The 144,179-nt window shown below is 38.4% G+C and overlaps 1 protein-coding gene and 1 long non-coding RNA gene across 2 annotated transcripts; both read right to left on the minus strand.

The window, feature by feature from the left end:
• Positions 1-25,636: 25,636 nt before the first annotated feature.
• On the minus strand, positions 25,637-40,101 carry LOC118700658 (uncharacterized). The gene is made up of 4 exons (XR_004982331.1): positions 39,045-40,101; positions 37,610-37,691; positions 30,418-30,480; positions 25,637-29,919 (listed from the first exon to the last, which is right to left on the minus strand). It is a non-coding gene; the product is annotated as an uncharacterized LOC118700658 (long non-coding RNA).
• A 2,045-nt stretch (positions 40,102-42,146) lies between these two features.
• Positions 42,147-88,555, minus strand: NECTIN3 (nectin cell adhesion molecule 3). The gene is made up of 6 exons (XM_036405169.2): positions 88,251-88,555; positions 64,455-64,793; positions 57,199-57,495; positions 55,369-55,486; positions 53,128-53,279; positions 42,147-44,914 (listed from the first exon to the last, which is right to left on the minus strand). The coding sequence occupies exons 1-6, from the start codon at positions 88,450-88,452 to the stop codon at positions 44,331-44,333; spliced, it is 1,692 nt and encodes a 563-aa protein (XP_036261062.1). The 5' UTR covers positions 88,453-88,555; the 3' UTR covers positions 42,147-44,330.
• Between the last annotated feature and the right edge of the window lie 55,624 nt (positions 88,556-144,179).

Below are 144,179 nucleotides of genomic sequence, written 5' to 3' on the forward strand. Positions count from 1 at the left end.
AGATTATTCCCCCTTTCTCATCCCATGGTTTCTCCCCAGACACCTGGTGGTCTGCCCCATGGATAACCCTCCCCTCGCCCCTCCCCAGTGGCATCCCATTGGCCACGGTCCTCTTTCCCTGCCCCCTTTCCCCTGGGGATAAAACCCCACTGCAGGTAAAGGTTTGGCCTCTTTTGCCACCTGGCTGGTTGCTGGGATCAGCAGTGTCCTATCACAAGCCAATGAACAGGATACTCGTCCCCATGTGGTGGAAGAGCGCTCCTCATTTTTTATCTTCGGTCCATGCAGGTCCCTGTGGGCTTGGGTTCCAGCTAGCCAGATTGGACCCATACAAAGCCCAGAGGACCATGGATTACTGCAGACATAATCTTTTACTCAGTAATTTCAGGTACCAGCATCAGGTAAAGGCACATGTGTATGACTAAAATCACCCTAAAATACCATGGCTACTGGAAGCTATTTACAAACATTGCTTTCATGTGAAAAATGTCTGCTCTGGAACTGGAATATTTCTCAAGGAGGTCAGAATCTGCATGGACAGTGCTGGATTGAGTCTCCTTCACATCTTCTTACTATCTTCTTACTGACTTATTACAGTTCTGCACCTAATCAGTCAGCTGGCTTTGCCTAAATTTGTGTCTGGTTCTAGTTGATGTCAGCTTCATGTGTATTCCCAATTCTATCACACGGCTGAAATTGCCCATCTGGAAAAAAACCAGACAAACAATAAAACTTATCCTAGGAACATCCAGTGCTTCCACTCCCTGCAAATGAAGCCAATCAACTGTGAGCTAAACTAAGAACAGAAATTGGCATTAACTACCAAGCTATCTCAGCTGAACATTTTTTTCCCATCATCATATCCCTGCTTTACCTAACACAGGAAAATTCTTTCAGACAGCTGTTATTTTTTCTGGCTTCTTTTATACATCACCAGGAACACCTCCCACTGGATTTCTCAGGAGTTGCTAAAATAACATAAGTAATACAGCACAAGTATTCTATCGTTAGTCATTGGGAAGAGGATCATTCTGGCTTTGTCTGCTTCTCTCTGTGATTTCTTTCACTGCATCAGTACAGTCCTTTGTTCTCTGTGAACACACTCATCATTCTTCAGTCCTTGTAGTACCCATGTGACAAGTTATTACACTCAAAGTCTTATTATTGGCAAAAGGGAAAATGCCTCATTTGGGAAGCCAGGAATTCTATATTAGACTAATTAAAATCTTAACAGCCTAACTAAAATTCAGTAAACTGTTATTACAGTGCAGCTGCAATGACACTAACCTTCGGAGTCCCAATTATCTAAACAGCACGATGCATAGCTCAGTAGTGCAAAGATCACTGTATAGGAGTGTTCCCTGATGTTCTGCTCTGCTCTCCCTTACCCTGCCCCTCAGGCTTTCAAGTGTGACATAAATCAGCCTCAAAGATCAGCTCATGGGGAAGGACAGGGGACAAAGGTTGAAACATTTTGTTAGCAGTCCCAGTCCTTTGCTAGAAGGATGTTCATGATGGGGTTTCTTCCTCTCCCTTGCTGGAGATTATGCCACCAATGGCTTCTTTCTTCTCCCTCCAGGGTGCCCATTTGAGTAATTTAATACATTTTCTAGGACAGTTCTACACTTAAATCTTTCTTGCACTGATGTGCAACATTCAGATTTGCTATAGGTAAGAAATTCTCTCCATAAATTGAACACCTCTTCCTTTTCTCTTTATTACGACTAAAACTGGCTTTGTCAAGCTCTACAATTTTTTAACTGAGTGTGTTTGGGCAATTTTTTAACTGAGACTAGTCAGGCCATCAATAGTCTTAGAGCTTCCAGTATTATCCTTTGCCCCCTCCATTGCCCCATGTCTCTACTCCTTTGTACCATATCCTCTGATCCACTGGTGGCCTCTACTGTCTTACCACACCTACATTATCCCATGTTAATTTATGCTATGATAATAAGTGTTAAATTCAAATAACTGCTTCTTATAATTGCCAGTACAAAATTAAGCTAATTCCACATGCTTATACAAAATTAAGCAAGAGCAAAACAAATTAGTTAACAGCTTCCTTGTCATTAAAAAATAATAAAGAAATATTGCTGCTAAACAAAAAAGACCTAAAGCACTAGGATGGCTAAGATAAAATCAGGAAGAGCCTAACAAGAATCAGTCCTTACTAAGTAAACAGGGTGCAGGGCTATAACAACCAAGATATTCCACTCTTCCCAAAGCATCATGATTCATGTTTTGGTGTTCTGGAGCTTTGTGCACAGCTGCAGCCACTGAAAGGTAGAGTGAACTTGCCTGTGTGGCATCCACTCCCATGCAGCCAATTACATCCCTTCATAGGCAAAGAAAATGTTTCGGAAGTAACTAAAATGATTTAGGAAGAAACACCCCAAATCCAACCACGCAGATCCAGCTATAAATTGATGCAAATGCACCAGGTTCTTTAATTTGCAGCCTTTGCTCCAGATGGTTATTGGGTTTGCTTTGGCTGTTATGATTATGGATCAGGCTGACAGGGGTGGAGATCATGACATGAGCAGCTGGAAAGGTGGAAATCAAACATCTCCACAGTAGGTGGACTACAAGCACCCAGTACAGGTCAGTCACATGTAAGCTTCTCCTGCCTGTGCACCTATTACACTTGTTAGTCAGCCAGTTATGCTTTTTCTTTTTTGCTGGATACAAGATCTTTAACGTTTGTTGATGTGTTTATAATCTGTACTCATTGTGATGAGGTTTCATCCACATAAATTGTCATCTTGTTGCAGCCTCACTTTACACAAGTTTGGCACCAAATTTTAGTCAAACTTGTTGTCAATTCTGCTGAAATATACCATGCAAAAACAAACTGCAGCTTTAGGAGGGCACAAAACAAGCCCATGTCACTTGTCACGCATCCCCTCAATGTCCATCTCCAAGCAGCTGGGAGGGGAAGCTGCTGGTCTACTTTCCTCTCCTGAATACTTGGGCAACATCTAAAGTCTGCAAAGTACTTGCAGATTTTCTTCTCATTTGCCAAGACTAAGCAGCTTTCACAGAAACTAAATATAGTGGATCTTAATCTACAAGGCTGTGAAAAAGTCAGTCAGGTCCTGACACCGTAAACCAAATGAAATAGATTTTTTTTTCAAGTATAATGTAGTTTAGAGAAGCAGATGTTACCACCTTCTGGCAGAGAAAAAACCCCACGTTTTCAGGCAAAACAGTGTCTTAATACATATTGAAGAGCCTGCACAGTGGAATACTTGTTGAAATCCAGAAAAGTCCAACTTGTGAAAGCAAGTAATTATCTACATCTCTCCTCTGAAACAAAGAAGAAAAGAAGAAAGCTAGTGAAGAACGTACCCTTCTATGCTCAGCAGTGCCTGCAGTGCTACATCCTCATTATGCCAGGCACCACACAGAGAGCAGCTTGTAGAAGACTGAAGACTGGAGAGAGGAGATCTACTGTTACATATATTCACAAAACCAGAATGGTTGCTCTGCTTTGAGCTAAACCTACTCACCTTATTCCAATTTATACTTAAATAAAGCTGTCCTCATTCAATCTCCAGTGTCACAGAATCCAACTGTATTTTCATAGAATTGTTGAGGTGGGAATGAGACTCTTGAGATCCTTTAGTTCAACCCCTGCTCGGGCAGGGTCAGCTGGAGTGGGTTGCAAAGGACTGCATCCAGTCAGGCTTTGAATATCCCCAAGAATCCAAAATGTCTCTGGACCACCCACACTGTAAAGCGGTGGTTTCTGATGGAATTTTCTGTTTCATTTGTGCACAATTCTTCTTATCCTGCCACAAATTATTATTGAGGATAGTCAGCCTCTGTCTTCTTCACTCCCTATCAGATACACATTGATGAGATCTTCCCAAGCTTCCTCTTCTGGCTGATAAGCCAAAGCTCTTTCACAGCCTTTTCTCATGTGAAAAAAGCTCTGACCCCTTAGTCATCTCTGTGGCCTTTATCTGGACTCTCCAGTATGTCCCTGTCTCTCTTCTTTTGGCCCATCACTGGACATCTCTCTCCAGATGCAGTTTTGCCAGTGCTGAGCAGAGGAGCACCCTGCTGTCCATGTGGACTCCCAGATCCTTGTCTGCAGAACTGTCTTCCAGCGTCATCTGTGATTTGAGCCCACGAACTCATACAAGTGCAGGATAGAGAGTCCTCATTTCTTGCAGAGACCACCCATGTCCACAAGATATGCCAATTGGGATAATGGCACAAGAAGGCTGGACTAGCAAGTACTGGCATTCATTCATTGTCCTTGAGATATTTAGTACAATTTACTTCCCACCAAGGAATGGCACGGAGCAGTTGGAAATCTTTTCAACTCAATTAAAACTGGCTGATGCTTTCTTAAAACACTGTTCCCATGGTCTTCTGTATAAACTACTCTTTCCAGGGAGTCAGAGAACACCTGGCTGTCCACAAGCTTGGTTTACATGCACTAATGTGAGTTCTTGATCCAGAAGCTGAGAAAATGCCTTGAAATTGCCAATTGCAAATTTCAAGCAATTGAAACCACCGACAATCTGAACCTGGTACCCTCAAAGGGCTTAATTTAAGCAAAAAAACTTCCTTGGTTGGTATGGCATTATGCCCACCCTGTGTTTATTTCATTTCCTGTGCTTCAGACTCAGAAGCAGCACCAGGCTGAAAACATCCATTGCTGACAAAGGACAAAAAGCAAGATTAGTCACATTAAAGCATCTGCTTCCATCCCTTCTTAAACCTGGAGAGCCTTTGAGTACTTGCCGAGTTGTTTCTCCTTTCATTTTTATACAAGTCATAGCTGATTCACAGAGGTGGCAGAGGCAAATAATGAGGGAAGCACACATGTTGCAATACTAAAAAAGACATTATTAGTGTAAACAGCCCAGCTGGAAAATGCAAACAACAGAAACATTATGAAACAGTTCGATCTTAAGTTTCCAGTGGAGCTATGTGGATCCTCCCACACACTTGCAGCACTCACCCTTCAGGACTGTTTAGAGCTAATTTGCAATTCACCACATGCCATGAGGGCCCGAGTCCATGCTGCATGATCCATGTGAACAAAACTCAACAGCAACCCTTTTTTTCATTTTATTCAAGAGAAAAATCTGTTCTTTCTCTGCTCTGGTTGTGCTGAGCTGGAGACAAATAAAGTGGAGCATTTTAGAGTGGCTTCCTGCTAATGAGCTAATATTTCCAAAGTGGACTCAGGCAGATGCAGCTATAAAGTACTGTAATTCCAATTCATTGGCCTCTAGTAGAAATGAAGCAATGAATAAGACAGCTGCTTAAGAGTGATCCAAGAAAGAAAATTATGATTAATATTTGTCTTATTCCCTTAACATCTTCCTTTTTTTGTTATATGGGGCGACAGGTGTGTTCAATGTAGCATTCAAAGAGAATACTTCATTATTCATATTTCTTCAATCTACAAAGCTAAATATCATCTATATCAAACATGTTCCTGACCTACTGAGGCATGTGGATATGCAATGAGCATGTTTCCTTTCCCTCCAGTATAGCTCTAGTGTTGAAAAGATCACACTTTCCACACCCAAGCCCTTTGAACCTTTAACTTCATATGATATCCAAAGCAACTCCTGCATGATCTAAACTGAATTTGTAAAATGTGCCATCATTCTTTATTCCTCTCATGTAATGCAGTTGTTGTTTGATCAACATGCCATGAAACCGTAAATCATCAACCCACTTGGTACGTAACCAGTAGGCTAAGCAAGGAAAATTCTCACTGCCTTAGTGCCCAGTGACCTGCTTCACCTGCTGGTTACAGTAACATGTAGCAATTTTTCAATACATCAGCCATGATCTATCCTGGGGCCACAGCCCCTTGAGGGAATTAGCTCTGCCTTTCAGGAGCAGCAGCCTCCGAGCACCAGCCAGCTTGTGGCTCTCCAAACCTCTGGAGCTCTGCAGCCACACAGCTCAGGCTCCCGTGCAGCAGCCAGTGCACAGACACACTCTTTCTAGAGACAACCTCACTTCAGCCTTCTCATTCATCTGGGATCCTTCTCAAATTCTGCTACAGCTGGGGGAAGAAAAGCACAGAAATGCCACCCTCCAGCAGTAGAAGTGGAGGCTGGCATTCAGGCAAGTCCCATTCTCTAAATGAAGCAGAGAGGGATGCAATCCTTTCTTCTAAAAGAATAGCTGCTCTATCAAACGCTTATTTTGGCTTATTTTCTTAAGGCAGAGAGGCTTCTTTGAGCCCTCTGAGACAAACTGCACACACCCTGGGCCCCTGCTAGATAATCTGAGTTAACACATACTCGCAGCAAAGCCTTTTCTGCAGCCACATATTTATTTCCCTTACACCCATATAAGCAAAAATGTGAGGCCACTGTTTGGAAACATTTTTACTTCCCAAGACAGCTTCAGATATAAACTCTAAAAAAAAACCATTATCATATTTTACCAAGTGTTTTAATATTTTCTCCCCTGCACTGGCATCAAAGGCATCACCTGAATCCACACAAGACCTTCATTTAATTTATCAGTAGATAAAACAAAGTGAAGAGATGCAGCACTTTTACATATATAGGTCCCCCTAATGTGCGGACAGGTTGGTAAATACTTGTTTTCTTAGAGGAAGCCATGCATTTCCATGTTCCAGCCCCTTACACCCACAAATATGCCATTATCACCAGAGTCTTTCTAGGCTCTCCCTTTCCTCTATATTTAGCAGGTGGACCAGCAGGTCACCTGCTTCTCTTCTTTTAACCAAATTACATTTGGTTTTTGTTTCTTCCAGGCCTCTTGCTTGAATTTTTGCAGCAGCCACTCCTTTAGTCTTCTATCCCTAGAGACTTTTGGGTGGTATGTAGCAGATCCATCCATCCACAGACTCCATCACCTCCCTGTATCCCACAAGGGCTGACTGAGTCATCTGTATCCCTTGGCCATGTCCTCTGCTCCTCTAGAGAGCTGCTGTCCACATGCAGTCCCCCTCCTGAACACCTAAACAAAGCCAAAGCCAACGAGTCCTCCTACAACCTGCTCAGGACTCTACACCACATTTCATGATACGTGCTCTGAGGTTGAAAAGTCTCAGGAAGAGGCCTTCAATGCCCATTTATACAAATGGAAAAAATTGAATAGAAAAGGGAAAGGGGCATATGACAACAGATTTTGAAGAACCCAATCTGAGCATCTGCAGCAAAAATTAAACTTCATGTGCAATAAGCACCCTGGGACCAGTGTTTGAATTAGAAGTTTCTAAGTTATTTGTCAGATCAATCCCTGTAAGAAACACATTTTTACTGACATTTTTGTAATGCAAACAATTTTTATTACATTCCCCAATGTATTCCAACAGCTGTGCTAGCCATGCCCATGGTTATAGACTTCAGACTCTCCAGTTTGTTTGTATCTGCTATACTGAGGTTTGTTGTTCAAACCTCTTGATCTGACTATTGGCATGACTCATCAATTGTTGGCAGCATATTATTATAACCAATCAGCAACTTACAATTAGAGCCAATGGCTTCTGAATAAAATTGTTGACTGGAATCCTTTTTGAGCCTGTTAGCAGCGGCCATTAGAGAAAAAACTTTACCATTTCTAATTTTGTGTTATTGATCCAAAAATGTTAGAGATAAAACACTGCTGGAAAACTTCCTGGAGATTATGTCAATACACACTAAGTATTAATACAATAACTTTTAAGTAGCCAGACATAATGATTCATCCCTTGTAACACAAGCCTGGGGTTTGTAATTACCTTTTATGATTTCCTTGTCATTATTTACAATAACAGAAAAACTTACCTTTCTGCCAAAATATTAATTTCAAGTTTTTACAGGAAAATCTATTCCAGACTGAGCAACAGTTTTCCAAGCAGCTTCTTTAAGCGTCCAGGTCTAATAGACTTTGCAACCATACAGGCAACTATGTGTATGTGTTCCATGACGGGCGATTTTGGCAAGTTCCCTGTGCTGCAATTTTCTCTTGATCCAGCTTCACAATGGAGATCAGTCAATGCAATCTCTCGATTTCATTGCCAGTGGAATGAATATCTGCCCAACAGAGCCTGTGAGGAGATTGGAGTGACATTCTACACTGGTGGAAGCCGTGATGCTTGGGGAGAGACAGCAGACTCCAGCTTTGGGCACACGCTGGAGCCAGGTTAGCCAGGAGCCCTGCCTTCTTTTAGGGAGAACACACTGTTTGTTGACTGCTGAGTGGCATCCAAGAGGCAATATTCCAGCTTCTAGCCCTGTTTGTGGGCATGTTTCATCTATAATTTGGCAAGGCAAATCATTATCTGGCACACCAAAAAGGTTACTGACTCCAGGTAGAAGCTATTTTAGAATGCTTTTATGGCAGAATACTTTTTCCTCATTTCCATTATCCAGGGAATAATTTATTGCAAAGAAAAATATATTGCCCTACTATCTTTCCAGAAGAATTCAAATGGGGATTAAGTCAGCATCTTCACAAACAAATCTTTGTTTGCAAGCCAGCATACCAGCACTATCTTCAGAGTGCTAATGAAGTTAATTGATGGCATCACCCTCCCCAACAAGGCAGGAAACCTTCAAAAAACCCTGTAGAAATTCTGTGAAATCTAGTTTTTTCAACTGTATTGATTATTAATTATTTTAGCTCATGGTCATACAGAATTTGCTGTTTGCCAGCTCACATGGTATTGACTTCATCTACAAGCATTTCTGGCACCCTATGATACCATAACAAGCCAGGGCTACCTGCACAATTCACAACATCTGCAGATCAGCCTCCCCAGACCACTGTCCTGAGCACACGAGTTTTAAATGCTGTCAATCATCACTCCTACTCAAATGATAGCACAAAACCAGTAAGAACACAGAGCTTGGTGCTTTTTTTCTTCCCCTCCCCATCCTTCAAACGATGTCATTTAAGCTCTGTTTTTACTCCAATCCTTGCTGGTGGTACAAAAGTCAGCAGGAGGGTGATGAAAAAAGGTGCAGATCAATCCTGGACCTGCAAAACACAGGAGCACAGATTATGACACATTTCTCAGTAGATCATCTTCTTGAGGGCCTCACATTCCAGCATCACTCCTGTGAGAGTCTGAACATCTTAATTGAGACATTCAAGAGCCTCTGGGACACATCTATACACTATGGAAAATTTGTCCCTCCTTCCCACATGTTGAGTTAGGGAAAGGAAACAAAATGGACATGCTTCATGTGCAGAGGAAATACATCATGTTAGTCTGCACAAGTGGCAGATTCTAGAACACACACTTGGGCTGTTAATATAGGGTTTAAAAGAGCTAATTTAAAAATCACCCAGGATTAAACTGAATGGACTTATTTTAAGTCCTAAAAAAGCGGAAAACTAGTAAACAGGTTCAAACTTCAGTCCAAAAATTGCTGGAAGAAGCTCACATTGACAGAACACTGGACAGCAGGATTTACAGCAGCACCATCAATTTTATCCTGAAAGGCTTTCCTGCTACTCATTTACCAGAACAATAAGCCAGATCCCAAGCTATAATTTCAAATTGAATTTTCATATGTTAGATTTCATCTTTCACAGATGCTTCTTCTTTGGCTTTTCTATGCAGCCATCACAATCACCTCATGAGAACAGTAACACACACAGGTTTATCAGTTCCTCAGCCTTTTGCAGGATCCAACATTTGTACAGTTGTTATTTCCATTCCAAGCCCAAACCCGTCAGTTCTCCACACCATATTTTCTTCTTGCTTTTCTCCTGAGTTCCAAAGGAGATGGGAAGAAGGAAGACCTCCTCTCCCAAAACATCCTCTTTCCAAGGAAAGCTAAACTGGGTGTGGGCAGCCTGAGCAGTTCCTCAGACTGAACAGTTTCCTTGATGCATACATGTCAGGACAGGATTTCAAATGAGCAGCTAAGTGTTGGAAGTGAACAAATAATTCAGGAGGAGAGATGGCAAGTGTGCCATTCACTAAGATTAATTTATTATGAAAGAAAAAGTTCACAGGAGAAAACTTCTTGGACAATAGATTTTCTATCAGACAGTGATTTGTGCAAGGACTGCATTAGTTAACTTGCATTTTAGAGCTCTTTACAAAAGTGGCTCTTTAATGTGCCTGGTTGCACGTTCACATTTCTGAAACGCTGCACTGCTACAACATGAGCCACACACCAGACTGCCTTGAGCTCAGAGATCATTCTGCTAAGATTAAGGAGAATAGCTGTTACAGATTCAAGCCTAAACAAATCAAGTTAAGAGATTTTTTTCCTTGGTAAATAAGGAGATTTTAAATCAAACTTTTACAGGTAGCAACCTTATGTTCAAACCTAACATCTATGCATCAGAGAACATCACCTCATTACAGTATTGGCCTCTAAAGAAGTTTTCTGCAATTTCCAGTGAGCTTTAAAATTTTCATGGGGAATAAATCTCAGCCACTGACACATGCTTCACTTTTCTGCTACTGACTCCATGAGAAACTGCAACAGAACATCTGAAAGGGTTCAGAACTGCACATGGAAAATTCATTTTCTTCCCATTTCCACCTGTCTGTGCAGTGTGCAGTCTCTTCTAACTGCACTTGATACAAGGCATTGCACATCCTGTCTAGATTTTCACCTTGGGAACAGCAACATGAATCTGAACTATTATATCAATGAAGTTGGTTTACTTTGAGAAGCAGGTCCACTTTTAGCCCTCTAAAGAATTACCAAAGTATGGAGATATTTTCAATTTCTAGCAGTTTACATAGATTAATGTGCTCAAGATCCTCCTCTATTTCTTTCTTTCAGTAATTACTGGTCACCCTGGAAGAAAGATTTTGAGGGCCAATAATTCCAACGAGGTTAATTAATTTTTGTCTGGTCTTTATCAAAAAGCAGCAACAAAGTCTCTGGATTTACACTGCTGAAATTTTACTTATTATATCTTTTCAGTTTTAGGTGAATACAAGGTGTTAAATTTTAGTGGTTAGAGCTTTCACACTGAACATGCCTAATCCATCCAAACAGGAGGCTACAGCCAAAGGGGAGGTCTGGCTACCCAAATGTACCTCTTGCTGCCTAAATATTCGCCCTGTTTCCCATTGACTGGATTGAACAGTAAGGTGGCTGCAGTGCAAACCTTTGATCCAGCCAGAAAAATAATACCTCCCTAAACTACTGATTAGATTGAAGTGAACTAAGCTGTCAGCTTCCTGACAGGCAGACAAGATGAATGTTGGATTTGATGCCCAGTGCAAGGAAGCAGCTGGGAGACTGGTACAGCCTCTTTCAAAAATCAGTCACTACACAGTTGAGTATAAACTACTGTTTCGTGTTGTGGCAAGTCACAACATGGAGAGGCAGTGGGAGGGAGCAGGCAAAGCAGGAGGATGAGGAAATCTTGATGAGCTGCTTAGTACAGGGAGAGATGAACCTGCTCAGTAAAAAAGTGTCCCAGAGTTTGGTCTTTGCTGTAGGTGAAGCAAGGCAAGTAAACTGAGCAACCAGAAAGCTGGGCAAAGTTCTTGCTCAGCAACATTTACTCTGCGGTTCCTTTGGCCTAAGCAATTTAAATGAAATAAAAACACTGGAGAATACACCTACATCTTGAGTATTACCATGGAGTAGATCGCAATGGCACTTTATGTGTTAGAAATTCTAAATTAGAAGAAACTCCAGCATTTTTAAAATGAAAAAAAAGCAACTCTTTGTCTTGGTTTGGAAAAACAGGTGTCTGCTAAGGAAGGCAGGAGCTTCTCCTGAAATGGAAAAATGTAAGCCCCCTCCCTCCAAATTGTTATAAATTTGAAATTAAGGGGTGGTCTCAGGCAAAAAATACGGGAGCAGGTATAACAGCTCTTTATTAGGGAAGAAAATTAAAAGATAAAAATAAACAATGCAGTAAACTAAAACAACACTGACAGAGTCAGAGCACAACCTGACACCCTGTTGGTCAGAGTGTTGGTAGCAGTCCAATTGGAAATGTGGCTGTAGCCCTCCTGGAGTGTCAGGTGTGGTTCTGTTGGAGCAGGGATCCTGTAGAAGGGTGTAGTCTTCCTCTGAAGATTCAGTGGAAGAGGCAGCTATTCCTCTGGGAAATCCAGTGGAGAAAGCTGTGCTGGTGTTCCAGAAACTCAAGATTATAACTGTGTAGCAATGCTTGGCTCCTCCCTCTGGGCAGAGCATCTCACAATGGGATACTATAGCTCTTATCAGTCATGCAGTAATATTCAATAGCTTATTATAAGCAGATGTTTCCCTGGAGGGAGGAGTGGGTGTGGAAGAGATAAGAAAAACTGCTCACGTAACAGAAGACAACTGCCATACAGATGGCAAATAGAATACAATTTGTTTGGCAATCCAGGACACTTCTGTATCACACAATCAAGTGAAATGGGGTATCTTATAAAAATGCAGAATTTTGAAACAGGACAGATATTCTCCTAGGTGAACATCAGAACTGAAAAGCCATCACCTGATCACAGAGACAAATACCCCAGTGCTTCAAATTCAAGCTTATTCACACTCCACCTAAGTAACTTTTTCTTCTCCATCAAAAAAGCCTTTTTTGCTTTTCATGAAAAGATGTGAGGAGAGGTCGATTATAAGTGAATTAAAGGTGATACTTGACAATGAAAATTAAGTCAAGAACCAAAAGAAATCACCTGTTAAGAGGGAAAAAAATGCCACTACATCTGTACCTTAACATTTTAATGACTTCACCTGTTCCTCTAAAGAATTTATTTCTGCTAATACAAAGTAGCCCAAGGCTCTCTTCAGCTTTCCTTACCTGCTGGTACAAATGTATCCTGTGCAGAGAACAGTCTTTGGAAAACATATATGATGTAAGGCCGGATCTTAACATTCTGGAGGACTTCCAGTTCCTGAAGAAGGCTTTTTTGAGCCTGCTAGCTGCTTGGACTGCTTTGAGACATGGTGTGATACAGGACAGGAGAGGGTAGGTCTTCAAGAGATCACTCTGGTGTGCAGCAAGACAGTGATGAAGTCGTTTTAGCCTCTGGAACTCAGTGTGATGCAAACCCCTCAGTCTAATCAGGCAAGACAACTGCAGTGACTGTTACCTGCCTTTGTTACTGTTTTATCATGTGGCATTGTATGACTTTTGAATTCAGCATTTCTATCAATGTTCTCTATAAGCAGCTCATCTAGGGCATCTAATTCCCAGCTTTGAATCCAACAGAGTTGTTCTGGCAGCACAAAGGCTGTATTAGCCTCTAGGTAAGTGCTTTCCAACATGACCTTGGTTGGACCTCCTATTTATTTATTTATTTCACAGTCAGTAGAAACACTCTCTCCTACCAATTCAGTTTACTACAGGTGCAACTTTAGTTTCCTCATTCCTCTAATCTATGCATATCCATTTCTATGCTAATTTGACTTTTCACTGTTCCTTAACCACAAGCAGCAGCCTCTCATAAATTTCTTGTTCTGTTATTTACTCATCTGCATTCAAATGTTGTCTTGTGACCAGAATACCCTCAAAGTGTTTCAATGATTTCAAGTCTCTCCATTTGTTTACAAGCACTACCCTTCTCAGAGTTATTCCAGGAAGGGATACGTTAATGTATGAGCTCATTGCTACAGAGGATAAGGAAGAGGAATCCTGTGCAAATGCACTTCCATTCAGCCCTACTGCAATAACTGGGCAAAATGAGCAGACAACTATGAGAAAGGCACCTACTGATCTTTTTTTTTAATGTAAAAACATGTTTTACAAACAGATCTCCAGGTAGGGAGGTCTGCTGCAAACGCCTGCTCTCTTAGCTTTCCTTCACTACAAATGGACTAGTTTTCCAAACACTGGTATGACAGTTGGTCCTGAGAAAGGACCATTTACCTCAGCAATTCAAACCATTGGTTAATTCAGCCCAGTAGCTTCACAGCAACAACAGCCAGCTCTTCCTGCTGCAGACACATGCAGAACAGAACAGGTTTGCCACCTAATGTCAACCAGTCCTCATGCATTCCCTCCAGGGCTCACAGCTACAGCCTCACAGTGTCCACAGAGCAGCACTACCCTCCCTGCTGAACATACTCCCCCAAAATCAATAGTCTAAGCAAGGCACAGAGGTGTTAGTCAGGAGGTCACCCTCCTCCCTGCATTCCAAGGTCACCCTTCTCCATGTGCCTTTAGCCAACACCAACCCATAGCACTCAGCTCCACTCCTTGCCCAGCCAGGCAGCCCCTAATTGCAGAAGGGGGGCAGGAAACACAGCCAAGCCCCCTCATTAGTGCACTGCTTTCCTACTTAGAGCCACCAGAGAACTGGGACAGGCCAGCACTGTTTACAATATCACATGCAATCACATACAATATCTGGAGCTCAGACAGACCTCATTAGGCATTGACAGATCCACCTTTAGAGCCAAAAGTGAACCTCAAACATTAAAGCAGCTGCAGAAATGCATCTTCAGACTCTCTGGGCAAATTCTCAACTAACCTAACATTTTAAAGAGCCTTACAAGCATCCTACTCAACATGCCATGGCACTGTGAAGGATTTCTTGTGGACCGTTTGATTAGTTGAAACTTTATCATTCAGTAAAAGATCCCAATGTTGGTTTTCCAGACTTGCCACTGTAATTACAGATTGAATCTGCTTACTGAGGTGCAGAAGGAGACATGCAAGGGATATAACCACACTACGACAAAGATGACACGTACCACTTCAGATTTATCTCCAGAAAGGATGCATCCCTTCTTTCTTCTAAAAAAGCCTCAGTCTTCACTTCAGAGGCATTTCTGAATGTTAGGTAAAGAAATGCTCTCTGCCCTTTTCTGCAGTGACTGAGGAGCCTACATGTTCTGAGCTGCAGAATATACTGAAAGGGCATCCCAGCTCCATCTGACACACCAGCCCATATGGTGCTTGTGGCATCTTTCATTTTCCTCTTCCCATAGCCATTGCAAAGGCAGGTTCCCTTCCATGCTTAACCTGCTTTCCATAGCAACTAAAAATTCCTTTTCGAATTGCAAGCAACTTGATATTTTACCTCTTTCTCCAGTTGTTTGACATTCTTAATGTGCCTTTGATATAAAACTGATCAACGTTTTCATGCTAGCAAGATTTAAAATAGCACTACTATTTAAACCTGTTACATTCTTCTCCTTAATAATGCTCTTCAGCAAGCAACTTAGGACAGCAGAGACAAGGCAAAGGACTTTCCTAGACAAAAACCAAATTGGTAAGCAAGAAAAAAAGAGAGGGAGAACAGTTATGTAGAAATCCCACAGCAATCAGAAAGTTCCCTGCATCATGTTTTTGAGTATCATGTTTTTACCAATAATAAAATGTCAAAGGAAGGAAAAAAAATTATGTATCTTCTGTGTGTGCTCCAAATGTGCATAAGAGAACCTTTTCTTCATTTTTCTATATCCACATCTGTAGAAATGAAGGCATAAATCAGATGTATCTCTTCACTCCTAACTAGCTGAACATCCACATTTTAGTTACAAAGCCATCAGTGCCTATATTTTCATATCATAGTTGATTAGCCAACACTACATTATGTTGAAGGAAGTACTGCTTCCCTGAAAATGGCTATTTGAATTTAATGGTACCTGGTTTATATCTCAGGGGTATTATCACTATTGCAGTCAAATTTCTGCAGTTAATCAGTTCATCATCTGCCCTTGATGGTGAGGAGGCGCTTCTCCATGGCAACATTGATTTGTGAAGTTTAGTTTCAGAAAGAGAAGAAAGCCACAAACCCTGTGATTTCAGCTACACCAGCAGCAAGAGCTCTCAGGCTGCAAATTCTATGAGACAGGAGTTGCTTATCTAGCATGTGCTGTGCTTCAATGTTTGGCAGCCTGAACACTGCTCAGTGACTCACTGGCCCTGTGCTAAGGTCTTGCAGCTCATTAGTGTTGACTAATTATTTCAGACGTGAGAAAACCAGCCGACAGCAAGGGACAGAACATATTGGGTTCCATCCTCATCTAAGCAGCTGAGCTACTGGGGAAGGGCCATTTATTTCTTGCCCCTCTACAGGAGGACTTGCTTTAAAACGTTTCCATTGTTTGGCTCAGCCATGCCCCTGGCATTTAATACTTTGCAGTAATAATAAGAAATAGCACCTAGGCTTTAGACTGTTTTCTATGTTCAAAGATCCTAAATAAAACAATCTGTACATTTGGTGAAACACACTCAAGACATCTAATAACTTTTCCAGCACTTAATTCCTCTGAGTTGCATAACAATAGAGGCTCAGCAGACATCAAAAGCTGCCACAAAGCATTAAACTCACATAGCAAAACCAGAATTACTATGACTCTCTCTGGGTTGTAAAGTTATTGATGTTGAAAAAGTCAAAAGTTGCAAATACTTCCTCATTACTTCAATAAATTGGGGACCTACTGCTATTTTATAAGAAGACACAAAACCTCAAGAGAATTAATAAGTAATATGAGAATACGTACTATGGAGTCAAAAAAGCCAATCCCAAATTTTTATTTTCCATACAACTCCATTGTTTGTGGTTGCTAAACTTCAGAATTAATAATCCCTACTCTGTTGTAGTCTGGCTCTGAACATCCCTTACTGAAGATTTTCTGTTTTGAAAATTAACTGTGGCAGGAACAAAAGCTTTGTTTGTGCCCACCAAGTAGCTTAATGGAGGTGGTTAAATTCTCTTTTCTGTATAGCAAACACACCATTAATTGTACAAAATCACAGATCCCCACCAGAAGAACCTTCACATTTCAAAGGTGCTCCTTGTGGCTTGTCTCCTGCCCCTGCCAAGGGCAGCCACAGGAACCTCACAGTGCCTGGAAGCACTGCCTAACCCCTGGATCTTCACTGGATGTACCTCTACTGTGAAAAATGCTGGGGGTGGGAGGGTTATTTGGACCCCCTGTGCGCTGTTAACAGCAGGGCTTTCTAAGAGAGTTAAACAACACTGTTTCAGATCCTGCTGCATGCTCCTGGAGTCTCCTCCAAAGACGCCATTGCTGTTAGAACCACCAGCTTCCCATTCCTGTTGTTGGTGAACAAAGTATCTATATAGAACTGTGATCTATTCCAAATATAAAACCATCCAGGCTTTAAAAACAGCACAAATCACTGAGTAAGGCCTGGGCAGCAGTTGCCCTGCAGGCCACAGAAGAATGTTGGGTGGGGGCAAATAGGCAATTACAGTTCCAGCTATGCCTGATTTAAGGTGCTCTACTGAACCAACAGATTAGCAGGCAGTGACACAAGCAAGGCCCAGAGAGTTAAGGACACTAATTGGTAGGATTTCAAGTGCACTACAGCTCTGCTCTGCAGGATTTCCTGGCCACTCTGATGGAATTAATTTCATCCTAATGCCTCATTGTTCATATTATGTATCCTCCTCCTCCAAATATAGCATTTCAAATAATTAAAGCCAGGTTAATTACTCTGTCAGCCGCTGGGAACACTTACAATGCCACCATATGTGGCAAAAGAACCCCATGCAGCTTAAGAACCTCAAACTGTTTCCCATGTGTCTGGATGGGGAAAAAAACTCCCACCCTTTTCTGCATTTTAATAAATAACACTAACTAAAGCATGGATGCTATGTGTAAGATTTGATATCTGGTATGAGATTTAAAAACCAAAGTTACAAGTGCTCACAACAAAGCAGGCCAGCCAAAGGCTCAGGAACTATTTGTCTTTTAGGGGGTTACATGCAATAGTCTGGCGTTGCCAAGAGAGAGCTGAACTTCCTTAACCCAGCCCCGTGAAGGGCAAGGGTGAAACATAGCTGCTGGCTACAGAGGCCATAACACCAGGAAGGAAGAATTCAAACTGAAGAAAATTCATCGTAAGAGGAAATAGTATGGATTTACCAAATGCACCTATAAGCTGGAAATCAGGATGTCCCAGAACCATCACGTTTAAACAGCCTTCCACGAAACAACAGATTTACACACGAAGCAATGCCAGTCAGTGAAAGTGAATATATGAGCAACTAGAAGTGACAGTAGATAAGCTTATTTTCACAGCCTGAGATATCTCCCTAGACTTAAAGTTCTTAAGTACTCCATATGTCCCAGCAGATTTACTGGGACATTTCTCACATAACTACCCCAGACACCAATGTCTCAGAGCTCAAGCATGTAACAACAGGGAAGCAGTTCACTCTGTAGGCTTTTGACGTACCCACCATCTAAACCAGAGAGATGAAAGCATTTCTGCTCTCTGGGAAGCACAGATACTACTTACTTAGGATTTCCACAGATAAAATATCTGGAACTACACAAAAAAATTTCAAAGTCACAGTAAGCACTTTGTAAGGCTGGAGAGGTACATAGTGCAACATCTGTTACACCCAAAGCAACAAGTACTCTATGTTCTCTCTGATTTCTTTTATAGCTTGGGCAATTCAGCAGCCATGCTTTCATTTGCTGCTGTCAGTTCAGACAGCTTTTGTCCCCAGGTTCATAAATGTTACCTAAGTAAGTTTCCAATATAGGTCTGCTTGGACATTTAACTAGCAATTTAAAACTAATCCTTGTCCCTCTTTCCCTGTTCATCACATTATTCAGAAGCTTGTTTGCACTGTCACTTTCAGGCAGTCTTAGTAAAGTCTGGGAACAGCCATCTTCCACAGCTAGCATTACAATTGAGATGAAAACATCTCCTTGGACTGAGCCACTCACCCAAAGTAACAAACTGCACCTTTTACTCTTTCCTTGCTGGCCAAAACTCATGTTTTCAGAAACTGCAGAATGGATCAACAGTTAAGAAAAGAATAAAGAGCATAGTTTAAAATTCTACTCTTTTGTAGTGGACCATTCCTCCCCCATGACATAATTATTAATGAAGCCCAATAATAGACATTTTGCTCCCCAACTCCATCATGCTGCTTTCAGGAGTTGTTTCCTGGGACTTGGGGTGTATATATACCACATAGCTATTTGGTTTTTGTTATTTTTTTAATCAGATTTTCCAAGAGGTACATCATTCTTTATTCTGAGAAAGAGTGAGCCATGTCCTTTTCCACTCATAACCATTGGACTTCCTTTTCCATAAACCCTGAATCTGAGTGTTGAAGTGACTCTGAGAGCAAAATCCACCAATGACTTAACCTAAATCAGATAATATGCGGGTTCTGCCAATAGAGAAGGAAACACACAGGACAGCAGAATTCAATTGATTAGGCTGCTGTGCCTTTCAGGTACCTCCACCTTCTAGATCTGACCACAATAATCAGGCAGATTCCGGGATAGTAAAGATGTGAAAGATGATTTTATTGTGCAAGGAGTTTTATAAGCCTCCAAGTCAGAGACAGCTTCCTGAACACTAGGAAAAGTTGGGTACAATGTCTAAGTTAAAAATTAATTAATCAAGATGTGTGAGAAAGGTAAAAGACCATATACTCTTCAATACATATATTTACTAGAAGCTATCCCAGTTATGAAGCTACATGTTGCAATAAGCCAGGCTACGTGATCTTTTGCTAAAGTGATTCTGTCCTTACAATAGAATGATGAAGAAATAGGGGCAGCAAATGGCACCATTGCTCCTTTTTCTATCTACAAATAATGATTTATTTTTATTGTTTTGAAATACAATATTTTTATTGTATTGAAATACAATCTCCAGATCAAGTCTCTGGAGATATTTAAGTGATATTAAAGGCACTATAAGAGACTGAGCTTGTAGTGGACCTACACAACTGCTGTGTTGCTGATAACTTTGATTCATTACCATGGCAGCAAAGAATGAACCATTCCCCTTGCAGTGTGACAAGTAAACCACAAACCCACAGTGTGACCAAACACACAAAGAAAATTTTCCCTTTTTAAGAGAGTCAACATTTTTATCAATGTTGAAGTTCAGTGACCACTACCCGTCAAAACTATTATGCGCAGCACACGTGTATCAAACCAGGTGTATGCCAGGATTCAGTTCCTCAGTTATAGAAGCTCAGGTTGATCCATACAATAAGAAATGCAGGAACTGGGAAAGAACAGAGCAAGTGTTGGCCTCTGCAGGAAGACATCTGGGTGCACTGGTGAACTCCACCTTGCAGCAGTGTGCCCTGGTCAGCAGGCCAAGGGAAAAGGCCAGTTCCCCTCTCTGTTTGTGAAGTCCCCTGTGGAGCACTCTGTCTATCTCGGTCCTTCCAATACAAGACAGAAATTGGCAAGTCTCTTATAGTGACTATGGCTGACAAAAAAATCCCAGACTTCCAAAATGAAGGAAATGTGCAGTTGAAGCTAAAGTAGGACACTTCCTTTTCAGAAAACCTCCTCATTTGTAAATTTAGACCATCAGTTCAGTATCAGGAGGCTATTCTGACATCATACATGATTCTATCTGAAAGAAGCATCCCACCAGTTTCTCCTGTGTTCATTAAGATGATCATCATTATATTTTAAGCAATTCCTTAGGTACTCAGGGCATCTTTAGTCATTTGGAACTGCAAGCAAGTGCAAAAGCGGTAGTGCCTTAATTGCACTCACACTCCATATGGTTTCACTTCAAATGCACAGGAGCAGCCTGCCAGGGCTGACAGCTCATCCTGGCATTCAGCAGGGATGTGTGGGGTGCACAGGGCACATTCAGTGTGGCTCACACTGGTGACACACTAACCGAAATCACCTGCTAAGCCATCAGCTTCAGACAGACCCCCTGTACTGTCTCACAGCTTCTATCTGCTGTCTCACTCTCTTCTACCTGTGACAGACCACACCAAACCAAGGAACACATTTCTGGGCACAGAGAGTCCCTTGCAGTACCTTTTACAGCTGCTGAATTGGTCTCATCCTGATGGAATAGGATTTTCTTTGCTCAGTTCACTCTTGCATCCCAAGGTGCATTCATGCAAATGGGGAGAAGTGGCATTATCAACAAATATGTAAGTAAAGGGAGATCTATTCTTTGGCTACACTGTAACTTTCATTTACCAGAAAAAAACCAAGGAACATTTCAGAAAAAAATCCTTAATTATTAGGAAGCATTATAGCTGAATAAATTTCTGAGAGACAGCTATTAAGGGCAAAGACATGTGTGATGGAGGATACTGATGAAGAACACAAACTTGATACAGCACAGAAATAAACCTAAAACTTACTTGTGTTGCAGGACGTTTTTTTCCTTTTAATCTGATACACAGAATTTGCAGAAGACTGCAGAATACAACTAGGTTTCACTTCACAATAAAACCACATATCTTCAGGTTTCACAAAGGCTGAATGGAAGTGTAGGCTCTCTTGAAAAATTTCAGTATCAGCTCAAATTAGAACTTCACCTATGTTTTTTCCAAGGTTTGCAATTTGGGAAATAAAGAAGTGTTTCAGTTTCCACTAAGCAACATCACTGTACATACTGTGCTTTCTCAAATAGGAAAAAACAGGAAAAATCTATGTTTCAAAAGAGAAAATTCACTTGAAGGGGCACAGCAGCATTGTATCATGAGGGTCACACCATTTTATATTTCTCTGTATTTTCAGCTGATTGCACAAATGTTAAGCTGCAGAATAATTACACCAGGCAATCACAGACCTAATGAGGGCAGCAGCACTGACCACCTACCTGGCAGTAACCACCAGCTTTCTTTGGTAACCAACTGTACAGGCCTAAGGGGAAGCAAAATCACTTTGTCCTGACATTTATTGCTTTAATTGGAGATACATAAAACCTATTACAGGCAGTCCCATGTGTTCACTGAATATATTTTTTGAACAGCAAGCATTTCAATAACAGTGGAGCAATTCAGAGGGAAACATACCAAAAAGTACCTTTGATACTTTTTTATCTAAGAAAGGACTTCAGTTTGGGCACTTGCCTAAGCCAGGGGGAGATCCAAACAGCAGGACAAGCAGCTTACCAGTATTAATGTACCAATGGCTCAGGGTTAAATACATTTTACACCTAGGCTGAACTCCATCTTTATCCCTTCACCAGCTGACTTGAAATGGTGACTTTCTGAAATCTCAGCCTCATGGAAGAGCTGTCCCTGCTAGCTTGAGTCTGTGTAACTATCCAAAATGCTTTAGTCTTCTGTATTTACAAAACCAATGTATGCTTATCCTGGTATTAGAGCCAAACATGCATGAAAAAAAAATCAGTCACAACATTTTTCTTTTACTTTATTTATAGGAACATTCAGTTTTGAAAACAGTTATTTGACAGTTTTCGAAGTATTCAAGAACATTTCTAATGAAGAGAGCCTGATTATATTTTAATTATTTCCTTTGCTAATCAGGGTGAGATACAAGCTCTTAATATAACGGAAGCCATCTTGAGATAGGGTGAGTGCTATCCAGATGCACAGTAGTCCTCAACAATCACTATTCCCTTCAGCTTTATTTGTTTAGTTCTCCAGTAAACAAGTGGGACTTCAGTGGCAGCTCTTAAAATGGTCTTTTGGCACTTAGGTGGTAGAATATACCAGCAGCCAGTTCGGTAATTTTTTTATGTGGTTTTTTTTCCCCTTCTTTTCAGTTTCATCTTCAAAAATGTCAGGCATGTAAGTCTAAATTAACTGTAATTCAAAGCAAATACATGTGCTAAATGCACAGACTTACAGAAAATACAAAGCTCAGTAAAAAGATTTCAGATTCCAAGTCTCAAAGGGAAGGGGGCAGGTTAATCAAAAGCCCCACATACAGGGGTCTCTTTTAGAACTTGTTAGTTATGTCTGTCAAGCATGGGCAACAGTGACCTTATATTTCAAAATTAAATTTCTGCCTCCAAGTAAATAAAGCAATACTTAGTTAAATGCAGAGGAGCAGCAAACTATCTTTGTAAGAGAAAGTAGTAAATAGGCTTCAGAAGAAATATGAAAAATACTTAGATTTCCTAAAGAATTCCAAAATTCCATTTATAAAAGCCAGCAAACATTTGCTGTTGCAGTGTGCTATTATTGATACAATTAAACTTGTAAGAAATGGCAAGATGGAGTTTGTGACAGGGAACAGACAGTTTCCTGAACTGCATCAATCAACATGTATCTCATCATATACATATTGTGTGTAGGAACCCTACAAGAATTTTCTTCTGCTTATTTTCCTGAATCTTAAAAAAGAAAAAAAGTATTACTGTGTGACATCAATGAAATATTTTTATTTACAGAAGCAGCAACTTGGCCAGCTGGAGTTAGGGGAAATTCAATGTAATTTAAAAAACTTTCTTCCCATTTTTTTTGCAAGGTTTGGCTTCTCTAGGGCTTGGCATTTAATGGTAAGTGCCTAGCTTGTCTGACTTTTCTCTAAACTATCAGTGAGCTCCCATAGAAACTGCTTAAGCATAGCCCTTAACATGCTCATTTCAGATTAAAGTTTACTTGCATATCACCTCAGTGGGTTTTTTTCCCCTTTACCAAATGTCTACTCAGGACAGAAGACATGAATTGTATGTGATCAAATTAAATGCCATCTGTCTATGAACATTATGCTGTGAGCTGTAATCAAACAAGAAGAAAATTAACAGCAGAAAAAAAGCACTACCACCTCTATGACTCTGTGGGATTTCCTAAGGAAGCTCTTCCTTTTAACGCATGTTAGAACTGTTTCACAGTACTTGTCAAATGGTGCCGGAGTAGGTCCAAAGCAGCTCCAAACATCTTAGGGCATCGTTTAGCCTACTACTAGATAATCATATACCATGGTCTGCAATAGTTTGTCTAAGTCACCAGCTCAGAAGCTCACCAAGATCAGCTCCTTTAACTCTAGAACATTAGGAAATAAAAAAAAAAAAATCCCAAAATATTGCTAAAAGTGTCAGCAGAGGGGACAGGACAAGGCGAGGCAGAAAGCAGAAAGAGTTAAATCCAACTGCTGATGTCAAGAGAAGCTGAATTGCAGCAGAAGCCCTTCTGCCAAGGTTCCCAGCCACCCTCACAGACAGGGCAAGTGGAAGGGGAAGTCAAAGGTGCAGTGAGCACATGCAGCATCCAGGTGTATCCATCGTGCATCCCCAGCTTTGTCTTTAGACACCAAAGGCTGATGTCTTTTCCAAGCAAAGGCTTGCAAAGCTCTGATTCATCTTCTATTTTCCAAGAGGAACACTTACCTGAAAGCTGAAGCTTCCATTACAAGAGAAGCCAATGCCACTACTTGCTTGGCTATTCAGTTGCAGTTGAAGTTATTTTTGACTTTCAGCTGAGACTTTGTATTCTGGGGGGTTGACAGCAGCTTCTTCCACCCCCCTCCCTCAGCAGTCTTTAAAAGAATAGATTTTCTTAGTTAATTAGATTTTCTTCAGTTGAAAAGACTGAATTATTTCCCAATACAGTAACTCAAACTACTTACTGTATAATCAATGCTTTTAGATACAAGTATCCACTGGGCATTTTATTTCACATAGATACACATGGGGTCAATTACACTTGCTGTGCAAATCATGCACTTGAGTGTGATCAGTGACACTAGAAATCCAATTATCTTTGGCTTTCTAGATGAATCTTTGGACAGACTAGTACACAGCTATGTGGCTAATTAAGCTGTATACAAATCCCACATTAAGCAGATGGTGAAACTTGAATGTGATTTCATAGTAACACATTTGAAAGTGACAGTTCTAAATTTCTCACTTTGTCTACAAACTGGCTTTGGGATAACCTGCTATAACCTGCAACAATCAGCGAAGTAGCATCAACATCCAGAATAACCAGATTCTTCCTGCTATTAGGACACATCCGAAACTGAGGAGCTTTGTAGACAATGGTTACCTTTAGTTCATTTAAAATTGTTTCAGAAAACAGAGAGTCACTGCTTTGATAGAGAACAATATTTTTCTGTTTGCTGATTCCTAGCCATACTATTATGTTATCATTATACTACACTTTATTATGCTTTATTATCACCAGCTATTCTGTCTCAAGAAGGGAATAGGCAAGTAGCCTAAATGCCACCTTCCTGTATAAGCAGGAACTGTTTCCTCCAAGCTCCATTCCATGTTTGCCATTTTTCTTGCTTACTATTCATCACATATCACCTGAAAGACCCCATCTGGACAAAGGTCTGCTTCTCCGCTGACAAGCGAGGAGGCAACTGGCAGGGCTGAAGCATCTTCTGTGGGCACACTGCTGCACTGCACATCAGCAGGGAAAGAATAATTTTCTGGAATTTGTTATAAGCTGAACTGGGTAAACAATACTGGCCCAAAATACTTTGCTGTTCAAGCACAGAATATTAGAAGTCATACAAAGGACTGTAAAACTTCTTAATAGGACAGGCAAGATGAAGTGTCAGGGAAACTGAAGCTGCAGGCACACCTTCTTAAGGACAGGAACTAATGTGGCAACACTATTAGATATCTCACTATTCAGAGATCCAAAACAGTATTAAACAAATAAAGTCTAACATTGGGAAAAGGACAAAAAAACCCCCAAAAAACCAACAACAACCAGAAAAGTCAGTGGAATCTTTTATAGCGTATCTTAAACTTATTCCTCTGACAATCAGTATTAGAGAAATTATTTCCCATAAATCTCTGTTAGATAATAAGTCTAATTTAACCTAGTACACTTCAGATTGGAATATAATAAATCTGTGGCTAAACTCAGTCAAATTGCAATGATGTTTTAATATATTTAGCATACTCTATGAATTCTGTGTTTAGCCTTGCACAGATATGGAAATTTATCTCAGTTGATGAGGAAGCTCAAGTCTGCTTTATTTTGAGACCAAGTTGGAAATCAATTCTGATTTAAAGTCTTGAATACTAGTCCCACAAAGGGATAGAAGAGTCACAGTTTGACTTGTAGGCTTTTAAATACATTTATTTTCTAGTGACAATTGAAGGATCTAGATTTAGATATAGCATAAAATCAAGTAGAAACAAATATAGAAAAAAATTCACTGTGGGGTTGTCAGTGAAGATTAAAATATCTAACACATCCTATTTGGGTTTTTCACATTGTTTGAATAATTACTACTAAGATTCACAGTGTATTTTTTGTGCATTTGCAACATAATTCAGCTACAGGTATCAAGTTATTCACCAAGAACCATGTCATACCTTTTAATAAATGCAGAAATATCATATATTTACCTTCTGTCAGAAAGTCAAACCCAGTCTCCCAATACTCTGGACATGTACTACAGGTGGACAAAAAACCTCAGGCCACCTCCCACAGGGCAGTCAAGCAGGAAACTACACAGACATTTCTTTTTTCACCTGGAGCTTTACCTGTCCTCATCAGCAACCTCTGAAGTGGCCCAAGTTGTCAAAGCAATTTCATCTGCTCTGCAACTACTTGTTGGTAGAGCACTCACTCAGCCTTCACACAAAACAATGTTTCAGATAGAATGCTTTCAGGTTTGTGGCATTAAAAAGTTACTATAATAAATTTTAATCACCTATGTAACAACACAGCACCTGAACTTGCATCCCTCAGAGGACAAAAGAGCAGTAACGTTGCCAGAAAGAAGGCAAAGTAAACAAGTCAGAAGGTGAAAAGTCTCCCTTCACTCTTCATGAATTATCACACATCTTTATTGTGCTTTACTTGAGCTCAACACAAAATACATTAGATCATTTGTGACTGAACAGTGGGAGTCCTTAAATAATATTTTGTTAAGTATTTCCTTACTTTTAGTAGTACAATTTCTTAGACTGTGGATACAATACAATGAAAATTTGTATTGTATCCACAGTCATTCTGGACATACTCCAAACATTAAATCTTAGATTTTTTTATAATTAGACTACCTTGTAGAATTTAGAGATACTTGGGCAGAGGACAATTTACATTTACCAATGCTAGAGATGCAAATTACTAATCTTCCCCTCCTTCCCTACCTCCCTCACCAGAGATTCTGGGTGCTCAGTTCACCTCAGTACAGCATTTTCACACAGTACTATATGCTTCCAGTTATGTAAGATGAAAGTTAGAAGGATTTCAGCATGCAACACCACAATATCCCAAAGTGGTAGAGTTAGTAAAAAGAACATGTTCTGCATATACAACCACAGAAGAAACATAACACCAAAAAAGTGGATGCATTTTACCAGACTTTGCATTTTAAGTAATCTTAAATCTAAACAACAGAAGAAAATGTTATATTTTGAATGTTTTTATTCCAGTCAAATTACAAATACAAGCATTTTAAAATGTACAAAAATATAAAAGGACATTTCCTACATCTTACAAAAGCAGATCAAACTTACTTCTATATGTACAATCCTTTTAGTGAGAAAGCCTAATTAGCAGACATTTTTTCTGTTCTCTTCTGAGCATTCTTTGCCAAATCTCTCCCCCCAAATTCAGCCACACTTAAAACTAAAAGTAACATTTCAAAAACTTAATATACTAAATGTCCCTGAATAGATTACAAAGAAACCATTTCTCACAGATAACAAACCTGTCGGTGGTAATGTATTTCCTTAATAACTTTAGGGCAAACTACATCCTGATGGGTAGTTTGCAAATCAAGCTTTCTGTAGTTTGTTGATATGTAACTTGGAAAACACAGTTGGATTACAGTTTTATTTTTAAGCTATTTTTACACATTAAAAGAAACAATGATAGCTTTGTTGATAGCATTCTTCCTTCCCCTAAAGTTTTATCTCTTTCAAAAAAACCAAAACAACAAAAACAAACAAACAAACAAAAAAAAAAGGGAAGTATCTGCAAATAATTATAAAAAGCAGTAGAAGAATTTTTCCTGAATCCAAAATAATTGTTTTTTTGCAAAAGGGATTGAAGTGATCACCTGCTCAATACCACATTGTACTAATGAATGCAGAGGAAGCACTGCCACAGCAACAGTTTTGAGCCATTCTATAATGTCTATTCAAATATTTTTGGTATCAAGTTTTGCTCAGTAATATTGATCAAATTATCTTAAGCAGTATAGTTCCTCTCCATGTTCTGTCATTCATTTGGCCACAACACTGTTTTCTTTCAATGTTTTGACAGCTGATGCTTTTTGGAGCTGCAGTAATGTAAGGATAGGTGAGTCAATGCTCATGTAAAGAGGTAGCTACATAAACTAACATTATGGAAAAACAGTTTTGAGGGACATAAGCCCTTTTTAGGTCTCAAATACAGCAGGAAACTTTAAAATTGAAAACAGTTGCTCAATTTACATGAATGTGCCCAGTTCCTAAGTGAAAAGCAAGGTGCCAATGCTTTAAAGATAGCTCCCAAAAAGCAGGTTCTGTCCAACCTTTTTTTTTGCCATTCCTTCAGCTGTCAACTTGAACCACATCATTACATCATTTAACAGAAAGCTGCTTAGCAAGAGAACAGGTAATACCTACTTCTACAGGGTCCAGAATACAGGCACCCATGCCATAATCTTCTAGCTGCTACCTGTAACAAACTAGAAGAATTTAATTTACCTGGCCCAATTGTGGACAGAGATCTCATTAACTTGTGCTGTGATGGAGATGAATGCAGGTTGAATACAGGTTTAACAACAGCCCCCTGCCTGCAGCACACTCACCTATGCTAGCTTTCAATTCTGCTGCTTCTACAGCTTGACTCTGGCCTCTAAAAAAATTCAAACACCTGCAGAAAAACACACTAATATCCCAGAAGTAATGTTCAGTTCTGTACAACAGGTAGTTCAGCATGACACCAAGCCTTCTTAACATCTTGTCCTTCATGTCATCTGACCAAAAATCATCATTCTGTACTTATGTCCATAATGTACTTAAAGAATACTCAAGTCTCTTAAGTTTCTCTGGCAAATTTTAGACACAACCCATTTTTCTACTGTCTTAAAATATTTTAAGATTGTCCTATGAGCTCATTTCAGCACTAACACATTATATACATATTTTTACTTGCTAAATATTTACTTTTTAGTTCACAGGAAAACTTATTTTTCTAGAAAGATCATGAGCACATTTTTTAAGCATTACCACAGACACAAAAGATTTATGTGGGATACTTTTAGCACTGGTAATGTCAGGACATTCTCCAGTTACTTCACACTACTGGTTAAGATTAAAGGACAGTGCTAACAAGCATTTGAAGTTGACTGAAGCTTTTCTTTTCTTGCTAAGACATAAGAACACATCATAGGCAGTTTTGTTGTAAACTAAGAAAAAACAAGGAATGTATCTATTACCAAGGAAAATAAACTGCAGCATCTAAAATAGGAGTCATATTTGGGAGAACAGATGAAGCTTCACAAAAGACACTTAGAGAAAGTTCTGTCTGCCTAGTCATCTACCTCCTTCAACTAAGTTTCATGTAGACCTAACTGTAAAACCAAAGCCAGCAACAAGCAGAATCAATAGACAACAAAAAGCTTTTGATGTAAAGCAATTGCTTCACTTTTAACAAGGTGGGAAGACGAACAGTGTAGTTTATGGACCAGCCAGTCAGTATTTGAGAGGTAGTTCATTTGACTGAGAGAGGTAGAGCTGGTTGAGAAATCAATAGCTAAGGCCAGTCAAATTCATATCTCAAGCTAAGATGGCTCAGCCTGAGATTGCTAATGTCACAAGGGATTCAGCTGTCTTGCTCATATTTATTCACTTTTATATGGGTAAGGTTCTTGTAAAATATCCAGAGAGAATGCTCCCAGAGATAGCCAGCAAAAAAAGCTTAACTACATTTTGGCATGTGCCAACCAATTAATACAGGTTATACAGATTATGACTGTGAAGGTTAAAAAAGCTAAGTGGCTCTCCTCATTTGCCAGATTGATACTACTACAAAAACACAGACATACCAGGTACTAGAGGCAAGTTTTAAATTCCATATGGTTTACCTGTATAAAATTCTCCATCCATTTTTTTCACACATTAAAAAACCCCCAATTATTTTAGAGATGAAAGCCAAAAAGACATGAGGGTCATAGAGCCAACAGGTAATAAACCCCTTGTTAAAGACATCTAGGTACAGAATCATACATAATGTTCCCTTGTATTGATGTAGGCTCTTCCAGGTCCTGAGCTTTGTGGGTATCTGTTGCTCCAATTTTTGTACTGAGTTTGCTGATACACAGGATACATAGGCTGAAGACCCTCTTGCTCCTGTAGCTCTTCAGCCCCACAAGTAAGTTGCCTTCCATTCACAGCTTTCTAAACACACATAAGAAGTAATAAGTTTCATAGTTCATGTATAGAACCTGCAATTCCTGTTCTTGGTAAAGCTTTAAGCAAAATCAAAGATACATTATCTCCAAGACAGCCCTATGAACAAAGAAACAGGAACTTAAAAATTTCCCTAACAGACAGATTTAACTTCAAATGCTTGTTTCAAATGAAGTTGGACTCTAAAGATCAATAAATCTAAAGAGCAAACCAGCAACAACAAAAATGTCTGTCAACACTCCTCTGCTTTATGTTACTCACCAAGAAATGAAAGCTGGAGTGTTTAAGTATTTAAATTAGTCATCAAACTACTATAGGATATTAAAATGGTACTGCTACTTTTCACTTAACTCACACAATCCAACAGTTATTGACCAGGATGGACAAATATTTTTTTGTTCATGAAAACCAACATTATAAGTTTATTTTATGGAATAAGATGAAATCAAAGCTTCAATCAGGAATTCAAGCCATCTTATTATTTACCATGTGCTGCAAGTTTCCAGCATCTCTCTCTCTGTACTGGCTCTGCAAAGTAAAATGTTCTTTCTGAAAGAAGAGAAGTTACAGGGGAAACAAGTCAAGATTCAAAACTGCAGAACAGCTTTGGTTAATAAAAAAACCACCAGTCATCCCAAAATACACTCTGCCTTAGTCTTAACTGGTTGTCATTTAGAATCCTTCTTACAATCCAATGGCTGGCGGAAAAAAGATGAGGATCAGTCAGGGTCACCTGTCCCAGCTGTGTTCCCTCTCCCAATATCTTGTCTCCCTCCCAATCTTCTGTGTACACCTCAAGTCCATCTGCTGGCAGGGCAGTACAAGAAGCTGAATAGGTCCCAATATGCTGTCCAGCAATAAAAAACTTTCCTGAGTTATCAACAGTATTTTCAGCACAAATCCCAAACACAGCCCCCTACCAGCTACTCAGCTACTGCAAAGAAAATTAGTTCCATCCCAGCCAAACTGCCAACCACAAGAGATGAGCTTCAAGATCATCTAAGGAATCTGGAGGTGAACAAGTTCAGGGGACAGATACATTTGCAAGTTCTGAAGACACTTTCACAGGAAGTGACTAACCCACTATCCATCTTGTATTTGAAGTAGTGGCAGGACTGTGGTTCCCACTGTCTGAGAAAGGGGAAATAAGACCCCCATGTCTAAAAACAGATGACCTGAGAAAATACAGGTCAGCCACACTTTAGTGCCCAGCAAGATGAAGGAGCAGAAACTATGCTAAGGCATATAGAAAATAAGGAGATAGTTGGTAACCATCATCATGGTTTCACTAAGGGCAAATTGAGCCTGACAAATTTAGTGGCTGTCTATGACAGGATCATAGTGTTGGTGGAAAAAGGAAGAGCAACTGATGTCACCTACCTGGACTTATACAAAGCATTTGATGCTGTCTCACATGACATCTCTAAACTGAGGAGACATGGATTTGATGGATGGACCACTCAGTGGATAAAAAACTGACTGGATGGTCACACTCAAAGAGATGGCTCATCGCTGGCTCAAAATCCAAGCAAGGACCAGTGACAAGTGACATTCCTCAGGGGTCCGTATCAGGACCAGCACTGTTTAACATCTCTTTGGCAATGTGACAGTGGGATCAAGGTACCCTCAGCAAGTTTGCCAATAAAACCAAGTTGTGTGGTGTGGTGACATGCTGGAGGCAAAGGGATGCCCTTCAGAGGGACCTTGGCAGGCTTGAGAGGTGGCTCTGTGTGAACCTTGTGAAGTTCAACAAGGCCAAGAGAAAAGTCCTGCACCTTTCAGTTGCAATCATAAACACAGGTAAGAGCAATTATAACCATAAACACAAACACAAGCTGGGCAGAGAAGTGATTGAGAGCAGTCCTGAGGAGCAGGACTTGGGAATTTTGGTGGATGAGAAATTCCTTCATGCAGAAGCATTGAAATCTCCCTTCTTTCACGTTTATTTTTTTCTTCACCATTATGATAGAAAAACTTCATTTGTGAAATGGGCTGTTTTCAAACATCCAGTTAATCACCAACTGCCTGAGTTAATGGCTGATTAAATCACACTGAGTAGTGCCATTTAGGAATTATGATTTAGGGTACAGTTTGTACTCTAGTATCATCACTCCTAGTAAAGTTCTTCCTTTATGCCACACTTAGTACAGGATCACAATAGGCTAAAGCAACACCTTCGCACAATTGTATTTAATTTTTGTTTTGCAATTCCATCTTTTCCTAACAGTATCACAGTGGCAGCAACAACACAAAGTAGGCTAGGTTGCTGATCTTTGTGCAGAAGTCCCTCCACAAGTATTCATACAGGTAGGTAACATTTCCAGTGGTCATACATCCGTATTCTTACTTTCAAGAATTATTTTGAAGAGAACCCAATCTCAGTGATATTTTGTTCTTACTTTCTCCTCCTTCCCCTTAACTTTTTACCTTTCTACATTTGTTTAGTAAAGTTTTGAAGCAATTTTGAGTTAAGTTTTAATATGCAAAATTTCTTCAAAAATCATCTAATATTTCCTAACCTTTTACACTCCTCCAACAGTTATTTTTCACCGGTCTATTTTTCAACTTTAGTTTGTCAAGCTTTTTGTCTTGTAATTCTATTTCAAAGTGTCCCCTCCTGTCCTTAAAGTCACCGTGCTTTTGCTTCTCAAGTCCTAAAATGCAGTCTGCATTTCTGAGAATATGTGATTTACTACTTAGCAGGCAGCGTTGCTCCTTCAAACCTGAGCTGAGAGCATGAGTTCACCACACAAGGAGACAAAACACACATGGGGAACAAAAAAAATCCCATCTCCACCAAAAGCTAATGTTCTTTAAACAAAAAACAAAACAAAACAACAACAAAAAATCTGCTTGCTTGAGGAATTCTACCAACAGTGGATGTGGACGTGAGTTAGAGACTCACGGAAACCAGAATAGCAAATTCCAGTTGGTTACTCAATTAAAACTGTAAGTCAAAGAAAATAATTTCACATGGCACGAAAAGACAACACCTTTGCAAGATAATGCAATTATACATTTTACAGGCATGGACCAAGTGACAACCAAAATTACAGGATTCTGTCAAACAAAACTGGTGCAGAGAAACATAGTCTGTGTCTTCTTGAATAGAAACAATCTGGGATTCTGTGCTTGGATGCCTAACAGAAGTTTGCATTGTCTTACCATTACATTTTGCAGAGTTTCATAAAACCTCTTTTAGTGGTTTTACTCTAAGAATTTCTTGAACAGTTCTTCAAAAGCCTAAAACCAATTATCTCGCTAAAAACTTCATCTTCCCTTTTCTGATCCTTTCCAATTTAGAAATTCCATTACAAAGGCATCCACTAACAAAAAAAAGCTTGTGCCTCATTCTAACCCCAATCTGGTAATTTTTTTTTTCCTATTGCAAGATCCTTTATCAATGCAGATTATTTTATTGATGCACATTTTGTGCTCCCTTCCATTCAATCTTGTTTGTCTAAACAGTTCTTTGGTTTAAGGCAAATAATAACAATACTGCTTCCTTTTTCATCAAGGAAGAGATATTCCCACCTGTATAAAAAGCATTACGAAAAGAAATAGAAGAGTGCAAGAGAGCCATAATCTATAAATGAATGAGCATTATACTAGGTTTAAGGGTTCAGTGGCTGATGTCTTCAAATTTGATTCAGAAACATCATCATTTGATAAATGGTATTTGATACTTTTAATGGTGCTAAGACAACTTCATCTTTTTCTTTCCTGTTTTGATCAGTAATACAAATATTACAGTTAAAGAACTTTGCTTGGCAAAATAGTGAGGCATTCTTCCAATGCCTCTTCTCATTCCCTTATCCACTCTTATTTCTGTTGTTACAGAAGAGCCTTGTTAAATTCTGAATCCTTCAACAACTCTGAATGCTGCACTGCATTGTGCAAATCATGTTTTTGCCTTCCTTCAGAAGTACCTGTCAAATTAATAACTTCAGTTCTTTAACATTGTCAAAGACTGCCCATCTCAAGCATGTTTAGAGGAAAGTAAATAAGTTTTTGCTTCTTAGTAATATATTGTTTGAAACAACGAAGCTTACTCTAATGATGCCAAGGACTGCCAGAATTAGTGCACCCTCTTACACTCCTTTTTAAAATATTATGCAATAGAAAAACTCCTCTTTAAGCCACTGGAATTCTTCCATTGCTCAACTTCTTCCTTATTCACCTCAAAAACCACATTGTTAAGCAGAGATTCCTCTCTCAACAAGGACATAACCTTCAGGCTGCTCACCACTCTTTCACATTACAAGTAATAGATAGTTCTGAGCAACAGAATAGCATTTCCATGGCAATGATTATTAAAAGAATACCTGGCCAAAAGTAACAGTGATGTTGACAAAAGAGTTGACAAGTCTTCATAGTAAATAAAGCTATAATATCATTTTTCCATTGTATTTTTATGCTTTGGACTTTTGCCTTCCTCTTTTAGGGCCATAAGTGAACCAGTTTTTCTCAGTTCTGAAGTGACTCACAAGAACACATGAATTGGTACCTTCAAGTACCAGTACAGAGAAATTATGAGTACTCAGTTACATAGTACTTGTACATACTGGTAGCTCATTATTAACACTAGGAGGTAAATGAGAATGTATTTTTAAAGTAAACTACAAGTTTCCAAGTCTCAAGAAGTATCCATGAAAGATACTGGCTGTCCAGTACTATTCACAGGTCCAGTTAATTTATCTTCATTTTAATGCCATCACCTGCTAACTCAGATATGCATAAAATCAGTTAAATACTGATTGCTGGGATACAAAAAGGAGAATTTCAGCATCATGTACTGAATCTTAAATACTTTACAAGATAAAAAAAAGCTACTGTCCATGATTTGAACAATAACAGCAGAGAGGATTGAAAAACTAGCACATTATTTATAACAACTTACCAGAATCAGCCTAAATTGAATAAATCCACTTTCAATTCTAAGTTATTGTGAGTATGCAGAAGGCACCATTTAAATTCACTCCTTTACTTTGCACCTTTGTGCAGCCTATCATTTCTACTCAGGCTGAACTGATCATCTGTTGTGGTTGACAAAGCAGTGACACTTCCCCTACAGTTCTTTTTAGCAGATCCAGAAGTTTACATCTTAACTACCCAGTGAGAGGCTCACCTGGCATCTCATTCTGGGTAGGCACGACAGCAATTGGAACACCAGGTAGTACAGCGGTGAGTACAGACATTTAGTCACACAGGATGAGACATCCTGACAGGCTGCTAACTTTTTTCTCTTGCCTCTTTACAGCTATCCAAATGTTGGCTTGGTACACCAAAACAATACAACCAATCACTTCTTGGCTAAAGCTAGTATTTTGACATTTATTTCTGTTAGATAAAATGAAGCTCTTGCCTCAAGCATAACAGAGTACATACTGATTAGAGGCAGTATCAGCTAAGAAGACAGCCTCCAGCTCCAGGTCTTTTCAGTTCTGGAGTTCCACAGACAGAAAAAGACAGGTACACTAACAGTGTTGTGGCAACATCCATTTCTTAAATAAAGTCAGGTTAACACCTAACCTGAAGGGGAATCTTTCTTCTCCCAAAACAACTTAAAACTCTGTTTATCTAATTTGTGGAAAACAAATATTCAATTCAGTCTCTTTACAATTTTTTCTCTATTTAAAAAATACATTTTCATAAAACATTTAATTGAACATTCCAAGACTACAGCCAGGTTCAGCATAAATTCTTTAGTACCCATTAACAGAAATCACAGTAAGCACAATGAGAAAAAATTCAAAGACAGCAAAGTTCTGAAGAGGAAAGCAATAAGGTACACATTCTCTTATGTCTACTTCAAGTTGCTCTGTAAAGGACAAATAATTGCATTTCCTAGTGTTGTAATTTTGCCATCTAGCAGCACTAAAGATGCACAAATACCACAATAGACCATACATTTTGATTCTATAAGCAAGAGAATATTTTTCAAATACTTTAAGCATAAATATTAGCAGAAGAGTGATTAATCAAAAATTGCAATTGTAAGTACTATAGTAATAGAAGAAATAGCTTTGATGCCCATCCTGAGCACAGAAAAGCACTGGTTCTTTTGTATCATCTTTGGTACTTTGGTACCACCTTTAAGGTAAGAAGATGAAGACCTATTATTCTTTATGCCAACAAAATGTTTTCTACCTTCACAATGTTGTAATCATCAGGCTGCTACTACTAGATCCACTACTACTGCAGCAGTGGATCTCAGAATATTTTCCTGCTTCACTCAGCAACAATATACACAAGTATTACCCATTGTAATGCTTATGAAATAAGGAAAGCTTTTATCAGCAACTGCTATTTGGTGAGCTTTAGTAACCATCAATCACAAAGAAAATCTACAAGAATATTTTCAATGTTATTAAGAATTCCATGAAAATCCTTCTTAAAGGTAGGTGAAGATTTTTTTCCCCCTCTATGAGAAAGGACTTTTATAGGTCCTTAAAATTGCAAAGATACACCATAGTATTGGAAAAATGATATTTCTTAAAAACAAATTATTATTTTAATTAGCTCAGTGTTATGATTCAGCACATCAGTGGTTAGAATCATTATTTATGGTATGTACTGAGGATGGAACAAAAATTTTATTAAAAACAATTACAATCTAATTCTTACAAATACTGATAGATGACAGAAATTTTCTTCAATGTAAGCAGAAATCTAAAAAAATCTGACTGATTAATGTAATATAAACACACATACAGAAGAGACTTTAAGGGCCATGGCCAGGACCTATAACTGACATTAGCTTAAGTGACCTCTCAAGAACAGGTCTCCTCTATAATGCCTAGTGCAAGAGAACCCTGAATTCACCTGGGGTTTCCCAAGCACTCCAAGTCAACCTCAAAACCGTGCTGTAAGGAAGAACCTACCCTTCCTTGCTCCCCACTTACTCAAAGTGTTTCATTTGCTAGAATCAGCTTTCCAGTGTGACCCCTACAAATTGGTTTGATCAGACTACACCCACACAAACATTAAATGCTGGTAAAGAAGTTTCTTGCCTATTGTTGTCTTGCTTGGACAGCATTACTTTAGATGACAAGAAGCTACCCCTGAAAGCACACGAAAAATTCAACTGTTTGTCATGAAATTGGTATGGGGTCATTTGCTGCTGGTAAATGCAAGCAGAAAAGATAAAATTAGAAGTTACATAATTGCAAGTATTTAAAAGTGATTTAGTAATCTTCAACGAGACTCAAACTCATACTTTGGTAGATTAGCCATGTCAAAGCCCAAATTCCAATCTATCCCCACCCATCAACCGTTAATAACTCAAAAGATTGGCAGTTGTTACCAGCAAGGGAGCTTTTGATCAGGTCAGTTTTTAAGTTTACAAGCATAATTTTTCTCTCTTATGAAGACTGCTTGTATATGCTTGAGAATATATGTATATTCTCTTACCACAGAATTTCAACTTTAGATTTTTCTAATTCAAAAGGAGCTGTGTCTGTCAAAGGCTGTTACAAGTTTCCACCTCTAAGGATGACTTTAACATTATAGATAACAGATCTGGATATCACATACGTAGAGAAACAGCTTGGTTGTGAAACCATTGAAAGGTTTCCATATATTACTGGGAAGGCAAAATCAGAACCAAGTTAACATAATAAAGCAAAGTTAACACTTTCCTGAAGTCAATTTAAGATACATATTAACACTTACTCACCTGAAGCATAGCTTCTTTCTGTGGCACTGACAACGTTCTCTCCTCAGATGAGGCTGGTTTATGAGTGGGCGGAAGATCAATCCTGTAGTAAAAGGGGGAATGAACTATAACACATCATGTTTGTCAAGTCCAATTGAATGGTCAGATAATAACTGCCAAATCACCCAGCATTTCAGTACTCAGGGACAAACACCTTTCAGTCAGCAATGACTCAGATGTGATATATTGTAATGGAATATGTCTACCACTGGCTATTATTCAGGCAGACACTTTTTGTAGAAAAGCACTACCCAGAATTTGTTATTTATTGCATCCTGTGTTAAGCAGACTGAACTTCCCCCCAAACACTCCAACTAAGGAGGATTAGAAACTACTGGTATCTAACATAATTTTTAAGTTACGAGATACAGCTTGAACAACTTTTTAAATTATAGACTTCCCTTAGAAAGCCTTTGAGAAAGCCTTACTAGCAATTCTTACATGCAAGACTTTTTCAATTTTAACTTTCTCAGTGAAAGCAAGTGGTTATAAAATAATTTAAATATTTAAGATCATTCATAGAAATAAGCTTCAGATACAGAATTTAAGAGAAACCATGTTAAAAGTTGCTCAAAAGAAGACTCTTGATTCATCTTGCTAGCTCAATTCAAATGAGGAAACTTATTTTATGCTAAAGGCTCTTAGTTATTTTTCTTTAGTTCTCTTTAACTATATGAGCAACATTTCGAATTCAGTTTTAGTGTTAACTGTATATGGGATGTAAGAAACTGTATATGGGATGTAAAAAGACACATATTTACAAATATTCTAAGCCCCTGTCACTTTTTTATGCATGTTCCAAACAGAATCTAGACATCATCCCCTTCAACTGACAACGTCTTTTCAGATGTTTTTGTTTCCTTCTTTTTTGTTTGATCATATTGAACAAAGTAAACTGCAAGTCTGTGCCAGAGGCTTAAAGAAACAACCAACATTCCAGAAAGCACAAGAAATCAGTAAACATGTATCAGTGGAAGCTTGCTTAATTTTACAAACATTTCAGGATTAATTTTAGGGGGCCTTCACATTTGCAAAGCATGGCAAATTTACCTTGCAAGTTAGATCTGCAGTTACAACAAACTAGCAGTCACTGGCACCAGTCAAGAGGGAACCCTTTTTTGCCCTCCAGTTAAATCCATTAATAGTTTTCTTTCAAAAAACCCCAAACTTCTCATGAGATAAAGCTCTTTATTACTTCCAAAGTAATTCTTACCTTCCTTATTTCTTTTTCGGAAATGTGTGATTTCACATTTGTGTACTCTGAAAATAGAGCCCTGAAATTAAAAAAGCTGAATAGCTGCTAAATTAAGTCAGACACTTAAATTACTGTACAGAACAAACTCTTTCTGCATATTGCTTTCAACTGAATAAGAAAAAAAGTCCAACACATACTCACACTTTGTCAAGATAGGCTGGCCTTTTTTTCCTTGGGGTCAGCAGCACTGTCACAAAGATGGTAATGATAAAAAGAGCAAGGACTGCTCCAATCACAGCCCCTGCTACAGCAACAGAAGATGTCTGCTTAAAGGGCACATCTGCAATGTGATAGCATAGGTTACAACTTTAAGAAGTTCATATACTTTTAATACTCAGATAAGCTACTTCAGCGTTGTTGTGAGAAATGCTTCTTCCTTCCACTGCCAAACAGAAAGCCTTGCCCTGCACTAGCACTTTTGTAGTATTGCTTCAACTTACCCAACTAAACAACTGGAGAAATTAAGAGAGTTCGTGAAATCAAAATTTTTGATTTAAAAAATTTTATGGACTACTTTAATTAAATATGAGCAGCATGCTTTCATTCTCAATTTCAAGGTAAGATGATATTACAAAACATATGATTTGCACTTAAATAAGCTAACAAGGTGTTAATTCAAAAACCTAGGCAACTATAGTTTATTGACAATCTTTCTTTAAAGGCACTTAAGTTTGCAGAAAGCAAAAAAGAAAAACTTAAAATCAGGGTAAAAACCCCCATATACTAACTACTAGGAGCAATGAATATGCAAACAAACGCTAAATACTTGGCTTACACTTATTAAAGCAAACCCTAAGACCACCTATCATCTTTAGGACTTCACACTTCAAGCTACAAGAAAGTAATATTTATAAATAAATTTTAATAAAGGGAGAGAAAAAGCTGTGGGTTTTTTTTTTTCCTTTTACAGCATTTTTCTTTAGACCTTAGCATTGTGAAATCCAATGCTGAACAACTTCCATAATGAATTAGCATACTTGTCAGTCTTTAAAGACGACTCCTTTCACTATGCTTAGAAATCAAATTTTAAGTCTCAAAACTGAAAAAGCTGCTAACATACTTTAACTTAAAATCATCAGTGCTTTAAACTAGTGCCAACAGGCTCAACAAAAAGTTTCACAATTGGAATAATTCATGTCAGCTGCACTAAACACTTACCTATAAAATTTAGGCAGCATACATTAAATAATGCTCTCATTTACATTGAGTACTGAATCACAAAATTCAACAGTGAAGAAATTTAAAATTAACACAGTTACCTTCAATGTATTTCTAAAGCAGTCTATTATTATTCAAATGCAACACAACCATTCTCTATTTAATCTCTTACTGAAGGAAATTTTGAGAACCTCTTCAGCTGTATGTTCTATTCACAGATAAAAACCCTGAGACTATACAATATGATTTATCAATTACTCAGATTTCTTATGTTGTTCTGCCTGTATGCTGGAAAGCTGAGCAAAACCCCTCAATTAAAAAAAAAAAGCAACCTAAAATACAACACTTGATTTGCACTCTAATAAACAATTCCTGTCCCCTCACTGCTTATCAAAGATCTGACATGAACATTCCCCTGGGATTGCACTCACAAAGTATATTTAAGTAACTTGAAAAAAACTGAAATAAGCTTTTTTTTGACTTCCTTAATGTTAAAGAATAAAGTCCTAGAGTAAAAACTTGCAGAAGTTACTTTGCTCCTCAAAGATGAATGCAACATACCACCCTTGGTTTATATATCGGTTTTCCTGGAATAAGCTCCATGTGTCCATCAGATACCAGCCTGGACACTATAAACTGTCCTGGCTTTGGCTGGGATAGAGTTAACTTCTTCTCAGGAGCTTGTACAGTGGTTTGGATTCAGCATGAGAATAGTGCTGATAACTCACCCATGTTTTGATTTTTGCTAAGTCGTGTTTATCCTAAGTCAAGGACTTTTATTTTGTGTGTGTGTCTCTCTCTCATGCTCTGCCAGTGAGGAGCTGCACAAAAGAAAACTAGGAGGGAGCACGGTTGGGACAGATCACCTGAAGAGGCCAAAGGGATATTCCACACCACAGAACACCATGCCAAGTATATAAACTGGGGAAATTACCCAGAAAGAAGTATTGTGCATCACTTGTTTGTTTCCCTCATTTCATTATCCATTACTATTATTATTATATTTTACTTTGTTTTCAATTATTAAACTGTTCCTATCTCAACCTACAAGTTTTGCTTTTGATTCTCCTCCCCATTCCACCAGGGTGCAAAGAAATGGGGGTGGGGAAAGCAAGTAGTTGTGTTGTGCTTAGCTGCAAGCTGGGCTTAAGCTACGACACAAGAATAATTCATAATTTTTCCTGAAGAATGGGCACATGAATCAGTGGAAGGGTCACCTAACCACTGCATTTTAACTGGCTCAAGTTTAGTTTACATTGGGTGCCCTCTTCTTGAAATGAGAAAGTCTCAACTAACTAATATAGATTCTTAGGTGTAGAATTCTTGAAGATGCTTTGGCCTTGTGATTATATCAGAAGAGTTCCTTGACTGCTTCATCTGAACTTCATGGTGCCTTTTCTTCTAGTAAATTCTGCTATCATGTTAAGACATCATAAAGTATTATAATTTCAATCAAAGCCCACCCATTGAGTCTGATTTTGGGTAAGATGACAAACACCCATTTACTTCTGAACATCAGGAAAAATAGTAACATCCCAGCACAGTGTCACACAAAAACTTAAATGCAATTACCACAGGGCACACTTCATTTGGTTTTTTGAATTGCTTTGGCAAAACATCGGTCTAACCAGGAGAATGGTCATAAACCCAGACCACCATGCCAAGCTGAACAAGCCAGAGAGTACCTAACATGTATGGTGCTACCTACTAAGCATTTTAACCACCAGATGGTCAGAAATAGATGGGAATTGATTAATTCCAAGAAATATAGTTAAAGCAAACAAAGACAATAGAATGAAAAAACAAGACTATTTTGAAGTATGCAATGCCTATTTTATCAGCTGTGCTTGAAAACAAATGTTTTGGATGGCAAACACCTCCATTTATCATTCTCTTAATCTTCTTAAAAGAGTTTCTGAAGACACTTGTTTTGTAAGTTTATGCTCTCTTAGGGGAATACTAAACAGCCCATCTCACACAGCTTAAACACTTTAGTTCATTCTATCCAGCCTCTGGGTTTATTGTGCTTTTCCATCTCCAATTTTTAAGAACAGACCTGTGCAACATTTTTGAACACTACCTATGTTCCAGAATGTAAGAAAAAGTTTATTCACACAACAGCCATTTGTACGTACAATCAATTCTTTTTACAGTAGACATAATGTACAAAACATTGCAACGCACATGAGCCCTATCCCTATTAATAACTTCAACTCCAGAACATTTCAACTTCTCAACCCATAGGAATTAAATATACATATTTTTTAAAAAATCAAAGCAAAAAATCCACAGAGACAAAAGCAAGATATCCCATGTGGAAAACTGGTTTATGGTTATGTTTATTTCCAAGTAAAACCATCTTTTAAAGATGATATATCAAGTTTTTTTTGAAGAGAGGTATAATCTCTTTATTCCAGAGATAATTTGGATCAGAACCCTCTGCTAGAAATTTCACTCCTTTTCTTGTGTTTGCACTCAAACTACAGATAACCACAATATCACTTGCTATTGTTTTAGAGACTGGTCAATCATGTATCAGTACTCCATTTATCCAAACCTAAACTTAAGTTGTTTAGGGATGCTTTTCCATTTGAATTTCAAATAAAGCTGTTGTCTTAATCTTTTTTAAAGACATGCAGTCATATGCAATCACAGTGTATTGTCTATAACACTCAATATAACTATTTTTGGGAAGCTCTAAATGCTGTGAGCTACCAAACATCATGAGGACAGAAAAGAACTTCCAGCATCAATGCTCATGGAGCAGCTGTAATTATGCAACCTATTTCACATCAACGGTAGCAGACTTCTCTCCTTTCAGTTTTCAAATACTAATAGAGCCATATCAGGTGCAATTTCCTCAAGCTAAACACTTAAAAATGGCACTGCAAAAGATTTAATATTCTGCTTATGAATTCATTGTTGTTCTGCAATTCATCTAAAGTTGTTTCATTCCTCCTCACATAATGGGCAGATTTAGTTTGGTGAATCTGCTCAAGATAAAGTAGAACTATTTCACATGTCAGACAAGATTTCCTATGTATAATGGATACAATGTCATTTTAAAGAACATGTAAAATCAGTATGGATTATTTGCAGGGAAAACAAATCCACTGCGGTACAGAGACTGCACAGAGACTGAATTCCTGTTTCATAGACTCTAGTTGCACCACTAAAGAGTGTGTTTTCAATACCTAAAGTAGCAGTGCAAGTGTCTACTTCCCTACTAATAATCTTAAACTCTGGCTACCCTCTTCAAAGCAGGTATTGTTACTTAGTCCGAAGCAGCGTAAAACCGCTGTTTTAACTTCTGGTCATAGAAACTCTAATGCTTTTTGGCACCTGGGAAAATAAGCATATTCACATTAGCCTCCAGCTTTGGAATCTATAGGGGTGTTTTCTCCTTAGCTGTGTCCAATTAACCAGCTTTTAAATTCAATGGTAAGATTCCAACAACGCCTCCAAAACAGGTCTCAAAAATTGCACGCTGTAAAGTTGCAAAGAGCATCTTGTATGCATTAATGAGTTTTGATACCCTGCCAATTACAGGCCTAACAAAACACCTCACTGTATGTATATATACAGACACTAGAGTAAGCTTTAGAAATCAATGACTAAAAAAATAACTTTTCATATTGTTCAAATACAAGCCTTTGACCTGTTTAGAGTTACTCCTCAAAATGTTGCTCATAAGTTAATTTCAGTGCAATGACTTAACTTTTAAGTATATAGTTACAAGAAGGCTCATTAAAATGCTAAGAGGTATTCATTTTTATGCAGAAAAAAGCCCTAGAAAATAAAGCTTTAATTCTGCTGTAACTCATTTTAATTGGTAAAATATTTGCTATACAGAAGCATTAAGCTTACTGTGGATGGTACCTAGACTGGAGTAATTCAAAGCCCTCAAATTTGATCATTGCCTTGGGTAAACTTATTTTTAAATCAGAGAGCCAAGACAGCCATTTTTTATTCTTAAACAATATTGAACGGCAACTTCAATTTAGTCTTTTTTTTTTAACTCTGACGTAGACCAATATAAGCACTCTGCGTTAAAACTCAAATCTTAAACAGTAGTACAGCATTGGGAAAAAAAAGCAGCTCAAATACATTTTCCCCAGTTTCAGTATTTCCATTGTGTCAAGTCACAATATAAAAACCTTCAAAAAAAAGTTTCAAAAAGTTTATTCCTCCTCTTGTGTAAGTATAAACAATCTGAAAGTGACCAGCCAATGAAGTGAACTGCAGGTACATGTTAGTTTTCAGTGGTTATTACACATACCACTCCCTCCGAGATATTACCGCACCATCTAAGTGAGAAACAAAGTCATCATCCTCATAAAATTCACCATGCATAAAACCCATTCCAAATGTTCCACCTTCATGGTAATCCATTGGTCTTTCATAACGGTCCTGGTACCTGTTAGTATTGTCTACATTGTTCAACTCAGGTTTTCCAGGGTCTTCTAAATAATCTTTAGATATTAAGTTCATTGGGTGCTTTGTTTCTTTTTTTATACTGCCAGGGTAAGAACCCATATCATCTGACTGAAGAACATCTATTTGGGACTCTTTTTGCATATCTGATGGTGGAATGTAGTTCTTAGCAAAGTAGTCACCACGGAACGTCTTTCTTCTCTTATAGTAGACGGCTCCAACCAGAGTACCAAGAAGTAACAGCAAAAGAACCCCACCCACCACACAACCAACAACGATACCCCAAGTGTCGTCCTGCTTTGTTGGCAAGGTTGATGTTGGGAAATTTATTATTCTAGGTTCTGTTGCTAAACCTGTGGTGCCATCAGTCGAAGGATGCCAGGGAACCGTGGGCAGTCGAGTGGTAGTAGTAGGAGGATCTAATGGAAAGAGCAAAGAAGTAGACAAGACACAGAAAAGGCACAGAATGTCAATGCGAGCTAAATCAGTTAAGGGTTTATAAGAAAGCAAAGTTGATGGGTATGTTCTACAAGAATAGTTTTTCATTCTCAAGTTCATGGCACTATAGAAGTCTTAAATTACTCACAAGCTTTGAACTAGCTTCCTTACATATGGTTTGGAGTTAAGCTGCAGCAGTACAGAAAGTATGAAGAGCGAACAAAGTAAAAATAACCTTCAGGTACAAAATTTGCCCTCCTCAAAATAAGGAGATGGAGTTTTTCTACTCAGATGTTGACTGAACATCATTATTTACCTCCTCCAAGGAGGAAAAACTCAAGCAGTCCTCTAACCTTCCATCCAGCCATAGGGAATTCTGGATCAAATTAATTCATTATGCCACAGTGTCAACTATTCCACATTAAATTCCCCCTTTAGAAATAATTCAGGGCACTAAATATAAGAATGAAAAACCATGAGCTGCGTGCTCAGTCGCATGAACTACTGATTTTTAAGCTATTCTCTCCAAAAACATTTGTTTCATTAATAAAACTTACTCAGCCTCACCTTGGGATTAGTGAAAGAAGCATAGTTAAAAATGGTATGTATTAATCTCAAAGTAACATTTATGTTGAGCAAGGAGCCTTCAGGTTTTTAAAACATTAAAAAATTGAAACATTTGAACCAAAAATTATATCTATGCATTCCTTCTATAAGCCATTTAATCCTTCATGCACAAAGAATTTTCCATATTAATTCCTCATTATAAAATATAAACTGATTTCATGTCAGGTTATGCATGTAAACAAGAGACTGCCAGATACCAAGCTTCTCCAGCATGCAGCTTTTGCCTTTGTTCTTTAGGTCTATTGGAGATGTATGCATCTCTATTGCAGGCAAGGTTCCAAGTGATGGGCTGATGACACTGAGATGATACCAATCAACCACAATATTATATACAACTCTTATTTCTATGCCACACTGAAAAGAAGTTACTTTTTGCCTTGCCCATTACAAGCTAACTATTTTAAAATTAAAAAAGGAATTCTAAACATGTTATTATAGCTTGAACCTTTCAGAGAGACTATTGCATGGACAGCCTATTATATCATGTAATTTAATTAAATGCCCATAAGCAAGATCCATGAAAGCAGTACTACCACCACATTAGAAGTACCCTAAATTTACCACCATAAAGTAAACCAGATAGAACTATATCTTTGTCAAGCTTTCAGTTATTTGACAAATCACAATTAAATAGCCATAAATATGATTTTTAATCTCACCACTCAGAAACAGACATACAATTTTCTCATACTAGACAGAATTCTCATATTTGTCATGATTACTACACACCTTGCTGCTGAATGCAACATTTTAAGCATAAGTAAACTTTTACGCAGTTTTTCAAAGGGCATAATTTTATTCCTTAACAATGTGAAAAGTGATGGTTCGTTAGGGTACTATGCATAAATGGAATTAATTTGACAGAAGACAGGAAACTGAACAAGAAAGATGCACTACCAAAATGAATAAGAGGAATTCAGATTATGATTTTAGTAGAAATTGACTTAAAGTGAGTTTGGTAATTTAACAAAGAAGTAGAGATTAAAGAATCCAAGTTTACCAGGGTTCTCTGTCCCACACATCCCTAGGTCATGAAGTTCAAATCTCTCTTCCTTGAAAAGGTATTTGCTTAAGACACAAGATTTATGACCTTAAAACACTATTTCAAACAGTACCAGCAAAATCCTTCCAGGCTATATATACCTGTTTGGCTATAGTTATTTGGCTTTGTAATTGTTTTGCCTCTGACACTGAAGTCTTAAGTCTTATCTCTCCACAACCACAAGGATGTAGTATTTGCATCCTGGCAAATTTTACCATTACAAATGTGAAATAAGCACAGTGGCAATTACAATCTTATTAATATATTAGAAATTCAGTGTTTTACAAAGAGTTTTTCCTTCAAACCTTCCCATTCATCCACCAGTTGTCAGGCTGTCCAGCTGCATTACCAACAAGCACTAATTAACATATTATATCAATTGCAAACACAGGATCAATTAAGCATTTGTTCATATGTATTCCTGCAATACATAACCATGATAACTCTAAGATTTATTTATTTTGGTACTTTTTATTGTTGAAGAATGACAAAATTAAAACTGTACCTTCTTGTTTATAAGGTCAATTGCTACTAAGAATATGAGTTCACTTCTGACATCACCCAGAACTTTCTAAATGTAAAGCTAATTTTTTTTTCTTCCTGTACCAAGCAAGTTCCCCAAATGGAGAACAACGTTAAGATGAGGAATGCCAAAGTTTTATGTCCACCTCATAATATTTTGCTTGCAAATAACATCTCAGATGTCATCTCCAAATCAAGAAAATGCCACTCATATCTGTAGCTAAGAAAGATGGCATTATTTAATTTCAGCAAGTTCTTTAACTATAATATTTCAAATAATCACTGATAAATGTTTGACTTCTTAATGCTTTCCACTAAAACATTAAGGGCATAATTTAAATTTTGTTTCATATGGCACTTTATTCAAAAGCAACAATTTCCTACTGATGACTTCCTTTAACACTTTATTTCGTACCTGATGTTTAACAGCTCTCGTCTCTTTCACTGATGTAGGCTTCTGTTGTTGCACAAAGCACAACATATTAAAATATCCATGTGGGTCAGGGAGCTAAAAGTAGCAGAAATTCTGGAAAATACCTGGCTTTAGTTTAAATACATCTTGGTTTCAGTTTTTGTTTCTTACTATGTTCTGGGGCCTGTTCAAATCCTTATTACATGTACCCTGCAATAATGATGAGGACAAGCAAAGACCCCAACAAAATTTCTTCTACTCTTACATAGCTACCACCCCCATTAATATAAGAGACATAATTGAACAAAGCAAAACCCAATTTTCTGGTATGAATATAGCAAGTAAATTGTCTCCTTCCATTTCCTAGTTGGTTTCAAAGCCTTTGACACCGTTTTCTGCCAATAAAAGCAAGATTTTTTCTTGACTTCAAATGAAGCTCTGATACCACCTCAAATTAAAGGACCATGGTCCCAGTGCACTGCTTAGTTTTCACACTCTTAATTGTTTTCCAGATGTTTCCCATCAAAGTCAGTACCAACTTTCAACAGTGTCAGCTTGATATTTTTATTTTTCCCTTAAATGACTATTCTTGATATAGTTTTCTCAGCTCTTACAATACCAACAACTTATCTTGGGCAGGGGAGTTTCTACTATTAAGTTTAGTAGAGGCATCCAACTAACATAACATGTTTCGCATCCCAAATACTACATCTCCCTGCTTCAGTCCTCCTGCTATACCACATCCTTCAAATTTCTGGGACTCACTTCTGCTTCTGTTGCCAATTCAAAGCCAACAATAAGCCAAATATCAGAGAGAAGAAAGTAGAAAGAGATGGATGAATCATCCCTAAAAACAGATCACTATCTTCAAAGTCTTATCATTGTTAAAAAAAAAAAAAAGTCAACAAGAGAACACAATACTCTTAAACCATAAACCATTTTGGATTTAGCCTACTATGAAGTATTCGAGAGGTAAAGTGACCAGTTCTACAACAGGTAAGATAATTCAATACTGTCACAATTTACTTGGGTTAGAATTTGTCATATTACAGAAACAAAGTTTTGGAAATAAAGGTTCCTTGGAGAGTTGCTGTGTGTTAACATAGACAGTCAAAGTCTTTCTGGTTCCAAAAGCCACAACAGAGTGGCCAAAAATAGTTCTCTCTATTTGCAAAAAACAATCCCACACCATTCAAGATGCAAATGTCCCCTTTTTTTTGCCTCCTACAAGACAAGGATCTGCTATCAATTACATCTAATCCACAAGTGAGTTGGCTTTGACAAATTACAAGATCTCTCTTTGCATACGCCATTTTACTGAGTGGCAAGGACCTGCCTGTGTATGTATTGCTTGTATGTTTGCACAGATACATACATACTACTGTGTCTTAACTTGCTATTCTTGCTCAATTACCCTTAGATGTTAAGTACTTAGAATTGAATAATAATTCTGTGCAGTTAGGTCTTAAAAATCAGCTCTTTCAACTGCTGAAAAGCTTATGTAGCAACTGCTTTATGACAGTAGGGAAAGTCAGCTTTCCATGGAAGAAGACTCAAAGTCTCAGAGCAAATGATTTGGAAATTTATGATTCTTTCTTTCTCCAACCACTGCTGCTCTAATGTCAAGTAGTCAGTGAGGATACTGCATAACATTCTCCCCACAGTGTCTTGCCTACAAAGGTTTCACACTGGAGCTAAACATTTTCCTTAGAATTATTTTCAGTGTCTGCTCCCCCACCTCTATTTTGGCAGCATAATACTAATATTGCTATCAACAGTTTCTCTCATCAATCATCCACTTTCAAAGTTCAGTGTGCTTTTGTGGTTTCTAGCTGGGATTTTCATGCACCAAATAAAAGACTTTGGTATTTTTTTGGGACACCAAGAAAAACTTATTATTATTGTAACCTCCAGCATGGAAGAATATTCAGGAAGACCACTGAAAATTCAAAGCCTACTAGACCGGGGAGCAAAAGCACCAAATAAAAGACTTTGGTATTTTTTTGGGGCACAAGAAAAACTTATTATTATTGTAACCTCCAGCATGGAAGAATATTCAGGAAGACCACTGAAAATTCAAAGCCTACTAGACCAGGGAGCAAAAGCCCTTTGCTAAAGAGCAGTTTGTCAACATCCCTCCAATATGTAATTTAGAAAATAAGAGAGTGCCTGTATTCACAAGGCGCTCTCAGAACAGAGGTTTATATATGAAGCAGCAAAACCTAAAACCAACTATCAGTCTCTGCTATGTGAATCCTCACAGTGTCCACTCTACAAGAAGGTGACCCCTGTGCTTACAAAAAACACCTTTCTAGGATTGCTGCCTAACAAAGGCTGGCTTTACTTTTAACAAAAGTAATCTCTTCCAAAGGCTGTCATGACAGAAGAAGTATGTTCCAACCTTAATGCAAGCCTCACAGGTCACCTCTCCTTTGCAAGGGGAGAAAGGGAAAGCCTCAGTAAACAGTATGAAGGTGAAAGAACACAGAGTCATGAAAACAAAATTCAATTCCTTGTGTAAGAAAACTGAGTAAATCAATACTGTACAAGGAAGTGCTTTATATATCAAACTGACAGCATGTTTTAGAAAACTTACCTCAATGCTTGAACTCCACTAGGAGCATGACTTGCTTTTGCTGGACAACTATGGAAAAAGTTTAGCTTTACATCATTGAATTAATAAAAACTGCAAAAATGACTAGGCCTTAAATGCCAAATAAAAACAAGTATCACACTTCAAAAACTATTTGAGTATTTCTCTATTCCTATAATGATGTAGAATCTCCTGAATCTGGAAGCTGAAGATACTATTTAGTTCCTGTCAACTACTTCTCTTTCATTTCTGTATTTCACTTCAAGAATATTAACAAGATTTAGGAGCACAACAGAACTTATTAAAAATAGAGCTTTGATTTTAACAATGAATATCAGGACCAAAACCAATCTTTTGACAAGCTACATTCCAAACCTACAACACATTTCAACTTAATGGGTATTTTTTTCTAGCAGTTAAAAAGCTTAACAACTACGAGCATGGTGACTGTTCAGAAACATTAACTTCATAAATCCTTTTTGACAGCTTCATAATTAAAATTTGAAAGATGGTGTGGTCATACAGCTTTGTCTGTTAACTTCCAAGTTTCAGTTCACATTTTATGCCAAGTTCTATACAGTGGCTAAGAGCAAAGACAGAAAAATAAGCTAATTGATTATTTCAGCTTATTGCTCTACAGTACATCACTGCCATGTTTACTATTATTACCTGGTGAGTTAAGTCAAATATTACAGGTGGTAAGTGAATTGATTATTGGTCACTTGCCCATCCTGCATCACTTTAGGGCATTTCAATTAAAGAACCAATCACTTTGTAAAGTTATTCTTAAGAGTTACAATAGAATGTACTTAGTATTTGTTTCTGAAAACAATACAGGTGTTATACTAATAATTGCTTCACCTCTCCTTTTTTTAATCAAGTCTCCTATATACAAAAAGTTTATATACAGTGCTTTTAATCATTTTATCAGCATGATCAACATAACACTTTTAAAGACTGAAATTTACTGGCAGCTAAAACCTTTATTGTTACTGGTGGACCTATCTGGCAGAACCATGACACTGTATGATTCTGCACACCAAGTGAGGCTCAGTTTTGTTGCTCCCTGAAAACAGCTAAGGTTTGCTAATTGCAGTTAAATTGCTACAGTAAAATCAATTTGCTGAGCACAGCTGAAAAGCAGCACACACAAACAGCATCCATCAATTCACAGCAAATGCCAACTGCTGCAGCTTAACTATCTCTGCACTGAGCTGTTTTAGACTCTGTAAGATTTGCATTAGGCTAGAACATAAACCATCACCACTGCCCAACTAGCCTGTATGCCTACCCTGCTTTTTAAAAACTTGATTCATTTTAGGAAATATCTAGGATTTTCTGGTTGGCCTGTTTTAGTCTGTTAGTTGAAAACATAATTTGAATGACAACCTTAAATTTTCATGTATGACAGTCATGGTAAAAAGCATGATGTCTGTTTAGATCACGTAACATTTACAGACCTGACAACTTGAATAATAGTGGACTTGAAAAAACTTTTCCCCATTCCTTAGAATAGGGTTGAGAACAGAGCTATAAACTGCATTGTTATTTTTTGAGCAAGTGTATTTGAAAGTTATATTCGAGTCAAACATTTCACCCCAATTAATGATGATTTTCTAATTTTTTGAATTGCTATTTCTTACAATGTGCCAATTTTTGTAATTGTTTTGAGACTGCTATGCAGCCATGAAGTCTTCTCCATAGAAGCAACCTTAGAAACAAAACGCCCAAAAGTAACTCTCACAGAAATAACTTTCATAACAATTGGCAGCACTTGAAATATTTTAAATTATATAAAATTCTAGGTATTAAGTAGTTTACAAGTAATTCAACTGTCTCAAACTATAGTTTCCAGTTAACTAGCTCATTGACTAGACAGTTAATTAGAACTTACTAGCTTTCCACAGAGGCCTACAGTGACTGACTTCAACATTATCATTCATTCTAAAGATGCAGAGAACTGTCAAAGTGAATTCTGACTGATGTGGTCTCAAACATTTTGTACTTACAGTTTTAGTCTTATATTCTCATTCTCATTTTAACTCTTAAGTGTTCATATGGAATTTTAACAAAGAAGTCATCTATGTTTGTATCCACCATCTCTGCATTCTCTAATGGGCCAACATGTGCGTTGACACTTAATTTACTTAATGAAATAACTAATGTCAAGAACTTACTGGAAAGCAGCAACACAATACAACATAATGAAGTTTTAATTTTCATGTCTATTATCTTCCTTCAAAAGCCCTATAATATTAGCATTTATTCATCAAGCTAATTTACTTAATCCCTTATGAAAATCTGAACAGCTTTTCCACACGTGTATAGAAGTATTCATGCTTACTGTAAGTCATAGTGCTCTTTCACAAAAAAGATGTCACAGTAAAAAATTAATTACATTGTGTTAATGATGCAAGGATGTGTGTTCCAGCAGCAGTAGTGCTACACAGACACACAAATTGTCTACATGGTACTAAGTAGATCAGCAAAGGTTCTGCATGAGGTATTTAACTTGATGATTACTGGGTATCTGCACCCTGAGAAAATGACACAAGTAACTGGTGTAAAATGGACACAATTCAGAACATAACTAACTTCCTTAAAAGAGCATCTTTAACTTTTCTAAACATAATTGTTCTCCTTCCACGAACATCTGTTTTCTCAATTTATTAAAGACAAGGTACTACTTATTGCAGTCAATATGTCTTGTCAAACACAGGTTAACACTGCACAAAAAGTTAAATTACCAAAAGAAAATAATCATCTCAGAAGCACCTTAACCGTAAGAATTTCCACTATATGTTCCTATTCAAGAGTCAGTTCAATCCCAAATTGTGCTATAGCTTTTAAATCCACACTTTCAATGGCTTTTCACACAAAAAGCATATATTTTTCATATATTTCATGCAACAACTGGCTCTTCAGTTTGCTAATTTGATCACTGACAAAAAAAATGTTCCAAGTTAACAAACTGTCTTTGCTAAGAAGTAAAACTTACCTAATATGTAGATAGTCTTCTGATCACTTTTCTGACCAAGAGCATTAGTCACCTTACAGATGTAAGTCCCAGTGTAGTTATAAGTCAAAGGGCTGCTGAATTGCAGAGTATTGTTAACAGCCAACAATCCTTCAGGCCACTGTCCATCCAACCTAAAAGAACAGTTATATTTCAAATGTGTATATTTACAACTAGTTTAAACAGAAGGAGTTTAAAATAATATTGCCAATAATCTCTGGAATGACTTTTTCACTGTGCTCTGACACTTCCAGTGGGCTTCCCTTCAATACTCTCAGGGTACACCTGAAGGTTTACTCAGTATTTAATTTCTGGGCCAAATCCTTTAAATGTCAGATCCGCTGGAACTAGCAAGCTGTCTAAAATCAACACTACTACAGCTAAGCAAACAACATCTCAAAAGAACTTGGAGGAACAAGACAACCCAAGCTCTGAAAACTAACAGTTTAGAAGCACTTCTGCTGTCAGGATTAGCTGCCTGTTCATTTGCATCCAGTAGATATTTCTGTTCATACATACTTAATTTAGAGGACATTTTGACTAGAACTTCTGAGCAAGAATTCAAGCAGTTTCTCCTCTCCTGAACTGTCTTTTCTTACCTCCCATCACTCTTCTGTCTAAATTACAGCACTGAAATGGAATGTGGTACTTGGTGATACACCTGGGGAAACAACTGGCTGAAAAAATTATTTTTTATCAATTGACTTTTCTAAATCTATCATTTCCCTGTACAATTCTGTCTGACATTGCAGTAACAACTGTGTAAATGCAAGAGAAAAAGGGGAAAGGGCAAAGGCCCTGGAACTATTCTAACAGCGCTGCCAACTGTCCATTAAACACCTGTGTAATTCCATGCCATTGAAATCCATTTTGATTTATCTAAGTACCTATTAACAGCCAAGCAGGCCTAAATCAATATTCAAACTAGATCACTAGATGACAATATCTTGAAAGCATTTAGAAAGTGTGATTTTTTTTTAAAGTAGTATTGAAAAAAAAGGCAACCATCTATTTAAAACAGGTACTCAAGGGAAAAGAAACAAACACTTCACAGTTAACACTAAATACAATCTTCAGAAAATGTGGTTCAAGACAAGATCCCTAGTCCTTTGCTGTGATTATTGTATTGCCCAGAATTGCTGATAAAAGTCATCAGTCACATACATCATAATTCATAGTACCAGAAGTACTTATTTCAAGAAACGTTATAAAAAAACCAGTCAAGTGGTTTGAAAGCTCTATCCTAATAAAATTCTCATACATGCAACATTTAAAAATATTACTAACCATGAAAATCTCACTATCCCAGTAAATACAATGCCATCTTGGATTCCAAGGGACAAATCTGGTTGGTAAGGGAGTTCTACAACCTATTGTAATCTGACACCAGTCAAACAGTACACAGTTCAACACAGCACTTCTCCAAGCTCAAGCTACCCTTCTTTTCCATGGATTTCCTCCTTACACATGAACTTTCTTATTCACCAGTACTAGATTTTTGGATGGGTTTTGTTGTTGCTCCAAAAGGCATACCAGGTTTATTCCAGAAAACTTAGATTTCCTGTAAAAGTTTCTTCCATTTTAAGTTTAGGAAGTCTAACAGTGATCTCTGAAGCTCAAATGGCTTTGAATGTATTTAAATAGGTTCATTTCTTCTAGAATTGTGAACATTTGTAGTATTGATTAGCTCTTATGTATGTTTCAAATTCAAATGAGAGAACTAAGAACCTAGTGCATCTGAAGAAGCAAATGGTACAGCTGTTAGGGGCTTTTTTTAAACACAGGAATTTTTATGTGCTGAAATTTCTCATCACAGTGATTTTGAGCTAAGCCTGGGATGGTAGTCCACAGATTCATGAAATGTGGATGATATGTAAGCTTTTAAATTTTTTCATTAGAGGCATATGTAAATAATAATTGGATCCTTATTAGAGTTATTGGTCTTTGCTCTACGTGCTGCAACACAGAGAGCTCAGTATACCTTGAGTAACTAAAGACACTTTACCCTGAGAGTAATGACAAACTGTTTAGGCACATAAATTTACAAGATATCACCTGTATTCATACAAACAGATATCTTGTACTCCCCTTTTAAAAAGCTGGATGAAACCAATATGACCAATACAAGTCACATACTCTTTGTTTTCAAAACATGCATTGACTGTAAGCAAAGTGATTATACCACTTGAATCATGTGCCAAATCCCTTTTCATAAATATTTACCTGGTCCACATAAATTCCATAGGTAATGGATTTGCATCAGCATTACATTTGAGCTGAACATTTCCTCTTCCAATGAACCAGTTCCCATCATAGCCAGTTACTGAAACTTCTGGGGTATCTGACAAAAAAAAAAATTAATCTATGAACAATCACAATTTTTACATTAAAAGTGAATCATGTGTAACATTGTTAGAACAAATAGGTATTTTTCTCCTTTTTTTTTTTTTTTTTTTTTACTGTTTGCTTTAGTTGTTGGTTGCCTTTTTGTTTTTAATTTAAAGACCACCACCAAAATATACAGAGAGCACGATACAGTTCCAAGCTACGACATTAATATGCAGCAGTGAACAAATAGTTTCAATCAGCGCAATTTTCCCAGTGTGTTTTCAGCAACCACACAGCACCCTTAGAAGTGAGAGGACTTCAGAAAAAAAGAATCAGTTTCATGTTTTTGGGAAGGAGGAATGGTAACTTAGAACTACTTCTCACTAAAAAGATACAGCAAAGGATCAGAAACAACCTTGGGAAAAACCAGATAATTAAGAAATCACCAAAAAGTTCACAGATGCCAACTATAAAGATTAAATTATCCATTGGCATCAAAATGTAGAATTATGTTATGGCTCTAAAAAGCCAGGAGGTGATTTCAGAGAGGCATTGGAAAAATATTTACAAGCCAAGGAACAGACAAACTAGTATGATTTGGGATAAGCTCTGGAGCCAAAATGGAGATGCAGTTGCAAAAGCTAATAAGTGTTAGGGAAGACTGAAGAGCACACACTGCTTCTCACTTGCTGCTGTGTACCTTACTATACAACCTTGTTAGAAATTCTGAAACATGCATTAACGCTAATCTCAGATGAAAATATTGAAGACCAACTTGCACCCTCACTTCATTTTCAACAGGAAACAATTATTTTATTCACTGTTTGAGGCAATACAAATCCTCTTCAGTTTTATTTCTGTATCAATGACCCTCCAATCTAGAACTTTATTTCAAGACCAATAAAATAAAGCAGTGTTAATCACTATTTTATGCCAAAATAAGTGATTCTTTACCAAACAGAGCAAAACCAAGCCAAAATCAAATTCTAGTCAAATCAAAACAGCCAAGTCTACTTTTCCCAGCCGCTACATTTGTTCTACTTGAACTGACAGACTTCTGTGATTTAGGAACTTTAAAGCAGCACACAAGACAGGCCACCAAAGGACCAACACGAAAATAGTTGGTTTTGTTCATATATGCACTGTTTAACAAAAAGGGACCACATGCCTAAAGCTTACTTGTTTTAACTAGTTTTAACTAAGCAACATTGTAAGCCACCTTGTTTTGTATTCATGTCTTTTAAAAGCCATAAGTTTTTTAAAGAAGCCCAGTGCAGGTTTGAATTATATTATTATGTTCTTGTTTCCTTGGGCTAGTTAGAGTGGACAAAGCTTGGTGAATAATCTGAAAGTAACTTACTGACCACCACAAGACCTATTTTCAACTTAGCATCTCACACATGAATTTTCATTAGCATTCTTTTTTAATAATGCTGAAATTGTAAGACACTATAAACAGCTTTTGGATCAACCCTCATGTTTATCCATGATTCAATATCCAAAACAGTAGAAATGTAACAGTATTCTAGCTTCATGACTTTATTTTCAATTCAGAGACCCTAGGCTTTTACTCCTGCCTGACCTGCCTCTTATCACAGCTTTTCTATACAGTTTCCATTTTCCTGAAGCAGAAAGTGCTCATCTCCTTCCCGTGGAAGGTGTACACTGATTAAGGGGGAAGTTGCAAGGTACAAACCAGGAGTAATTACCTCACAGAATACTTACACTGTATATCCAACACGTAAGGGTATCGCATCTCCTTTTCAAAGGCGGGGTGCCTCACTACACAAGTTATGTGTCTTCCTCTTGCAAATCGTGTAGGGACAATCACATAGTGGCTTACAACTGTCACTGTTTCATTTGGAAACAAAGTAGAGGTGGATTCCATTTCACCAAGGCCTCCTTCCCAGTCAATCTGCGCAGCAGGTTTTCCAGTGGCTGCTGTACAAGTGGCTGCTACTGTCCTATTTGCACCATCTATTAGAGGGTTTGGTCCTTTCTTTAAGCTCACAACAGGTTCAACTAAGGAGGGGGGAAAAAAAGGAGATTTAAACAAGAACTCCACATCTTTGAAAGTGTCACTACTTAAGTTAAACAAGATCTAATCCGCTTGCAAATGCTCATGTTAATCAGACATCCTAGAAGGCTACGCATATCTCAAGAGATGACAGTTCTACAAGGCTTTGGTCTGCTGACACTACCCCGCTTTGTCCACTCACTCAAGTTCAGTGTTGTTCATTCAATACATTTAATGCACTGAAAGGGAATTCCAGAGTGGTTAGATCCAAAATGCCAATTGCAGTGCTTCAGTTGCAGTGTCTGACAACAGCGAACTTAAGGTATTAGGTTGAAACGACACTGCAGGGTTTTTTTCAAAAAGCTTAGATTCTGCTGCATTTTCAAGCATTTAAGAATTAACCTATACTGTCAGTTTGTGTCACTTGAAATCTACTTCAGTGTTCTAACATTAGGAGTTTAAGCTTTTCTTGATCACTATTATAGAAATGACTTCCAAGCTGCATCTTTATTATATATACAAACCACACACTGAATAAAGGATCTAATAAGTAAACAGAAATATGCAATTGTACATAAAATTTATCTAAGTTTTTAATATTCAAAGTAATCTATATGTAAATAAAATTTCAGTAACAAAATAAAATAAAAATAAAATTCATTGTTTTATATAAAAATAAAATTTTTGCCTATATATATATATTTTGCCTACATGGAACTCAATACTAAGACTAAAGAAATCTGCATGTGGAAGGATGTGACTGCCTCGTAAAGTCCCTGCTCAACCCAAAATTTTAAAGACTTGGGGAACACAATTCTTTCTAAAGGGAAATTGAGCTCTTCATGGACAAGTCTGCTGCTGAGGACTATAGACTAAAAAGGTTTGAAAAAATTTCCTTTTGGTTTAGCAAATCTGTTTTGGCCCTGTACAAGCCACCCACCAGCTGCAGCCCAAGTCAGAAAAACTACCTGGTGCTCCAGATACAAACCATGGGTGGGGTGTTTTAGAACGGCCCGTTTGTGTCACCAGTTCTGTAAGGGACAGGTTTGCAGTAGTGTACCAGCCTGTTCCACAATCCTGGTCTTGCTCTAATCTGGCTACTGAAGTCCTCTGAAGGAAGGTCATTGCTACTCACCATAATAGTTCAGAATCCACCTCAGTGGATCAGCCCTCACTAATCACAAAGCAGAGATAAGTCTTGCAAGTTCTGTGCCTTTCAGTATCAGAAGGAAAAAAGTTAGTTCATGGAATTTCTTTCCAATAAATTGAAGCTGACCCACAGACACATCTTGGAACAGAACAGAGCAAAGTACCATACCTGGCAAGTTCTCCAACTACCTATGCCTTCCAAAGATAACAAATATTTTCAGTTATTTTCAGTGCCAGGATCAGTTTTTGACTGTTTTCTGCTCAGTCTAACACTCCTCATGTCTGAACAAGTTGGTTTATCATTTGCTCAATTATACTAAAAGAAAAGGCAACTATTAAATGGATAACCTTACAAAAATGTGTTTTCTGTTCTATGCATAGAAATGCTTGAAGAATACAAGTTGTTATGAAACTGAAGATTGTTTGGGTGGATACTAAGAGCAAATTATTTTCTACTTTGCTTCTCTGAATGCCCACCCTCTGAGATTTGTTAGTAACCCTACTGAAAATAAGCCAATAGCAGTTTTTTTTCTACCAAGTTGAACACTCACTCTTCTAGATCTGAAGTATTTTTAATACAGCTTCTTTCAAAATCTGATTCCCTGCTCTGCAACACCAGCAACAGCTAGAGCTTTGTGCAGTAAGCTTGCATATCTGAATTGATGTACACATGAAGCATTGTCTCATCCACAAAAAAAGCCTTTAAAACCTAGTATGGAGAACTTGATGTAACATAGTTTTGTTATTTGAACCACAATTTGGTTTTCCTGATTTAACATGAACACTACTGCCTTGTCCTCCCAAAATCACTGGTAGAGATTTCTTCAATAGCTTCTGTAGCATTACTAAAATGCAGAAGTATACACCCAAATTTATATTTAGAATTTTACATACATGAAAGTTCTAATTTTTGCTGTATCCCTCCCTTCCCAAGATTTCCATAATAGTAAAATAAATTAAATTAGCAGCTATCGTTAGTATTTCATGCCAAAACTCTAGACTCAAATAATTTCAGCTGGAAATAAAAGCTTGATATGTTCTATTCCTTTGATTTTTCTTCAAAACAAAGTATGTAACTGTGTAATTTGTTCTCCACCTCTGAAGGGATACGTAAGTAAACAAGAACTCTTAACTAAGTTGCACAGATGTCCAGACCCAAAGAGGACTACTCAGTACTGTACTTTGAGAAAAAGAAGCCTTCAAGTAGCATGATAGATCTAATTTTAAACACCTACTTTCTCAAATGATACCAGAGATTTGTCAGTTTGAGTTCATTGTGCAATACCTGGTTTTACACTTGTCAACTAGACACCAAAGGTAAACTATTCAAAACTACTCAGTGTCATAAAATATACTTATTCCCAGTCCTACCTGTTTCCATGTTTAGTTTTTTTTATACATCAGAAATGTTTAGGCTTCTATTGTCATATCTTCTCATAAATTGTGATTCTTGTACGACACATCAACTGCAAGGTAACTAAATAACCACATACTGAAAAATGGAAAGCAATCGCTGTTAGGATACTTATTTCTATAGTTTATCATTCAGGACTACTCTGTCCCAGCAACTGAAACAAAACAAGCAGAAGCCCAGATACTTATTCTATGGCCTTTCTAGATTTTCAGTCATGGATTAAGAAGTATCTGGTTAATAAATCCATAACTACAAGGGGGCATTGACATCTCATCTCTCACAGTGCAAAACAGTTTTACCATTTTCAGTTTGGAAAATAGATTATCCAAAATAGGGTTTTGGAATTCTTTTTGGTTTAATTTTTTGTTTTGTGGAAGTGTAATTTCTATATGCAGTCCTCATCCCAGGACCATTCATTGCACCACATGAGTGTGATTTTTAATTACTTTCTCTGCCCACAATGGTGGTGGAGGCCACAAGAGGCAGCTGGGAGAACATTAGAGAAGCTGCTAGACCCACTCAGTAGAAACCTTATGCTCTATTTAGGCCAAATTAAAAAGATAGTGAGGACAATGCTTTGTGTGGAAAAGGAAGCCATCAATCCCCTAACATGCAAAAGCAAGACCTACTTCCACAGTGTGAAGTTCCATCTAAAGCAACATTATGGTGTGAATTATACTTGAGAATTAAAGACAGGATGGCTGAAGCATGGAAGATAGATGGGCAGTTGTTCAAAAGGTTTCAACTAATTTGCCCATCTGTGCTTGCCCTTTAACAGACTCATGACCACCACTAATTTAACCCAGTTTATTCAACCTTCACCTTACATTCAACATAGGCATACCAGAAATCTCTTGCTGCTCTGGTCCTTATAATTTTTTTACAGAAAATGAACATAAAATAGCATCCAGACATGAGCATTAAATCCTACTGCATCAAGTTTTGAGGCCAAAAAGCTGCTTCTTGGTTTTCCTGTACTTCATAAACCTTTTTCAATTGCTTCTGTTGGTTTTAAAACTAATTTTCTGCGCACACTGGGCACAGGTCTGGATGATATTGGCATGATTACAACACACACAGGATTATTTCCTCCCAACGTTAAATTCACTGATTCCTTGGCAATAGCACGACACTGGAAATTGTCATTTCCTTCATTGCATCTGACATGTACTTGATTAACTTCTTTCCAAAACAGTATTTCAAGTTTTAATTTTCTCTCACCTTGAAACCAGGAGCTTTATCTTTCTGTGTACTTTATCCTGTATGCTAATTAATACTTAATTATTAACTTATTAAGGTTTTCTTGTTTTAATAGTTTGGGGGGGAGGCAGTTTGCTTCTTTGTTTTAAGGCCAGTAAGTTCACTAATTTGCCATCTACTTGATACTTTTTCTTGGCCCTGAGTATTCTGTAGTACCCAATATCTATACTGCCTGACATACATAATCTTTTAATTTCTAATTGGAAGACTTTCTGCATTAGAGTGTCTAGGATCTAATTCATGACCTATGCCTTTGACACTCCTTTGTACAATTTATTCCTCACTTGTAGCATTGGGAAGAGCTAGGCTGCAAAGGAACAAGACCTACTTTATCAATACCCATGATAAGAAATCCAACTTAGCAAGACAGAGCTAAACCAAACCAGGTATTTTAAATAGTCATGGGCAGCACTCAAGTTAGTCACATAAAAATTATATCACCTCTGCAAGCTACCCAGCAACAAGTCCTTTCTTCTGCCCTGAGACACCAGTTTGCCTCATTTGGTCAGCATCATGGAATCTTGGGGAAACCAACAGCTTGCCAAATTTTGCCATTTTTGCAAAGTTTAACAACTTAAGTTTGGCAAACCAAAGTTTCAGAAAAGTTCAATATATCTGTTTGACCCTAAAAGCATTTCCACTGTCTTAACCTCTTCTTTTACAGTGCATTTCCTTAAGACGACATGAAGCACTAAACAAAGCAAACTGGGAGTGGGCAAAGTCACCAAACATGGCTCATCTGTTAAACTTGGGGCACACAAGAAGTTTTAAATATGGTCTTAAGTGATCAGTGTGCTGTGGCAAAACACAGGGCATTTTATGTTGCAGTTATTTCTTTCTTCCATTTGTCTTCAGTGTGTCCACTTTATAGTGTAAAAGCATCTAGTACATGATTAAGTATGTCCGCTACACAGGGGAAGGAAACAAATTCTTTGCTGAATAAGAACACACAGGGACTAGGAAAAAAGGCAGTCCTGCTTCAACTGGAAACAGCCTCAGCCTTAGGACAGGAACTTTTTCCCTTACTTAAGGAAGAGTTTTTTAGACCAGTGGGAGAATGCAGCCAATGTATCATTGAAGATTATTTTAAGTTACATCAAGATTTAAATTACAGCAATTGCATGCCTTAAGATTCTGATGAGCTTGGAATTGCTGAGTTCAGGCCAGCAAAGTTCACAATTTTTTAATTTACAAACATATTCTGAACATCATTACTTCCCCAGTATTTTGACAGTTTAAGCCTACAAGTCAGTGTAGCAAAGAGTTTCTAAAAGGACAGAAAATACACAGCTGAGGCCATAGAACTTAAGTCCAACAGAGGGTTGGCTACCTAGTGGTACATGCAAGTGAAGCTGCTGGTAACTAGGATGGAAAAGCATCTTTGCAAATAACAGCTGGGTTTTGCCATTTAGAGAGTCCTGACAGACTTACAGCAATTGGCAATCATCTGCATCAAAGATGAAAAAAGCTATGATCAGAACCACTGTATGCCTGACTAATACTTCTTTGCCTATTTCAAATGCAATTTTGCATAACGTATATTCAATGAAACAAGTTGTGGTCCTTCTATTCTTCCAAATGTAGAATAATAAGCACATGAAACATAGATGTGCTTTCCAAGTTCTTCCAGAAACCTGATATTATGAGTGCAAAATGGACACAATAACTAATGTTACCTGAAAAAAAAACAATCTTAGAAAGAGGAACTGACTAGAAAAGGTGAGGGGAGGTAGTAAGAAATTCCCACGCTTACTGGTAAAGCACAATAGCTGAAACCTGAAGTGAAGAGACTGCTACAATAGCCACACACATAGCCACTTGCAGTACTGATGGAAGTCAGGTGAAAAAGAGAACCATAAGACCACATGCTTTGTGCATCACACAGAATTTTAGTTAAGTTACTGGTTTCAAATTGGATTAAGCCAGTTACTTTAATGCATTTATTTTGCCCCACCTTGTGGTGAAAACCAGTTTACATACGGTGCTACAGCCCTCTGATTAATCCCATTGAATATTCTACTACTATGAAAAGCTAGTATCAAAGACCAAGAGATGATCCTAAAAAGCACATCTGCTTGCAGAAATAGTCATTCACAACCATCTCAGCTACAGAAAATATTTTACTCCTGGCAAGAGATACAGAAGTACCTTACACTAGTACAAGAAGAATACTCTTGTAAGGAGAGGGCAGCTTAATAAGAGGCTTTCAAGTTTCAGGGTAATCATTTTACCTTACACTGCAGTAACACCTGAGTTACTTGCACTTCAGCACTAATTCCTTATGACAGCAATACACAGCCCTCAACAAGAGGGAGAAAATTAGTGTAAACAAACTCTCAAGTCTATCAAAGTTTCACATTATGACTATCCACAAACAGTCAAGAGCTTAAATTGACTCTTTCTTCCCACAACTCCCAGCAGTCATCTAGACAGTTTTGCTTTACATTTATATTGTGCAAAGAACAAGTTTGCATCACCAGACCTAAGCAGCTATATTAAATTATCATGTTAGCAGCATATTTATAAAATCATAGAATTGCATTGGAAGGGACTTTTTAAAGGTCATCCAGTCCAATCCCCTTGCAATTAGCAGGGGCATCTTGAACTACACCAGGCTGCTGCAAAGTCCCATCCAAATGTTTCCAGGCATGGGGCATTGACCCTTACTAGGTGCTCTCTAACCTCATTACAGATGATGGACTATTTCACTGAGACAAACCAACAAGGTTTAGAAATACCTGCTTTTTCTGAAGACCGGTGATTACCCACTACAAACTGAGGGCATTTAGCCAAGGCAGTAGCTAAACCCAAGTCCAGCAGCTTCCCAGCACATACACACAAGTCCCTGGTATCAGCATTGTCTGTCAAAGCTCTAAAACACTGCTAATACAAACTGAATGTTTGTTTTCAGCATAATTCCTAAATAGGAACTCATTTATTTTTAATAACTAGACAGTCAAATAACAAGTTCTAAAGGAGCAAGAACAAAAAGAAGTCTCCTCTATGACATTAGTAAAAATTGCACACCTGTAATCAAAGCCCAGCAAACACATATTTTACATTTTCTTTAGGTTAAATGGTAAAATTCAACTTATTTGTAAGTTATTTGCAGAATTTTGCTTTCAAAAAGAAGCTACTTACCTAATACTGTTACAGTTGTTGATGACTGTGTATTTCCAAGCGGGAATGTAACTGCCTTGCAAACATATTCTCCTGCATCAGAAAAGCTTACATTTTTTAAGATGATTGTTGCATCAGTAAGTGAGTAGTTTTTAAATGCCACTCTTCCTTGGTACTCTCCTTGAACAGATATTCCATATTCAGGGTGATGAACAGCAATAGTCTGTGAACTTTTACCATATATCTTCTCCCAAGAAACTTGTGTTATTGTTTCGTTTACATCAATTATGCATTTCAGTGCAACCTTCTTCCCCCAAACTGCTGTCACATGTGGATCAACAACTGGTCCAGCTAAGGCACCTAAAAACAAAGCAAGTGTTAGTTGCTACACAAGTAAGTTATGTTGCTTGGTTTTCACAGTAAGCCTTCTTCCATAATTAGCTTACCTTTTTAGAAGAGAATTCCTGCTTTTTTTCTGATTAACTGATTCACAACAGTGTGGAAATACTACAGAAACACATTTCAAGCAAAAACACCAAACCTAGGCACAGATCAATCATTTTTCAGAGGATACTACCACTAATACACAACTTCATATAAAAACAACCTGACAATTGTATAACTGGGCTAACAGTCTTTTGGGAATTTAACTGGATATGAACATTCTGTGAATTCAGATTTACCAAAAAAACAAGACATGGTACTTTGGTACTTTTTAGCAGTCTGATTACTGATCTAGAGCATCAAGCAAAAACTTAAGTTAAACTACTGCACTTACATGTTTCTCCTTAAACAATATTTATCAAGTCATATCTTTTATAAGTTGAAATAAGTGAAACTTCTAGCACTTACCATACCAGTAAATACTTAAACCGCAAAGCAACAATTAAAAAAACAAACAAAAAAGCCCCTATCAAAATCCCACAAACCACTCCATGTTTACAGTGACAGTCACTCAAAGACCTCAACTTGAGCTTTCCTACCCTACCTCCTAATGAAGACATTTACCATCATACATATGTAATTCTTCTGCTTCAGTGCAGTGGTATGTCTTCACACAAGACCTTGTCTCAGACAGTAAATATGCAAGAGTAGGCATAGGCAAGTGCTTGCTTAGGATTCAACATATTTCTGCTTAATACCTAAAATGTCTTCCACAGTAGCAGCTACATTCTAAGCTCAGCACTTTACACCATCCTCCTTTCAAAAAAGGAAATCCACTAGGACAAAGCAGTTCAGTATACCACAGATTCACAATTTCTTTTGCCAACAGATGCTCCAGCAACTTGACTCATTAGTTCTCTTGGAGCAAACTGACCTGATGAAAAAGAACCAAAGTCTTAGTCCACAGTGTATTTCTTTTTTCTGAGCTCAGATTTTAACAGAGCTATTTCAAATGCTCTGATTCTCTCTTCAGATACCAAGTCAGTGCTCAAGCTGTAACTAAAGAAGTTCACTGATGAAGCAAAAAGTCAAGTATAAATTTTATTAGCCCCATTCTCATACGCATGAAGAAGTCATCCATCTTGAGACATGAGCTAGCTGCCTTTTCACTCACCAAGCTCAAACAAAAGGCAAGCCATGTGTTCAGGAAATCAGTCCTTAAAAGCCTTTGTCTACAAATCCATTGTTAAAAGCTTTCTCCTTCCCACTGATTGATTTTTCATTGTTCAAACTATTTCTCAGTCAATGAAGTCACCCAAAAAAGTGATTTAGCTATGGATTTCTTCAGTATAAAACTACTGACTAACATCAACAGTATGAACACCTTAAGCTACACAAATAAGTCAAACTAAGCCAAAAATTCAGACCAATATTGTTGATACATCAGTAGGTAAGTGGGGCTGGTGAAGGGACAAAAAATAACAAGAAAAGTAAAAAAAAAACCCATAACACATTTCAAATAGAGACTATCTGCCATGACAAGTAGCGCAAGAACATTCTGTCTATTCTCCTCATGCCTTTTATCTAACACATTAATGTAACAGACACTGGAAAGAGGGCAGCTATTTGCAAACTGGGATGCACAGAGTTCTGTCCAAAATTCATCTCCACTTGCCATTGCTACATTTAAACATAAGGTGGAATGTTCCTTAAAAAGTATTTGATTATTGCTTTTTACCCTATAAATAAATTCACAAGTTATATTTGTGAAATGTATTTCAGAATGTATTGGATATAAATACTCTGTAATGTAATTTAAGCAAAGAAAAACACTTTCATTCAGGAATCTGCTTTCTGCTACAGTTAAATCTACTGTATCTTAACCTATACTTTATCATAGTGATTAGCTGTATATAACCCCAAAAAGCTTAGTACAGAAAAACCCCACAAGTGAACTTACAAAAACTGTTCACACTTCTGCAGAAGGTAACAAACTAAACTGAAAAAATATCCCAGTTAACAGAACACAGGTCTAACATGAGGTCTTTTGCTTCCTTTTACTTTTTTTTTTTTTCACAACTCTGCTCCCAGTTATTGGAGGCTTTAGCTACATAAAGATGACCATTGTACATTTAAAAAGTCAATACTCAACAATTTTCCCACCAAGGAATACCTCTAACAGCTCATTTGTGCTATGAGAACATTGTGTTCTCACATGAATGACATGAATATTTTCAGAAGTCAAACTTTTTCATTGCTGCTATTTTCAAGATTTACAGACTGAACTGAGCAGGACCTATATATATTTATAGACATAAACACACTTGCAGGCATAGAATGTTGATCAGTTAGATCTTTTTTTCTTCCCCTTCTCCAGCAAGGGAGGTAGAAAGCTAATATATCACTACTCCAAATTTTACATTTTTACATTTATCTCATCTTCTGACACATAGTCAGACTCAAAAGACAAAAAAAACCCCAAACCAACAAACAAACAAACTTATCTTCACAAATTATTTAACTTGAACTTACATACAGCTCATAAAACAGTATATAGACTCCAAAATGTTTAAAGTGCAGAAACAGCTTAAATCTGATGTGCCAATGCCACATACTTGATTTGGAACAGTATCTCCATCCAGTTATTATTTAACTAGCTGCAGTTGCAGAGCAATCAAGCTAATAGTTCAAACTAGCAAGCTAATTACCATGCAGATATTCAGGGCTCTCCAAGGCTCAGGATGCTCAAGATAAGTATTTCCTTTGACATAAAGACTTCCACTCAAGAGTCAGTATTCTGCTCACAGATTGTAATTGAATAACGAGCTACATGTCTCCCCCAAAATAACACACTTAGAGGCTCATAATGCACAAGGTTCTGAAGAACAAGCCACTTCAAGACCACACTATTCAGGTTCTTAACTGATCCAAATTTAGGACACACAGGCACATAGAATATGCATTTACTGTTTTAATGAGGCCTGGCCCTCCTCCTCTTGAAATCTGACCTTTTCTGCCTCACGTTCACAATATTGAAGTCTGTCATTCTCAACAAAACTTCTGGATACACTTCGTACTTACTTAGTAATCAAGATATTTTGTAAATTCTCAAGGTAAACACAGCAACATGAGGTTTTCTTACTTTTTTCTTTATATTTGCCCAAGCTTTTAGAGATCTGCCTTCCCTTTCCTTTTTGTTTCCTTGGAATACATAAAATTGTACTGTTTCACACAGTGCCTGATGAGATTGCCAACTCAAGCACTTTATCATGATTCAATTTCAGCTAAATTCCTATGCACTAAATGATTTTTGATCACAGTGATCCAATGCCATGCTTGGCAATAAAGTCAAGAATACTACCTGAAACAGCAAGGCAATGACTCTACTCATGCAACTTGACAGAATGTTTAAAGAGTAAACAAAACAAAAAGATCCCTTAGGCTCACTTGCAGCATTAAAAGCCACAGAACTAGGTGCTATCAAATACTGACCATGATAATATTTTCAACATCAATTCTGAATTAAGTTTCTACTACTAACTGAAAAAAAGATACTGAGGAATTATGACAACCTTCATAACACAACAAAGTATTCATGATTTGGAATGACAGAATACTTATCACATTTGCAGGCTTGTTATTTGTTGCAATAAACAGCAGATTTAGATTTTCTATATGAAGCAGCCATGCACAAGTCTAATTATAAAAGCAATGCATTTTTCTACCCACTTAACAGCACCCTTCTGGCAAGACAGGGTGACCATACTGACCATTTCTGGCCACGGATTTTCCACAACCTGCTGACTATTTCCACAAGACAAAGCCAAACTACAGAAGAGCATAAAACTTAATTTTTCCCCTCTATCAGCAAGTTATTCAGCTCATGGGTATACATGGCCTTAGCACAAACTAGTGGCAGGGAACTCAGAAGAGGTCCAATCATAAATGGAGCAAAACAACAAGAACATTCCATTTTGCAGACAGCAAGTTGCTATGTCAGCAGAACACTCTCAAAGTCAGGCTAAGCATTATTGTTTGGCCAGTTGAATTTCAGCTGACATCAAAAAGCTTATTCTTGCAGTCCTCCTCCTCCTGTGTCAGCATTCATCAGGTACCTAAAAGACCCCTACCTTCAAAAACTCACTTGTTCTCTTCCCGATTTAACCTTCTGAATTAGCTCAGCCAATCACAAGAGGCGATTGCAACCCAGGCAATGAGCACAGCTCCACAAATCCAGTGGCATTTTCAGATTTGTTTAACTGGAAAAACAAATCACCTAAAGACACTTCAGAAAACAAGCTGAAACCTCAACTTAAGGCTTTATAAAAATATATGCCTAAATGACTGGGAAGAAGTCAGTGTGTCTTTTGAGTACCAGGGCATGACCAAATTACTGTGTCAAAAAAAAGATCAGAACCAAGGAATGGAAGAGATTCAAGACTAAGTAGTACAAAATGCCTCAACATCAGCTTCCAATTAGAAGTGCTAACCAAGTACGTAAGAAAAAACTTCACTTAAATCAAAGAGAAAGTATTATAACCTAGTGTTACTTTCACCTAAGGATCTGCTTTATCGCAATCCCTGCTTGGAGTGTCAATCAGTTTTTTGAGGACAAGTGAGCTGAGATCAGGAACAGCACGAGATTAGCTTCTATAAGCATTGCATTTACAGGACTCAGCTCAAGTTCCTTTTTTTTTGTACAGAACTTGCCTTATTTTTTTAAAGAAGAAAACCAGGAATGTATTACTTCCATCTCAGGGAGCAAAACTTAAAACCTTGTTCCATGTTAAGCATACAGTATAATAGGCATACAGAAGCCTACCAGAATGCAAAAAGTTTCAGTGAAATGATGCATAGCAATTTGATAGTCTGAAGCCAAGACTACTGAAGGCTCTCAGGCTCTCTCAGGTTGCTTTTTCATTTTACTGAAGGTCAAGGGATTCTTGAATCTTGAACTTTACCTAATACCAACAGGAAACTAAAAACATGATGCAGTACATGCAAATCCACCACTTGCAAATGGTTAACTTCTGAATGTTAACTTCCTATGCCTGCAAACGGCCCAAAACAGGTTCAAGTCTTGAGATGGTTTATGGCATGAGCAGCTCTCCTCTAGGTGACTATAGCCTGACTTCTTACAAAAACCATAGAAAGGGGAATATAACTTCTAGTTGAAAATTATAAAATAAAGTTGCACAAAGCCGTATCTTTTCCAAGCAACCGAAAATTCAAAGAGACTGGCAATGAGAACTGTGTGAAGAGGTCAGTCTCGATTTCAGTGCTGTCTCAAAAGTTAGCTGTTGCTGAAGGGTTTTACTAACATCAAGCTCCAGACTGATTGATTCTCAGTTAAGTGCTATCACAGGATGTTCTGCAGAATTCTGAAACACTCTGAACCACCATCTGGCTGCTCCTAAAAGTACAGCTGACAAGATATCACACCATTCAGCCAGGAGGCTTGTCTTACTCTGCTCCTTCATTCCCTGCAGCTGATGGAAGAGACTGTCAGTTATCTCCCTCTAGTTGCTGCATCAACATGTGTATCTTCATAGAGGGATAAAGGAATAGAAATAATTGTTGGGAAAGCTACAGCTACCATTCATAAGATAGCATCCAGAGCCCAGAGAGAGGACTCCCACTGCCTGTTAAAAGGCCAGGTAATGCAATACTGGACAAAGAACTGTCATCCTAGCACAAAGGAGTTAAAGATGACAACATATGCAAACCTCTTCAGCTCCACAATAAATTATCTACAAGACTGACATTTGCAACACAGAAAGCAAAGAAAGAGATTTCAAAGACACTTTACTCCAATGCAACACAAAGTCAAAGAAAAAGTAGTTACAACTTAGAGTTTAACATTAGCTTGAGCCCAACTCATAGAGTCAGGAGTTGGAGCTTCAGAAAAACTCTGCCCCTGGAGTCAGGGTTGGCTGTTACCCACCATTCTTATTTCAGAATGCCATGTGAACCAGCGCTTCTGTTCTAGTTTATCTCCATGTAAGACAGCACTTGTGCCCCTGCATACTCTGCTTACCACCATGCTGCACAGACCTTTAGTATCAAGCAGCAGGACAATCTAAGACACTAGAGGAAATTAAAAAGTAATGTTAGGCTCACGATTCAAATGGAGTTGGGAAGGACACTCTTAGAAAGCCAATTTTATAAGGTCAAAACTTTGTAAACATTCTTAGTGAGTAGTTTGATTTAAAGTCCCATGAACTTTAAAACTTTGTGTGGAATTTTGACTTAGACGACATTAACATCAATGTCCATTTTACATGTTCTTACATTATAATCATTTATACATATTAACACACAGCAAATTAAGACATACATGTTTATCCTGACACTAAACTTTCAGATGTTTTAAAATATGTTGAACTAATAAGTAGGGCAGGCTATGAAGCAGCTGGAAGTTTTTCTGTAATTATTATTTCCAACTCTGTTTCACCAAGTCTTCCAATCCTATCTCCTTTAAAAGGAATAAGCAGGACAATGAGGTACTAGTTTTCCAATAAATAGGCCAGGCTCAAAAGCAGGACTGGAGGAAGACATCTCATTTCAAGTCCCACTCCCTCAAAAAAACTAGTAGTAAGAGTAAACAAGTAGTTCTAAAGTTATCTATATACACACCACTACTGCTTAACCACCACAAAATGCTTCACACCCCCATTTAAATACATTCAAATCCCTAAGTATCAGAGCAATAAGTATAAATACACAGAAGAGATTGAAACAAGCAGTCCTTAATGTAACTCAAACATCTTACTGGAAAGTTTGTTAAAGAGTGCCAGATGATCTTAGAAATCTTCTGAAACACAAAAGATGAGTCAATAGTTCTGACAAACTGATTTGGTGAGAAAGGCTGAAGTCCTCCTGTGTGGCATCCAGTTTAAACACATAACCAAAATATTTAACAGAAGATTCAAGGTCAAAAGGAGAATTGTACATCTGAATCTTGGTGGAGCTGATGACTAATGCATTATACACAAAGAAACAAGTGAAGCTACACTTAACAAACCTTTCCCAGTCAGGCAGAAAAATACCTTCAAGCTGCAGCGGGTCCAAATTAGACTAGCAGCCATCAGGAACAGGTCTAAGTAACACATCAAGAATGTTAAATAACTGGTTAGAGAGCAAAGTGTGTTCTGAAAGCTACAGCAAGTGCATGGTGATTACATACCAAGAATTGAAAGTGACACTATAGAATATGCTAATATAGAAGTATATGCTCTAGCCAACATCAGTGAGGCTCCATCTGGAGTTGTTCAGCTTGAACAGCACACATCATATATTAGCCATCTAGAGAGTCTGAAAGCAAAGTGCGCTCCAAGGCCCAGAAAACATGACCTACAGGAAAGGACTGGAAGAGCCCATTATTATTCTTATAAAAGGTAACCCGATAAAGGTCCAAAAGAACTTACACTGCAAAAAAGAGAATGCCTGTGGAGATTAGGAAGAAGATGAACTAGTAAAGCAGTAAAAAAAAGAACAAAAACAGAAGGGAAAAAACCCCCAAACAACCAAGCCCATTGAAATAAAGAAATCCTTTGAGGCTACAGAATATGAATTCCTCAAATAAACACCCTGACCAAAATGACAAACCTCCACACCCTTTACTTTAGAAAGGTTTGATATTTAGTAATAAAAAAAAAAAAAAAATCAAACTAACCTAGGATGATCCTACACATGATCAAGGATTTTATTTGCTTTGTTATTATAAGATTAATAGTTATTTTTACTGAAGTAATAAACTAGTCCTCCTTAAAATTCTTGTTAGCCAATATGACACACATGCTGATGGACTTAATCACAATTTCTCACTTCAGGTACTTGGAACATTCCATCCCATAGCTTCTACCACTTGTTCTAGCATGATCGTTGGGGTCATCCAGATCTTGCTACTGTGAGAAGACTTCAAAATGCACTCCTTTTACAAGTCTCATTCCCAATCCTCTTCCCAGAAACCTGCTGTCTCTTCAACTGTGTTTAAGACTATCCTCCACCTGCTTTGCAAATCAAGAAACCAACCGAGATATACATGAACAAAATAGGGAAAACACAAAATAGAAATTAACACTGACAGTATCTAGAATGGCAAAATCATTTCATTTTTAATGTTCAGTAAGTAGAACTTCAAATACATTATGAAACAGAATGCCAGTACTTTCTGCTAACACATAATTACTTAGAGCACTTTCAGATACTTTTCTCATGCTCAGGTCAGCTTGCATTTGGTTTAACTTGAACATTGCAAGTTGATAAAATAGCTACTTTCCTATCGAACATATTTCTCATTTCCTTCTATTTGTATCCTTTAGTTATTTTTTCAATAAAGGTTCTCCTCTTCATCAGAGGGACAGCCAGCTCACAGCAGGTCACCAGTCTCCTCCATGACTAATGTTTTTTTATTCTGATCCACAAGCAGATATTAATCTTTTGTCACGTCTTTTGTTAAAAGCTTTTAACTCTTCAAAAGTTTAGGTTTGTTGTATATTTAACTCCCCATGAAATCTGTTAGCCTCATTTTGTCCTCAGCTGAGTCACTGTGGCATCCGCAAATCACTCCTTACAAAGAAGTCTTATTCTCAGCAACAAGTAAGATTTAGGAGAAATGACAGCCTTCAGCTTTGAGAAAACTTAACTCATTCTCAGCATGTTTAATAATAAGTCAAGTTATAACCTTATGCTTAAATATAACTCTAATGTTGCTTGCTTAAAATTTATTTTAAAGCTCAATCTCTTAACTTATTTGCAGGGCTGTGAGTTCAAGATTATGAAAGAAATTCCATTCTGGAGATCTACAGGAACACCTAATCACAGTTTTAGTCAGCTAGTGCTTCAACTTTTCTGACTTCTATATATAAACTGCCTCTCATGATACATACAATGACATTACACAAAAATTGTCACTTTCTGAACATCAGTTTATTTTTAAAAGGTTTCAATTCTAGTATACTCTTCAGAGCTAAGAAATTTCAAAGCTGGCATTATTACACTTCAAAGAGGATGCCAATACAACATCATGACAGAGGACATGCTTCCCAACAGTGCACTGCCTAGTTCAGACCTTGTACAGGCAGCCCCTTCAAACCAGACCTCTGGCAAACCTCACAGAACTGACCACCACATACTCAAGGCCTTCTTTGCAATTATACAAATATTTAATATTTATAATAATTCATACACAAAGTTTAATACTCTCCTCCACAAAGGATGCCTCATGGGCATCACTGAACAACCATCTATACTTCAGCTTGCTTAACTATTCAATCCCTCAGTTTCTTAAGGTACTTCAAAATTCTGTAACTCATCTTTATTCCAATTTGCTATGAGTAACTAGCACTTATATATAATTAGGGCACCTCATACTCCAAGAAATGCAACAGACACAATCCTACTATCCTCCAGCATCACCGAAAACTATAGCTTCCAGCAAACAAATCCTTCCAGAAAAAACTTCCCAGACCACAGTGACTGCTAAATCTGGTCTGGTCAGATAAATACCCTGCCACTTCCTTCCAGACTCCATGCCTCTCCACTCCTTAGTTAGAAAGGCAATTTAATGCTATTACAATATCCACTTTTTTCTCTTCTTTTGGTTTTTGGGGGATTTTGTTTTTTTTTCTTTGAGGGGAAGAGAAATTGGGGATAAGGGATTGACTGATTGACCACTAAAATATTACAGAAGTCTGAGGAGTTACTGTCTTCTGCCTAATTTCAAAATGTAGAAGCTACTAATGCCATAACAGCATATTCTCTTCCACCTAGCCACAAACTTGCAAACACACGGGTTGGTGCTCCAAATGCCAACCCAGTCCAAAAACCAGCTTTCTTCCAAGTTAAATGGTTGCTGTTTCAACACTACCATATAATAAACTTGCCATTTCACAGACTAACAGAAAAAAAAAAAAGGCAACTCAATCAGAACCCAAAAATACAAAGTGTTCAGTATAGGATTCTTGTCACTGCTGTTTGTTCTCTTTCATTATAAAGCAGCAAGTCACTTTCCTGCTACACAGTGGTATTTACATAAGCTGCCATCCTAACCATGAGGGTAATTATAATGTGCATCTTGCTAGATTACCCAAAAAACTCATGTCTATCCCAGAGTATTATTAAGATATTCTTGACTTAATCACTCTGACTTCATTTGTCAGACTGAAGCATTCAGACTCAAGTCACCGGAACCACTACTCATCAGTACAAGCCTGTAGAGGGGAGGGAAAAACCCAACCAACCAAACTTCCACAGAAATGCTCTGATAAAGTGTTCAGCAGGTCATGTTGTCAGATGTAAGCTATAGTGATCATTTCCAACCAGGTCACCTAGCAATTACCATAGACACAAGTGAACTCCTAGGCACAGCTTTCTTCATAATACATTTATCATTGGCAAAGTAAAACAAGCTCTAATACTGATGTAGAGAATAATGATTTCATGTAGGTAAAGAGGCAAGGGACCTCAAGAGGCCATTCAGTTCTGCTCAATGTAGGTCTAGTTATATCAGGCTGCTTAAAGATTGGTCCAGTCGGGTTTGGGATATCACCACCTGACATTGATTCCTCAAATATTTTGGACACCTTCTCTCTCACAGACAAGTTTTACTTCCTTACATTGGCTCAGGATTTTCCACACTCCAGCTTGTGTGGGGTGTCTGAAGAAAGTGTTGATCTACGTTCTTAATACGTTCTCATCAGGCAGCAAATAAGGGCTCCTTTTCTGCAGCTTTCCCGTTTCCAGGCTGATCAGGCCCAGCTCTTTTAGCCTCTGCTCACACACCTTGTGCTCCAGTCGACACAGTGACCCACTTCTGGGCTTGCTCTGGTAGCTCAGTGTCTCCCTGGTACCATGAGCCATAAATTGGATACAGTACTCTAGGGCAAAATATATCCCTTCCCTCAATCTGCTGTAATGCTTAGCAGAGCCCAAGATAAGGTCTCTCTTCCTTGCTGTGAGGACAAACTGCTGATACTGCTCAATTTGTTGTTCACCAGGGCTCTATACCTATGCCTGCCAAGCTGCCTTCTAGCCCCTTGGACCACAGCCTGTGCAGTTGAATGGAGTTATCTCAGTCCAGATGTGAGACTTAAAAATCACAGAACTGTTTAGGCTGGAAAGGACCTTTAAGATCACTGAGTCCAACCATAAAGCTACAACTGCCAAGTCCACCACTAAACTAAGTCCTTAAGTGCCACATCTACACATGCCGAGTGATGGCACTCAGTATGATCTGCTCCATAACCAACTCTGGCACTGAGGTCAGGCTGACAGGCTTGTAGTCTCCTTGATCCTCCTTCCAGTCCTTCTTGTAGCTGGACATCACATTTGCTAACTTCCAGTGAACTAGAACTAGGACTGCTGGTAAATCATTCAAAGTGGCTGGGTGAGCATTTCTGACAGCTTTGTCAGTATTCTTAGGTAGATGCAATCAGGCCCCAACGATTTGTGTGTGTCTAAGTGGCACAGCAGGTTACTGACCATTTATCCTCAGATTATGGGGGCTTCAACCTGCTCCCCATCCCTGTCTTCCAAGCTCAGAGGTCTGGGTACCCAGAGAACAACTAGTCTTAACTTTAAATACTGAGGCAAAAAATTCATTATGTACCTCACCCTTTGTCACTGTTTCACCCCACACTCAAAAAAGGATGGAGATTTTCCTTAGCCCTCCTTTTGTTGCTTGTGTATTTGTAAAAATATTTTTTTTACTTTCTTTTACAGCAGTAGCCAGATTAAATCACAGTTGGGCTTTGGTGCTTCTAATTTTCCATCTGCAAACATCACATCCTCCTGATTTGCCTGCTCCTTCTTCCAAAGCTCATGAACTCTCCTTTTCCTGAGTTCCAGCTCTCTGTTTAGCCATGCCAGTCTAGCTCCAAGCATTCTAGACACTCTTCTTCACCTTGCCAGCCTGCCTTTCCTGAAGGTACAAACAGAGCTAATTGCATGACTCCAGTCATGCAAGCTATTCCACAACATTGCTGCAATCCCAATGAGATCCTAAGTCTGCAATTGTGCTCATTTGTGCTGCCTTCACAAGGGAAGGGATAAAAACCAAATTCCATCATATCCCCGTCAGACACTTGTTGATTGCTCCTTGTATCTTTGCTTTTTTTTCAGATTAGTGAAAAATCAAAGGTCATCTCAACATGCATAGTTTAAAACCCTCCTCACAAGCTAGCAATGTTTTTGGATAAGAACCTTCCACCTTACTTCATCAGACAGACCCTGCCTCTGGTTCAGTAGTCCTTGTTCCTCAGGGAAAGTTCAGCAACTAGAGAAGTCCAAATAATTAATACCTGATCTTTCATGCATTTCACAGTATTTACACCAGGTAGCACAGGAGAGCTGCAATGGTCAGCCAGAATCTACATATTAATTGTAAGACTGCACAGCACACATGCTGAAATGATGGTCAATCCAGCTGGCTAGGAGAAGCAATGAAGATATAAATCAAGAATTACCATATTTCTGTGCCTGTATTTACTGACTTGTGCAGTGCTATATCAGTACTTAATTGTTTTGTTACTTAGTAAATTTATTTTCCATACTTTCTGTTCTTCCGATACTACACTACCCTTCTCAGACTCCACCTCTACATTCATTATCAAGGCAAACTTAAGTCAACTCAGAGAACCAATTAACTGCCAATTTCTGAAATATACAATTATTGTTCAACTTAATGTTCAGACATAAGGTCTAACAAAAACGTGATCAAATTCAAGCTACACGTCCTAGAACTATGCCATATTTTACCTACTCAAAGGTAAGGGTGGAAAGGAGGATTTCTGAACTGCTCAGTTCAGATGAATGAAGCCAATGAAGTCAGAGTACACAGGTTGTTTTTCATTGTCTTAGTTCATCCAGTATAAACACAATGCAGTTTAACAAAATCAACAAAAAATCCCAATTAACTCTGACAGATACCACCAGAAACGCTGGCTGGTTTTGACAAGGCAAAACTATCGACATTTAGAGGTGTGCCATACTAAAAAGCAAGGTCTGTGAAACTCCTAACCTAACCAAGAAGTTTTAGGCACAAACCTCCTGACTTGGAATAACTTAAACAAATCACCACAAAACCAACTATCTAGAGCATTTCAGCCATTTTGGGGAGAACAAGGCAAATGAAAAAATACTGTTGTATTAACATCTTTGTCTTTAGTAGAATATTACTTTTATGTAGGAACCATAAAGTAAAAGTTCAAGTCACGCAGAACTGAATATTTCTTCAACTTCAGCTGGAGAAAGGGACATGGCATAATCAAAGACTGCCCACTGCATTTAGTGGTATGAGAGTACACGGTCCACATAACTACCAAACATTTCTGTACAAGCAATGTTTCTGAATTGCTTTAAATAAACACTCTGTTAGCAGGATTTTGGGTACTGGGGAGTTTCTGTTTTGGCTTTTCTGTGACATTAGTAAGTAGTACATGAAATTCTAAGCTTTCAGTAACATTCAATAACAGTTGTAAACATGCAGCATTTCCTGTCCCCTGCACTGTACTTCCTACACTGAAACCAGAAAGCCATTAGAAACTGGTCAGGAATACTGATGCACTGTGTATCACACATACACTGATGTGTGTGACATCCTAGCAGAAGGAACAAGACCTTCAATCCCTAGGACAGCCCTGACGGCCTCAAGTAGACCACTCCTTGACTTTTTGTATGTTGTCTTTCCACACATCACCTACTCTGGGGAGAACTGAGGTCTGCAAGGAAGAGAAGGGAGGTTGTACTTTGCACTATGTAATGTTGCAAAGCCTCGAACAACTTCAGAAGGACAGCTAAATATTAACTTCACATTTTCAATTACCTGTAAGCTTTAGTCTTATCTGCCAGTATTGAACAACTGTGGTTATACAATGAGATATAGAACAAACTTATTTTGTCAGGAGCAGCAAATCTCAGCTGTCCGTAAAAAATCTGATGAGTTACCAGTTACATTACAAAGTTATGGGATGGCTGCTGCCCCCTGCATTGCTGACACTGCTGGCTTTTTTTTAGCTCTTAAGGCCAGCTCAATGCAGGCAGTTCCAGAAAGTTAACCCCTTTTTATCCAGGAACTGCACCACAACAGTAAGCCTAGGGAATGCTGTTTGATAGCTGCTCAATTTACTGCTAAGCTACATTTTCAGTATGTCTCACACTGTCACCCAGCTCTGTGCTGTACAGGATAGTTCTTACTGGCTACTTATTGAAGTAACAGAAAAGATGTAGCCAGATCTTTATTTAACAAATTCTCTAACATATATAACTTACATTAGGAAGTAACAATGGGATCCAATTTTGAAGTTTTTAGCAGTCAAATTGATTTATAGGAAAAACTTGCCTCAGACTTTACTTTGACGTTTTAATCTAAACAGAAGACTTCCAACTTCTTCTACTTTCCTTCCAGGGCTAGCAACTAAGTATACTAGCTCATGCCTGCCCATGCACACTATGTGCTTCATTTAGACTGAAAGTGACTTCTGGAAATTATCCAATCCCATCCCCAACTGAAAGGGCCAACTTTGAAGTCAGATCAAATTGCTCAGGGGTCACACCATAGTCAGGTTCTGAATATTTTCAGGGACAGAGATTCCACAACCTATTTCAGCGCTTCATTGTCTGTATGGGAAAACATACTGCTAACACATTATAGTGATTTCCCTTGTTGTAGCTTGTGTCTGCTGCCTCTTAGCCTTTCCCTTTGCATAGCTAAGGAGAGTCTGTCATTATTTTCCCGCTCACTGCCTATTAAATAATGCCAGCAGCAATTAGGGTGCCCCACTTCAGACATTTCTCAAAGCTGGACAAACCCACTTCTCCAGCCCTCTTCATACATCATGTGGTGACTCCCTACCATAGTGGCCTTTCACCTTTGCACCTGCCGCACATTTGGGAGCACAAAACTGTGCACTGTACTTTTGATGTAGTCTCACAAGCTCCAAATAGTAGAAGTCCAAATTGCTTCATTGAACTGGCTGAGCATGCCCAGTGTGCTCTTTACCTTTTGCACGACAAAGGCACATACTGTCCCACAAGGACCTTTATGATCTTTCTTGTAAAGGCACCTGACACCAGTCTGCACCACATCTCTGCTGCTGCATGGGGTCATCCCCCCCAAGACAGATCTGCTTTTGAATTTCACAAGGTACCCAACAGTTATTTCTGACCTGTGGACATCCCACTCAATTAACCCCAGTTTTCAGCAGATAATTGACCCTCATAGTCATCCATAGTATCCATAAACTTGCTTGAAGTGCCTTACAACCTGGAATAGAGGTCAGAATGCTGCTGAACTGCCCCTGCACTGGTGCCACCAGTGACCAGCCTCCAGATGGACTCAGAATCTTCTCAGTTCAGCAGGACACAAAAATTTTCCCCCATCTAATAATCCACTTCCCAAAACATATCTCACCAGTTTAGCCACAAGAAAATATTAGGAAATCCTATTAAAAGCCCCTTAAGGGCTCACTATTCTTTTGCCCAGTATCTTCTCCCATGTACTTACAGCAATCAATTCAGGACCTCTTTTCACAGCAGTCTCAGATTGTGGAGACACCATCAAAACTGGTCTTCCTCACTTCATTTCAGTTTTCACCTATTTGTAGCCACATCAACTTATTACACCTAAGCCATGTCTCTTGAGACTGAGAATACGCAGCTGTAGAGTAGCTCTGGAGATTCATCACAAAAAGAACTTTCACTAACAATTCTGTAGAGTCACACAGTCCTCACCTCTTTCTGTAAAGTAGAACACTGCTGAATCATTTTAAGATTTTCCATAAAGCCTACACAAATCTGTTTCTCTACAAAAGATTACATTCTGATTTATCAGGAGGTAGTTTAAGTTATTAAATATTCAGGTGGAAACACTGATTTATCAATTGTGATAATCTGGTTATAGTAAAAAACCTTATTACTTACAGCTGTTGAACTTAACAGTTGTGTTATACTATATATATATACACTATATATATATACACACTATAGATGTACTATATATAGGTATATATATTCTATATATAGAATCACAGAATGGTTTGGATTGGAAGGGACTTTAAAGATTCGATGTAGAACATATAAGACACATGCAGAAGCCTAAACCACCTGGGATACCTCAGACAGCTACACAGAACTTAGTATGCTTCTTCCTATAGATCCTATCCTGGATAAATGGCTATATTACACTTGCTAGTTACCAGAGGCAGATTATTTTTTGCTACCTCAGCTACCAGTAACACACTGAAACTTTCAACAGGATGCATTTAAATTTCCCAAAAAGTGATTCACAGTATGGTCACAACCATCAATTTCTCATAGTTGATTACTTTAGCACTACAGCGTCTTTTTAAATGGTACAGTGCCTTAATGAAGTCATAATAACATTATTTCTGTTTCAAGAAAGTTTATCTGTTGAAATCAAAAGTGCATTGAAGCGTTTAAAACACAGGAACAGCAGCATCGGTGAAGGGTTGACAAGTGGATTTTTATAATGCAATCTTTACAAATATATTAAAAAATCATATTAAGCTTAACAGCTCTTGACTTCTCTTCTCCAACTGTTAGCAATCAACCTTAGCAGAGTTAGTTATTAATTGTGGCAATGGTCAATAGTCAATGTTGGAGAAATTAAAGGAATTTGGGGAAAGAAATTACCCCCAAGTTATATGTGAGTCAGAAATCTTACTCCCTAAATTAATCTGTTGCTATGAAGAAGTTACATGGTATTTGATGTAATTTAACTTTTACGTGACTAAAGTTACTATTTTTCTACCAAATTATATATACTGAAAAGAAATTTAGTTACCCATCTTGAACATGTCAACTTCATATCCTTTCTCCAGCATCTCTTCATCCAATAGGCTGGTTTTGGTTATGCTTGTCCCAGCAATAATTAGTTTTCAGCTTATACAAATACACCACATGCAGCAAGACTGGGTGGTATTTCAAGTAAAAAAGGCAACAGAAGTGGACAAAGAATATCCACACAATACAGGAGTATGAATATGTTAAATCCAACACTAATCTGTAGTCTTCCAACTGAGGGGCTAACAAAAATTACAAATCCAAAAGTAACCAATAAATTCATCAAGCTTGCTCAGCTGTTTTTTTCCACTCATTGGTACACATATCAGCAATGGAGACCTACTTGACTAGTCTTTATTCACCTTTAGCAGGAGATTGCCATTTGAATGACCCAATTTCAATTTTGCACATGCCACTGCATTACACTGAAGTATTCAAAACAACAGTCACTTTCAAAAGAACATTCAGCTCTGTACAAACTAATCCCAGAACTAGTTTAAGAGCTATCATGTTATACAAACCTTGACTAACAGAAAAGGAGAAAACAATGAATCCCTGTAGACATATAACATTATCTTAAATGCCACATAATGAAAATCTGATGTGGGAAGGGGGTTGGGGAAGAGAAATGGGCAAGAGCTGTCTACTGCTTGCAGATAATCTCAATATTCTGTCAATTTGAGAGTTACACTCAACCAGCCTTCACACTGAAAATAAGATGGATGATATTTTACACTATTAAAAAATTAAAATTGCTCTTACTCCTGCACACTACTTGAAAAACAACTGAAAAGAAGCAGAAACACTGAATAAAAGTATGCAGCTATGATAAAAGAGGATTGTCTGGAAGCTTGTTACTGCTTTTCAATACCTGAACTAAAAGTCACCTTCTTGGTAACATGCTAAATTTTACCTACCTTTACCTTCCCATACACTTGGAAAAACCAAGGTAAAAGGATAGAGGACATCAACAGACGCTTTAAGACATTAAAGGGCTTTTTTCATTTCTGCTGCTAATTTTCTTCTATTGCTAACTTATGGACAGAAAGACGAATTTTTGGGTTCACAGTTGAAACAGTCCAAAGTCTGAAAGTTAACTACCTGAAAAGTAACTCCTGAAGCATTCATGTATTGGATAACACCAAAAAAATGGGTTTGGTGTTTTCACCATGACTTGGAAGTTGTGCTACACCTCGAAGCTCTTCATCACGAGCTTACGTACTAAGCAACCATGGGCCACCATTTTTAGAATCAAATGAATGCAAATATTGTCCATGAGGCCCCTCAGGAGCCTCACTCATACACACCTCCACCTCCTTTTAACACAGTGTTTTACACCTTCACCATCCAGGACATCCAGCGAGTAAGACAAGCTTTGACCCAACAGCTTTACCATCTGTCCCCATGACAGAGACAGAAACATAGTAATTATTTCCCCTGACACATCCTTTACTGCACAAGTCATTCTTTATTTGCTTCTCATATATTTCCTTGCATTTTTTCCACATTCAGCTATTCCCACCTCTTCTTTCTTAGCTTTTCTTGTGATTTCTCCCCATACTCAGATGATACTATTTTCTAGGCAATCCTTCTGCTTTCTAACCAGAAATAAAGAATAATACTAATGATCCCTTTAACAAGAAAACTTGATCAACCTATTTCATGCCTAATCAAAAATTCTTCATCTCCAACCTCTCAATAAAAATACATTACTGCATTTCAGACACCTATGGACTCTGAGGCATGGAATACAACTACCCTCCAAATAAGTACTGCTCAAAAATCTTGTTTTAGACAGGCTAACCCTACCAAAAACAAACCATAGAAACACAAAAGTGTTTTGGTTAAAGGCACCTTTAAAGACCATATATACCTCCACCTCTAACAACCACAAAATCCAAGAACATGTGACATAACAAAGTAATAATAATTAAATAATTGCACCTATACCTATTTTTCACTTAGCAAATCTGGTCACTCACTTCCCACTATCAGCTGCCTTAGAAAATTCCTGACAGAAACTTCTGCATAACAATCCACATACCATGCAAAACAGAAGTCATCAGGGTAAAAAAACCAACCAAAGTTCCAATAATTCTCATCCAATACAGCACATTCATTCCAAGCTGGAAACAAGCTTGAGGTACAAACACAAACAGCAAAGTAATCCGTCATCACAGAGCCACCTTTAAGTGGCAGTGTACAGGGGCTCCAGAGCAAGCAGACAACACACACAATCTCAGCATTCTCACTTCCTGGCACTCATATCCAAGCAGTCTGCAACCGTACCTTCTGATAAAGAGCTGTTTGGACAAAGCTGAATTCAGCCACACAGCAGTGGGGCAGGCCACCTCCACAGTGACAGGTTGGTGTAACAGCAGATGCAAATTTTATTGCTCTTCAACAGAAAACCAACACTAAAAAACAACATTTACCCACAGCACTGCAGGTAGCTGGCACTTAGCAAGATTATCTTCTGTGTACCAGGTTTTATTCTTCTCTTACCTTAATTTTATTCACTCTGGATTTGGTTTCTACAAATCAAAATTCAGACTTTTGATTCTAGAGTTTCCAACTTATTTTTCCTTTGAGCTCCACAAATGCTCCACTCACTAGCCCCAGACACTGCTTTCTGAAGCAACACACTCCCAACTCCTTTTCCCTTCTCACATCAGATGCAATCTACATCAGATTGTGCCTCCCTTAAAAGCTCTACTACCAGCACCTGAAGGGTAATCAGCTGGTACAAGTAGTCTATAAAGTTTACATATTTTTGCTTCTCCTGCTACAGAACAGTCCTTTGTTTCTCAATATCACCCTGTCAGCAATACTACATAAAAGGGATCAGAAAGAAAACAAGCTAGATTTGACCACATTTCTAAACAGGATACTTGACTATCTCACAAAAAGTAAATCCTGCTAGAGCTACTTTTTCTTCCACTATCAAAGAGAATGCATATCCCATGACATCAAATTAAGTTGTTTAAGAAGGCAAGAGAGAAACACTGTTTAAATCAAGTAACTGTTCAACTGTTATGTAGCAGAAGTGGCTAAACAACCATCACAATTCCTTTATGATACTCCAGGTGTTCAGATCCTAACTCAAATAACATTGTACTTCATTTCTATATGTAAATGAGAGTTCTTGCACACCAAAAGCATCACAGTGTAACAGTAACATGGAAAAATAACAGACATACCACAATGAAACAGCTAAGAATTCTTTCAAAAGATCACACCTCATATTCTGAGTTATCCTCAAGTACAGTCTGGACAAACTTCTGCCAACGTTAAAAAATTTTTTGTTAATTATCAAACAATCCAGATTTAAACTCTCCTATCTGTTGTTCTTACCAGTGCAGCTGCTCTGTTTCTTCACACAGCAGCCTCATACACTGCCCAACCTACTACATGGTTCACCACTATTTCATTCCAACTTTTCAAACACCTTCTACAGTGTTCCTATTCCTTCTTTCACTGCTGTTGTACTGCTTCACCAAACACCTGTTCAAACAAGCATTCATTTCCATACCATTTTCAAAACATAAATACATATTTATATGCAGATTTCTTAACTATTAACATAAAATGAGGAAAAAGCACATTCTGTTGTCTTGCTGATAACTCTACTACACCTTCCCATTTCCAAGTTGGTAACCTGCTTTGCTTGACATTCGAATTTGCCATGACTTCACCTGAAAAATTAGTAAAAATGTTTCTAGCCAGATTGTTCTCATCAATAATTACTTGGGGATTTTCTTTTTTTTAAATTATTTTTGTATATGGTACACTGCACTCTACACCATTATCTACACCTTTATAACCCAATCCTTCCAGGTCTACTGCCAGTCTGGAGTTCTGCATTCCAGGCTCCTGTAAGAAAAAAAATTCATTGGGATCTTAGATGACATATGTATACTTCTTTGTCTAATCTTACTGAGAAGCTTAACATAACCAGCAATTTAAATTGAAAAAAATTATTTCTTCAACAAAATACCTGAAAAATGCATCTTGAACATCTTTCTATTCATCTCACTTTACAGTTCTGCTTATTTTTAATTCAAGCTTACATTTAAAAAATTTTTTGCACAAAATTTTTCACTGTGTGCAAACAAATGAGACACAGGAATTAGTTATTTAGTAGCACACAAGTCCTCATTTACAGCGTAGCTGAAAAGCATTTGCTGCAATGCAAAATAAGTTACTTTATAGATTAAAGGCTATGATGATGCTTCTATGGATGCCATACATGTCCCCTAGTTCAAGGTTACACTACTTTGATCATGTAAGTTTAGCACGCACTTCATGGCATCGTGCACTGTTTGACAGGGAAGTGGAAGAAGTACTTGTATGTATAACCTGAAGCCAGTAGTCTTACTTTTGTAAAAGAAGCAGCATTTATTAAAGCAGGTCTATATTCACTCAAAAAGAGAAAAGCTGCTATTTCAGATTCCTGATATATTTTCTCTTTCCCCCTTCAGTTTTTTGGTGTGAGTGTTGAGATGTTTTTGGCAATATTTCTCTGAGGAATTATAGCTCAAATAAATAATTTCTAACTGCCAATCAAAATGACTGGATAAAAATTTTTTTGGTTTTGTAGTGACTTTATTCTACTAGGATTGGGATCATTTATGGCAGCATTTTCAAATCTTTCTTTTGCTACCATTATCAAAATTAGTTGAATAGCAGGACAAAAGGCAACCAAAAGTAATAAGTAGTTTGGGGTGCCATCAACATGTAAACATGCTCAAAATATATTTAAGAGCACTTTTAAGAGCACAGTATTAATATTTTTCCTTCATAGTCACATGTTACAGTTACAAACACAATGAAAACAACTGTGGGAAATTTAAAGGTAAAAAGAAAACTAAAACCTAAGATATTGACAAAAAAACCTCCTCCCCTGTTGCTTACCTCCAAGTCCAAAAGTCTGTTACAGTTTTTCAAGTTTTCCCTTTTACCTAGAGATTATACTTCAAAACTTTGTGCTCGAAGAACAGAATTATTTTAACACAACATTGCCACTTCTGGCTGAAGTTCTGAAGAGTTATCACTTACGCAAAAAAAAAAAAGAATCTGGGAAGACTGACAACCCGAATTACACTTATCAAGACTAAAATGGTTGAGTCGCTGTATGACACTAGGCACGGATGCTATTAACTTCATCGTTACTATTAACTTCACATTTAGATGTAAAAATAGCTTGTCAAGGTCATGTCAAGTCTGCAACTTCACTTTTTTAATTGCAAAAAAGCAGAAATAACACTGAACAAAGGGAGGGGAGAAAAGTGCTAGTGCAAAAAGTTTGCCAACCATATGAAAACTAAGTCTTTAAGCCTTTAAGTTTGAAATGTGATGCCTTCTAGATATTTACAAACTTAGTAACAATCACCGTTTTTGAAAGCTACATCATTGCCAGAGGGGGGAGACTACTACATGCACCAGCACAATCCTACAGCGCCTCAACTCCCTCCCTGAGAAAGCACTTCTCAGATACTACACAAATGTTTTACGGCGGCATGGCTTGCTCGCTCCTGGGTATTTTTATCACATGAACCTCCAGAGACTACCTCCTCTAACTTCTTCCTCCTTCATTAAAGAGGGAAGGGACACAGCGTCTCCTATAATAAAATATCCTTGCCAACTATTCCCTTGCATTGGGAATACAAGGGCAGGATGAGGGTTTTCGATTTGCTCTTGTCTAAGTCTACTTTTATCCCCTCTCATCTTCCACTGCTGTAAAAAAAATAACACTTCACCGCATGCAGTATAAATAAATAAATTCATGCTCAGTTTCCAACTGCTACGTTGCTTGTTTGTTCCCCACAGGAAGATGAACGGGGAGGGTAGGTGATGGCATTTTCCCGCGGGCGGTCACGCCAAGCCCGGTGGGGCCCGCACCGCAGTGTCCCCGGCAGCAGCTGCTCAGGATGCGGGTGATGTAGAGCAAGCACACGATCCCACCTCAGCAGCAGCGGCGAGCGACCCCACACCGAAACCAGCACGGGTTTCACGCTCATTGAGAGGGAACAACGACACGAGCCCACTCCCCCTGAGGCAAAGCACGTACTATTCCTCCCCCCAGGCACACCCGGATAAAACACCAAGACCCTTCTGTCCTTCCTTCGGGATGGGAAATAAGGGGGGGGGAGGGGGGGGGAAGCGCCCGTGAATTCTCGTAAATAAGCGAAATCCCGCCGCTCAGGACGGGAATTACAGCGGATAACCTGCCGTCCGCCGGGGGAAGCCCCAGGAGGAGAATAAACTTCCCCTACTGCCCCACCCGGGAGGCTGCCACCTCAGCCCATCTGCCAGGGATACTTGGCCTCCCGGGACACCCGCTCTCTCGACTGCGGTCGCAGCGGATGTTCCCGGAGGAAACAGTCCATAGGTCTCGGCGGCGCGGGCTCCGGTTCGGACCCGCCTCACATACCTCCCTCCTTCACCATCCCAGCCACGTCCTGCCCGGTTCCCCCGCGCAGGGCGGCCGGCGGCCCCCGCCGCCGGGCGCCAGACAAAGTTTCCCTCAACTCGGCCGCGTCCCCCGGCGCTGCCGGGGCTCAGGTTTCTCTCCTCCTCTTCCTCCACCCGCCCCCTCGCCCGTCCGCCAAGGGGAAAAGTTCCACTTACTGCAGCAGAAACGAGAGAAAACCAGCCCCAGGAGCCCCAGCCCCGGCCCGGGAGGCACCGCCAAACGCAGCAGCCGCCGCCGCTGCCACCACCGGGGGGAGGCACCGCCACCAGCCGTTAGGAAAAGTTCCCGGCGGGCGCGAGGAGGCGGCGAAGGAGAGAAACCAGCAGCAGCCTCCGCAGCGGCTCCAACCCCTGCCATTCTCCGGGCTCGGCTCGCAGTCGCCGCCACTACGACGCCCGGTCAGTCCCACCCGGTCCCGCAGACCGCGCCGCCGGCACCTCCCCACACGGAGCCTGTGTCACTGGAGCGGGGCGGGGCGCGGCGCTCCCGCCCTCTCAGAGCGGGCCGCACCACCCACCGCAGGGAGGGGGGAGCAGGGGAAGGCGGGACGCGTGTGCCAGGCGCCTCTACAGCGACCCTCACCACCCCTCACCCGCCCCGGGGCGCGTCTCCTCGCCCCCGCCTTTCCCGCCCCACACTGTGGGACTCGCAGATGTGCCTCGCGCATCGGGGGGGGGGGGGGGGCGGTTCCCGTTGGTATCAAGAGTGCCGCGGGAGGCTGGTGGGAGGGGGCGTAACGGCGTCCTCCCCCGGGGGGCTCTTGGTACATCCCGCCACCGCCCGACCGCGATCGGGGGCGCCCGCCCGCCCGGACTCTGCACTCGCGACCAGCTCTCGCGCCGCCCCTTAGGTTCCTGCCCTCCCCGCCGCCGGGCCGGGGTGGCCTCGGCGGCCACTGCCCCACGGCCTGGGGATCGGCTAGTAGCGCTCGCCCTGGGCGGGGAGCGGCGGGGGACCGGCCGCAGCACTGGCCCTCTGCCAGATGCCGGGCGAGGGCATTCCCGAGAGTCTGGATATCCGGCCGGGGCCGCTCCCGGATGGTCGTGGAGGGGCGGTTCCTCCTTGGCGGCAGGCGGCAGGCGGCTGGCAGCTGGGCTGGAACCCCGCACTGGGGCCGCTGGCGTGCAGCACGTGCCCACCGGTTTTGCCAACAATAAACTTTCCCGGCGTTGTCCTCACATCGCTTACGCTGCCCTTGGCAGAGCCCCGTGCGGGGCAGCGAGGGGCCGTGCAGGGGCTCCGTTGCCGCCGCTCTTCCCGACGGGGCTTGGGCCGACGTCTGGGCGGCACTCGGGGAGCGTGCAGCGAACGGCTCCGAGGCCATACCAAGTCCGTCAGAGATGGCAGGATCCGAAGGTCTGAAACCATCTGGGACCAGACCGAGCTCTGTGCAGAGTTCACCGAGGAATACCAAATACGGCCCTATACAGCCCGCGCAGAGGGGCCGGCAGGGGTCCGGGGGCAGCAGGCAGCGTTTCTGTCACGCTAATGCCTTTAGGGATTCTTGGCTGTGGCACAGCACATAGCATTGCTCTGGGAAACGCTGCCACCGACGAGAGCAGAGCTGTCCCGCAGGGAGCGATGGTGTCCCAGCCACGGGCGGAGACCAATGATTCGAGTATTGTTCGGGCAAAGTGACTGCTCGAGGTGAAGAGGGAATTTGTGCCTCTGCCCAAGGTCCCTGGAGTCCAGCTAAGGGCTGTCTGAGAATTAGAGCAGTCTGTAACCAGGTCACAAAATTAAAGGTGACTTTTATGAGAAATGCAGTTTCTTTACTGCATCTTGGCGCTGTTCGTTTTGTGGGTATGGTGTCAATGGATGTATCCCCAGCTGAGATTTTTCAACAGCAAAATACAAAACCTTAAAAGAAGTGGCTTGAGAATCTTGCCTCTTTGCAGTCTAGGTGTTCTTTTTCATTTCAGATGCACTGTCCTTGCAAAACGTAAAGGAAAAAACTGAATTGCTATAAATACCATACTTGCTGCTGAAACATCTGTGGCAAGTGAGTTTCACATAAGTACCACATATTCCCCAAAATATTTGCTGATTTCTTTCAATAGTGGACATAAAGAGCGGTTTCTCTGAAAGATATGTTTGGCTAAGTTTATCAGAAGCTCACAAGAGTATGTTCATTCCGTCTTCAGCCACGCTGCTTGCCAATTAACTGGCCTCATTTATTTGTAACTGTGAAACAAAACAGAATTCAGGCGAAAAGTTACTACAAGCAAATTGCTGGCTATGATGGATGTTGGACATTCCTCAACATTTTGCTGTGAAAACCAACATAACTGAAAGGACTTAAAGTTTTATGAAATCAGTGTAATTTTGCCAGTCTAATCCTCAGCTAGTGCAAAACTGTACTTGTCCCAATTTGCAGTAGGGACATGGAGTTGCTCAGGTGGTACACAGGATGCTGTCCAAAGGTTCACAGACATGTTCATACGGCAAACCTTTTTGTTTAAAAGATGGTTTCTCATTCTGCTGATACTTTTGATGCCTGGTCCTTTATTCTGCTGTTAGACTCTGCCTTTTGATTCCATGGTAACCAATGTATTCCCTCATGCCAATAAACCTGGATAAATATAATACTGAATTAATCATTAGAGACCCATTTTTATTTATGATAAGAGCCTTTTTACTGGGAAAACTAATGAGCATAATTGTAGCAGAATAATTTATACTGCTATGGCTTTGCTGATGTAACATCCCAGGTAGATGTTTTAATTGGGTGTAATTATTCCATTTCCCTGTATAGATGAGTCCTATACAGATAAATCCCATTTTATAGTTAGCAGTCAAAACAAATTACATTTCATAATTACATTTACACCAAGTTTAAGGCATTCCTAGGATGGGTAGGGAATATAATGAGGCCACAGTGTAATTGAGAGTGCAACCTTAAAATCCTGTTTTTGACAAGTATATTCAAATTGCCATCTGCTATATTTTTATTCCTTCTCATTCCAAAACAACAAAAAGCATTAAGTCTGTTTAAAATAAAATGTTTTGAAGCTCTAGCACCAAATTATGTACATCAATTCATGCAGGCTAAGGAAGCAAATGCAATTTGTCATATTTAAGCAGAACTGTGCCCAGTCTGTAGGTAACATCTTCCAGTGCCAGATTCAGCACTGTTGTAATCAGGCATCCTGGGGAGTTATGATACAAAAGGAAATTTGACTTCATGATACCAATTCTAAATTTGGCTCCCTGATGCTTAGAACACTCCTGAAAGCATGATGCTCCAAACAATTAATCTTGCATAATATGGAATAAATGCATATAGGACACACTGGCTCAGTTCTTGTAAATCCATTGTCACTGGCATATTTTTTCCATAAAAGATGCTTTTCCACAGTTGGCAGCAGTCCTGTTCAAAAGCATCTTTGAGCAGTAGAAATACAAAAGACTGTACTTTATTTCCAGTCCCCATTTCCCTCTCTTTCTGGCCATTGTTCACCCACCTGCCCTTCCCCCTAAGCAAAAAAAAAAAAAAACAAACAAAAAAAACCCAACAAACAAACAAAAAAAAAAAAAACCAACAAAACCTCTTATGCTTAGTTTAGACCTGGGAGTTTGGCAAGTGTTTCCTTCTCAGTTCTTAACCCTTTTGGTAGTTTGAAAACAAAGTCCTGAAGCAGTGTGAAATTAATTTATATGCATAACATTTGAAGTGACGGCACAAATTCCCACTGGAATGAAGGGCTATTCATTTCAGTGAGAATGGGCAAATAGATTTGTTGCAGAACAATGTGCTTTTCTCAACACTCTCGCCTCCATTCCAATGGATGGGACCAGGGCCTCCCTGGCAATGCTTGCACACCACCACCCGTTATGACCCTTTAAAATAAAACTGCACCAAACCAACCCCAAACAAAACCTGCCTCTTTTTTTCATGTGCTTCCAGCTGGGTGAGGTATTTAGCCTGTTATTGCACGGAGTTTCTGTGATTTGCTAACAGGTGGTTGTGCTTCTGCATTGTCCCTCCAGCTGAAGTCAGACTAGTTGTCTCTGAGTATGCCTCAGCAAAACTGCTGCCTGAGGGGCTGTTTTCTGTGCTGTATGGAAATAGGTGCCTGTCCAATTCCGTGTCTAGAAAGCAATGGAAAAGCATCTCTGTAGGCTGTGTAGCAGGCGTGACTGACAGCAGTGCCAGCAAGACCAAAGGACATGGTCTGCATATTTATGTGTGTGCATTTCCTGACCCAGTGGTGGACTCCTTGCTCTGATCATCCATGGATATGTTTGGGAAGGGCTCAGACAACACCCCACAGTACACAGTTTGCCTTACCACTAGTAGAATGTGTTTTTAATACTGTTGGATACACTGAGAAATTTTTGAGGGAAGGATGCTCTATAATCATGTCTGCTATGCATAAATGATTAAAATTAGGAATATATTATAAAGATGGATTATTCTTATGTTTCCCACTCTTTGCATACAGTATAATGAAAACCAGTCTTTGTTGTCACCTCATAAAATATCTATCATAATATTTTGATTTAAATCATGAACAAGCTTAGCCAAGAATAATATACATGTAGTTGCATGGTATATGATATTTTTAAAATCTATTTGCCAATCCTATTAAAGATGACATACTTAAATCTTGTTTCAATCAAGGACTATCCCTTTAAGGATAAATATGAGTGTCTGACTCCTTCTGCATTGCAAAATACAACTAGAAAATTGTTTCTCTTGCTCACAGAGTGGTCAAGTTCTTAATGTATCTCAGAAAAGTTCCAGACCTCGGGCTTTTTGTCACAAAAGAGTAATGCAGTTACTGACAATAATCACTCTCCAGCATTGTGTTTCACACTGTGATCAGGAGTATGTATCATCCAATCTGCAGTGCAACTGTGATTCCTGTTGTCTCAGCCAAGAGATTTAAAACTCACAGCTGTCTAAGTAAATTCCTCATACATTTCTGGCAGACAAAAAATAATAGGTGAGGAAATGGTAGACTTTCCAGTTAGATCTGTCTCCACTTACCTCATTGACAAAGAGAACAGAAAACTTGATGGCTCCTCTCAGAAGCATATTTGCAAGGCAATGCTTCCCTGTTTTCTTTCTGCTCTGCTTCTCTTTACTGTAGTCTCTTGGTCTCCTTCTGCATGCTTGTTTTCTTGCCTTTCTTTCTTCTTCTTTATTTGCATTTTTATTGAAGTGTGATATTTTATACTAATAAATACAAAACTTACTTGATTCATACATATCTGTTTGGACAGATTCACAATTTGCATACTTTTTTCTAAAACTACAACCTTTCTAGGCACAAGCATTATATACCTAAGATGAGTAGAAGGAGCACAGGAAGGCAAGAAGGAGAAAAGTGAAGGGAATGGGTAGAGAAGACAGGTAAAAGAGAATAAGTGAGTGAGGCTTGTTATGGTACTATGACGTTTTAAAAGCAGGTGTCTGGGTATAAGGTAGAAAGAGGGGAAGAAAACCAAAGGACCATGCCCTGGTCTGTAGCTGTGGAGTAGCTGGTGCAGCAGAGGGAGAATGCTAAGTGATTCACTCACCCTGGGGCTGCTCCCTGGCTAAAACTATTAGCCAGAAGCTGAGGATGTTGCCAGTCTGCTTGGTGCCAGTTGGACATCCCTATAGGGCAGTTCCCTGCCCTTGGCACTGGTCTCTCCAGTGGTCAAACACGCCTCCAGGCACACCTCCACAGTCTGGCTGACTTCCTTGCAGCAGGGAGAGACCCTGACCTTCTGTTTCATCCAAACCCTGTGGTACAGTGGTGGAGGAGGGATGATTATGGAGGGATGGTCCAGCTCTGTAGGAGGATTATTGGTATCTTCACAGAGGTCTCTCTCACAACTAGAGATAACCAAAATCAGCCCTCTTTTCTACAGTGCCAAAAAGAAGAAAGATGACTTCCAAAAAAGAAATATATATCTCAATGAGGTCACAATTTTATAGTGCATACCTACATTTTGCAGTGATATTTTCATTATGCCAATTCACTGACATGATCTCAGCCCCAGCAGGAAGCTGGTTCCTGATTCAAGGAAAAGGAAAAGAGAGTTTTAACATTCATTTTAATGCGAACATTTATTAATTTTTAGTATCTGCACTGTTACACTAGCTTCACTTAATTATGAGAGTAGAGGCAGGTTTAGAATTCCCTGGAGGAGCTTGCTCTTTTTTCTTTTTAGACTTACTCTCTTCATCTTCTCAACTGCTCCTCCCTTAGTCTTTTCATTTTCCTTGAGAATGCTTATTCTTACCCTTAGAAATGAGCACAACTTGGCAAGGATTTAAGTACTAAAAATGGTGTAAACTTTGGGTTCTTTTCTTTTTCCTCATCTTTTCCTCTGTGGATTGATAGTTAAATGCAGCAGGTTTTCCACTGTGTGATGAGTGAAGTGCATGAACCAAAAGGTTATGCCTGCCTATGCCTTAGGGATACAGCTTGAAGATGTAGTGTATGAAAGATGCATCAAGGTAAAGTCACAAGATGACTGCAGTAACATGCTGTATTTGTGCTGCTTACATCCATGTTTCATTCTTGAAACCATCTTAACTTCTGTGAATTCAAAAACCAGCACAGGATTGAAACATAGCATGGTTCAGTAATAAAAGGTCACATTGTTATACCTGTAGGTTTCTACTTTATGAAGCCTGTGTACATTGCATTTTCTGTTCTGCCTTTTTTGAGTATCAACAAAAATTGATTTGGCCTGAAACTAAGTGAAGGTTTCAGTCTCTGAATGATTTTCGAGCACATTTTATCTCACAGATCAAGTATTTTAAAACTTTGAGTGGCAAAGAGGCGTGCATAATAATTTTAGACAGCTTTTACACTTTACTTTTATGATTTTACATATGTAATTGAATTCTGAATTTCCCCTTCTAGTTTCAGCCTGAAAAGGGTAGCCCAGAATGCACCTACACGCTTTTTGATCCTTTCAGAAAAAAAACCCAAAAACCTGAAGGAACCTTATGAAGCTTTAAAAACAGATCTCTGTGCACAAGAGTGCTTCATTTCGACACATCTTTTTTAATAGATGCTGTTACAGGCAGGCCAAAAGCCTCAAAAACGCTGTTTTCACACCAAGAAAAGCAACACTGGTACACACAAAGGCATCGCTGAGGCTGGAGTCTTCATCTATGTAAATATCTTGCCCCCCTTTAATTTTTCCCATATACAAGAGAAAGCTGCATTTATGAGGAAGCAAAAAGCCTTATACCTGCAAGGAAAAAAAAGTTCCTTTATTAATAATAACTACACCTAAATTGCAATTACATAACTATTTTATGAAGAAATCACCTCCTGATCAAAATCGTTATGTAACAAGCTCAAAATCTGAGTAGACTAAGAGCACATAATAGTGGATTTTTTTATTTGGTCATCCAGGGAAAAATGTAATTTCAGTTGTGCCAAAAAAAAAAAAAAAGCTTAATTTTTTGGCTTTTATGCACATTTCTGACCCCTTCAAATTAGGTCAGTTTTTTAACAAAAGCATAATTTAGATGTGAAATATCAATGTTTCATTTCAGAAATATTTACTGTTTCCTTGTTGGAGTCCTCCAGAATGAGACATTCTGCAAGTTCCTGGAAGCTGTCCCAAATTCACAAATGTTTTCAGATTCTGCAAAAATGAGGTTTGGATTTGTAATATTTAACTAGTGGGGCTGGAGGGTGGAATAAGGGTACACCTACACCACCTTATTTAAGTGTTCATGAGGCCTGAGGTTTTTGTCCCTAATTTATAGCAATCTACTCAGAAAGGATTAAGTAATCCTTTCTATTACCCTGTAACAGAAATACCAAAGTCCTCTTTTCAACTGACATGAAATATATCAGTTTAAAGGAATATGCTACATGAGGTGTACAGTAACTGAAACACCTGACATTCCTCTAATGTCATCCTTTATCAGATACGGTCCGGGAGGAATAGAGGCTTGGCTGGTAGAACACGCTCCTGTGTGACTTTAGGAATGAGAGGAACCCACTTAAAAGAAAAGTCACTCTAAGTGACATGTAGATGTAAATACCTTGAGAAACACAGGCTGTAAAACATATTTCTCCTGCCACAAACTCATACCTGCTAATGCCTCATAAAATTAGTTGCATCCTCAATACTATCTTTCAACGGCAAGTTTTAAGGCCTAATTATATATTTAATTATTTATGTTTTGTCAGTTCCTTTCCATCCAAGCACATTCAACAGCATGTCATATGGGAATAATTCTTCAACAGTGATTTTATTATAGTTTCTATATAATGTCACTTTGGTATATCCACCCTGTTCCCACCCCTGAGCATATGGTGTCTCTTTTTTTAATACATCTGAATTAGAGAAAAGTACCAACATTAAATATGAATCTCTTGGTTTTTGATGCTTGCCAGTCATAGGGTTGTTTGCAAATGTTTTTAATATCAATTTCACTTCTGTGCCACAAGTGCTTTGTTAACATCTGTCCTGCAGCAGATGATCAGTTTTATTTAGTGATTTATTTATGTATCTATATTTTGGCGTGAAAACATAGTAGTCACTCTTGGGCTTTAATCTGCAGAAGGGATGGAGAAGAATGAAATGCAGTCACACTTTGCACTTGAAAGGAACAACGCCTTTTTTTGTGTGCTTTCTGCTGTAATCCTAAGTATAATGGGCAGAACGGCAAAAATAAATTTGGGTCTTTGTTGCAATTCTCCCTCTTTCAGCCAGAGCAAAGCTTTCTCTCACGTACATCATCTATCAAATATTTAAGGATCTTTTTGCACCAGCTGCTATGCTGTTTCACTTTTTACTTCAGCTAAGCTCTCTAAACCGTTTCATGAGCATGAAAAACCATGCCAACCTGACAAATCCCATTCTTCAGATTTTTCTCCTGAAGTTAGTAGATTGTGAAACACCATGATGGTGGCCATATTCACTTTTGGGGAAATGGGATCTGTTAGCCCTCTTATCACTGAATCATGGAGTCATAGAATCATAGAAAGGTTGGGGTTGTAAAAAATCTTACAGATCATCTAGTTCCAATCCCCCTGCCATGGGCAGAGACACCTAGAATGACAAATCTTAGAAAAGCCATTACCTCATGACTTTGCGGGGCATGGAACTTCATGGAGTTTTTTTCTCATAGTTTCTTTATTTCTTACCTGTTTATGATAATATGATCACAAAAAACTTGTTAATATTTGCAGTTCTGTTGTGTAAATGATTTCATGTGGTTCAGGAAGAGCATCATCCAGTTAATGAACTGCATTTTGAGAGAAGATTGCATGTTCCACTACAGACTACTGCCTTGAGTAGGCTGGATATTTAACTTACACATTTTAAACTGCAAATATTATTTTATGTTATTTCTATTCTTTATTTTTAATCAGTTATATTCTTCTCAGTTGGCAATCAATTAAATGAAACTCACAGTAAATAAAATGGGAAATACAGAGAAGTAGCAGATAGTCCTGGTCATCCTGAATCCCTGTCACCCCAAATCTGACTTTTTTAAATATATCAGAAATGAATGGTTTGTCATGAGATGTATGATGGTGCAATGCCTTTTCAGCATGAGGTTTAAATAAACTGCATAAATACTTGTGGTTATATCAGTAACAGAGTGATTCTAACAGATCTTGTTGGGGAGAGGTGGTGTTCAGGCATAAATGCCAACAGCCCCCAAAACCATGTAGATATTCAATGAGAAACCAAGCACATTTTCCCCAGGACAGAAGAGTTTCACATTTTGATAGCACAAAATGTATAGCCAATTGTTATCAAATTTCCAAGGATTCTTGGCTGACTGATCTAAAATACTCATTCTAAACCCTGACAGCCATTTTTTGTTTGTTGCATTGTTTGTTGGTTGTATCACTTCCATTTTCCGTGAGGCACCTTCATCAAGGTCTTAAGTTCTCAGAAAGGCAAATGAATAAAAAAGCTTCTCCAAAGTCAGACTGACTTGATTGATAATATTCTTATTAATAATCTCAGAAACGACATTCATAGAATCATAGAACTCTGACTTGGAAGGGACATCAGGGATCATATGGTCCAATCTTTTCTGGCAAAAGCATGGTGTGGAAAAGATGGCCCAGCTGAATCTTAAAACTGTCCAGTGTTGGGGAGTCCCTGGCAGGATTCCAGTGGCTGATTATTCTCTTTCTGAAAAATTTTGATCTTGTTTCTAATTAGAATGTCCACAGGAATAATTTGTAACCATAAGGAACCCATGAGGGAAGCAAATAACTCAAGTGAGGCACTAATAAATAACTTCATTTGTAAGGATATGAACCCTGCATGAGAACTGGGGTGTTAGAACTTTGGCCAAAAGGGTGATTTTGGTGCTCTGTTCAGTCAATAAACAGAAGACATTGTACCCTCCACTGTATGTGTGGAGAATAGGATAAATTATGTACTGCACAACTCCTTTCCAGAAGGAAAAATACTATAGTCCTTAATTTTGGTGTATTATGAGCAGAGCTCTATGCCATTAAATATTTATATGTCCCTGACCAGTAATACATAAGTACATCTTTTGAAATTTAAGGTCTCAGAGGTAGAAGACAGAGAGAAATTTATGGCTTTCTCGTTATATGCTACCAGAGGAACAATTCTTGTGTTCTACACAAAACAGAATTCTAGTGGCAACCCAGTCATCATTCTCATATCTTCTCTATCTTTAATCTTTCTACCTGTGTATGAATGTATTTATATAAATAGGTGTGTTAGATGCAACTTTTCTTACAAGTAACCTGATCCTGCAAAGACTTATGCACATGATTTATTTTATATGCTTGGTATGACCAAAACACTGTCTCTGGCACATGTAGAATTCAGCCTATGTGTTAATCTTAGCAGTACAGAAGCGCTGATCTGATTTGATTACAGTGAATTGGGAAATTACACCAAAATCTCCTGTTATAATAAGAAAATGTAGGTGAATTCAAATCAGATTTTCTCACAAGGGAGTATACACCATTTTCAAAAAAGCTGGAATTTCTGGTGAGTGAGAATCTCCAAGACTAAAAGTTATCTGAAATATGTAAACCCCTATTTACCAAATCACGTTTTTTACATTAAACATATTCAGTAGACAGTGTGGGCCCTGATAAAGAAAGAAGTCACAAAATTACTGATTTGGGGGTATGTATCTGAGACTCAAATGTAGACTCTAACTCAGGCAAGAGAGGAACCTCAGCCTGGGAGATGAAAAAATGTTTTACGTGAGGTGCTAGAAAGCTTTTAGATACAGCTGTAGACCACTCACAACTGTTAAATGCAGACAGGATGGAAAATGCCTACTGGATTACTTTCATTAAACAGAAATATTCTTTCTTATTCAGCTGTTATGACTGTTCCTGCTCCATTTTGCAGAGAATATTTTTACATCCTTTATTGTTATAACAGCAGGGAGAGGTTTTTTTTTTTCAGTTACTGTGAAAGTCACTGAAAGTACAGTTTTAAAGTGACCAAAATTGTTCACATCAATGAATGTAATTTGGCAAATAATTACAGCTGAAAAAATACGGAAGCAGTGTAAAAAGATCTGAAATGTTTCGTTTTAAAATCACCAACTGCTTATTTTGACATATTTTAATGATTCATTTTGGGTTTCTTCTTTCAAACAACATTTTTTTATTGGCAAGTGGTCTATATTTTTTAAAGACAAAATAATTAGAGGCACATAATCTGGGAACAAAATGCAGCATTACAATGAAAAAACACAGAATAAGTCTATTTCTAATTCAATGTAGAAGATTTTTCTATATTTTTATTGTAATTATTGAACTAAATTGAATCATAATTTGCTCTGCTGTATTAATAATAATTGTAGGCATCAATAACCCAGTGTATGGCTATTAGTTTAGACCCAATTACATTTTGAATGAAAAAAAAAAACCACCTCATAAGAGTGTGACAATGAAATAAATTTGTTTTTCAATATTCACAGGTAACACAATGGGCTAAAGGTATCTAGACCATGTGTGAATGGATGAGCAGCAAAACTCCTCAGAGCTGAAGTATGTTAGAGCAAGGAATGAGGTCAGGATTGCAAATAGGCCTGGCTTAATTCAAACTGTCCTTTGAAAGATGTACAGGGTATGACCAGGCAGCTTTGCAGAAAAAACCTGCCATGATAAGAAGCTCATCTAGAACCCACAGAGTTCATTGAAAAACTGTCTTAAGGCCATTCTGCATAGACAGATATTGGAGGAGGTGTAAGCTTGCTGTATTTCCTGAATTCATGGAGATCTGCTGAAGAAGCAGAATGAAATAGCTACACAAGCAGAAAGCTCATGGCACTCAGAAGTGAGTATCTAGAAGATGTGCTTGGAGCACACCAGACGCCAGCTTCAGAGAATTGGCATGGAAGTGGAACATGCAGGGCTCATAAAATGGGCAGAGAAGAGTTAGGATATGTGGCACAATTCCAGGGTGCACAAGTGTTAACTATTAAAAAAGCTGTGCTGATGCAAAAGACAAAAAACATTTGGACTATGTTCTTTCACTTTTTTTTTTCTGAACTAATGTAAAGCTGATCCAGTAAAACCCCACCAAGCATTTGTCAGCTCCTGGTTGCAGCACAGAAATCCTCAGCATAAAATTCTCCTCATGAAATGATGGGGTTCAGGCCTTTGTACAGAAAACCTCTGATCCACCAGTCAGTTAAGAGCCACCACAGTACAACGTTTAAATCTTTTCTCCTACATTGTAGTAACAGTATAATGATTTTGTAACTGCTTATGCCAGTACCTCTGTAAGTTAAAATAGCTCTATATCCCCTTAGCTTACCACTAGTGAATTAAAGCTTGCATGTGCCAACTTTTTCACATTTGTGTGAAAGAACAACAGAGGGGACAACAGAAGGGATTAGTCTTAATACCTTAGGGCTAAATAAATATTTACTGGGTTTGCTTCTGCTGTCATTTCATGGCTAATGTTAAGTACAAGGTGACTGCAGGATTGCTGAAAATGTACAAACAACATTAATCTGCTGGGTTACCCCTCATTTTGAAATGTATCATAGATTCCAATTTCATGGCATGTTTTGATTTTATATATATCCCTTCCCAGGTGAAATATCCATTTTTTGTCACATGTGACACTTTCATTTCTCATATATGCTTCTAAAATGCAAGGCTCTGTTTCCCCATTCAGATATGCCTTCATGCTAAACTATGGCAGAGATTTACTGCAGCAGCAGCTACTTTTTGACTCAATCAGGCAGCCAGCTATTTTCTACAAAATACTCCCTGTGTTAGGATTCCAGACTACCCATAGATCCCTCCAAACAGGAATGTGAACATTCAAAACCAGCTCTCCTGCTAACAAAAAGAACTTTGTTGCTCTCTATGTAAAATTCTGCCTAAAGTTGATTCGATTAATTCAGAATAGACAACTAATGACATTAATATACTCATGTAGGTGCAAATGTGTATATTTCTGATATTTTATATGAGCAAAAATTCATGAGACTAATTAACAAGATAGAACATTTCCTACATTATATCCCTCCATGCAAAGTAACTATAATTCACAGAATTTGCAGGTGTAGGCAAAGATGACAATTTTACGTGTTGCAAAGTGTAGCACCTTCTGCTGACTAGCTTCAGACATTTGCAAAAGAGAGGTTCATGTCACTCTCCTTCTTTTGGTTCCAGACTATTCCCAAAGACAGTCGAAGGCCTTAAACTTAATCCTCAGGGTAATTAATGGATGGAACCCTAGGAATACAACAGATCCAGTTTCAGTGTCTGAATGGCTGAGACAGATTTATTCTTCCTGGAGAGAAACACAGCACAGAGCTAGGGAAACTGCACTTACCCACCCATGGACTGCATCTCTTTAGCAAATCCATTTGCCACTAGGAAACTTTGTAAAGGTGTTTGGCAGTGCAGCCACAGTTTATGACTAATTGCCTGTTCAGCTGGTTATGGCAACCTCCCTTAAAGGTATATTACATGGCTTTGTGGGAGCTTTGTAACAGTTGATAGCTTCTTAAAAGGTTTAGTAATTTAACAAGGAGTGCTCCCCTTCTCCTGTCATAACCCACCAGAATAAAAATATCACAGCAGGATAGGAAAAACTCAGTTAAGGTTATTAAACTGTCACATGGATTGTACATAAAGACTGAGGCTCAGGATGAACCTATGGACAGCTAGAGCAAGTGTCTTTTAAAAGGTGTTCTTTGATTTGAAAAATATAGAGGGATTAATCTGATGAAAAATGTACTGATTATTTCCACTCTGGATTTTCTTCAAAGACAGTGTAGAGGAAAAAGCATCTTTTTGGTGCAGTGCATCTCATCCTAAATGGACAATCAAAATAAAGTAGATGAACATACCTTTGAAAGTGCTTGCTTCTAACTTTGGGCAATTAGAAAAGCTGAACTAACTAGCTCAGGTGCAGGTGTTGGCATTATAGACATGTAAACTAGGGAAAGGGAAGTTTTAGGAATATATTGTGGGCCGAGATTCATCACAATTTTTGCGAGTCTTTTAAATATGAAGTTTGCACCTGAACAGACTTTATATGACTGGAGACAACCTCAGTGTCCTCTGTACAGGCATGAAAACGAAATTGAGAAGTGTGTGAAAGTGAAAACGGGCTATAGTTTACAAAGCAAAGGGAAGAGATGCTGCACCCTTTCTGACTACAGCCCTCTGTGGTCACTGCTGGCTGTGTGCATTGTCTGCTGTGCTGTAATGCCAGTTGTTGGCACCACGCTGTAACTAACCCAGACTCAGAGCTGCTGCAGAAGGGAAGGTGCAGCATTTCTTGCCATCTGTGTCCCAGCGCTGAATCTTTAAACAGCTCTGTAGTGGAGTACCAGCTCCACTAATTGCCAGAAGTGACTCTCGTTTTCTCACATGCACAAGAAATACAGTAGCTCTACCTTTTGGAAGTTCTGAATTTCCTTACTTATTTCTGCTTATCTGAAGTTTTATATTCCTGTCAGGTTTTTTTAAAAAAATTTTTACTGTCCCATAAGAACATAAACACTATCAGCATACAGGGAAGCTATTGAGAGCAACAATTTCATGGAATACACAAGAAGTAAGGAACAGGCTCTGTTGAAACCTTGGAGGCACTAATACCGTCAGTCTTCTTTCCAAACTGAGGTTTTGTCTGACTTGAATCACAAGCATAACTGTGCATATGCAGCTCTTGTATATGCATCTTTTAATGTGACACACATACAGGGGTGTCAGGCTCTGAAGGACACAGAGGCTCGTTTGGATGTTGGTAAAAGGTTTTGTACTGTTACTCTTCTCTCCATGTGTATGAGGACATAAGTGTACACGTATGTGTGCGTTCATGTCTAAAAACACTCTTTTCTGAGATTTACCCTTGACTAATTATAAAAAATGGTGCTACAAACCCATTTTCCACTCTAAGTCTTCTCCCTTCAGAGGCATCCATCTCAAATGTGAATTCTGGATGGTGTTTTCTCTGTTTTCTGGCATCCCATTAAGAGAAGTAATTTGCAGAACATACCCTTACATTTTTAATTCACATGACAAAGCCTTTAGTTCCACTGAAGGATATAGTTTGGTAGAGCTTAACACTTTGGAGACCTATGCACCCTACATGCAATCAAAGTAATTTTTTATGGACCTCCTACTGATTTCTTTTCCAGCTCAGTGCCATACACTAAAACTTCAGTCATGACACTGAGTAGCTTCTGAACCTGAGGCATGTAACATTTGTCAGGTTATTATGAAAATTTCTTACCCATATCAAGCAATAGATTCAGTATCAACTAACTCCTATGGCTGTTGTGACATCTCTTCTGTACTTTTCAGAGGGAACATTTTCATCATTTTATCACAAATAAGATTAATATTGAGACAGCCAGTGATATGTCTTGATATTTTGATAGAGTGCAGACACTTTCTGTTGAAGAAAAAACTACCTACCAAAAATAGTAACAGGAAGCAAAATTAAAAAATCTTAACAAACTATGATCAGACATGGTGATGTTTCACAGGTGCTCACAAGACTTCAAACTTATGACATCAATGCAACCAAGTGAAGGCATGGGTGTTTGGAAGGGATACCATTACTGAGATATTTTAAAGAAGTAAAAATTAAAACCCCAATGGAAAATTTGAGAGGACTTAATGGAAACATATACTTCTAAAATATGGTTTGACCAGAATATTGAAATTTGTGAGTGTAACTAATTCATTAGGCACTTTTACAGTCATTAATGACCAGAAACTTGAATCCTTTGGATAAGCTTGTCTGGAAAACAGGGCAAGTTAAGCAGAGATGATCTCCTGTTGTCATGATAGAATTAATTAAATACTGTCTCAGAATGATGTCTTGGTTGACCATCTTATCCTTACTTAAATATGCTCTAACATATTCTACCCTGTTACTATTTATGGTCACTGCTTACTCAGAAACATAAAAGATAGGCCAATAAAATATATAGAGAATACTGATACATAAAAAGATGCCGGAGTCACTCCAGAGTTCAAGCCAAATCAGTATCTTGACAAGGTGTATTAAAATGTTATGTTCATCACCTAAGATGTTTATTTTCATTATTTTCACTTGGGTCATTACTTCTCATGTATAGCAGGTAAAACTCTTTATTGTCTAAGTGATATTCACTTTAAATAAAAATATTTTAAAAAATATTTCTTACTGTTCAGGGTAATGATGGTACAGAACTGCAATCTCCCACACAGGGATACTAAGTGAAAATAGGAAAGTGGTCTAGTCATAAATATTATGGTGAATATCTCTGTAAAAACTATGAGTCTAATTTGTGTTTCTCAGGATGAAGAAATGTATGGCAAAGTTAAAAAAATGACCGGTTTGAAAAATGAAATGCAGTATCTAGTCCTGCTTAATGCTCATATGTATTAGAGAAAGAAGTGCACTTCAAAAATGCAATTTATGTTCCTTTCTGCAATTCTTGTGCAAAAAAGCAGCCATTAGAATTTCAGTGTTAAAGTTACTCTTGATATTTATCAGACCTCTGAAACCATATTGATACAATTCTGAAGCCACATAGTCATAGAAAAGCCAGTGTCCCCCACCCCTTCTGATTATCATTTGAATGATATTTGTTGCAGGACTGGTACCTAAAGAAAGTAAACCTCTTAGGTAAATTATCTGCTAGATGAAAGTTCCTTACATTCACCATTCAGCCTACAGTGACTGGATTTTCTTGATGGAACCTCCTTTATCACCTTTCTGTGGGAAACAGGACTGAAGGGAGGACAAAGTTGTCCAACATAAGAAAAAGTATAAGTAAAAGAGTATAAGAAAATCTTCTCTTTACGTTTTTCTGTAGAAGTCAGGGGGAGGGAGTCTGCATATGGTGTACACACTCACATTTATTTATGCAAATAATGATGTAACTTGAGATTTCTCTTTCACCTCGTAATATTTGTATGTAATTCTTACATTTTCAGTATCCATGCCATTGTAATACCATGCTGATCTCTGAGTCTCTTCATTACATCTTACTGAAAAAACACGACTGGCCTATGTTTGCATTCCCATGACTGAAACAGCTTTAGAATCTGCATCCAGGCTTCTTATTGTCTTTGCTTGCTTTCATCTTCTCAGACTCTTCGTAGAGATTTTTGTAAAGTGCTTGTGGTTTCTTCTGTGCAACATTGTGCCAATATCACCTGAAAATTACAGACAACTTCAGTAAATGCATACGTACAGACTGCTAGGAATTTCTGTTCTTTGTATTCTGCTGCAATGTGAGCCTGAACAAGTTTGTCTGACATGTGAACTGTGCAAAATCTTTTCTGAGCTTTTTTTAAGCTCTGGTTTTATCCATGGGAATGCACGGCATTTTATTACTTCAAATCTGAAGGTCTTTGTTGTAACAAGGACAGAAAAGCAGAAACAAAAGCTTAGTGAAAGAATTTTAGTAAAAATAACTAGCTAGCTAGCTAGAACTCTGATCACCTGGACTTATAGCAATTTTGAATATAAAACATATAATAAGAAAACACATTTGTTCATAGAATGCACACTAAAATAATAAAAGCATATTTTCAGATACACATTGAATTTGTCTGTGTTTTCCTGATATCATATTTGTTAATTCCAGAAATTTCATCTATTTATTTGAGGTGATTTAATAAGTGATGAATATAATTTCTTTATAGCTGGACAAATGCAGACATGTAGAAAGTAAAATATTGACAATTCAAGTGACTCTTTTGGTACTATGTTGTTGATAGTGAGGTTGAGATAAGAATCACTTCCAATAGGTTTGTATTTTAAGTTAATGCATCCCATCATATGGTGCTGGCAATTAGAAACAAGATGCTGATGTCAGGCTCTGTGAAATCACACATAACATTGTACACATCTTAACGTACTATTCAGGAAGTGATTGCTGCAGAAGGAAGGAATGAAGTTATTCCCCAAGAACCGTCTGTATCAGGAATATTTTATCCAATTCCTGTGACAATTATTCTTGTTTTTTTGTTGTTTGTTTTGTTTTGTTTTGTTTTGTTTTTTTTTTTTTTTTGCTTTCAACAATTTATTTTTATTAGCTAACCCAGAGTAAAATCTCACTAATCTTCCAGGGAAGCCATTGGACATTCTAATGAATATTTACATACATGTAAAAAGACACAGCTGTCTGAATACCTATGGTTAAAACTTGTTTGTTTTGATACAAATCAATCATACAATTTTAAATAGGGAGTGTTTTTGGCTGCATGTGATTTACATGAGCTGCTTTAACATTAAAACAAGATATCTGATTCTGTGAGCTGCAGATTATTTCCACTGAGGGACTATTGCACATTCATGTGTTGATCAGTTAATATTGAGAATATTCAAGTGTTTGCATAACGTGGATCTAAGGAGAGAGTTTCATATTATTTTCCCTTTGACTACATCTTTCCTCTCATGTTAGAAGATGACTGTCCCAAAGAATATTTACTGGAATATCTACTGATGAATTATATCTTGCTGATACCTTTCAGTCAGCATTGCTGTTGCAAGCAAAAATCCTGTAAAGCGAAGATAAAAGCTTTGAAGATAAGAAAGATTACCATGGGAATGTCATTATTTGGAGAGACAGAAGTAAATGCACTCCCATAAAAACCTTTAGTAATTGTTTTACATAAATGCATATCAAAAAGGAAAGTGCCAGGTTCAGTAGATGCTCAGGTTGTTTGGTTTTTTTTAAATTTGTTTTTACTTGAGTCAGGCTTATATACCAATTTAGTTACTTAAATTTAGATTCTCATTTAGTATAAAGCATGGCAGTTTTGCTAGAATAAGTGATACTACATTGAAATATATAGAAAATGCCTTCTTGCCTCCCTTCCTCTCATCTGCCATCCCTTCTCCCTCCATCCCTTGGTTCCTCTTCCCTCCCTTAAGCTTCTGTTCCTTTTCCCTTCCCTTCCTTTCTGTATGAATTTAGAAATGTATTAGTTATGAAAAATGAGTATCAAGAGTAATAGACTTTATAGGATATTGTAACTCTCAAATATGAAGAAGCTAACTTCATACTAATAAATTGTATCTCTGGTAGAAGAATGAAGACTGAACCTGAGTTTTCTTTCAGCCTGGCTGAGAGTTGAAAAATTCAGTATATTTTAATTAAAGCAGCCTAATCAAAATCCACATCATGCTCTCAATTCTTTCTTTTCTCAGAGCAGAGGAAATAACAGGTATGCTAGAACTGCTATCTTCCCTTCAAACTACACAAGTCAGACATTCCAACTTACAGCTGAAAGTTCAGTTCCCCACAGCTGCCCTGAAGGAGGGCAGGCAAATATCTGAGTGGTCATCCTCTGCTTTGGCTGATTAAATTCTTTGCAAGTGAGACATTCTAATGCAGACAATTGTTTATCATAAAGAGCAGGAAAACTATTCCACATCTTTTCCCTCCCATCCAGGACAACTAGGTGTGACAAGAACTGTGGGACTTAATTTGTGAGTTATAAATAGCGAAAGCAAGCTTGTTCTTTAGTTATATTTGTGGTGCAGCTTGGTAACAAGGTGCCTATGTGCAAATCATTAATTTCTTGAGGGGTTCAGGAATATCCCAGCTGTCTCCTCATGGATGAGATAATGGACAAGCTTGAGACAATGACCAAACTGAAACTAAATGATTAACTGGACCTTCATAATGCAGTAGTTGACTGATTGTTATCAGAGCCCACCCAGTGGGAACTGTAGACTGATCTAGAAATTGCCCCTGATAAAAGTAATTTCTATGCCTAAATGTGTTTATTGACATCCTGGCTGGAGTATGCCAGCATGTCCCTGTTGCTGAAGTGATTGGATTGTACATAGATAAAACAGTTGTAAATAGACAATAGAAACCATTCCTCCAGAAATAGCCATTGTGGAACATCTTATGTCTGTAGCTATGATATTTAAGAAATGTTTTCTATGTGGGGTGTCAGATTTACAACAACTTATGCACATGTTGTGCTGGTCAGGTAGGGCCCTGGCCTTCTGGATTATAAAAACTGAGCAAAACTGTGGCTTTAGGGGTCTGTCCTTATCCAGGGGAAGATGGCACTGCAAGGACTCTTACAACAGGTATCCCCATTGCTGCTGGCCAGTGGCTGATTGTAATGCTCGGTAGATTTGATTGCCCATGCAAACCCAACATTATGTCAAAATCCCAGTAAATAATTTTTCTTTTTAGCAAGCAAAGCTCTGCTTGTGCATTAGCCAGGAATTGACTAAAGAAGAAAAAAGCTGATTTCCTGAAGTCCTCTGGCTGGTGAAGAATAATGAACCTGAAATAAGAATGGCTTCCAGCCACATGGAACAAAGTGAGTGGTCTTAGGTCAGAGTTCCTCTGCTGCTTCCCTGCTGACTCGTCTGGCTCCCTTCTCCCTCCCCTCTCATTGCTGCTTGCTGTTTCCAGAGGCTTCTGGGTTTCAATAAACCCATCCTCCAGCTTCTCCAACTTGCCCACTGATGTGACTTTGGAACCAACTCTGAGACCTGATTTGATTATGCAGGATCCACTGGCTTGTAAACTTAAAGTTTGACCACTAAGAAACTTCCCCAACTTAATATTTTCACAGCCACTTTGATCTCCATAGACTTGGAAAACCTTTACCTGAAGAGATAGGTTGTCCAATGTATGTCCATTTGTAATGAGATCAATTTTCAATCCTCAAACTGAAAACACAAACATGGTATTTAATGCATCCCAAGGCAGATTTGGGGGTTTCTTTTAATTTAAATTTTTAAAAAAAGGAAAAGGAAGGGAAGCCAAAGCGGTGAATGCAGGAGTGGTCAGAGGGCATAGGTCCTTTAAACAACTTTCATCTTTCAGCAGTCAACACACGCAAGCTGAAAGTCCAGAGCTTCTCCCAGGAAATTTACCACTGCCAGGCATTCCTAATGGAGCAATGTGTGATTTTTCACTGCTGAGAGCAGTGTAGACACCCCTCTAGATGATGATTACAGGTAATGTATAACTGCATTTGTCAAGTACTTGAGGCTGTGGTGAAGTGCTACAAACTTCTACTTCAGGGTCATACTTTCTTTTCAGAGCAATCTCTAAAATCCCAAAAATACCAAATAGTCAAAATCAATAACAGGAATTATTCTTTCCAGAAACTGCTCCTTCACAGAAATTAACTGTTTGGTGTCTCTTTTTTTAATTTGTTTTTTAGATCATAAAACTGGTATACTACAGTGCTGTAAAGACAATTGAAATTGAGAAGATAAATATGATAACCAAGCTGAATCCTGAGAAATGCTAGTTGTGTAAATGTCTCAAGTACTACCTCTACAACAGCAAACACCTGTAACCTGTTGAGTGTTGCAGACTTCAGCCAGTGACCCAGACACTGGGTCACTACTGAGGAGATGAGCAGAGGGAAAGCTAGGAGGTTTGCTTTCTGCTCTGCTGAAAACTATGGGCATGCTAATATTGAAGACTGGGAGTTCTGGCACTTGTTTTAGGAAGAAGTAGAGCAGTCACGAAGAACTCTGTACCTAAGTCACAGGAGGGATTCAAAGGGGAGCCAGAAAGATGTGAAGTCAAAGCAATAGTGTTTCCTCTCCACCAGCTTTAGAGGCAGACACCATCTGTACTGGGGGCATTATAAGGCAGTTGCCATGATCTTCCAGAAATTAATGAAAAGAAAATTCTATGAATAAAATAGAAACAGAGTTAAAAAAAATCATCTGGAGGAAAAGTCCCAGAGGGCCTGATTTCCACCTGTGCATATTGCATGTCTTTACAGTGTAAAAGGTCCTCAGTGGGCACTGGTTTAGTGTGCACTGTGCAGACATCATGGCTAAGGTGTGTTTTTTGAGAGCTGATCTTCCAGTCTTCTCTGGCCAATTTAATAAACAGTGAAGTGCAGAGTGCTTGGCATCATAAGTAGCACCATCTGTTCTCAAAGCATGGATCCTTGTCTCCGGGAAGGGAGCTGCTGTTGTTTTTCATGAGAAGGTAGGTAGTTGCCTCGCTGGAGGTGAGGATGACCTGGAGTTCTCAGACTATTATTTGCAGTAACAATTTTATAATTCTCCACACTGTTCCTTTTCTGATAAGCCCCAGAAATTATTTACAGTTTGAATCATTCCAAAGTTGCTGACTATTATAGTAAGAGAAGAGATTGTGAGGCGGTGCAGTTTGCATGGTGCAGCAGCAAAACATTTCCCCAGGTTAACTGCCCTGTGGGGCTACATTCATTAAAGCAAAGGCTGGACCAAAACTCTACAGGGCAGAGGGCCATGGGCTGATTTCTATTGTGGTGTAAATAAAGTAGTTGGCATTCTTAGTGGGCATTTGCTCTCGTTCCACCTTTCCTGCCACTGGGAGCAGGCTGGCCAACTCCAATAATCTTGAATAGAGATATCGGCTGAAAAGGTAGTTCAATTTCAACAAATGTAATGAACATAAGGGGTCACAGGGGTGAACAAGACCCTATTTGCATTTATTTTATGGTAAATGCATTTAAGATCCAATATTAATAAAGACATGAAAATGCACACATAAAGGGTGTAATAAATGTCTGACCATGGCAGAAATTTAATTTTGGTCTCAGAATGAAAATGCCAAAGACAGTGAACCATGAGATAACACTTCACAGGAAACGAAGCCTCATCATTCTGGTGCTTGTGGAACCTCCTGTGCAATGGACTTTTTGCTGGGGACCTTCTTCTACCACTGGGAATTTCATCTCATTTACAAATCCCATAGGTAAATAACCATGAATAAATGGAAAGATTGTGAGACAGCCAAATGTTATAGCAACAGAGTAATAACTAATGCCAGAATTTATGAGTTCCCGGGTGTCGTTTTTTTAAAAACTAGTAGCCAAGTTAACAAGCCTGGGTGCTGCAGTCAGTATCTGCATAGCATAAGTGAGTATGACTTGTTTTGTCACCTAGGGTATCAGAGGGGCTGCACAAACTATTTTTAAAGTGTTCATAAACATAGGAATTTCTATGGTATCAATTGCACTAGAAGATTACCAAGAACCTTCTATCCTGAAATGTTTAGCAAATTAATTAAAATATCTGAATCTTCATGAGTCCAAAAATTCTTTATTGTTTAAAACCATAATCTTCTTGTTGTAAATAAGGGGTCCAGTCACGCAAAATAATCCAAAGCCTTTTACAATGCATAATCCAGTGAAAGGCTGGTTTTGGTTCAAAGTTGGCTAAGCTATTTGTAGCAGGTAGGGACAATAGCACGATTTGAAAGTGGTCAGCTGTTTGAAAGATCCTCTGATAGAAATCTGTGAGGGAGAGCAGCATTTCACTGTCTATGGAGGACTTTGTGAAAAGAAAGTTGTTCACATTTCTGCATTTAAAAATAAGCATCTCTGGAATGATGTTTTTCTAGACCTCTGTCAGAAACTGCAACTCCAATTTGCACCGCTATTTACATACATTTAAATACAAATACAATTGCAAATTGTTTTAGCAACAGCTGAGGATGAAGCACAGATAAGCCAAGGAAGGGAAGACAATGGTCATTAATATTCATTTATCTATGTTGCCAAATCACCACTTTTAAAATAAGGGTGGGAAGTCAGAGATGTTTAATTGGGTAAATAACTTCACTGCTTCCTCATGCTGCTGAAAGGAAATTCAAAGGATTTCCAGACATTAATCTTTTCATTAATCCAAAGGAAAATCTTGGATGATGAGAAACAGTTACAAAGTGGACCTCGTAGACTGCATTATCTAAACTGTGGGGCTAATCCAGGGATTTGAACGTGGGAATCATGTCCTGACCGTCTATTCAACTGCTGCTTAAATTAATCTTGCAGCTAGTTACACTGAAGGATATTCAGTATGGCTTTTAATGCACTTGTGCAGATAGTGTCTCTATCAAAAACCTCTATCAGCTATTTACAGGGCAGTTATATATGCACTTCAGACTGCTTTGCTCTCTTCTGCTGCCCTTCATTTTCCCAGCCACTTTCACAAAGAGATGTTCAAATGCTGATATGTAGAAGAAAATGTTAACCTGGACCTTTAAAGGATGGCAGAAGAAATGTCAAGATGCAGAACCACCAGTATAATCTGCAGTGTGAGTGCTGCCAGCTTTTCATTGATGAAAACTATCATGCTCAGCAAGGCACTCCTGCAGCTACATAACTTCCCTGAGCTCCTTTACAGCATTGCTAGGAGCCTGCAAGTTGTGTATCTTCTCCTAATTTGACAATTTGACAATATCTTCTCCTGTGCATTCTATGGGCAAAATGTGTTCAGTGCTCCTTGTCTAGCATGGACCAATATTTTTTTATGTCCCTCAGTTTGCCTATTGTTGACTTTAGGTGGCTGAGTGTTCCTCAGTGATTTTCAGATAGATCAATATTAAAAAGTGTTGAGCTGGACACTACTTTCAGAATAAACCTTAGAGATTCCTTTAAAAAAAAGCTTCATTTTTTTTTTTTTAACTGAGGGCTTGTTCTAATGATGGGGAAAACTCATGAGTCAGCAAGGAGTCATCTAATGTTTCTAATCTAATGTTTCTCACAAATAGCTGTATCCTAGGTTTTTAACGACCCAAAATTTAATGAGGTAGAATAAATCAATTATGGTTGTTTCAGGTAAACTAAATGATACTACTTCCATCTTTTTAATACTTTCACGTAATTTGTTAATCATTCCATATTGTAAAAGACTTTTGCCTTTTGATTAGAGGAGAAGCATACAGGAACTTTCATTCTCCACAGAACAGTGTAAATGAAATTCAGGTTAAAAAAATAACCAATGAATGTCTTTCCTGAGCTGTTTGTTCCTTGCCTGTCTACAGAGAAACATAAGAATATTTAAGGGAATACATTAGGAAAAATGTGAGACAAACAATTCTAGGAGTTGTCATGTACTGTGTTCCCAGGAACACAGAGTCCAAACAGGTTACAACTTCACCTATGGCTTTGTTTTGCCCCTTTCCCTTCTCCTATCCATTCCCCATCCCCACCTCTGGTCTGTTTGTGCTGAGCACACAGAGCAGGGGCACTGAGGGAGTCACAGTGACCATCTCAGGGGAGAAGACACTGTGCATTCTATGGGCAAGTCTCTCTCTGTGCTGCTGACACAACTCAACAGGCTTCACATGAGGAGAGGGAAATGAGAGAATCTGTGTGAGAGGCAGATTGGGCTGGGGATGGAGCCCTGCACTAGGAAACAATGGTCCAAGGCTTGCCATCTCCACCTGGCATTGCTCAGGAACCCACAATAGTCCCCCTGCCCAAGTCCAGCTGATGGGGTCTGACCAGGCCATGGTAGTGACTCATTTCTCTTGCTATAGATGCACTCTGGCATTTTAACAAGCCAAAGTTTCAAGGTGACTCAGTGGGGGTGAGAGAAAATCCACCTGTTTGAAGGGACAACATCCACATACTGATGAAGTAGTCTAACACATAAAATAATCACCTAAATCAGCCCAGATAGTTGAACAAGAAACAAAATTTGTTGTATATATGGTGTTTTTCTCCAAAGCTTTGCTCTGAGCTGTTAAGGCTCTCACAGAGAGCCCGGCAGTATATTTTGTGACTAGACTTTTTGTCTTGTCTGACTATGGCCAGGCTCCTAAATCCGTATTTTGACAGCTAGCTAGGAACTGACAGAGCACCAATAAGCCCACCTGAAGTTGTGGCTTTTGAAAACCAGGCTTCCTTCCTTTCTGTGCTGAAAATCAACTTAAATGACTTCATTTAACCACCTAAAATTGAAAATATTGTCTAAATAGTTTACATTAACCATAAATTAGCTAGAACTGTCAGCTTCAATAAAATAAATTATAGTCATTCCCTGCCCTGACTGAAGTTGCTTTTGCTCTTAAGATCTCATTTAAAAAGATCTGATTCCTTGTTTGGCATGTGCCCCCTGAGCAGTTCATATGTTTTCAGAGCCCAGGCTCATTCTCCTCCTGCCCCTTTCACAGCCACATTGAAGCTGTACCATCAAGGAATCAGCCGGAGCTTATGCACTCAGTGGCAAAGACAGGCAAATAGAATACAGCAATATTCTTTTTAATCCTCCTGTCTTGTCACCAGTGTTGCAGCCTTTTCAGATCTTCAATTGTCTCATTTCTGTGGAAGGCATACCACAATCAGAAACCACTTTCTTTCTTTCTTTAACCCATCAAAAATCTTCATCCTAGCTGTTAATTTTCTCTCTCTTCAAACCATATTAACTTTAACATGCATTGATGACTCCTCAAACCCTTGTTTCACTTATCATCTCCTTTGTGTTATACCCCAGAAATGTGAACTTCTACATCTTGCTGTAATTCTATTACATTTTCTTCTTAACACATGTGATCCTAATCCAGTGCCTTGTTTTTGGAACTTTCTTATTTTCCCATGCAACTCATTTAGAAGTCATTAATCATTTTCTGACTCAATTTTATTTCCTTTTTTATATCTTCCTTTCCCTAATTAGAGAAAAGCATGAGCAATGAAGAAAAAAACCCTCAAACATTTTCATCAAAAAAGTCATTTATTTTGTAGTAGGTCTTAATGTGACATGGTTAGCAGAAAAATATCTGGTTTAAGTACAACATTTGTGAAAGTGAAGTGTCATGTTTGTTTTGCAATTGTATTATTTCAAACTTTTCTTCAGTCTGGAAGAAAAAAATCAAAATATACATGTCAAAATGAGTCAAAAAGCACCTTTTCCTTTAAAGCCTTGTGCTGAAATGAATGATAAATACTAGTTCCTGCCTCCTGAAAGCAAGCCTTTAGCAGGCAAACAGCAATTTCAGAGAGCTGCACACTTTGTAACAGCAGCAGCAAAACAGGGAAAGTTCTGTGCAGATCTAAACAAAATACCAAAATCTCTACCTGTACAGGTTTATGTTAGTGATGTTGAGAACAGTCTGCACCACCTTTAGCTTGCAGGGTAATGTGCCTTTTCCACTCACTGCAAAAAACAATACAAAGAACGAGGCAGCAATACCTGAGTGCAGAGACACCCAGCAAACACTGGGAAGTGACTGACTGAAATGTTCAGCAGTGCCCAAGGACTCTTTCAGCACAGAAATATTGAACGTGGTGACACATGAAGGCACTAAAAGATGAAGCCAGTGCGTAACTTCTCTATTTTCTCTTGGGACCTGAGGAGAGCAAACACCACTAGAACAAGTAGAAATACTTTAATAATAAAGTAGACATTCTTATCCTAAGGGCTGCAATAAATTAGGCCTCCAGTGCAGTGAGAGCTACAGAACATCTGCAAGGCAAAGAACTGCTACAAAGTGTCCTGTCTGTGGGCATTTCCCTTTCTGCTAGGGTGTAATTATCCCTGTCCCCCTTGACTGTCCCTGCCTGCTGTAACAGTCCCTGTGATGCCCTGACAGGGGACTGGTGCAGTGGGAGCTACAGAGCCAGTTTGGCACAGGAGCTCCAACATCAGGGAGACAGGGAAAGAGCCTGGGAATGATCTTCCAAGTGAGCAGTGGGATGAAACTGAACCAAACTTTCCCTCTCACTTTCTTTTTTCCAGTCTTGTGGATTCATCAGCTTCCTGTTGGAAAGCCTCTTGGTGCTCACTGGAGATGGTACTGTGCTGATGTGCCTGCATGCCAAATATGCTGAGATTTCCTGCTGTGGAAAAAATGAATGAAGGAGAGGACAAAAGAGCACACATGTGTATTCCTAATAAAAATATAACCACCACAAGTGTATGGCCTGATACATTTTGGATCACATTGGTTTGACAAGTTCCTGCCAGCAGTAAGAATGAAGGAGAAGTCAACAAAGTGTCATGTGCATATGCTTACAAATAATTTCTTAACTGCATCAGATGGCCTTAGGCTACTCTTTTAAGGATGATTCTTTTTTTTAACTCAAAATGTGCCCAAAATGTTTGGCAGAGGGGATCAGCTTAACTTCACAACTTGCAACATAACAACTGACAACATCTTCAGCAATTTCTGGCATAGATAGGAGATCTTCAGACTTTTTGCTTGCTGGGTCACTTTGATGCCTTAAGTTTTAGCTTTCATATTATGCAGATTCTGTTCTGCATCAGTGTATAACTCTGAACTTCATATAAAGTGTTAGCAAGTTCTCCTCAGAGTTTAGGTAGACAAAACAATCCTTTTCCACCCTGAGAACCAAGGACACCATTGCAGCTTCAGGCCCAAAAAGTATGGACAGCAAATTGAGGAGAGCAATCTGGGAGGATGGGACTTCATAACTTGAAGCTGTAAGTAGACAATTAACCCTAATATGCAAATCGACCAAAACTTACAAAAGTGTGAAAATGTGTGACCTGTTGTCCATTTTGGGTGTAGCCTTAGCCGGGCTCTTGTACTGCCCAAGGTGTATTCTTTGAAGGCCTTTTAATAAATACCTACTTAATTCTTTTAACACTGTCTATCCTCTGTTTTAGGTAGCCTCTCAAGGCTTGGCCTGTGAAGACTTACAGGTCCTGCCCCATCACAAGGCTGTTTAAGAGTCTAATTAATGTGTTTTCACTCATACCCATTTTGCTTTGCTGAGCTGAAACTTGTTAACTTCTTAACAAAAACTTATTGTATAGGCATAAAGCTCAGCTTTTAAGTCATTACGAAATCATTTACCTGATTCATGCCATATGATTACGTCACTTTACAGCTTCTGAAGACTAAATTTGGGAAATTTCTGTAATGTCATGTTCGATTTAAATGAGCCCTCTGGCTGATAGAAGCAATGCCATTTATTCCCATCCTTGGTGGTTTTTCTGCGCACAGAGTCAGCGTTTATACATCTAATGTTCTGGGGTAAGGAGACCAACTCTGAAGCCTGTAGAGGAAATAGTCTTGGATTCAACAATGCTTTTGTCAATTTTCAGAATTTCAGATACAAAAGCAGTTGTGGGGAAGGGCAAGATGAAACTTTTGGATTTGGATTCAGTTCAGAATCTGCTTCAGGTTGCAACTGATACAGGACTTTGTTTATAACTCTAGACTTGGATTTCTATTCATCTAAGGTGCATGGAAATATTTCTTTGTATAATGATCTCCATTCACTATTTTGAAAGATTTGTTTGCATTTGCCACCAATGCAATTAACGTTCAAAATTCTTTGTGATGACACACATCATCACTGACACACCCATACTTGGGTTCAAAGCTCAAGTATAAACCCCCTCTTCACCTTCAGAAATGAGACATGTCTTGCATGTGGGAGTATGGGTTTTCTACACAATGTGTAGAAAATCCTCTTGTGGTTGGTTTTGTTAATTTTTATCTAAGCATCTCAAGGAAGCCATCAGCTGTAAGTGTATACATACTTTGCAATCCTAAGGAAGGAAAAGTGAGGAGTGCCATCTTTCTGATATATTTGCAGAAGTCTCACCAATAGATCCATAGGAAACTGCATCAGTTCCACTGGTTTAAAAGACACTGATCATTTTGCATATGTTTGACCTTTGTGAGGCTGGATTTTAGGTCTCTCTTCAGCCTGATAAAAGAATTAGCAAGCTCAACAACTTACACAGCAAGTGTTAAGCAGCTAAGCATTATTTGCTTGGATAAGCAAGCTTTCTATATGGAAGTCTTTAGTACTCCATACACCTGCTAGAACTCATGGAACAGGATGTGCTTTTGGATACCAACAGCAATTCTCTGGTAGTGATAAGTAGGCATTAATTAATCTTAGCATATTGAGCATATCTACTACATTTTACAACATAAACATCAGAAAAATGAGAAATTAACTAACATTAGATGAAACCTGACAATACATTGCATTTTTACAACTTTTTTTTTCTGAAATACCTATTGCATTAGAGATTTGTAAGTGAAATACATAAAAAGCTACTTTACAACCTTCTACTTCTAAACTCTGCTGTGTGATGTGTCTGTCCCCTTAGAACCTCTCCCTCTTCTGCTGAATTCCCAGGTTACCCAGAGCTACCACCCTCCTTCTAGGTTGTTTTTCTGTTGCCAGCCCAGGGGACACATCATAAAATAGCAGGATATCTCCATTTAGTGTAGATTTACTCTGCTCAGCTATGAGCAGCCCATGTTGGCATGGCCCTCTGAGGCTATTCTGCGGCAGGAGGGTTGAGATAAACCTCTGATGGGTCAGGTCACACGGTAGGCTCAAACTCACTACAAGCAAGATGAGACTATTCTCCCCTCCCTGCTGTTCTGTCTGTAGCACTTTGTAACTGCTTTGAAGGAGTTCTTAGCTCAGTATTTCAACCTTTTGAGCCCATTCTAGTAAGCACAGCTCATTTTTACTGTTGGCAATATTACTGTACATTACATTAGAGGATGCTGATTATTAAGACATGTAGTAGCCAAAATAAAATGTGATTTAAAAAATAAAACATGCATGTGTAGGTAATGTGTGAATATTGGAAGGCACCATAAATGGTTCTGGACTAGCACTATGGATAATCCTACTGCAGAGAGCTGGAAACAGCTGCCCTGAAAACAGGACCTTATCTGATGGTGGTTGTGAACCGGTGAGTCAGTTAGTGGCTGGTCTTACATCAAAGTGGATTAAGGAGGAACAAATCCAAGGTTGCTGATAGAATTGAGATGAGAAACAGTAATAAAAATGGACTAGATCAGAAAAGAATGAATATCAACCTCTGAACTGCTGAGCAACAGGCTGGGTGTGCACACTGTGTAAGAATTAGCCGGGACGTGTAGAAACCCTGTTTTTCACACGGGGATTAAGATAAGATAAAGCAGTTAAGATAAGATGTCATAATAGTTGGTGTTTCTCTAAAAGAAAACAAGTATGTGGTGTTTCTTATCAGCTAATAAGGGTTCTAAGCCCTAGTAGTGTCCCTGTTATTACAGCACCATAGAAAATGAACCCTGCCTTCCAGTTGGGTTTCTGTCATTGTTTTATTATTGAGTGAAGACCACCTCCAAAAGCACACTGCAAAATGAGTTCTTATTTCAGTATGGCCTCGAGAAAAAATGACATCTGTCAAAGGACATAGTAAATGTTAAAAAGTACAATTTGGATTCTTGAAGATCTCCCATCTAAACTCACATCATGCCCTAGGCTGCCAGACTTTGACATCACAGCCTATCTCATCATGGGGCATATACAAAGCTGTTGCAAAGCTTTAGTGTTGCTGCACAGAGTGAATGAATCACAGATTCTGGTCATTTGAGTGGGCAGAGTAAGGTTTGCTAGATCAAGACATGGACTTCTGAACAAAGAAAAGCATTTAATGAAAAAGTGATTTTTTTTAATATATATGAGTAAGCACAGCAATTTGCACTTATATAACTCTTTTCATGTACTCCAGAGCTCAGAGCTTCTTAACGGTGAAAGGTGAGTTTTTCTTTACTTACATTTTAAAGGAAAAAATTAAGCACTTGTAAATGACTATCACAGAGTTGAGTCATAACTCTGGTCAGTCTCTTGCTCTCATTGTCATATGTTGCTGCATTCTCTTCACTACCAATTTAATAGTTTATTGTTTGGGTTTCTTTGCTGTTTGCATACACAGGATTAGTTTACAGCAGTTGTAGAATGATTTGCTATTTCATTATATAGATTTGTTCTGCAAGCTTGGAAATGTAAAAATAATTTCTGTACTATTTACTGTAATTTACAAATAATTAGTAAAGGATGACCAAAGAACTTGGTAGCACATATTTTTGTTTTGACATCAGAACTGGCTTACATAGTGCTCACTTTGTTCTCTTGTATAACTTTTTCATGGTTCTCCATTTTAAAATCTGATTCACTGCACAAACAGTTGTTGATTCAAGACAGAGAGAGTGGTATGTTGAGAGGGAATGGGAATGGACAGAGAGAACTGCGCTATCCAGCTTTGCTAGTCATAAAAATACATTATTATTTCAGTGAATTAGCTGTGTTCTGGACATGCTGAATATAAATCAAGTATGCATTTTAAACGTGTAACCCAGATATTGCAAAGGTTCAATGAAAAAGATGCAAAGTCTTTATCTTCAGGTCACTAGTTCAAATCACAAGTAAAAGATCTGAGGCCCATTTCTTCGCGGAGGAGTGCTAATAGCACTGATTTTTGCTCTTAGTTCTCTTATTAAAGAGGCAAGAGCAGAGGGAATGCATTACCTGCTCTGCCCTAGAGGCAGGTCAAGGCTGAGCACGCTGGCAGGTCTACTTCTTGCTTTGTCCCTGTTGAATAATGAGAAAATTAATCCCTTGGGTAGTGAATGTGACACCATCTGACACCACAAATTCAGGCAGATGGAGGGAAAGGATGCAAAGTGTCTATGGATTCGTGCTGCGTAAATCAAAAGACACTCAGAAGTAATTTGTATTGGACAAAGATAAATCTGATGCAACACAGAGTCACACCAGCTCCTAGCTAATCAATAAGAATATTCAGTAAAGCCATTGCAAATGTCCAGCTTTTAATTGACACATAAAATTTTATGAAACAGAATCATCACATAAACAGTGACAGTATGTAAAAACTGCACCAAATACACCAACATGAGCTTAATTGTAATTCTCACTAAATGTATTTCATAAGAACCTGTTTTCCAATTATATCCTTCATGAACTTATATTGAAATAAAGGCCATTAAATTGAAGTCAATCCATGAAATTATTACTACAAACATTCATTATTTTATGAAGCAGCTTATTGATGTTCCTTAGCCTGCATAAAGAATTATGAACTCTTGTTACACTAACACACCATGGCTGGGCTTTAGATTACAAATTCATCCCTGTGTTCATAAGCTCTCAACAGTGTTTCTTTGCTTATGTGTAAAATGTGTACACATTTACCAGTCTTTCTAGAATCACAGCTAAATAGAAATGATTATGTTAAAATGCCAGTACCTGGCACTCTTTCATGTGCAAAAATAAAGCTGTAGTTCTACTGAAGATGAATTACAGCACTGCATATAATCAAGGCATGCTTTTTTTTCACTGTGTTAACAAATGAAGTTAAGATCCGTGCATGTACTATTACAATTGACTCGCAAGTCAATCTAAAGTCTTATATAGGAGTTTTAATCATGGGTTAGAAGTTTCAACCTGTGCCTACCTGAAGGATTCTCAGGCTGGTCATGCTAAGTTTTCCAAAGTTTTCATAGTTACTAGTAAAAAAATGACTCTAAATAGTCAAAAGCTGGAAGATAGGAAAAGTCTGAAAGATCACAAGGTTTCACTCTGGCTCTGGGAAGACCTAAGGAAGGAAGCAAAGAATAATGGAGGTTCTGCCAGCCATTAACATTTTCTTTCCATGTTCTCCCAGAACAAAACTGTCTTCCTAGACCTTGTGAGTAATCCCACAAGCAGTTCTTATTTTATCCCTTTTAGTGAAAAATATCATGCTCTGTCATACACTTCATCCCTGAGTGGCAGTGATGAAGTGACCACTGTATTAGGCATTTTTCTGGTCTCTTCCAGTTGCTTGGTTATGGTTTACACTAACCAACATTTCAAATGAATTCTTCTTGGAAGAGCTGGGGGCTTTGAGTAGCAGTGTCTCTGCTGCAGCCATGCTGAAAACAGATGGATTGCTGGTGATGTACAGTAGCAAAATATTTTTCTCATCTTGTGTTTTGTGAGATACCATATGTGCTCACACAGATAATACGAGACAACACATTATTCCAGGATCCTGGAGACTTCTCCGATGTGAACTGATAAATCAATCCTGATAAGAGCTAACAGTTCAAGTCCAAACGGAGATAGCCAATTATGTGAGATTTTCACTTGTCAGTGTATACTGATAGACCCATTTATTATGTCAAAATCTTTTTAAAATGGACTTGGACATTGCTGGCAGCATAAATGACAATAAAACTTCTTTTCTGATTTGAGTTACTTGGTCTTTGTAAGTCTTGCACATTTGGGGAGCTCTGCTCCTGCTACTTTGGGAAGGTCATTTCTATAACATTTGTTTATCACATTGTTAATCCAGGACATTAAAACAATATGACTGGGTTGAGTAGTGAAATATGGACTTTCCACATTGCACTGCATGAGAAAACAAACTTACATGTGCTTTGCATAAGGTCTGGGCAAAGTCCTTTCTACAAGCAAAATAAAACATTTCTGTGCTCCCATTATTACAAAGGGAGCTAGAAAACATGCTTAAAAAGAATGCATTCAACCTTTCATTCTTCAAGAGTCTTCTAGTTTTGTTTGAATGAGGTATTCTCTTCCCATTCTGAATTATTTTGTGATGAAAGAGTCTTCTTTTAATTTCTTCATATTTTTCTTCAGTCCTGTCAATTAATGTAGTGTGCATTGGCTGATAGTATTTCTCTCCTAGGAAAGAGCGTGCTGCCTATTATACTTGTGCTTAGGTGACATTCTCCTCCAGTTACACATGTTTAACTCTAGGAAAATTAGAGGGACAGAACATTCAACAGGTGAGGTATTTTACTTATGGATAGATATTTGGTATACTGGCTTTTGAGAGGTAGCTGTGTATGACGTTTTCTTCCACACTTGAAAATCACTGGTATAGTGCTACTGGCTTACTCTGTGAAAAACAGAATCCAATGTTGGTTTGTTATACAATTCTCCCACTTAAATATACACACACACACACACACACACACACACACACACACACACACACATATATATATATATATATGCACACACACATACATATACAGATGCTGTGGATATAACTGTGGATAAAGAAGCTCTGTTTTCTCCTGGGAATCACTTTGAGGGATTTGTATAAAAAAATGAACCAAACCAAACCAAATTACATTGCGAAAATAGTGGCTTATAAAAATGTTAGATAAATTTCTATTTTCTTTATTAAAAATGCCTTTAAAGTTTATTTCAGTTAATTAAAGTCAGCATTTCTAAGCAAATAAAAAAATTAGGCTAACAGAATGATGAGGTACTTCTTGTACCATTGACATCCCTGGAACTTGGGGCTGTGGTAGATAGCTGACATTCACAGATGAGTGACACATCTGAGGTAGCTGATGGAGACAGCATGAAATCACTGTTTTCTCTAGAAAATCATATCAGCTAAAATGTAACTGACTGTGAGAAAATTCAGTGGTGCTATATTTGCAAAATAATTTCTAATTGCTGCATTAATCAGGAATGCAATGCAGTTTTCTGACTTAGTAATTATACAGTCATGTAATATAAACTGGAGGTGAATCAGTTGGCTCCATAGTCTGGGTTCTCAGATGTAAACATTTTGAAATTTTGTGATGAGAATCTGTGCTCTCTGTCTGAGTTTGTTTGGAAGGTATGCTCTAATTTGGGGGAAATACATCCTTCAAATAGACAGAAATGTTACCGGAATCAGAAACGTGTGCTGATTTTAGTCTCAACTTAAGCATGTGTTTGGGCATGTGTGTGTGTATATTTCAAAGACTGTCACAAGGACATTATAATTAATTTCCTTCTAATATGCTTAAAATATTTTCCTGTGCACTCTAAATTTTACTATAAGAACAACAAAGATTTTAGTGAGATAGCTGCTTGCTCAAACAAAAAAGTTTATTTAAAAAAAAAGAAAAAAGAATTTTCTTCCTCTGGAGTTAGAAAGGAAAAACATGTGTGCATACTTCATTCTGAAAATATTGCCTAATTCTCATTAGAAGTCAGCTGACATTAGAATGAAAATGTTTATACCAGCATGCCTTCTGCAAAACTGTGCCTGTATCATTGAAAATCAGACACAAAAAGAACAACTCCTTTTCAGACAGAACAGGTCCAAAAATCATGTTTGGATGTAGGAAGGAGAAAAACACTGATGACTTCTTGTTCTTTTCCTTAAAAATAGTAAATTTCTTCATTTCCCATTGCTAGAATTTTCAAAGCCTCAGTGTTAAAATTAAAGCTCCAGTGCACAGATTTGTGATGGGATTGCTTTATTTCTGGGAGGGTTTGCATGATGACTGGCCTTTCTTGGCAGTTTCTTTTCCTCTCCTGCCAAAGGTTTTTCTTTCATTTTCTCTTTTTCTGGGGTGATGTGCAAGCCAAAGATTCGCATACCAACATTGTAATGCAAAGAACAAAGTGAAATATTTCTATTAGAAAAAGAAGAAATAGTTATCTATTAATTTTTGCTGCTTCATGTAAGCAAATGCTAATAAAATATAAACCCATGCAGTAGTTCTTTTGGGGTGAGGGATTTGGTGTATGGGGTTTTTCTGTCTTTGACAGAGAATTATTTATTGCCATTTAATTGACAGTCATTTTAAAAAAGTGCTGACATAATACCTCAAACTTCAAGACTTTTCATGAAATGACTGGAAATAAATATTGCAACAGTGTTCTTGATAAAATGCAACTCTTATTTGAAAATTTACTATCATGCATGGTGTAATGGCTGACTGTGAACTGAAGATTTTAATTACAGATTTTTGCTTGAAAGTTTCTCAAGTTTCAAGTGCCTCCTATAAGTAAAATATACTAGAGATTTATGATAATATATAAATATCCAAGAGGAGATGTAGTTACTTGATTATTGATGAGAAGTGTGGGCAATGAGCAGACTTCTTCAAATGACCAAGTCAAAAAATCCTAGAGAAAAAAGTTCTTAGTCATAGATTCCCTTCTGTGTTTTTCTCTAACACCAATTCTTTTAAATTCTCTAGTCTGCTCCACAATGCTCCACAGTGTCACACACATTACAGCCATGACTTTTACCGACTCAGGTATTTTTCAGTAATTGGTTTTCTTGGTAGCTTTAAATAACATAGTGCTCTTCTTAAAGAGTGCTTTTATCTGAAGACTGAGAATTGAACACTTTGGAGTTCTTCCTAACATGTGATACAAGACCGGATAATAAGTAAGCCCCAAAAGAGTCGAAATCAAGAGGTACAGCTGTCAGGTAAGATATACCAATTTGCACTGCTCACCTGGAAGACTGTTGAAGCCATGTCTGTGTTAGGGGGTGCATCCTGCTGGTTCCTCCATGGACAGCAGACAGCAGCATTGCAGGTAAACTGAAAACAACTGATAAGAAAACACCTGCAGAGGGGATTTAGCTACAGCCTGCCAAGCCCCTTCAAGAAGGGTACCAGATGTTTCCAGCCTGCTTTAGTCTTAAGCAAGATGTCCCAAGGACAAAACAAAAATTTATGTCTATTTAAAAAGATTAAACTTGTTTGAGTGGATGGAGGGAGGCTGATTGTTGGTGGCTGGAAGAAAGAGCTTGCTAAATAATTAGTTTACCAACCACTGCATTTCTGCTGAGTTGTACTCTGGCACAAATGGAATAATTGATACGCTTTATAACAACCTTGTAGCCCACTAATAAACACCCTTTTCACTCTTAATAAACACCCCTTCCTGTTAGGCTCCTTAAAGTCTCCATTTCTTCTTTTGAAGTAGGGTGAGAGACTTGTTTGTCAGTGGTGAGAGCTGGACTATCAATACTTAAATTTTTTCACAAGATTGCAGACATGCAGTAAGCATAACTATCATTGATATTTGATGCAAAAATAATTACATTGACATGGATGTTTGTAATGGGCATTTCAGTTCACACTGTTCATCTAGGGCATGCATAATGTTGATAGCTAGGTCTGAATAAAGTATAATTAGCAGAAACAGCTGAATGGTTAAGAGTTATGAAGATGAAGTCAAAATGAATGAAAATACAATACTGAGCCAATAGAATTGCTCATAGTGGCACTTTTTAATGAAAATAACAAGCCTTAATAACAAGCCTTTGTCTGCTGTTTTAAGGAAACTTGAAATTCACTGTATAAGTTTACCTCTGTAAAGACAAAGTTATATCATCAAGAGAAGCCTTATCATTGCATTTATTGGAGGTAGGGGAAGGGAAGGATGTGTTATAGAGTAAACCAGTTAGGATTAGACTCTGATTACATCCATTTAGCACTGGAAATGTGAAGAGGACTCCTGTGATCTCACTGAAGTTTGCTGAATGATTAGTGGATATGCACCTTTACCACTTTCAGTTTTTCCTTACACTCTTTATGGACAGAAGTTTTTGATCCCATAAAGTAAAACTTGATGTTAATTTTCCTAGCAGCCAATAAAGATAAAATGTATACTTAACCTGTTTAGCCTCTTGCTGTTGAGTTGTCAAGACGATTGCTGAGAGACCTGATTTGGTCAGAGCCAAATGGGGGTCAGCCTCAGAATGTCTGTGCATATGAAAGTATAAGCTCATACTGATGTAAGTATAGGGCATATTGCATTTATCTCTGTGCATCCTAGGGGTGTGATCAGCAAGCAATACAAATGAACTTCCATTAGTATGCCATAATAATCTTCCTAAATTTAATTGTCTTGTATATCAATAGTCAGGGATCCGTCCCACCAATATGGATGTTTGCATTTAAAAAAGAAAAAAAATTTGCTCAGGCCCACCTGTGCAATGTACTGTGGAAAAAGACAAAACTTATTTCCCTTTTCTAATTTGTCGTATGAGATATATGAACATAGTTTTGAATGTAATTGACCAATGATGTGACTGTCTGAAATTCAAGACAAATTTCAAAATATAGCTTAACTCAAAGTTCGTTTATGAATATCTACACTAACGTAACAAAATTATTTTGAGATACTTTACCAGTCACCTAAAGCAGATTTCATTTTTCTCTACCAAAAAGCTAAATAATCTTCAAATTATGAAGTTTAGAATAATTTATGCAAATACACATATATTCTAAGATTATAATCACTGAGCAAAACCCCAGTTAAGTTAATGCCTGTATTTATACCTCCTTGAAAAACCCCAAATGATCCCCCTAAAGAGTAGAAAGAGGGACTGTGGTTATTGATAATTGCCTTTACCTGCCCCATGTAATTTCACTGTGAAATGCGGGTACCAGAGCCTGATCCCAGAGCAAGTCCCCAGAATTATCAGTGAGTTTTAATCCTGACATGAGATATCTACTGATGCTGCATAAGATGTGCCTTATTTTCCTGCAATCACATTTGATTTTGCTGTGTAGACCTAAATTCCATTTGGCTAGGAAAGACTGTGCAGGGAACAAAGTGACCCTTTCTTCCTCCCCAAATGGAGACTTTTTTCTTCGTTTGAGGACTGTGGCTTATTTGTTTGAAAGACATTGAAAGCATTTGGCTTCTTATCATGCTTCTCAAATATGAGAGAAAGTTGTGACAAGGTAGAATGTAGAATCTATACACCTTGAAATAGAAGTTTTCTGACTTTTTTTTTAATTATTAATACAATACACCTAGAAAATAGAGATCTGCTTGCCAGTGGCAAAAGAGATATAGAAGACAGTATTCATGTTTGTCTGTGTAGAAAAGGTACCCTGAAGATGCTGATGGAACTGAGCCATGAGTCAAGTGATAGTCAGATATGGGAGGAGGGATTGTTGGCTCAGGTTGAGCTGTGTCTTTGGAGTGTGATGTACCTGTCACAGGCTGCTCGTGGCTAACAGCTTAATAACCTGAGACTGCCTGCTCTAGGACAAACAAGGCAATACAGCCTTCACTTGCTTTTTACATTTTTGTCTTCCTAGGAAATCACCTGTAAGATAGATTAGTTGTATTAATAGAGGAATGTAAATCTTTGCTAACTATAGGAAAAAAAAAAACCAAATCTAAACTAGCTTCAATGGATGACAAAAGCATGGTAATATGATGATACATTGCAAATACATATACAATAAAATATTCTCTACAGACAAGGTCTTAAAACAGGCAGTGAAAAAATAAACTTCACAGCTTCGTCTTAGTACTCCCTGCAAACATTAAAATATCATGCTAGATAGAAGTTGATTTTCTCTAATCTAAGGATTTCTAGGGCCAGAGAAGGTCTCTGTGATTGAAGAAGAAATAGAATGGTGGGTAAATTACATTAAAATTATGTAAAATTGTTGTTACTTACAACCCTGCTCATTCACTAATAGTTCAATGTCTACAGTGGTGGCTTCAATGTAGAGAAACAACCTTAAACTTCCACTGTGAATAGAGAAGACAAAAAAAAATTCCCAGTCCTTCCCAGTATTTGAGCTACCCTAGCGTTCCCACCAGTGAACTCAGTGATGGGAAAAGGAGAGTGTTCATCATATGTGAAGACATAGCTGTTTGAAGCATTTGAGCTATAGTAAAAATAAGACAATCTTTTAAAGACAGCACAGCTATTAAACAGTAATGAAGAACTGAAAAGGAACTCTGCATAATCACCATTCAGCTAAATGATGATTTCACAGATGGAAGAACAGATGAAATTCAGCCAAATGATTTTAAGGGCAAATGAATAGGCAATAATGTACTTAGGAAGCATTAGCCTCTCTTCGTTCTCAGGGACAGTGACTTATTGTTCACGATTAATAAAGCCCTGAGGCACAAAGGGAACAGGGATAGTAGCTGCCTAAGACCTGTTCAAATCCACACAATAAAACAAGAGTAGAAAATCATATGTGGCACTGCATTTTAACATAAAACAGAGATTCAAATTATTTTCATACATGCAGATTAAAATGCAAGCCCTGCTAAATTTGGCAAGTTACAACTCTCTTCTTGCATGTGATGAAAGTCACTTTTGCTGTAAGTTAAAGGATCATTGGTTAGGGAGCAGCTTGGCTTTCCTTTGCTCACAGGCCTTTTTAGGGCTGGCACAAAGCAGCATAAAAAGGAGTCACCAGCCCTCAAACAGCAGCTTTTCCTTGAGAGCTAAAAACTCAGAAATAGTGTACTATCATTTACTGGTAGTAAAGCCAGTTAAAAACAAGGAATGCATTGTGTGGGCAAGTACCTAAGCCAGTGAAGATCAGAATGGGTGGCTTCAAGAGATAAGTATATCTTTTCATTTTGATAACTGCCATACCAACAACTTTGGCAAAGGAAAATATCCAACTGCAAACAAATATTACCTCTGTGAGGAAAAGCCAATGTTAATAAGTCCATTAGTTCATCTTCATAAATCAGCTTAGCAACATTAGTTACAACTTTTATTCTTTGAGAAGCCAAACATAAAATTTGGTCATTTGGGTTTTTGGTTTTTTTTGTTTGTTTGTTTGCTTTTTCCAGTGTAACTATTGCTTTTTATTGAGAAAATAGATCATTATATGGTCTTCCTTTTGAGAATATTTTTCCCTCCAATACGTGTCAAAGCCTAGTTTGCACACTAAGACTATCAGGATAGTTGTTTAAAAGCTGCCTTTTATTCTGCTCTTCCCCTTGATGCTTTCCACTTGTCTGCATCATGTGTGGTATTCTTCTTGGGCTTTTAATCCCATATTTGGATGGGGTTGTCTCCAGTTTTGGGGCATGGCATCTAGCTGGTGACTTTGTGAAGTCATTGCATTCACACAGTATGTGATGTGTGTTTCCTGTGAGGGTTTGGTTCTACCCTTAGAGCCAAGGAGGATGCCAAGCTCTGCATTCACTTTGCACTGTAAGCCTGAAAAACATGCATTAGAAAAGTTTGGACCCAACATCCAAGATGTCTAGGAAGCAACCTTGGGGCATGAACGAAGAGCCAGAAATAAGTGGTCTGCGTATACTACCTTTAAGTATTGTGTGACACTCAGTCTCCTTCCACATGTGAAAAATCTCTACAGAGAAGCAAAGCAGCTTCTGGGATGGGGATTGTGTCCTGGTGAGACTTTCTCCCAGATTTGTCCTAAACCAGGACAAATGGTGACAGGGCACAGAAGATAACTTCTGAATTCCCAGCATAGCAGCAAAAAAGGCAACAAAATGACAGTGTCATTACAGCCATTGAACCTGACTTGCCTCTAGCAAAGCTAAAATGTGGAAACACTCTCTAAGTAACTCTGACCTAAAATGTTGCAGAAAGGTCATGCACATATTCTTATTGTGTAAACATGGCAAGTGGCAAGCCTGTAACTAAGAATGCTCTGGTGTGCCTATTGTAGTGACTTAGATGGATCATGGTAGACCTATTTCCTGAACTCCAGAAGGTTTCCAGAAGTCCTGAAACAATGAAATAATTTTGCTAGAACAGAGAGGAAGATCTTGGGAAAAACTTGCGCAATAATGAGTTTAAACCCCCCAAATACTACAGCTAATTAGCTCTAATTCACATGCAAAAAGTAGATTTCTGAAAGAAACACCCTGAGCTTGCATTGTTGTAGTGATGAATACAGTGTGTCATTATGAGGCTACCAAAGATGGAGCAATACTGAATGCCAAGATACTTAATGTATGGTTTGCTGGTTTTGAGTGATTTTGATCTTTAAAGAAATGGAGAAACAATGGTAGGGGGTGAAGGAGGAGGTATTGATACTTTTGGCTATTAGACAAAGAGATGTCATTATTGTAGGACTTTGAAATCCTGTGAAAGTGTCAGCAGAACGGGCATGCACATGACCAAAAAAATTATTTTCAGAGATAAAACCTATGAAATGATCAAGACATGTTAGACATATTTTGTTCTAGTTTCCACAGCACTGTATTAAAGATTAACTAAAAGTATCAGCAAATATTTAAATTTTGTTGAAAATTCTGGGGCTGTGCATGAATGAGCAGTAATACTGCTAATGAATGAGCAGTATTCAAATTCTGTTTTGGTCACACCTGAACTAACTGAAACTTGGATTTACCATGTTCATTATGGGATTTTTCGTTTGAAGACTTTTGCAACTTAATATTCCCAGTATACTTTGAGAGACTATTCCAATATGCCACAGTTTCACCACAAAATAAGTATCAGAAAAAAATTAGTATTTCCCTTCCCTGAAGGGCATGAAAAACCAAATTCTTTTTCCTGTATTGTTGCATCTCTAAAAGTAATAGAAGAACCATATGGTTTGGCTTTTCTATCACTAAATGAGAGCTAAAATATGACTGCTACTGCTGCAGTGAGAGGAGAAAATTGTATGCTTTAATGCCCAACAAAATGTCACAAAAAATATGACATAATGCTGTAAAAAAGGTTAAACTGGAAGTTTAACATTCATTGCCCTCCCATACCATGGAGCTATGAAATTTAAATGTGACTGTTTGTGTAGGCAAATTCTGGGAAAGGATAAGAATTGAGCTTTGTGCATGTAAGTAACATAAAATGGAAACAAATTGACCATGTACTAAAGAGCAGGATTGAGGAGTGGGCAAACACTTTAAACTTCAGGATACAAAAGAGGAATTTTTATCAAAGTTAAATTGCCCAATTTTAACTTTGAAAATTGTGTACCTGGAGCACTTGAAAGCTGCTAACAGCACTAAAAGCTGTACTGGGGGAAAAAAGTAGTCCTAGGTTTTCTGCCATTAGCAAAACTAAAACAAAATCCTTCAGTATAAACATTGTTGCATATGAATAACTTCTTTAACATGGCTCAGAGGGTGGTAAGAAATCAATAAGGAAAAATAATGAAGACTGACTGCTAATGGGAGCAGATAGCTGATAATCTTTGGGAACATCAATATCTAGAAGCACTGAAATGGAAGAGATGACAGTATTTAAATTGTGGACCCTCCCATTTAACTACTAGCCCAGGCTTCTGGAAAAACACGACTGCCAGGATCCAGAGGCAAAGGAGCTCAGAGAGCTCTCCACATTGCTTATCTTCATGCTTTGAGCATAGTGGGAACACCTTTGTGCAGCTCCAGTATCCTAACTGTAGTTGCAGTCTTCCATGTCACTTGTTAGCTGTTAGGGCAGAATCCCTGTGCTGTGGCATGGATCCAGGTTCCTCCCAGCCTCCCCCCTCTGGCTTGGACAGCAGCACAGCCTGGCAAGAAACCTGTTTAGAAAAAAACCAAAAGAAAAGGAGTCAGGATGCCTATAGAATGATCTAGTATCTTTCAGGTTTCCAGAATTTTCCAATTATTTTCATTCAATGCTCAGCATGAAAGCTGTGGGCTACAGCAAAAGAGAAAATTAGACATATTCAAAGGTGATATGCTAAGATCGCCACTCAAAACTAAAGATCTATGCTCTGCAAAGAGATACAGCCATTTATTTCAAGTTGAATACTAAATTCGTTGTTCTGGGAAAACTTACATCATTCTATGAAGCTTGATGTAAAAAAGCAGTAATGGTCAGGTGTCAGACCACCAAACAATGTATCCACCATTGTTCTCTGGTTCATTCAAGTTTGATAGATCCTATTGCAAAGTTTAGCACAAGAAGACAAAATAGTACTGCCAGAAAGCAGGCTTAGTAACAGAAAAGTTAATCAATCAAAGAAACTGAAAAACTAGCTGAACAGGTTTTCTAGGGCACATTGTAAACTGAGAAAAGCAACAATAAATAGTAGAGCTGTCCTGGGAGTAGGAAGGACAAAAGAACTGAAAATGAAAACTTCCAGTGTTTATCACACAGAGAGACTGCATGATTTGCAGTAAGATATTCCACCCAGAAACTATAGGATTTGTGCATGAAGTGCATAGATGTACATGGCATGCCGGGCAGAGAGAAGGAACATGGCAGAGAGGATCAGTAATGTTTTCATAGAGTGGTGCCCAGGGTTACTAGGGAGGAAGAAAAATGAGCCAGAATTAGAAGGAATTTCCACCTGCAACCTGTGCCAAAAAGTGCGAGAAAGTGCACCCTTTGCTGCTGTGTGGTCATCCATTGATTTGTGTGCCACACTTCAATAGTTAACTTGTTCAGTAAACTGTTTTGCTTAACAAGTGTCTACATCATGTGGGTGAGGTCTATTTGCCTGAGACATATCTAGAACTGATTTTACAATGAGGATCAGTTGTACAAAAAACTTGACCACAGTTGGTGGGAATAGGCAAGGTAACTCATGCTGCATGTTGAGATTTAACAGGAAACTTAAAGGAAAAATGCTTGACAATAACCAAATATTTGACACCAGAAAAACAACTTGTATTAGACTTTTAATAAAATGAAGAATTCAAAACTGTACACTAACATATGCACTTACATAATTTGATTGACTGAGCATCACTTGCTTTGACAAGGTGTGAAATTTAATGTATTGGCAGAATAAATAGTTCTTTAAACGTAGCTTTATGACTTATATTGGTTTGTAAGGTGGTGTGTTGTGACTGTGGTCACAAGGGTTTTCAGGATGAAGAAATGAGAATGTTGACTCCATGATCAGAAGGCTTGACTTATTATTTTATGATATATGTTACATTAGGACTATACTAAAAAGCAATAGAAAGGAAAAGGTTTCTTCAGAAGCTAGCTACGCTAAGAATAGAAAAGAATGAATAACAAAGATCTGTGTCTCAGACAGAGCAAGAGCCAGCTCTGCCATGAGTGGTCAAGAAATCCAAACACCCACAGGAGACCAATCACCTGTTGCATTCCACAGCAGCAGATAACCATTGTTTACTTTGGTTGCTGAACTGCAGCTTGTCACAAGGAAAAATCCTAAGAAAGGATTTTTCATGAAAGATGTCTGCGACAGTGTGTAACTAAAAACACAAAGAAGGCGAATGGAAGATAGCCTGGCAGTAACCTTCATATAGCCTTAGACTATGGAAAGCATTAATGTTTCAGTCAATAGGCCATGGAGTGACCCCAACATGAATAGAAATATGTTTGTCCTCTGGATACTTTTCATAAAAGACTAAAACAATGATCAATATCCGAAGTTTTAAGTTGATTTATTGAGTTCTTATTAAGCCTCTAAACAGGGCACAAAGCAATTTATTGGTCTGTTTGAAAATGAATTATTGGATGATCTTTATTCCTCTTGGGAAATATGTAATCCTTACTTGGAAGGTTATTTTTTTAATAGCATGTTGTTGTTGTTGAGTTGCATGGAGGGTTTTCTTCACAAGTATCAAAGACCCTTTATGAAGAACTTATTTTGTGAAGTCTTGTATGACAGGAATATAATACACAAATATTGTTTTAGATAGAATTTCTACCATAAATTTGAGTGTTGTTATCAAAAGAAAAGTCTTAATTTCTTTCTAAAGAAACAGTAAAGATAAAACCACCCCAAATCTTACCAAATAACCAGTATCTTTTCAAGCTGGGTTAGAAGTTAAGTGGTGGAGCTGAATACTTGACAGGAAGTTTTTCCAGGCCTGGAAAAACTCCCTGTGCTTGCAATAAACCATATTCACTCCTTTGCAGTAGCAAAGGAGTGAATATGGTTTATTGCAAGCACAGGGCAGTTGTCAGCATGCAAGAAGACAAATCAAAGAAATCAAAATGATGCAGAGCAGAAAAAGTTGGAAATTGGTCGAAGAAATATTAAATAACCAATCTTAATTAATGAGAAAAAATAAAGAATGTTCGAATTTTCAGAAATTAATTAGTTAATTTTTAATAATTCATTAGCTAGTTTTCAATTAATTAATTGCATCTAGCAAAGATATGTCAAAGACCTTCAGTAAATATATATATTGAATATGATAGGCAAAAATATACTAAGAGCAGTAATAATAAAATGCACTAAGACAAAGCTTGGGGGTATCTTTAATAGAAACCAGAAGTGGAATATTTTGCAAAACAAATGATATAGTAAAAATGGCGAAAAATTCACAGCACAAAAGGCAAAGTCTTGTACTTGTGTGATAGGGGATAATATAAGCTGGTAGTCTCAGTCTATTATGGCATAAAGAGAGAAAACCTCAGCTATAACAAAGGTTATTATAGACGATTCTAGAATTTGCCAAAGGTGTTCTTGGTAGAGAACGAAGCAATGATGGCACTATATATTGCAGTTAGGAGACTTCTTCAATCTCATTTAGAGAAACTTATGCACTGTTGCTTCAAAAGGTTGTTCATTTACACAGGGATAGGGATGACCAGCATAATGCCTGGGAATTTTATTTTGTATACTGATGAAATCTTGCAGAAATAATAGGATTAGATGTCTCTAATGTACAAGTACATTAAAAAATATACCACAGGACAGAATATAAATGAAAAGGGAGAATTGGGTACTTTTTGCACTGTGTCTATGATAGCATATGCTGAATTTGATGCCTGGAGGGTTTTTTCATGATGAACATGGTGTAGAACACATTTTTTCCCATCATTTGCAGAAAGCAGGTTGAAAATAATGGGAGCACAGACGACATACCAGTAATGGTAGATTGTGTAATAACCTGGGTGTCATTCTGATCAGTAAAGGTGCATTGGTACTGCTTATTCTTTATTTAATTGTAAAAGAAAGGGAAAAAAAACACCAAACATGGTTGGTATGTGGAGCGGTGGCCGAATAAAAAGCAAAAAACCCAGGCTAGATGAGTGTCCAGCCAACCTCCAGCCAGTAAGGCACTTCCCCAACATGAAGTCAGGGCCTTGTGCCCAAGGCGATGTCAAGCCTTGCGGACGTTGGCCGCTGTGATTCTCCAAGGTCGCAGGATGAAATGAAGAGATGACTCTCAGTCTCTTCGGGGTAGGAGGTTTTATTGGTAGGGGACGCAGGCGGTAGAGAGGAAGAAGCTGAGATCCCCGAGGCAGGGAAAGCCTCGGGTTTTAAAGAGGGTGGGAGGGGTGAAAGATAGCAAATCAGAGAAGGATACATTAAGGATTGGCATAATCGGAGAACCAATCAAACACAGTTGTGGGGGGGACCCTGGCCCCTAACCCAATCACCCGACACCCTGGCCCGAACTTTCTAGAAAAAGAGGCAGGGGTGTCGAGTGACAGGCAGGCAGCCAGGGGTGGGGAACAAGAAAGATACATTTAGTAACCAAGACAACTGGGGAGGGGTTTGGGGATTGACACAAACTGGTAACAGGGCAGGACCTTCTGAGAGAACAATGGGGGGAAACCGAACAAACATAAAACACACCACAACAGGTATGAAAACATTATTTGTAACAGGGGAAATTTGGAGGACTTTCGCCCTTTGGCAATGTCATGCTTGTGCTCTGTTTTGAAGGTAGGGGGACGCATCTAGCAAACTGAAACCTTCAGCCCTTCGCAACAGTCAACTTTGGCTTGTTTACTTACACGTACAAGAGATGTACTCTGAAAACCAATGGGTGGGGACAGAGCACTCAAACAGCACTGAAACGAAATTCTGCTTAGATTTTGTTTCAATTTGGTTTCAATTAGGCTGTGATTAGGGATGAACTCTACAGAATACATTGAAGCAGAGATACATTTTTCAGTCAGCTGTTTATTCTTTAGCATCTACACTGCATGCTTCAAATAATAAGAGGTTTAAGTTTACTGACTGAAGTATTCATTTGATAAAGTAAAATAGAAAATAAAATCACAGGCATCAGAAGTCATTTACTTTTACCCATTAAATGAGAATTAACACCAGCCTATAAGATAAAAATAGTAGAACCCTGAACAGAACAAGAGTGTTATTTGTTGAGAGGAAATAATAACTAAAATTGAGTAGCCAGAGCAGATATATGTTGAGATGTGTCATAACAGCTAGGATGAAAGTATGAAATAACAAACAATTGCTTTTGAGGAGGATTGCTCTTTTGTAGATACTTGTAGCTGACTATTTAAATGTCAAGTGTCCTGCTGTATTGCCACCTCTCTGCTGAGCATTGCCATAATGAAAATGAAGTCAGGGCAAATTTAGGAAAAAGGAAGAAAAGGTCCTGGACGGAAAGTGATGATTAGAAATACTCCTCCAGAAAATCTGTTATACTGATATAGCTCTATGGTATAAGGTTCAATTGTTCTGATTTCCTTGTTCTTGCAGACCCCTGTGGTGGAAGGAGCTCTGGAAATGCAGCAGCTTAATGAGCAGAAAGATGAAGGAGATAAATATCAGAGCAAGCACTGCTGGTGTGCTGAGAAACTAATTACATCTGGTATCTGTAACCCAGAATGGTAAAACTCTCAACTAAAGAATGCCAAATAGTCATAAAATGTGTTCTTGATACCAGATTATCCAGGAGAGGAGCCCAAACCATCAAGGCACAGAAAAGGGATATGGCTATGCCACCTGAGACATGGAAATTGAAGAGCACCAGTGCCAGAAAGGCAAGTATGCAATGTTTGAGACACTTGAAGAGACAATAGAGGAAGTTACTTGAAATACGTTTCATGACAAATTAAAGACTTTGTAGTTATTTAAATTATTCTAGATTACTGAAAGATTAAGGACCACGATTAAGATGAGTACTTTTTTTGCACAAATACATTAACTAGCAAATCAAATTTGCCTAATCAAGCTTAACAATTAGATTCTGTAGGGATCTCCAAGGTTGCACCCATCTGACTCACTGGCCTATGTTGATACTACTGCCTAGCACTTGCCACAGAAAGAAAAAATATTTGCTCTTGGAATTTTTTTCTGCTACTGAAATGCATAACAAAAATGAACGTATAGAGTAATACCACAACACTTCTGCTCATGTTCAGTAGACCAGGCCTCCAACTCCAGCCTTCTTAAGGCAGGTATTACTCAAGCCTCAGAACAAAACCCAGCTTGAAACTTGAGGGCAGGACCAATACTGTGAAAATTAGTGGGAAATTCAGATAAAGACTAACCATACTTAGGATTTATATGATGAAATGATCATGACTTAATACTGATATTACAGTTCTTCTTAAAGGCATGAGAATTATTATGATCTTGATTTCAAAGTTTGCTACTGCAAACACTTAAGGCTGCAGGATCCTTGCTAAATGGCCTCAGACACGGCTCTACTTCCCAAGAACATTTTCAGTGGAAGAGAGATCTCTGCTTATTAATGAAATACAATTTGCCAGAAAGACAGATAGTTTCTCAGATATTCTTTAGGACTTTCACCATAAATATATAATATGAACCGGAGAAGTTGGCAAAAGTAGTGTTACTTACTACCTGCATGTTAGGAGTATGTCTGTTTCTCCCCTACCCTACTGTATGAAATCGCTCTGAGGATCAACTTTGTAGCTCTGATGAAGCAGGCTGGTGAGGGGCAGTGACAGATCTGTTATGAGCAGCCCACCACTCTTTATTTGTGTTCTGCCTATTCAGAGCAGGGAGGAGGAGGGATATCTTTGGATTTTGTCACAACAGAGGCTGCCTGAAGGTTTCTTGGCATAAGTGTTCAATTTTGTGACCAGATTTTTCAGTTTGGTGATAAAAACAAGGATGTGTTTCAGGGATCTGGTGAGCTGCTCCCCATTCCTTTCCAGGGATCCCTCTATGCTGCAGAGTCACAGGGAATGTTGGAGAGACAGACAAGTTGAAGACCCAAAGGAGACCTTGCAGACAAGTATATGAGTAGCACCTACCTAGTGAAGTAAGGCTAATGAGGCAAACTGGATTTTAGGAAGAAGACAGCTGGTCTCATAATTTGATGTAAGAAGGATATGTATATGAATATAGGGCAAACTTACAGGTAGTGACAGTAGCATAAATTAACTCCTTAACTCCCTAAAACGATAAAACTAGTAATTCCTGACTAGTATTTTTCTTTCTTTGAGCATCAGATATTTTTCATTTAAAGAAAAAACCAAACAACAAAATCCTGGCTCTAAATTATGTCCTTCTTCATCTTCATTCACTCCAACACAGTGTAAGGTGATGAAGATATATTTTAGGTTGGACTCTGCAGAAGAAATAAATGTGTGGCCCATAAGATAATAGCTGGAAAATCCTTCCTCACTGTCTCACTAGTTTCAAGCTTCTGTTGAGTTGGTGGAAGTTACTTAAGCTCATACACTAAACTTAGCAAAACCATGCTTGGACTAGGAGGGTTTATTAGCACAGAGCTGAAGGGAGGTGTGCCAGCAGAAATAGCTTCTGGCACTATAAGGTGGAGCTACTAAAGCCAGTCATCCGTGAGTACAGTGAAGTTCATAAAACACATTTCTCCTCAACACATCTGCTCCTCTGCTCCCAGGTTTTAGAAGAAAATTCTGCCTGAAACTATGCTAGCAGACACCAGTAACCCTTTCTGTCTTCCTCATTCAGTAGGAATCCCAAGACTTTAATGAAAGATATGGGAGATAAAAGATATGGGATCACACAACTGTCTAGAAAGATCTGAGAGGTGGAATCTGAATCCTAAAATATGGCCTTTCTGAATGAGTTTAAAGCATTTAGCTACATCAGATGAGATGCACAAATATGGTCTTGATACCTAAGCAGAGAACTTTAAGTGCTTTTAGCCATGCTTCTAACTACACAGCAAGCATGTTCACAGTTAGTACTAATGGACAGTACTTAAGGTAGTATATATATGAGGTGCAAAACTTAAAAGTTTATATTTTAACCAGCAAAAGTTAATAAATGAGCAGGTTATGTGTCTTATGAAGAAACAGTGTGCTTACTTTTTGAGATTTTGCCCAAGTGACAAGAGAGTAGTTGAAGTGAAGATCAGAGTTATTAATGAGCTTTTATTTCAAAGTTATTCTTGCACCTTTCTGGAGAGACAGACCAAATTTTGAGAGCCTCTAATTTGTTTGGAGTGGCCAGTCCTTTTGGGTTTGCATTTTGTAGTGTTGGAAAAACAGAGAATGCTTGCTGCCTGTCAATTTTATTTTAGTCTGTTTCATACATTTACACAAGCTTACAGTGAAAAAAAACTCATATTTTTTACTAGCAAAGAGAAAGGATTACATTCTTGATTACATAGATTAGAAAATACTGTCCTTCTGTTACTGTTAGTAAAATCATCACCTGAGGCTCACCCTTGGGTCTGGCAAGCAAATGAATAATTTTCTGACCTTTTCCCTGATCACTGGCCTGATGGACACTAGTGTTTTTCCATGGCTATTTTCTCTTATATAAAATTCACACAAAATTTTGCCTGCACGGAATTTCAGTGATGTCATCAGGTTCTCTAGTGACCTCCTGTGATAAATCTTTAAAGGACCTGCTGCCTGTGGACAAAAGTCCCTTCCTCAACTCAATCAGGTCTTCAGAACTCAGCAACACTCTAACCCTTTTGGATAACTATCCTGATTCAGCTCTTCAGAAGTCTTGCTTGCAAATGCCCTAGGTTATTTCTCTGGAGCCACTGCATCAAGGACAATCCTGTTGACAGCAGTTGTGAATCAGTGCTAATCTCAAATAAAACTTGGAAGTAAAGCAAAGTCTGCTAATGTGGCAATAAGTCAAATGAGCCAAGAGGTTTTTATTGGCAATTAAAAGCTTAAAGGCTTAAACTAGGCCTGTAATCTGTACTTTTCATAGAAAGTGCTGTAAGTCATACAAAATGTAGCACTTGTTTAACAAAGTGTTAATGGAATAGTTAATAGAAGTTAGATTTGGGAAGCTATCACTGCACTGCAGTTGTGGATGCTTGGCTTCTTGTACCTTTGGTCTAGGCTCCCTTTCATGGTAGTTCAGAGCCTCTCTGGGCTTTCACAAAACTCCCTTTGACAATATGGATATTGGACATGACTGAAATAAACCCCATCTGCTTTCACTTTATGTCCATATTGTTGCATAAAGATAAACAGGTAACTTTTTCTTAAATGAAGAAGCTTGAATTCTATGTTGTTTTACAAACAAAGCCAACTAGATTGGATTTACAAAAGCCTGAATAGCCTTTATATAAGAAAGCCAAGGGCAAGATCAATTTCTCTTATGCTAGTAGTACAGACAGCACCAGCTGCCAGAAACCTTCTGTAGTAAAATGGGTTCATATAGAAGAAGAGCAGAAGAAATCAACACAGAATTTCCTATTAATCTTGATTATTTAGGATTAATATGCTGCAGCCTGTGGAAATATGAACTGCATGTACAGCAGACTTATTGGATAAAATAAGAATGCTTATAATAGACATTTTATTCTCTTTCATTTTAAAATCTGTAATATTAAATGCACTAATAAAAGTGTTACAGTACTGGAAACAAGAAAATAATGTTCATATGAAAAATCTGAAAAAGAATCTTCAGTTTGTGAAATGTAACATAAAATATTCCAGTTCAAGCAAGCAGGCACAGAATTGAAACTAAGGAAGGGTTGACTAGCTCTGTATATCTTTTTATAGGATAAAACCAGGCTTGACTCAAATTTTTAATGAAAATATCCTTAAAATAATTTTCTGTTTATGCTTGTCAATATCTATCCCAGTTAAATTTTTTGTTAACTTCAGTCTCTCCAGTCTCTCTCTGGTCTTCTCAATCTGCAACATTTACAGTTGGCTAAAGAACAAAGGAGAGAAAGTAACTTGAAGAAGAAAAACCAGGGTATTGTCCCAAAGTTCTTCATTCAAATATTTTAATTGTCTTAATAGTGAAGTATCCCACCCATAAAATACTACCAGGTCTTTAAAGGAAAGAGGTTAAATCTATGTCCAAAATCATATATGCAGAATAGGCCATTCACTGGATATACCTTCTAATGATGAATTGTTTTAAATATGAGAGACATTACTGTCATTTATTTTGCTATAGTGGTGATGAAAGTAAAAGCCACATGCTGTTTAAAGTATTTTTCTCTTTAACAATGCTGTGATAACCTGGCCCAGTCAGAATAAAAACAAAATATGTGTGTTCTCATCCATATTATAATAGGCAATGAGGAGAACAAAGGAGCTAGTAATCACTGTAGGATACAAGTGAATCAAAGGATATCTTGGATCAAAATAGTTTCTATGCCCTTCACTACTAATTTATAATTTCTTTGTTAAAAAGCTGCAGTAATGAACAAAACCAATTAAAAACACAGACAAGCACAATATAGAGCTGTGTGGAAACACACTTGAACTTTTGACTTCTTTGATGCCTTTTGTTTGCTAATCCATATGTCAGAAGAGCATCCAGGATTTCTGAGCAGAGTCCTGGGATTTAGACACACCTGACTGACTTGGTCTCTGTGGCCACATGCTTTGTGTGCATGACAAGTCAGTATCTCAATGTTTTATTTAGTACTCAATTCCACTGTGTGCAGTGGTCTTCAGAGGAGCAGTCAGCTAATTTGATCTTGGCTATCCTCTTCCACATTCCTGGCCCTGCTTGTGTGATGGTCCCCAGTGCACTGCAGTATACCTGCACTGATAATTTAGGCGCAGCTATACCTGCTCTGTATTGGATCATTTTGCTCACATACCTGGGGTCAGTGGTAGGAAATGCTAATAATATCCATTAGGTGCAGGTGACTCATGGACTGGTAACCTCTGGAACTGAGAGCATGACACCCAGCTATCCATCAGGGCTCTCTGGGATGTGCACATTTCTATGGAGAAAATGAAGTGTAGTCTCTTACTTGAATCCTGTACCGTATCAGTGGGTGATTCTTATGTTAGTCTCACTTTTAGACTTTTTCTCTTCTTTTATTCCTGACATTCCAAAGATTGCAGCAGGGCTTTTAGTAACACTCTGAATACCAGCCAGTACCATAAAGTGCTAGAGATCTGTAAATATTAGTGTAAGTTGGAAAAAAACAAACAGCAGCACAAGGGGATTCTTGCTCTTTTCTACAGAGGTTGTTCTACATATGCAGTTGCTGCACCAATGAGTTCCCGCAGTGCTTCAGTCCCCAAAGCCAGCAGAGAAGCCAGCTCTGTGATGCAGTGCAGTGCAGCTATAGCAGCCTTGCCATGGCTGGATACTGTCAGGAGCCTGCTTACAGCCAGGATCCCTTCCCATCTGCTGCCTTCTTATGATGTACCACCTTTAAGCCATGATAGTTTTAATTTGCAGTACTGCTCATTTCTAGCTCATCCTGAGCCACATGAGAGCTCTTTTTTTCTTCTGACACAATACAAGACTCTCATTAAAAATGACAGCAACAGTGAGAACCATGAAAGACTTTAAAAGCAAATGACTTGACACTTACCTACTACCCAGTGTGTTTTTTCCCATACATGCAGCAGCTCAGGAGACTATCCTGCCAGAGAGGTGCAGTCCCTCCTTGACTGTCCCATTACTTTACTCAGTGGAGCCTGTGATGTCCAGAACTCTTTCATATTATGTTTCTTATTATGTTTCTTCTTCTTTTTTTTTTTTTTTTTTCTTTTTTTTCCTTTAATTGTCCCTGCATTTATGAATTCAGGGAAGGATTTGAAAGAAAAGGGATGCAATAAGTTGAAACTGCTTCTTTTCAACAATTTGAGCAGTCTAATATCCTTAGGAGCTTTTGTACAGGTCTGCAAATCTAGAACATATTTGAGACACATTTGCTACGTAAACTCTGCAACAAGCTGGTCCGCCCTTGCTTATTGATATTTCACTGCATTATTATTCTGAAACAAAACACTAGGAGGTATTTCTGGGCGTCACCTGGCAGCATATTGCATTCCTCGAGCTCCACATACCTTACTCTGTCTTTAATACACAGTGCCTGCATGAGCAGTGGCACATCAAATAACCTGCCCGAGGCTGAGCAAGACTTTGAATAATATTTTCACACTCAATTTTCATTCTGTAATTGACAGACAATTAGGAATAGACAGACAAGTAAATATTCAGGCTCTTTGCTTTTAGTTGAAGTGGGAGAAACAATTCAGAATTTTCTGATGAGATCCATTCTTGACTTTGATATTTAGTAGTTTTTGTTAAAGGAGCTAGCTAATTTGTTAGTTCCCTAGTCCTGTGGAGAGATTTAACAAGAATAATTTTATGAGCCTGTGTTAGTGACAGGTATAATCTCTTAGTTTCATTTTCCAGCTAAAGATATTTCCACTGCTGGGGCCCCCTTAATCTGATCTTCAATATCAGCATTCATTTGAAACAACATCACATAGGCTTCTTTTCCCCGAGTTGTAAATGACGAAGAGGGAATTTGGCTAAGCAGTTATGTGAGCCATGACTCAGCTCTGTTGCCCAAATTAGAAGAGTGTCAGTTCCATTAAAGAAACAACTAATTTGGCCAGTTTTCCTGAACCCTCTCCACAGATGAAAGCATGTGTAAGAGTAAAGGAGTGAGGAGATACAGCATACTTTGCTTTCTAAGGCAATATACATAACTTCAATCTGATAATCAGAACCTTGCTAGGGAAAGGCT

Source organism: Molothrus ater, chromosome 2 (genome assembly GCF_012460135.2).
Source record: "Molothrus ater isolate BHLD 08-10-18 breed brown headed cowbird chromosome 2, BPBGC_Mater_1.1, whole genome shotgun sequence".
Taxonomy (NCBI): domain Eukaryota; kingdom Metazoa; phylum Chordata; class Aves; order Passeriformes; family Icteridae; genus Molothrus; species Molothrus ater.

Bases quoted from the DNA above. Each gene is read 5' to 3' on its own strand.
- NECTIN3 (XM_036405169.2), bottom strand. From the start codon at position 88,452: ATGGCAGGGGTTGGAGCCGCTGCGGAGGCTGCTGCTGGTTTCTCTCCT. The intron at 64,794-88,250 runs GTAAGTGGAACT...CTTTGTTTTTAG, and splicing joins TTTCTCTCGTTTCTGCTGCA to GTGCCTTAGCTGGACCAGTT. The intron at 44,915-53,127 runs GTAAGTTTTACT...TCTTTCCATTAG, and splicing joins GAAGACTATCTACATATTAG to ATCCTCCTACTACTACCACT.